The following is a 139,532-nucleotide window of genomic DNA, read 5'->3' as shown; positions in this document are numbered from 1 at the left end:
ATTGGTCTGGTTGCCTGTCAATCAAACTCTACCAGTCGCAGCGCAATACACGTGAATTTGTTGACTAAATGCCGCCGAATGCAGAAACTTTGTTTGGAAACCATTTCGCACTCTCCCGCAGGCAAGTGTTGCTTTAAATACAACTATAGATCGGTATAAATTATTGTATATAGTAATATGACTTATACACCGTTTACCACAACATGCAATCCTATTCTGATACAGTCATTTTATTATGGTTGTACAAGTATTCAAAAATCACAAATGAGCACCACAAAAAGCTACATCAAACCAAACGTGGAGTGTCATTTCAGCATAATCACATTTAATAACCAAAATAATAGCTACCTGTTCTTAAATGTTTTCTGAACATTCCTTCCAATCCTTGCCAACCTGAAATTAAACAAAGCCCGAAACTCCAAACAAATCTTCAGCTTTGTTTTTGTTGGGCGAGGAAGTTCAGAATCTTCCCGTGTTGATTTTAATGCGGGGTGTGACAGGCCCTACACAAAAATGTGTCCACTTGCTTGTGTGCATCACACTTTATTGTGCATTCTTTCTTTTTCTCAGTGATGAAACTCTGAGGGGGACCATTACCTCACTTTGGATCCAAACATAAGTGACCGCATCCATTTGACATTGACCTGGTAACCAGTCCTCCCATAAACAGTCAATGTTAATAATATAAAAACGTAACTTGATGTATTCCAGACATCAATATACATTTATGGACTATGTGTACAAATAATTTAGATTGAAACAACCAGTCAGGAGTAAAGTTATGTCCAGGTCTCCCTACATTTGTGTAGCGAACAGTCAATTTTTCTGGTGACTTATTTTGTTATACATGGCTTGCAGATATGGAGTCTCACATTATATCATCATAGAATATGGGTTCACATAAAATGTAGTAGCCTACACATTGACTACAGTTATGTGATATGCTGTAGTTTGCATTTTTTTCAACAATTTTTGTGCAATAAATATCTATTAACGTTTAGGCTATTTTATGCCATACACATATGTTGATGGTTTAATCTAATTCAATGGGGGAGGGGGGACTAAAAGGCAGGTTGTGCAGGTTTGCCCTCTGACCACCTCTGATGATGTTCTGACACTGTAGTACGTGAGGGAAACCCAATGTATTTTTGTCATTTCCTTTCTATGCGGATATCTTATTAGTTTGAGGGGATTTGTTGACCTTTTCCACCTTCTACATTTTATAAATTGTTGTACAAAACCTAAAATAGCATAATTGTGAAAACCAAAATACATATTAATAAACCCGTACCATTATGTATTAATTCTATAATCAAAAGTAACGTCAGAAATAACAATACAAGCACAAACTCACTGACTAAAATATCTTTGATGTTTTTTCCCCACATTTTTTATTTCCTGCTTTTCCATGAAAAAACAAAACAAAATGAACATCCACTTTTAAAAGTCTTCAGAAAATAATTGCTATTTTGGTGCTACAAGTTGCATTTAAGTTATAGCTATCCAATGTTAACTAAGCAATTCAGCCAAACATGAACAACCCGTTCCAAAACAGGATGTGAGAATGCAAGTGGTTTGGCTGTGTGGGGTAGCGGCAAGCAGATGAACGAAAACCTAAGAGTGGTTTTAGCAGGAACGAGTAAAAACCCTTTCATTGGTGCGTTATGGTGTGTCCAAAAATGTGAAGTGTGAAAGACTGAAATGTGTGTTCCAAGACAAAAGTCAGTAAGTATGACTGAATTAGTAGGCTGAAGTACCTATTATTCATAATCATACTATGATGGCAAGTGTATGCCACTACATTCTTTGTTCAACAGATTGTGGCAGATGAGAACAAGCAGCATACACCATGAGTCATTATCTTTCTCAACAAACTCCTCCAAAGCCAAACAGGTCCACTGGACCCAAAATCTCACTGGATCTTCTCTTCCCCATTTACTCAATTTAGTGGCAAGCTCATTGGCATAAGCTTTGGGATTCTCCTAAAGAAGTCACTTTGGATTAGGGTGAATGCCCAAAGAAAAAAGCCACACTTTGGATGCGTCTGGATCCATCTCGTAGGTTGTAGGAGAGCAAACCTCCACGCTTCACTCACATTTGTTTATACCCTTCACCTAGATCAGCGGCGGTTTCCTTCAGTCTTTCGCTTATCTTCAGCCTTATCCTCCCATTCAGGCTATTTCAGCCTGTGTTCAGTGGGATGGAGCACTTGTCAGCTCGCAAGGCAGAGCTGCGGAGACGGTTTCTGTACGTTATGATATTCTCTGAATGAGTTTGTCTTCGGTTAGACAGAAGACAGTGCAGTAAGACAGATCAGATATAAAGTTTTCACAGCCGCGGCGAGTCACGTTCTTACATCCTCGCAGGTCCAACAAAGCCAGAGCTGATAATCGCTTCATATATGACAGACAAGCATCGGTCAATTTATTACAACCTAAAGAGAAAAATTACTAAATCAGTGAGCATAAATACTTGCATGTGCCTTTACAGTGTGATGTCATGTTTAAATGGCATTTGACACTATATACAGGGCAGAAGATCAAGGGTACCTGCAAGGTTGAGCTGTCTAAGCGTGTTGCGGGTGTTGCACCCCGAAGCCGTGATCAGGTTGATGGACTGGTCTGTGAGCTCCTGGCAGTGAGACAAATCCAACCGCCTCAGTAAAGGCATATGTCTGACGATCAACTTCAAAGTGGAGTCACTTATATCCAAACCAGACAAGCGTAGATTAAGTAAACTTCTGAGCCGACTGCGACTTTCACTGCCTGCATAGCAAAAGAATGTTAGTAAATGATGAAAAGAAAGCTGGAATAGTTACTTCAGCACACAACATAACCCAAAATAAGTAATAGGCAGCATCTCACCTTGCAGTACTATTAGGTCTTTTATTTGTGTATCTTTGACGCACACTGCCCAACACAGGTCGAGCGTTCGCAGACTCGGACAACTCTGGGAACTTAATGCAGACACGCATAATGACGAACAACCTGACAAAATGAGATCTTTCAGACCTGTGAGAAACAAGCGGAACGAGAGGGGAATATTTAATCTCACCTCTGTGTATCATTGTATTTTATATATTGAAGTACAATATATGTATATAAGTATATATCTGAAGTACAGACCAAAGATTTTCATCCACCACTGGCCAAATCGTGACTATGAAATAGTGACCTTTATTGTGTAAAGTGTACCTGGTAGATGATGGATGAGCCAGGCGATCTGTTTCTTTGATACAGGTGTCCAGGAGAGGTCAAGTGCCACAGGTTGACGTTTAATGATGGCTGAAACACCCTGGGGGCTTAGTGATCGACAGCGGCTCAGATCTATCCGTGTCCACAAGCGCTTGTCACTGCACCTACAAGAGAGAACAAATCATGTAAAATTCGCTTAGTAAAGCAATCAATCAATGCACGATCAAATGTTGACTGAAATTGTATCACCATATCAGCAACTATTTTCATATCGAAAACAAACAACAAGTAAAAAATTATCTGACGTTTTATTTTCCTATAATTTTTATTGTATTTATAAAAACATACATGCAATAATAAAAATATATATAAAATAATTTATTTTCAATTTAAATTATTGGTAAATATTAGGGCTTTTAAATGATTGATCACACGCAGAAAAAAAGTTGTTTACATATGTCTGTGTACAGAACATACAGTATTAATTATGTATTCATAAACACATGCCAGAGGTTGCGCTAAACATTTATATTTTCAGTCACTTTGTTCATAAAAAACCCCACAGATTTTTCAAGTACACAGTTAACGCAGTCATCTACCAGGAAATCTTAGAGCACTTCATGCTTCTTTCTGCTGACAAACTTTATGGAGATGCTTATTTCATTTTCCAGCAGGACTTGGCACCTGCCCACGATTACAAATGTACCAAAAGCTGGTTTAATGACCATGGTGTTACTGCGCTTGATTGGCAAGCAAACCTGCCTGACCCGGTATTGTCAAGAGAAAGATGAGACACCAGACCCAACAATGCAGATGACCTGAAGGCTGCTATCAAAAAACTCAGGCTTCCATTACACCCGAGTTTTACTGGTTTTACTTTCTGAAATGAGTGACAAAAATCAGTGTGTGTGTGGTGTATGTTTTTGTGTATACATACAAAATTAATATTCACAGTACACAGACATATATCATGTGTAAACAAACTTTCATTCTGGACGAGATTAATCGTTTGACAGGCCTAAACATTTTTAATCTGTTAAGATTTTGAAAAAGTCCCCATTTCGTCATAAAATAAACACTCACCATTTGTACCAAGCCTTGCAGACTCTCATACACACAGCCAAGTCAGTCCGACTCAAGTAACGAAACACAGACACCCAAATGTCTTTTTCACAGCCTCGCTCGTTTCCTACATCCCGGAATGATGGGTGAGAGAGAAGTGAAGGAGGAGAGCTGGTGGTGACGGAAGGAGGAGGCGGAGGCGAAATAGAAGAACGAGAAGACATTGAGGAAGGTGATGGAGTGTCTCTCTCTCTGCCATCTTGACTCGAGTTCCGCCTTGTGTGGCGGCCAGGCCCTTTAGACGGAGTCAGTCCATTACCGGAAGGTGTCAAATTGATGTTCTTGAGCCGCGTCCTGGGCAACGTTTTTGTGTTTGGTGTACGGGGAGACATCGCAGCCTCCAGTTTGGGTACGATGGATCCTGGATCACGCTTGGCTTTTGGAGGCCGCTGAAGTGTCACAGTCAGGTAGGAATCATTTAACAGGTCATCGTTCAAATCTGAGACAAGCAGGATGGGTGGATCAGCATCAGAATCTGATTGGTTTTCATCATCTTCATCTTCCTCCCCTCCATCATCCATATCCTCCATGTCCTCATCCTCTCCATCAAAGTCTCGCTCCTCACTGTCGTCGTCTTCATCCTCATCCTCGTAGTCCTCGCCTCTACGTCGTCTCTTTCGTGAACGATGCTCTTTCTCAGATCGGCTCAGATGCCTTTCATCATCACTATCATCCTCCTCATCGTCATCATCTTCCTCGTCGTCATCATCATCATCATCGTCGTCGTCGTCATCATCATCGTCGTCTGATTCATAACGTCTTCGCCTCATATGAGATCCTCCTCTAAGCCTTACCCGACCCCCTCTCTCTCCTCTCGCTCCGAGTCCCCGCCTCATTTTCAGAGAGCTTGTTGCCAGGCTGCCTCCTCCACGATTCCCTTTATGTGTAGAGCCTCTCCAAGCGCCTCGCCTGCTGGCTCCATAACCTCTGCGGGATGACGAGACGCCGCTCCTGGAGTGAATTGACATCTTTTTCCCACTGTCTCCATCATCGTCGTCGCTGCCCGAATCATCATCGTGATCCATGCCATGACGCCGGTAGATCTTAGCCACACGAGGATCAAGAGATGTTTTGCGTTTCTGAAAGTGAGAAGAGACTTGTTACACTTCTTACAACAAACATGTATATCATCTCTGTCCTTCTGAAACCTCAGATTTCTAAATTTCTAAATCTTTTTCAGGGAATGAAAAAACACTGACAACTGTATTTAATCATTTAAAAAGTACAAAGTTGACAAGCACTTTTTATTACTTTTATTGGTTAGATATTTACCAATGCCAAACAGAAAGGATGACAGAATGATTTATTAAGAAATAGGTTTCAGAAGGACCGCAGCGATATTTTACTACTCACGTTAATTTTTTTTAATGAAATTTATTTGTAAGAAGCAACCATAAATGAATAACGATTCACATGTTCAATTGACCAAATTAATACCCACACGAAGTCGATGTTATAAATAAAAAAAATATATACTTACAAGTGTTTTCGCACCCTCTAATTTTATCTGCAGAAAAGAAAAATCACAAACACACATTTAATATGATCTTGAAAAGATACCGCAGCAGCAACACTGAAACACAAAAGCTGAATCTGAAGCCCTCAGTCAGTTCTGGCAGTGATGGGGCACCATGATAATGATACAGGGCAGGGTGGGCCACAGACACAGCAAAAGAAGGCCAAAAACAAAAGGAGGAATAAAGCAGGGGGCATTTAGCGCAAGACAAAGGGCAGAAAAGCTTTGGAAGGAATGTGAAAGTGTAGAGAGGGAGAGAACAGAAGAATGGCAGAGCGGCTGTGCGTGCGGCAGCAGTGGCGTGAGTAAGGCGGAGCCTCTCACCCTCTTCCTGAGCCGCTGCTCAGGGGCCGCTGCCCGTTTCTGGAGCGACCCGTGGGAGAGAGAAGAGGGGGGCCGCCCGACCCCGTGCCATGCCCTGCCCCCAAGCCCCCCTGACCCATCCTGTGCTGTGATGTCATCACCGCTGCATGACGACTGGCACACAGGAAAACAGGCGTTACAGTTACACACATAGACCGGTGTGTGTGTGTGTGTGTGTGTGTGTGTACGACACAGTAAGCTGTCGCCATGCATCTTTTCCCTTGTGATCGAGTGTGTGGATGTGTATGTTTTAGTGTTGTCAAAAATATCTATTTCGATACTGAAAAATCTGAAACCGTTCCAAAACATATGCCCCAGGTATCGACACCATGAGTTCCCACTCTCTCTTTTTTCCAGACAGTGAGATGTCACACACTGTACGTGAACACAGTGAAAACAGAGCCTCGCCTCCTCTCACAGACTTTAACAAGATTTGAACGTCCGCAAATGACCAATGATAGAAAAGATGGCCAGTGCAGAGTCACAGTAACATCTGGCAGTTGGTTCACACTAGTTTACGCTTCCCATAGCGCTGTATGTATGTGCGCTGATCAATAATTTCATCCATTCATTCGCCCTGGTTAAACGTTGTTTATGTTAGAAAGATGGCCAGTACAGAGTCTACGCAACATTTCTCATGTTTAATGCACACGTTTCGGTCTATTTGCACTCAAAGATTTCTTCCACTCGTCTCATTCGCTCCGGTTAAATTGGTGTTTGAAATGATGCTGGTGCGTGTAAAATCTCTGCAACAGTTCTCGTGTTTGATATACGTTTGCACTTCCGTGTTTCCCATAGTGCTCTATGTATGCGTGTTGATGAATGAAACGAGTGGATGAAATCATTCCTATTTATTAATCATCTTTTTATTTTTTAACTAATATTTAAAACTATTCATGTAAGCTCTGGTGCATTAATACCAACATATTCAACTTTGATTTTAAATAATCTAATGTTAATTCTACTAATATTTTTACATTATTTATTAATTGTTAGTTAATGTATATCTCATTGTCTAGTCTTGATCAATTTAACTTAACAATAAGGCGCTAATCTTTTTTTGTTTTATTATGGCAGTTTTTTCCCGTGGTATAGAGAAAGGTTTTGAATACAGATTTTTTTTGAGTATCGAATCTAGAAATTCCAGTATCGTGACAACACTAGTGTGTATGTATTCGGGTTTGCAAAAGCTAGCGTTACAAAAGCTCAAAGCTTCTTTTATTTGTAAGCTCTAAATGAGTCTATTTTTTTTAATACAGAAAACCTGTGTGACCATTTGTGCTGTGTATGTGTGCTACCTCAGACTCTGTGTCTTTGCCCAGAATACATTTGGGACACTCCCAGCAGCTAGGCAGATCTTTGTTCACCACTCCCTCACCTGATACCTGTCAGACAGAGATAACAGCCTGGTCCAAATCTTCTCATGCACATGACTGTCAGCCTCCCTTTTATCCAATTACTGTGTAGTTATTTAAAATGGACAATGACATCAAAAGTATCCACCTATTCTAAGAGGAATGAAATAATGGTTGTACCTTCAGACAGCTAGGATGTGCAATCTGAGCACAGTTGGAGCACTCCATGAGCTCCTCGCCAGTATCCTGGTTTCCGTCTCCACAGATCTCGCATACAGCTGAGAGCGGCAGACCAGGCTATCGAGAGAAAGATGTTAGCATGCAAAGAGAGAAAGGCTTCAAAAGACAACTCGCACAGACAGGATTCTTTTGCTACAGTGAGATTCTCTCATAGACTTCCGTTGATTTATTGGTCACAATTGGCTTCTATTGTAGGAACACAAAACCATTGAGACATTTTTCTAATTTATATATTTTGTGTTCAACAGTCATAAACATCTTTTGAACTACACTAGGCTGATAAAGATGACAGATCTTGATTTTTTAAGGGGAACTATCCCTTCAAAGCTTGATCTTTTTTGTGCCATCATTAACAGCGCTGACCACCAAATATGTGTACTAGTATATTTGCACACACACTCTTGGACTTACAGCTAGGCACTGGCGGAGGACACAGGTCTGTTTGAGCTTGCCAGGCCCACCGAACTTCTTCATGTCTCTGCAGAAGTTGCAGTCACCACACTCTGTGCGCAGACAGGCTTCGCAGCGCTTACAGCGCACACGTCGTCGTCGCAGTACCGACATGTTGGAGGCTGGTTTCACTGGCCGTGCAATCACTGGTGTGGTCGCCAGCTTTGGACGGATAACAGGTGGAGGGGGAGGAGGAGGCTGATACCAGGAGGGCTTAGGAGAAGACAGACGAGATAAGAATGAGATTTAACTGAACCCTCGCATACATTGTGTTTTTGTTAAAATTGTAAAAAATTGAAAATGTTGTTATAGTTAACCACACCAGAGGTGTATTCATCTGACTTAAAAACAGGAGTTTCATTCAGTGATCTTACTCTCTTCGGCCATCTGACAATAGGTTTTCCAGTGTAGGAGAGTTTGGGGGTGTCATTGGCATGTTCTTTCAATAACGCCTGAAAGGGAAAAATAAACATTCATTGCACCCACAACTAGACACATAACATGAACTCATTCCAACAACAACAACTTGCATCTCATGTCGACTCGTGAAACAGCTTCACACAAGTAAATGCATCAAAATAACCATGTAGAGTGCTGACCCGTATGTCGTGCAGCAGGGCGGCAGCGTTGTGTATCCCTGAAGGCACACATTTCTTATGTGCAGGCAGAGCCTCCAACCTCCCCACCAGGTTCCAAAGCCCCTCCAGTTCTAAAGGTGTCAGGTGAACCTTCACCCCTGGTCCAGTGGGAGGAGATGGAACATTGCTGTCATCTCTCTCCTCCTTAGCATAGCCATTTAGTACCTCACAACCTGAGCTTTCCTGCTTGTAGCCTGTGTATTAAAATCAGAGTGGTAGAGAGTTTAAAGGGACAGTTCACCCAATAATGGAAAGTCTGTTCTCAATTACTCACCATCTTGTCAATTCAAAACTGTTTGACTTTCTTTGGCAGAACACAAAAGATCATATTTTTTATAAAGTTCCGAACAACAGCAGCACCATTCCCTTCTATTTTAGAGACACAAAACCAGTGCAAGTGAATGGGTGTAGATGCTGTTCGGTTAACAACGTTCTTTAAAATATCTTCTTTTGTGTTCTGAAGAAGAAAAAAAGTCAAACAGGTATGAAATGACAAGAGGTTAAGTAAATGACAGAATTTTAATTTCAGGGAGAACAATCACTTAAGGGCCAATTTGGGCTTTTAAGCAGCCATATTGCAAAATTTAGGAGGATGTGAATCTACTCACCGATCCCAAGAGAGTATTTCTGGTACTCGGGGATGAGGTGGGAGGTGTTGGTTAGACTGTAAAGATAACGCTCCAACACATACCAGCCCATCTCGTAAAAGAAGGGATAACGAAACTTCACTGGCACCTGGAGGAGAGAAACCAGAAGAAAGCATTATTAATAGTCTCCAAAAAATGCATCCTTGGAGTGAACCTTATGAAGAAATATCTGGGTCACGTTGAACCACATAAATATCAGACATCTTTACAAAAAATATTAGCACAATTAAGCTTATTTCCGTAAAAACACCCCTATATAAATACTTAATATATATAGATTTTTTTAAGCTAATCACAATCAGACAGCAAACCTAATTTATATGTATTAGGTTTTTATTTATGCATCACCGGAATGCTTTTCATTTATTTGATGATGAAACATGACCTGAAGAGGTTATGTTAGATTCTCCCAATTACATTTGAAACTAATGTTTGTTTTGTTAATAAGGGCTTTTTAATTATAATTTAACAATAAACACCGTATGCTCTATAGCGAGTGTGGGACTCACCCGTGTCCTGTCCTCAATGCTGGCGATATGCAACTGCGTGGGGATGTTAAAACTGTGCAGGAAATTTCCTCCAAACACAAGCGTGTCCACAGGTGTGTAAACCGCATGGATCCATCCTAAACAAAGATTTATAAAGATATAAACAAATGCACACAGATTCGAAAAATTAACCTCACAGATAAGTGTCATGTCAAGTCCAAACGTATCGCCAAGAATAAATAAATACAATATCACAATCTTAACATTTGTTTATGCCAACAATCTTGTGAGTTTTTGCAGCATTACAGGGCTGTAACTTCTCTGGCATTTTAAAGCACAATACACGGTCTGCATGGTAAAACCTTCTTTGTGAGCATCATCATCTTTGATGGATTTTTACTGGGAAATGATTTTAAAGTGCTTACCTGATGGTATAATAAAAGTGGAGCCCTGCTTAAGCTTAATCCTCTGGCAGTCAGTGGCCCTGTCACCGAGGAAGATGTCCCCTTGTTTCCCTGACAACACCCAGTTCTCATATAGCTCCAGGTTTTGTGGTGTGGGTGGGATTAACCAAAACACCTATAGCAGAAACACCAGTCAGCCAGTCATATTTCAGATAATCATATGAGAGACAGAGAAAAGCGAGAGAGCTTCACTAAAACCAAGCCTAGACTTTTGATATTCTGAACCAAAAATGTTTTCAATCAGTTCATGAATGCAACACACATCAAAAGATCCTGCTATGTTTACTGACCTTGCATCCCCGCAGTATGTGATACCAGACAGAAGTGCCGCCAAAGTCTATGTGGAAATCGGTGAAACAGCCCTGCACACTCATTAGGCAGTACCTGCACAGAGAACACAGAAAAGATTTAAAAAACAAAAGATGGCTAAAGAGGACTGTGAGACAAATGAGACATCAAGATAATAAGAAAAAGGATCGATAAGATAAAAGAAAGGAAGGAAGAGTCAGAATATGACTTTAAAGTTCCAGGGTATGAAATTTAGCAACATCTAGGAGTGGATTTGCGAATTGCAACTAACAGTGCACTCCACCCCGATTCCGATACCTGAATTGTAAGTATCGTCCGATGCCGATTAGAGGCTGACATTTTTTGGGGATACCAGTGGGTCACAAATGGGAAACAAAATCACTATTAATCACATTACAGGAAAAATGTCAGCGGGAGTGGGCGGGACCGGGAATACACAAATATACCTTTGATACAAGTAAACATATAATCTTATGTTTGTTTTAGCCCGCATGAACTCTGTAAGGTGCCCGTTAAACACAGGGCTCACCAATAATGCTCAAGACAGCTGACAAATCTGTGACTATACCGATCAGCCAAGTGCTACATCGTCATGAAAGGTTATTATTAGCAAGTGTTATAAGCTTTAATATCTGAAAGAAAACTGAATTTGGTTCTGTGAGTGTACAAATAAGGCATCGCATGTTTAAAGTTTGAATGCATGTTATCAACAAGTATCCCTCTAGAGGATTTTAGATATTTTGGTGGCCCTCGCTTACAAAAAGGTTGGAGACCCCTGGTGTAGACTGATCTGGCAAACATCAAAGTCAAAATCCCTCTGTCGTGCTCACCGACATTTCTGGCGGGGTCTTACTGTATTTTTACTGATTTCAACGAGTCATTCTTCTAGGATTGGAACAGGACGGGATTTTGGGATGGGAATTACATTTTGGGAGAGGTTTGAAAATCCCCTCCTGTGTCACACTCCAATACCAATCCGATTCTAGTACTGCTTTTTCCTGATCAGTGTAGAATTGCATGCATTTTACTGTATTGAACAAAACGAACACATTTAAGAAAGTCGCCTGAACATAATGATATATGCGTTATAATGTAGTGCAATAGCTTCATAATTATTCTCAAAGTAAAAACACTCCTAAAGTACAGATACTTGAAAAATTTACATGAGTAAAAGTTAGAATACGTCACTACTGTACATCTTTGAAGGTCGATCAACGCTTTATTTTACTAATGTTGGAACGCTGCATGCATTTCACTAAGGTCGATCGACGCTTTAAAGATATACTGTGTATAAACACTAGTGAAATAAAGCATTGAACGACCTTCGTGAAATGCATTCAAATATATTACTGAAATACTTCGATATGCGATAAAGGGCTCACAATACTGATAATATCACAATGCTCAAATTCTGAGATAATCGATATCTTCCTTGACAACCCTTTAACGATACATCATGATATCTATGACTATGAAAACAAAATGTTATATGTAGAAATGTAGCTGTTTATACAATTTCTTTATGGAGTTATGTGTCAGTTCGCAAAGACAAGCTTATGATTTAAGCTTAAATGTTTAATTTACTACTCATGTGTTGTAATGCGTTATTAATTTATCTACGGAGAAACTTTTTGTGCACTGAAATAAAGTGACAAATCTTAACCTTTTTAATGGGCATTTTGTTTTCATAGAGTCATAGATATCATGATGTATCGTTAAAGGGTTGTCAAGCAAGATATCGATTATCTCAGAATAGGAGCATTGTGATATTATCAGTATCATGAGCCCTGTATTGCGTATCGAATCATATCGTATTGTACCCTATGATTCCCATCCCTAATAGAAATAAAGCATTATGTTCTCATTACCTTAGAATGAGCTATTACATAGTTATGTATATTAAATTGAATTCCTGTCAATAGATGCTCCAAAAAATTACACATTGGATCATAAATTGATATTATATAGTAAGATGCCAGAAACACTTACTTTTGCACTTTTGGGTACTGCATCTCCATAATGGAATTTGTGGAATCTCGCTGTCTTTCCTTTAAGTGTCGTGGCCACATGTTATCCACCCAGTCAATCATGTCCACCTATCACAACAGAAAAAACATGGTCCATGAAGCTGATTGATAAGCGTTGGTATATACTAGTTTAAAGTGGTTTGTTGCCCTAGTTAATACATAATATATGTACTAACCGTTGCAGGTCTCGTGACAAGACTCTCTAGTTTAGTGTGGCTAAATTCAAGGCTGATAACATTGTAAAGTTTGTCTCTCTGGGAAGCCGGAGTCTCATAGTATCGACACCACTGGGCCATTGACATCTCAGTCCCCTTCTGAGTAGTCACGTCCATTACATCAATTATGCGTCGACTTCCTGCGAACAGATAACAAAAGGGATTCAAATCAGTTTTAAGGGCAAATATGGCATAGTTTAGTCAACATAAAATTCTACTACAACAAAACTTACCTACAAACATCTTTACATCACTCACACCGAAGTCTGCATCTGGCATTCTGGAAATGTACACAGAAATGCAGATGAATAGAAAATGCTAAACATTTCGCTAAACACAAGTAATAAAAATGGAAAATTAACTTTTTTTAAAACAATGACGACAATCTCTTACACAATGCCAAGCCCGTCAGGTCTCTCAAAGACGATGGGGTCTCTGAGCCCTCCTCTCTGGATGTACTCGTAGGTGAAATCTGAACAAAACAAGAGATGAAAATAAACAAATAAACACACATTGTGCCATGTTTAAAAATTCTAGCTGCAGTAATGGTCTGTGTGTGTCTGACCTTTGCCCTCCATGCGTTTGACCCTGTCGGAGCTGAAGCGGTCACAATGCAGCTTCTCCTCCAGATCAAATGTCCTCTTTCCATCGATCTCATCATCGGAGATGCCATCATCCTGGTAACGTCGCCGTGTGCCAGACCGCTGCAACAAAAAAAATACAAAAAATAAAACAAATCGATCTCAGTAGGAGATCAGTGATTGTCTGCTTATTTAAAAAGTGTATACGCACCACGTTAGTCACTTTACATAGCTGTCCGCTCTTACACTACCATTAACTTGTTAAAAATAGCATGCCTTAATCCAAGTTTAAATGTTTATTTGACCAAGGGTGTTAGAGTAACATGGTAGCAAAAAATTGGAATGCAATCCTACGTTTGCCAGATCTTCAAAGCACATGATGACATCAGTGCGCTTCTAGGGGCAGCCCTGCCGCATCGGCTTCATTGTGTACCGGACGCAGAGCTCAGATTTCCCAGTGGTGCAGACAAACCTGGGTTCTTGCGACATTGCAAAATGATTAATTTGTCTTCCATTAAGATCAAATTCGGTATACACCTTAAATGGAAGAAATGCCAAAGAGCCTAGAACGTGAATAGAAAGCGCATCAATTAAGGATCACTGGACAAAGTGTAAGCGCTTTGCATTCATGTTCCGGGCTTCTAATTTTATTGCCATAATATGCTTATTATATGGTGTATAACGAAAATGTAGCGTTTTGGAGTGTCACATGGATTTGGTCGCATTATGGGGAAGGCGGAGCTCCGTGTCTTCTGCGAAGCCGGTGAGCCAGTCTTTATTAAGAAGCACACTGATGGATCCAAAACAGTGCTATTTTTGTTGTTATTGTATTGTATTTTTCTATAGAACATATGACCATGCCGTTGCCGGATGACAGTGGATGCCGGAAGAGACATCGAAAGCGGAAGTGGCGCAAACATGCTGGAGCCTGTGCTAGGCACAGGCTAAAACAAACCCTAGCCAGCCAGCTCTCCAATGTCTGCTACCTGGACAATAAACTGGACTTCTGGTACACGGTGTAAGTTTAGAGACTGTTGTGTCTTTGTTTTCACAGACGTGGCTCAGCAACAGAGTTCCGGACACCGCCATTCAGCTAAAAGACTAGCCACTTAACTTTGTGCCATAAGGCTCGTGTCAGTGGCTTATGTGTCTATAACATGGAATGGTGCAAGAACTCTGTGATAGTTTCTAGTTACTGTCCATCATATGTGGATCTTGAAACTGTTAGATGCAGACCATTTCATTTACACGGGCAATTCTATCATTGTAACAAGAGTGTACATTTCAGCTAGCGCTAATGCTAAGGAGACACTGTGAGCTGTACGGGATAATCAGTGAACTGCAGAACACACACCCGGATGGACCGTTCTTTGATGCTGGAGATTTAAATCACACAAATCTCAAGTCAGTGCTCCCTAAATTTCATCAGTATGTGGACTTTGAGATCCAGGGTGTTTTCCCTTTTCGTTGCAATTACATATAGTCATTTAGCAGAATCCAAAGCATGTTACAGAGAGTTCAGGGAGCAATAAAGCGATGTGTCATACTCCTGATGGGGTGTAGGAGTGTAGGATGGTGTGAAAGTATGCCAGTGCAGATCCAGTGATAATCCTGTGGGAGAGCATTAGTGACTTGAATCTAATACAGGCTTCAACCAGTCGCCAGTGGAGAGAGATGAAAAGGGGTGTCATGTGCCCTTTTGGGCTCTTGGAAGACAAGGCGTGCTGCTGCATCCTGGACCAGCTGGAGTTGTTTGGTAGCCTTTGCAGGAAGACCACCAAGGAGAGAATTGCAGTAGTCCAACCTTGAGATTACATGGGCCTGGACAAGGAGTTGTGCCACCCACATGGTCATTGAGAAGGGGTCCTGGCGGTTTTGGAAGGAGTGATTGTTGTATTGCCAAGTTGGATGGTGAGATTGTGTTGCACCGTGTGCCGGAAATACAAGTAGTTCGGTCTTGGCAGGGTTCAGCTGGAGGTGATGCTCTTTCATCCAAGCTGAGATGTTTTACACAAACCTTCCTGGTGTGTACCGGACGGAGTAGACGTTCTTAAGGACACCTCGACTTAAAAAAATCTGAGGTCGCACCGGTGCGACCAGCCGTTCGACGGAGAAAAAAAGTCTCCGCGACTCAAGTCTCCCTGTCACACATAAGTCCCATTACGTGGTCTAAACCAATTAGAGATAGTGTAGGGCGGACCCCCCTCTGATTGGCCGTGGTCCAGATGGTCCTGTACGTGCGTTTACATTTGAAATCGCGAGTGGTGCAATCAGACAGCGATAGAGGTGAGTAGAAAAGATGAAAAGAACGATTGAAAACCTTTTCGATAAAACTCTGTGCAATAATCTTAAACATTGCTCTGACACGGAGCCATCAACCTCCCAGGTTATGTCAAGCATTGGTCCGAAGACGGTGTCAGTACACGATCCGTTCCACCTGCACGATCCGTTCGCGCATGCGCACCACGACGTTGTAGAAACCGCTCATGCGCAAATGATGATTTAGTTGTGCAATGATTTACGACACTGCACGATCTGTTCCACGCTTGCGCAGCTTTGTTTTACTTTGTTTATATTTTACTGTTAAATTAAATACAATACTCAATTTACTTCGCTGCTGTCCACCAGTTTGAAATACTGTAATGTTTCCCCTGACCTTGTAGTTCTTTCTTCATGTAAATTAATATAGTCTAGTTAGACATATGTGTTATGTTCCTTATTGGCTTCTGTAAACGCCATTGAAGGGATTATTTTACTAGTTTAGATTAAATGGATAGATATATTAGCCTATATAGACCCATACTAATAAATTACTACATTTAAAGTTAAGTAGTATTATCAGAATTTAATAAAAAACGACAAAAACCGTCTTTGACAATACTACTGAACTCAGATCGAATCACTGTAAGGTAAATAGACATGCCATACAGCAATGAATCGCAAAATGGAGTTGAGGAAACTGAAGATTTGCAGTCGATAAAAATACTTTATTCCACATGTAACCAAAATCATCCATGTTCATGTAACAACTCTATTATTTTGGATTGACCACCACATAAACACATAGTAACGGTAACGTAAGCAACATTTAAAAACATAAAAACAGACTCGCCGTGAACGGTTCAACTATGTAACGTTAGCCTACAAAACAAAAAATATGCTGCCAGTTGTGCCACCTGGCCGTCAAATGTTTCATCGCCTGCGTCACGGTACCAATAGTGTAGGAAAACAATGACGTTTTCTAATACGTAATTACGCGCATGCTCAGAACGGATCGTGCAGGTGGAACGGATCGTGTACTGACACCGTACATGGCATTCCTAATCGACGGAGACACAGATTTTGTAAATGTATCTAATCCAACTGAAATGTATTTCAGTTCAGTGAAGCATACTTTTTCAGTAAGTTACCTTTCTTTGGTAAAAAACTAAATTTTTACCAGATTGTTAGTTAATCATTAACAAGTCAATATCGCCTAAATGGGATCCGGTCGAAAAATTTGGGTGCACCCAAATTTTATGCTGGTGCACCTAAGAAAAAAAATTAGGCGCACCAGTGCAACCAGTGCAAAAAGTTAGTCTAGAGCCCTGTTAGGGAGGCTGCAACTGACTGCGACTACACCAACTTAAGAGTACACGGCATCAGTGACCAGCTACATCAGCAAGTGCATTGATGATGTCACCATCTCCAAGACCATGCCTACACGCCCCAACCAAAAACCATGGATGACTGCAGAGATGCACGCGCTTTTAAAGACTTCACCTTCAAAGCAGGGGACAAGGTGGTCCTAAGAGCAGCAAGGGCCAAACTGTCACAGGCCATCAAAGTGCCCACACGCCCAGAAAATCCATAATCACTTAATGGACAGCGGTGACTCAGGGCACATGTGGCAAGGCATCAAAGCCATGACTAACTAAAGGACATCGTCACCTGCCTGTGTCAGTGATGGTTCCCTACCAGACGCACTGAACAGCTTTTATGCTTAGTTCGATATGTAGAACGACGTGACACCCAAACTCCCCCCCTCTATAGCTCTAGTCAAAGTTAACCCACAGAAAGCTGCTGGCCCAGACAACATTCCTGGATATGCTAACCAACTGGCAGACATTCTTACTGACATCTTCCCACTTGTTTTAAGGCCACTAACATTGTCCCAGTGCCAAAGTCTGCTGTGTCCTGCCTCAATGATTACCGCCCGTTGCACTCACACCCATCATCATGAAGTGCTTTGAAGGGCTTGTCATGAGGCACATCAAGACCATGCTGTCCTCCTCACTGGACCTGCTGCTGGACCGTGTTGGGTCTAATCAGTTGAAACAACGAGGCGTTGGTCCTCCCCTGGTCCCTCAACACTAGCTCTATCACCAAGAAGGCCTAGCAGCGTTTGTTCTAGGGCTGGGCAAAAAATAAATTGATTAACTTTTTTTAAATGCATCGATTTAATATTGATTCTCAAAAGCCATGAATCCATTTTTTTTCTTTCATATTCCCCAAGCACTGAACATTCATTAACGTGAAAAAGTGCACATGTGCAAATCAGTTTATGTAGTCTGTGTGTTTATGTCTCATGTATAGCACCTCAGACTTTTGTGAGACCAGTACAAAAGAGAAAAGGTTTAAATAAGTGACATTTGTTTAGTTATAATTATTATTTCTACTTTTCAGTCACAAAGTTCTTCAATTTATGAGTTGTTTAGGTGAGAGAAGTGATGATTTACATTGCGTCTGCCAAATGCCTAAATGTATTTATCCAAAGCGACTCACATTGCATTATCCTATACATTTATACATGGGTATCTGCAATACCCTGAGATCGAACCCACAACCTTGCGTTGTTAAAGCCATGCTCTTACCACTGAGCTACAGTGTCAATTATAGTTTGTGGATAGGAAATCAGTATAGGGAGGTTTATTTATAAAATCGGACACTGCCAAAAAAAAATTTTAATCGCAATCGGTGCAGCTCTAAAGATTCAAGGTTTGAATTACACAAAATATTTGTTTGTCAACTCAGCCAGTGATGAAACCTTGCAGTAAACAGCTTTGAGACAATAAAATATCTCAGCTGGATCAACATCATGCTAAAGATGCTCTATTGTCATTATATTTTAAGCAGAGTTGTTTCAATTGTGTTCCAACAGAAAAACCCTCTCTACAAAGTCTTTAAGTCCTGCAAAACCGTGGCAACAACCTAAAATAGCCCTGCTGTTAGGCATATCTTGACACTGCATTGTGTTCCAATCGTTTCAGCTCAGCCAAACTGCTTAGGACTCAATAATACAACATCTTATGCATAACCTTCTATAAACCGGTTTACTATGATCAAACAGCCTTTCTAAGACTTAAGTTAGTCAAATTTGAAAACATGTAGTTTTTTCAGATACAGAAGTGGCATAAAATTTGGGTAAATTTACATCTTAGCTATTCGTTCAAATATAATTGCATTTGGTATAATATTGCACACAACATATGTGCAAAGCTATTCCCTGTTATGCTGTAGTTTCTCTATTTTGCCATATAATTTTGTCCAATAAATGCATAAATTTAGTGTTTTGTCAGATTAAAAGGTGTGTATGGTAAAAAAAAATCAAAAGGAGGCATTAAAAGCAAATTTGGCACTTTGACGCTTCTGTACCTAGTATCTGAATAACAGAAAAAAAGCAGCATATAGGTTGCATAATGGCTGAAATGTACCAATACACTTTTACAAGGACAGGTGAACTAAGCACGTGATATAAGCATTCACTCAAAGAAAAGAACAGGACCATCCTGTGTTCGCCCTTGTCTGTGCCCTTAATGTCTATGGTGATGCAGAACTGCTAGCCACTCACAAGCCTTGTCGTCATACCCTCTCGAACACAATGCCAAAAAACAGGGGGGTGAAAATTGATTAAATGAATTGGGCATGACTTTGCAGTATCTTAAGAAACCTGCCACTGTTGCTAATCCTCGGCATATACTCTTTCCTATGCAGAACTGATCACGTGGATCCAAAGAAACATTTAAACGTATTCTAAATGATATGCAATATCTTAAAGCAAATCCCAAAACTAAGTCTCATTTACTCATCCATATACTCAACGTTCATTGCTTATTTTACGCACTTTAGGTACAGGTATATGACAGAAAACCACACAGTCCCTTTTCTACAGCACTCTGTTTATAATCTTATAGTCAAGCAAGGGGTTATGCATTTTGCAAGTCTTCATTCAAAGTTTGTGGTGATGAAGCATCATCCATCTGCATTATATATTTTGTATTGTTGTTAAACAGCGGTTATGTCTCTGCTTGTTATCTCAAATCATATGAAGTTGTAATTTAAAAAATAATACATTATTAAAATGTAATTTTTTTTGTCTGAAGACCATTGTGTTCTGTTCTAGTATAGCTGTCTTTAAACGCAGGACCCGGTTTCATCTGAGTGTACCCCCTACTCCCCTTCCTAATTGGGCTACAAAGATATAAACACCCCCCTGAAAACAATATTAACATATGACCAAAAGATGTTAAATTCACAATTATCGTGACTCCATGATTACTGGAATCTTCTTGCACTTCCCATGCACTCGGCTGGCTACTTGTGCCCATCCCTAGTCAATGATGCTGCATTTTTCAGTTCTCTGGGCATCACACAAGGATGTCAGTCTGCCTCTATCAAATTTCGTAGTTCTTCTATTCATAACACAAATGCTCATATGACTAAAGCCGAAAATGGGCATTTAAAATGAAATTCATTTCGCTAAGATTTACCATTAGCCCTCCTGCACCGTGTCCCCATTTGGAACCAATAAGGTTTCACTAGGACAAAACACAAACAAACATTGCAGTTCAAATGAACGGAAGTGAAATTGAATTCAAGATAAAAAAGGGATGATACAACTGATGCTAAAAGAACCTCAAACAGGTTTTTCTATTCTCTAACCCAGGTATTCATCCACCCGCTTTCTTTTCTTTCCATCCTCTCCAAGCAAGGCCCTAGACTGCAGTGCGCTTTGAGAAGCCCTCATCGAGGGCAATGAGACGCTACACACCTCGCACCTTCAGTGTCACATCTTCATCCATGATCTTCCTCTTTCTCCCCCTCCGTCTCATCAGCAACACTCCCCCGTCCACGAGCGTCAGAATCTCTTGTCTGTTCTCCATCCCTGTGCTTCTTGCTCCCTTTCAAAATGAGAAAATCTGCCGTCTGTTCTCTTCGGTCATGCTTCGCCTCTGCAGTGCCCCCTCCCTCTCTCCTCCCCATTTACACATGTCTGCTCACATGGTCTCCTAAACCAATCCGATCGTTTGTCCTACACTTCCCCCGTATCTTCAAAAACAGGCAGACTGCACACATCAATCCTTCCAACCCTACTTTATGCACCATCAGCACCATAAGGTTTCTTACGAAAACAAATACAGATGCAAGTATTCTTAAGACACCAACAATCAAACAGTGCAAATTAGTCTAACATTAGGCTAGGGATGAAGCAAGTCAATCTAAAATAATTTACACTACACTGGTGAGACATATAAGCCTAAAATTAAAATAAACCCGTTTCTATCCAGTCGAATACAAAAAGTGTAAGCAGGGCTTGACAAATGACTGCCCAGGGCCAGCATTGAAGATCATCAGGCCAGTTCAGAGAACTATCACTTGCCCGATCAGGCTAGTGCTGTATCGTCATGGAAAATTATAATTTGTACGTTTTTAAGACTTGCCTATTGAAATTTTCCTAAGATGCAGCAAAAGAGGACTGGATTCGGTTCTCACATGTAGTAGGGCTCCTCGGTTATGACACAAATCATAATAGCGATTATTTTGGCCAATATTGAGATCCCGATTACTCATGCACCTTTAAAACAACAGAGTTTAAAATCCAAGTTCTTTTTATTTCTAATTTATTTTTGTTAAATTCAAAGGAATAGCACAGCTGAACCACTGTAAAGGAAATGTGTGCGCTGTTGATTTATACTACCATAAAAGAGAGGATCCTTGCTAAATGGAATATGGCACAAAAATTTTGGAAGATTGGAATCACTTGCCCGACCGGGCATGTCAAAAAAATCCTTTGTGTTGTGCCCTGGATGGGGCTGCCAGCCAGTGCCAAAAAGGAAAGGGAAAAAGGACAGGGCCAAAGCTGTCAATTAAATCAATAAAACAGCAAAGGGCTAAACAGAAACACAATGGTACATGTGATGTGGATTGAGCAAAATGTTTGATAACGATGTTATATAGTGTAATGCTGAACCTTTACACACACACATCATTTTCATTGTGTACACCATGTATTGATTCAACAAATTAGTAAGAATAGAACCCTATAAAGAGAGATCTAGCGCTTTAAAGCAAACATTTATCAGATGTCATTCATGCTTTCCATGGGACCTGGGGCCGGTGGCATGAACTGCTTAGACAAGTCTTACGAGTTAACGTTAGTCATCAAATGTTTTTCTTCGAGAATGTTCATAACTTAAGTCAGTTAGATAAAAAGGTAGCTTGTCCAATTAAAATAAAAAAATAAGACCGATAGATTTTAACTAATTGCTAGTCAGAGAGACAAAGTTTAGTTAATTTAGCAGCCATGTTAATGCAACTGGCCACTGATCAGTCACTCAGAGAAAAGATTTTGAGACAATCTCAATGACAGCTTTAAGATCGTATTTTGACGCAACACGTCCTCAACACAATGTTTCTGAAACGTGCAATACAATTCTCATCTCAGTGAGAATAAAAGCATAAGAAAACACAGTGTACTATATAATGTACGTTATCGCGCAAGCAACGTTATCTACAAAGCTACACTTACCAATCGCTTGCTGTAGCGCGGGTTGGACTCGTCCATTGTCAGACAGGAGACTCGAGCGCTGCCCGCAGCAGCACTGGCGCGTGCCGATCCTGCGAGCGCACTTCTGTTCGTTAATTCCGTTTAGTAGAAAATCACTTTACTACAGGCTCCGTTAAACCGAAGTACGGTTCTTTAGACGAATACAGCACATAACGTTACTACAATAAAACGGAGTTTAAATTGTTTTAAAAAGAACTCGACACACACTTCGTTAATATAAACTTGAACATAAACACTACATCCGTATTACGTTTAATTCTCACGACCGATAACTAGAAAAGGCAGGCTGTAATAAAACATGTAATATCGATGCTAATATGTCAAGCTAAGCACCGCGAAGTAGAGAATGAACGAGCATCAGCATGAGCTAACCATCCGCTAACGTTGACCAGCTCAGAAAAAACTCCGCCGTAGAACAAATAAAAATACATAGCGATATAGGGCCTTGATTATACATACGTCTTGTATGTAAAGTCACATCTCCTATTTCAATGTAACATGAAGAGTGAGGCAAGAAGGAGCGTATATTTTTCGAGCAACGTAAGCTAACAGTCGATCAAGTTTTAAATAAAACCAAATTTTCACAACACTTAAACTCGGAATCACAGTGGGGGAAATCCGGTCGTTAAAATAGTCCTCGTTTACTGTGTAGTATTACAATGTTTAGTCCGGCTACGCTTCTCTGTGAACTTTTCTGTTCTGAGTGAAAGTAAGCATTATTAAAACGGCTCCACTGTGTGAATTCACGCCAAAGTTAATTCAGTAGATCGTTCGCCGCCATTTTCACATCGTCACAAAAACACAACGCAGTCAGTCCCGCCTACTTCAGGTATAATATCCAATTACATACGAACGTGACGAAATCTTTTTAACCTCATTGGCTATTATTGATGTCACTTCACGGAGTGGCGGAAGCGAGAGGCCAATAGCTGCTCACGTGACAAATCTCCCATTGGTTGAGGCTACACGCCGGTCAAAATATCGACAAAAAGATTGGTTTACATTTTACTTTACTTTACACGGTTAGCCAATCACACAAAATAGTGATACTATGCTAATAGTGAACCGAATTCATACCACAAAAATAATGCGAGTACTTCCGAGCAACGCGCTGTTTTAATGGGATTAACAAAGCAGATACAGTTACCTTAGATCTTCCGAGGCTTGCCCAGTCCATGTCAGCATATGAGCTTTCCTTGGCGCCGTCTGGTGAAATAAATCTACATTTTCCTCCAAATTAGCCCGCTAACAAAGAGTAACGTCACAAAAGGTCATACGCTCGTTGGCGTTTGTTTGAATCCAATAAATCGAAAACCCTGAAGTGTTGAACACAGTGAAATTATCATCCGTGACCGACCACAGGTAACTCCACATGGTGGTAAAACTTTTCATTTAACACAAGGGTAAAAGATCAGGAAGTAGGCGCTGGTTGGTTATTAGCGTATTAAGCCGCTGATTGGATCGGACCTCCGTCGATAACTGCAACAGGGAGGCTCAGAGATGACGTCATTTTAATGCAAAACCCGGAAGCGAGTTATAATTTTGGGACTTCCGGTTCCATCGCTGCGAAATCTGTAGGTTTTTATAATGGGTTTTTGGTAAATGGCCTATGACATAAAACACACAAATTCATTAAACATTTATTTTTCTGTCTCAAGGTCCACTTTGCCTAGTATTTGACAGCAACAAACGCATTCTGTGAACTATCCAGCCGACAAATTAATTTATACATCAAATTTCTAATTGAAGCCATAAAAGTTCTTACTCTTGACATGCAAAACAGATTACTTGCACTGCTCCACCATATAATGATCATACAATCATTGTAGGCACCTTGAAGCTTACATAAGCACACTTTTTTAAACTTGACCCATAAAGGAGCAATATAAAAGTGGTACAAAATTTACTAAAAAGGTATAGCCTATCTTAACCTGATCTCAACACATATAACATTTTCTTACTAACATATTGGCTTGGTCGCATACGGCGTTGCTTGTACATATCCTCATCCTCATCATCATCCATTTCATCATAAATAATATGTCCCAAAAATTTTATTTAATTGCGTACATTTAGTACTTGCCCTGCCAGATAAAAATCTGGAAAATTAAGATCCATATCGCCTATCATTCTGCATATCATGACAGCACTCTTTTTTGTATTATATTGCACATCATATTTGATCCCATAATCAGAACAAATATTTAGCAGCTGTTGAAAAGCATTACTACTTGGAGAAAAGATAAGCAAATTGTCCGCATACATAAGATGATTAATTAAGATATTACTAAGCATACATTCAGTATAGTCACTTAATTGTTCTGACAATTCATTCATTTAAACATTAAAGAGGGCTGGTGAGAGTTGACCTCCCTGTCGCAATCCATTACCGACAAGATTACCGCATTTTACTATGATACTCTGATTAGCATACCAATGTACCAAGATTCTTTGTATGCTGTTAGGCACACCCCTTTGTCTTAGTTTACCAAACAGCTTAACTCTATCACACGCTATGTTAGCATCAATAAGCCAAAAATAACATATTAACTTTGTCCTTTATACAAGTCTACTATTTCTTTCAGGGCATATATAAATAAATCAGTACTATGCTGTGCTTTAAAGCCAAATTGATTGTCTGTGGTGCCAAGATATCCATCCCCCTAATCGATCTAATAAAATTATTTCCAAAACTTTAGATAACACACTAGCTAGCGCAATTGGTCTAGTTACAGTATCCAGCTTTATCCTTGATAACATGCAACAGGGCTGACAACACTCTGGCAATAGCCCCTGTGCTATCAGGCCATTAGAACAAATGGCAAGAACAACCGCCACCTTAGGTCTCGCAAACTTTCAATGTTCAGTAGTAATTTTATCCAAGACATCTAGCTTTCCTCTCTTTAAGCTGCATTATTGCTTTATGAACTTCATTATTTAGAAGAAATACACAACGAAAATATTGCATTGATATTTTTCAGTGTAAATTTGTTTAGAGAAAGTTTTCTTCAAAATATTCAAAATCATTAAAAGACGTAAAAAGTGCTAAACCAAATACTTATGTTCTGTATTAGAGGATTTGGGTTCTATGTTTTAGTTTATTTACCTAGTTGCTTTTAGTTTTTTTCCGTTTCTATTTACTTTATGAAAAAGGAATAAGTGAAGAAAGTATAATACATTTTTATTTTTTTATTCTAAATGAAAAAACAAAATGATTTAATACAACTTAATTTTTAACCACAAGTATATAACTCAAAACTCAACCACTTTCAAAATATACAATTCTGCAATTATCAATTACGCAAGCAAAAAAACATTAACTTTAGAAATACAGAAATACTTTTGTGCTACTCTTCAGGAACTCAATACTACGCAATACAATAACTCTACAATAAACAAACGATCAATAATAAAGGGTCACCTATCACCCTCTTTAAAAAACCTAAACCTTATCTTCACCTATGCGTGAAAATAAATTAAGGTTTTTTTTTCTAATAAGTACTAAGTACACAAAATATTTGTCACTGGAAGCCAAGGGTGTGTCCCTATGCCAGTTGCCAAAATGAGGCCTCTACAACAATACAATTAACGTCTTTTATCTGAACACAAAATATATAAGTTCCCTGAAACAATATTGTCGATTGTCAATAAAATAGACACTTTATAATGAAGCTCTTTATAAAATTCCCAGGTTGCTTGCACACATTTTACTACAATGAACAGTGCATGGCAATTGATAAGTTAGCAAGATAACAAAAGAAAAAAAGAAAACAAGGAGAAATAGGGATACAGAAACACAGAAAACATATGTGAGGGTTCCTTATGGCTCATCGGCACAAAGATGCTTCTCTTTCTCAATCACAGACTCTGAATTTGGAGAAGATAAACTTCACCTGAAAAGACAGAATGTCACTTACAACTTGCAGAATCACAAACGCCTGATTTTTTTTACCAGTTACTCTTTTAAAGCACAAATAATATGATTATAATTTATATAAGTAGAAACAGAAATTCCACAATATTTAGAATGAAAATGTTTACCTTGTTGAAGGTTTATGTAAGCCAGCTATACACCAGAGAACCTCCGATGATGGCCAGAATTGTGCAGCACACTATCATCATCATCTTTTTCTATACAGGTATAAGGGAGTGACCGGGAGAGTATGATTTGTATATAGCAACAGTGAAGGAGAGTGAGAAGACAAAATGTTAATAGAAAATAAATTATTGCATATGGAAGTTAGAGAAAAGACATTTATAAACAGTTATACAGCATAATTGCATTGGCAAATTTTTGCAAGCTTACCCTGCGTGCCTCCTGTTGGAACTTGGCAGCCTTTTTAGTGTCAGCCACTGCTCTTTCAACAAAGCCCACCGACTGATCCATGTTGCTCTCAATTCTGTCTATCATGCTCCCCTATTCATAAACCAGAATAAAAATTCTAAAATCTATAGGCAATGTTTGATTTTAAGCCTCAGAAAGTGGGGAAATCCCTTCATTTTTCTCTAGAAATGACAGAAGCATGCACCTGATTCTCCACCAGCATTGCAATGTCCACAAACATGTCATGCAGCTCCTTTATGCTGCTCTCCAGTCGCATAATATCCTTGTGTCTTGCCTCAATCTCACTCAGTGCTTGCTTTGATATGCTAGAGTCCATTATCTACAGAAAAAAATGCTTGAAATTTACATAATTGAATTACACATAAAAAATATCATACTGTAAATGTTTAATACCCAACACAACAGCTTGATTCCTACAAGAAAACATCAAACAGACATATAGTACAATCTACAGAATAGTGCCCACCCCTGCAGTGAAAACTGCAGAATTCCCTCCATCCAGCATTTCTTCGAGTTCCTCATCAGTAGTGGTTTTACCAGCTACAAAACAGAATCCAACATTGACCTTACACATGCATGCAGCATTGTGCTTTTCAGACGAAGGAACCTTTTTAGAAAGTAGAAAGAAATGTCACTGACTGATCTCCAACTGTCTCTGGATGCGCCCTTTGGTCTTCTCTCTAAACTCTACTTGTGCTTCATTGTATTTGGTCATCACCTCCACAAACTTCTTAGCAAGAATGGCTTGCTGAATGGCAAAATGAAGAGACAAGCATTGTATGAGTAAAAAAATGGATTTTACATCTGTTTGGGAAAGGCGGTGTTGGTGGGTTACCTGGGATTTCTTTATCCGTACATCTGCTGAAATTCTCTCCTCTGTGTTTGATGCCAAGCTCTGCTCAATGCCTGTTGACAACATTGCTATTTTTACTATTTCAGTAAAGGAACAAAATGTCACCACATGATTTTATAGTTGCAGGCAAATGTTTAACAGTTTAAACAAAGTATTCAAGTAATCAAGAAATGATTACACAACAAAACACAATTTTATCTTTTCATGAAGAGGCATAACTGACTTTTGAGTTTGTTGCGAGCATTGTTGGCCAGTTTCTTTATCTCATTGGTAACTGCCTCCAACTCGTCCTGTGTCTCTGTGAGAAATAAAAATGGGGATAAAAAATAGGGAATTACAATGAAGTGAAGATTTGAACATTGCACATGTGTGGGAAAGGCTAGTTTACAGTATGGGAACAGAGAAAAATATTATAAAAATAAATAAAAAACATATATATGACAATAGTATGGGTGGTTATAGTTAAAGTAAAATGTTATTATACTAACTTTGCTCTGATGTAGCTGCAGAAAGGATAATAGAATACAGTCGCTTTATCTCATTGACATTCTCATCAATCTGGTCTATACTGGTCCGGATTTCCTCAATCTATAGAAAACAAAAAATGTGTCTATTGTGACATTGGATGACGTTGAAAATAATGTTCATTTGGAAACAACATAGTTAATTTACATATACCTGTGTGAAGAACTCATCCATAAACTCTTTATTTTCCATTGGAATTTCCACATCATCAGCTGTTTGATCTGACTTCTGTTAGGACAAAAACACAGGGACATTACCACCACAGACTTCAACGGGAAGAAGTCCAGTTTTTCATTCTGAGGATGTTTATATATCCGCCCGACAGAGATGCATTTGACTTTCAAATAAAGATGTCAGCCCAGATACTGCTACAGTATAATATTTACTATAGTAAACTGTAGTAAAATGCTGATATACTAAAATGTTTTTAAATCTCTCAATAGTAAATTCTATACTACAATCTTACAGTTTATCCATGTACTACAGTTAAAACTACAGTATAATAGTAGCGATACAATTAATTACAGTGCACTAATAGTAAATAATAGTAGAATGTTTTTATTGGGATCGATTCACGGACAGATCGCAATCCAAAAGATGCGGTCCAGTGCTCTCAGTACTTTGAAAACAAATGAGTGTATAACCTCTAAAATCTGATACATTAGTAGCTAAAAATGGCCTTGATACCTCGTAATTCACCGTAAACAGATATTTAATTGAGAAAAGAAGTAAGTTACATAATCAGCATCACCATATTAAGCATTATTCTCTTACCCCTTTTAATTGCTCCAGTCGGTCCTTCATCTTCGGTTCAATGTCACTTATAGGCAATCAACTCTCTATAATAACTAACGTAGAAGATTTAAAAGAGGCAGGAACGTCGTCTTCAGATTGATTAGCTACAACTCATACCTACAGCCGTTTGAGAGCCTCAGAAAGACCTTTTTGACACACTAAGAAAACTGTAGATCCTCTATCTTTTCGTATTGAAAAGAACAAACAATATGGCAGTATGGTCCCAGACTGGTAGTTGTGCTAAGCCTATCCTCTCAGATCGGATTAGAGCAACAGTTGAATGCTGGGTAGCTAATCTGCCTCTTCCGAGGTGCTCCTCGATCTCCACAAAGTGCACAACTCACAGACCAACTAGCATAGGGTTGGATTGTGTTCTTTGACTGAGATTTTGCGCATTAGATATTACATTTTTGATTGATCATATGGTCATTTATTACATTGGGTTTTGGGAATCATGTCTGATATTGCTGACTTGGGCAGTTTGATTTTGCATTGTTAAACTTTAAAACAGACAATGCAGCATGTTCATTAAATTACCACAGCCCTTGAAAAAGAACCTAAAGCATTGTATGTGTCAAACTTGGGTTTCTTTTCTAAAGTATAATTGGATGTAATCTTAAATAACTGTACAGAATTTTATTTAATAAATAAACGTAACACCCCATTGTCAGCATTCTTGGGTTTTAAAAGACACCAACCAACTCCCTCATAAGCAATTAAAAACCCTTATCACAGCGATTAAATGTTACATTTCACCCTTATGAGGCTAAAATACAAATACATTGAAAAGAAGACAGCAAATTATCACAAGATTTAGACAGAGCTTTAATTTATTTATTTTATACGGTCCACAATTATTTAGTCTTTGTACAGTTTTCACAAGGAAAAATAAAACGGTTCATCGGTTTATGGATACAATGTGAGAAAATCAACACACTCGCTGAAGGGCTTTAAAGGTTACATCTCTTTCTTCCTTTATATCCTCTGGATGGATTCATTTGTAAGGAGATAGTGGGGAGGATGGATTAATTTAATATCTTGAAATGTACATTTAACATTTGCCTCATAGTGAAGGATCATTAATTTCAGTTTTCCAGTGATGTGCAGTTATACTTACACTGAGAGATAAATCAGTATGTGTCTCTTCAAAAAATGTCAATCCCTGGGCTTTGAAAGAGCACTCAACACAACTGTAACTGTCTGAAAACCAAATCTAAAATATATATTTGAAACTTGGACTATTGGTAAAAGAGCATGAAGTCTGTACTGTTACTGGGTTGGGGTGTGAGTCCATGAAGCTAGACTGACAGATTGTCTATCTGTAGAGATAATCAGCCTGAATGTTGGCAGCAATCTCCGCCTCCCATTTGTCTCCATTGTTGAGGAGCTTTTCCTTATTATATAGCAGTTCTTCATGAGTCTCAGTGGAGAACTCAAAGTTGGGGCCCTGAGAAATGACATTCACTTCAGTTAATATGGTCACAGAATGACTGGTAAAGGAAAAATTTGACTGATGTCTTCATGATACTTGAGTTATCAGCAGGGTTATGTGCTGTCAGGCTCTTACCTCTACAATTGCATCCACAGGACACGCCTCTTGGCAAAAGCCACAGTAGATGCATTTGGTCATATCTATGTCATAGCGTGTTGTTCGCCTGCTACCGTCAGCACGGGGCTCTGCCTCAATCGTGATGGCCTGAAACAAAGCAAGTCATAAACCTTTAGTACATTTGTTTATACATCATTTTACTAAAAGTTTTCATATTCCTGCAATTAACTACAGAAAAACCCAATAAAAGATCAAAACAAAATGAGAAATGCAATTATACCTGGGCTGGGCAAATGGCCTCACATAGTTTACATGCAATGCATCGCTCTTCTCCAGAGGGATACCTGCGCAGGGCATGTTCGCCACGGAAACGGGGTGACAGAGGGCCCTTCTCGAATGGGTAGTTGATGGTAGCAGGCTCACGGAAAAGATAGCTCATGGTCATTCCCAACCCTGCATTAGAAAAAGTTTTGGCTCAGTTTCTATTCCGATTATTCTTTACTATCAGAGTTATGAGTCACAGTTATCTGATAATATTTGATTATGTTAAGTGGGTTACAGACAAAAGGGTCACATGTTGTTTCTGACCTCTAAACAACTCTGTCCAAAGAAGTGTTTGAGCTGCACGGTCCGTGATGGATTTCATATCCGTGGCATCTTCCTGATTATTGACAAACTCTGCAAAATGAGATTGTAATGTGACACATTAGAGGACATTAAAATAAACACTCAAGTGTCTGGAAATGTAGTTAATATCATAGACATAATAAATACCTAGACTCTGCATTAGCCGCTTTGCCCCGCTGCAGCGATACGTCAACGGCGCCGCCATATTAGTGAGAGCAACAGTGAACTAAAAGCCCATTGATCCCAATGGTAGAGCTGCGCTCACGTTTACATTTCTTAACACATTATGATGGTTTACGATATCGGTACAGTACAACTACATCATGTCTTTCGTTGCTTCATATCTCGATAGTTATAGCCTACTTTAAAATTAATGGATGCCATAAGGAATGTGAAATCCATTAAATGTGCCAGTTATTTCATGAGAATCCACTAGATGGCATCATGTTCAGTGAAAAGCCACAGAATAAATAACCATATTGCAGTAGTAGAGAATAAAACGTCAAACAAAATGTATGTATTATGTAAAAACTTATGTTTTTCACTGTGGAAATGTTTTTTTCTGTAATAGTTTTAGACATTTTCAAAGATAAAAGATGTTCTTTAATAAATCTGGTAAAACCGTTAAAGCAGTAAAACTTGATCTATGTTATATAGTAAAACAAATAACACTACCGTGCATTATAAGTATGAAATTGTAATATATAGCCATATAGTAAAGACACATTGCTTTAATTTTTACCAGGATTTTAAGGTGAACAAGCTGTGTTCTAATCACGTGCATTCAAGCTACTTTAAATTATTAAACATTACTGATGTGTACACATTAATTAAGCCTAAATGATAACAGTTCCGTATGACAATAAATACATATTCAAGTCTAAAACCATTTTTAACTGGAGCCAAAACGTTTCTGTACACCACGTAAAAAGTATTGACATTAGTTGAGGAAGGAAAACAATGATGGGTTTTTATCCAGATTACTGCAGCTCCACCATTCACTCATATGTCTTTGTAGTCGGCTTTTACCCTCACCAATATGGCGGACAATGGTACAATCCAGCGGACAATGAGGCGTCTAGTTAATATATATATCTATGGTTACTATACTTACTAATCCCGGCCCTGTGCGCTGAGAGGCTGAGAGGACGTGCAAGATTTTGACTGGCCAAAAATGAGCCTAAGGAAAAAGCCATTGATACAATTAGTTATATAAATACATGCATGCAAAATGACGTATCACTTATTTCGATACATAAGTTAAAATTCTGATTGCGATTGAATTCATTGCATGTATTCTTGTCCCAGTTTTTAGTGTAGTCATTTGTAAACCCACCTGGCCTGGATGCAGAGTAGAGCACACGTAATGCTGCAGACATCTCAAGTTATGTACACTGTAATGTGTAAAGAAAAAGTGGTTGGGGGATAGGAGAAAATAAGACTATGTTATACGTGCATTTCTCTATTTTTGTATAACTATATGAAACATTTGATTTAGACGAGTTATTCTCACACATAACATTAACATTTTTAGAAAAATATGTTAGTACAATTTTTACAATAATGCACAAAAAGTCAAACTGTGAATTTCACATTTCAACAGGGGCTTACACAATACAGTGCATCATGACTGACTTCCCCTAATCGGAAGTAAACAAACCCCCAAAACATTGGTTCCGTTACATTGCAAGGATTCATCTAAATTAACCGTTGCTACTATAAGAACCACATAATTAATCAATACGTATTAGCTATTTACAGTACACATATAACATGTCCAAAATAAATATGCCTGGCGCAACTGCGTGACCGTACGTGTAATATAATGCAAGACTACTGCAATGAGTTCAGGGCACGGGCACAAGACCGTCCGTGCTATTCACACATTTAGCGGTAAAAGGACAGCGGGGATAATCCATAGATATCCATATACACGCTAGTTTTGGGCACGTGCATTCCTCAAAGGTAAACACATTTAAAGGTTACGTGTACAGCGTCTGGGGAGCAGTTTAGCCACAGGTTCATTTCTCAAGGACTTTCACTGTCTGTACGTGTTTTTATTCCTTTAATCCTTAAACCAACGTTTGACGCAATAGAAATTATGTTATTTTAGCCAGTTCTACAAAATACAATGTCTAATCTCTCAGAAAGACAACAAGCGTAAAGAGTTTAAAACCAATCCACACTCACCGAAAAGTCGCTATTTGGCCTTCTCAACCAGAACAGCGGACGAGTAAGGAAACGCATGTAGGAGTTTGCCGGAAGTGAGGTCATAGACTAGATTTGTCATAAACAGCTTTTAATTTAGTTTTTTTTCTTTATTGATTTTATTATGCATTTATATTTATCTATATATTGTGCTTAAGAATGAACGCTAATGTGAAAAGTGAATATTGGATTTAATTTAAATCTTTTTTGTACATGTTGTATTATGTACAAAATAATATGATATATACAAATATTTTATCTTGTCATTTATTTAGGCTGTCGAGGCTCATATCTGGTTTTAATGTTTATATATAACTAAACTCTAGTTTAATTGACAGTGTGTTCAACATTAGGCTACATGCCAATTACACAAAACATATGTACAATCATAATATAAGCAGCGCATAATTTGTGTGTATGATGTTTTCATCTTTAAAATGACAGGTTAAACTACAACAGCATAAATCCTATGTTTCTTTCATGTTTCATGATACCATGATAATTCTGTGGTGATCTTTACTGTTTAAACCGAATACCATAGTAGCCACAAAACAGTTTTATAAGGGACGTCCAAGTTTTGAAAATAGTTTTGTGTTTGAGATCGAAAAAAAAAATTGTTTTGTTTATTGAGATAGATATGTTTATATAATAAGGGTATAATGCAAGTATTTAGAAATCAGAATCCTTTCTGTTGTACTGATTCTCTACAAACACCATTTAGTGCTGTCACTGTAAAAACAGCAGAATAAGGCTTTTGTGGCTAATGCTTAATGAAGCAGGATACATTTAATAAGAGGTGTGACGTCCATCTTCACGTAATCCTGTGTCTGGAGCATCACTTCAGAAACAACTGTGTGTGAAGTGGTGGGTTGATCTGTGTTTCTCTGCTTCAGTGACAAAGTAAGTCCATAATTTCTGCACAAAATTCTTTAAACATTTTTGTGAAAGACAAATCGTAATCTGATGTGATGTGTCATAGACCGACTTGCTTGAGTGACATAAAGAAGGTTGTTTAAATGTTTTTATACCATATTGTTTAGTTGCTCACATTAACCTAATTTAACCTAACTTAATTTGAAATTGCACTTGTTTTAATAACTTTCTTATTTTAGTGAACACTTCACATAATATAACGGAATCAGAGGAGAAGTATTGGTCCAGAGTTGAGAAATCTGTTCTTGGTCCCATTCTCAGCATGGAAATGGTATTAGGCGTTCTGGGAAATGGACTGGTTTTAGTAGTTAAAATTGTGGTAAGAGCAGCATTATATTACAAAATACTATCCCTTCAAATTAATGAGAAAATTATGTTTTTGTAATTACGTCTATCTTATTCTTGCAGATTTTTTCCTCATGTCATCCTTGTCCAAACATAGTGACTGTCATCCTGTTTTCCTTTATATTTACAGTGTAAAGACCATTTTCGGTGCATTTACTGGCTACCTTTTATCAGCCTCACGCTCTCAGATTTCTTCTGCTCTATTCTCATAATCTGTGGCTCTCTCCTGGCTGTGCTGAGCGAAGGTCAGATCTCACCATGGTGTGAGGTGGTCAGTCTGCTAAAATTCACCTTCATCACTTCTTCTATTGGAAGCATAGGTATACAAACATTGAGCAGATGAGGATTGTCATAGATTAGCAGAAAATATTTATTTCCTTTATTGCTTCACAAAATCCGTATTTTGCGATATCTCTTACATTATATAAAAATGAATATCTTCAGATTTCTTAAAGGATGTATGAACGTATGAGCAGAACTGGAATAACGAAATCTATCTTCTTGTGTCTCTCTGATTCCTCCCCACAAATCAGCGGTTCTCTGTGTTCAGCGTTTTTTAGGTATCCCCTCCAAAGGTAAAGTGCTGTCAGTTGTCATGGCAATAGCATGTTTGGCATCATGGTGTACTGGATCTGTGTTTGGAGCAGTGCCGGTAGGCTATAACTGGATAAAGTGAGTCTTCATAGATCATTGTCTGTACCATAATTTAAATTTAAAAAATCTGATTTTCCAAATACATATTCCAAAATTGCATCTCTCACTTGTCATTATTCCTGGTTCAGGTATGATCCTGCAGAAATGATGTGTGCAGTTTTCTGGGAAAGCAGTTACTCTGACATGCTGGTTTACATCCTCTGTACCTTCTTAATCTCCATCTTTGTCCCATTAATTCTTATACTGTTCTGCTGCATCCTGACTTACGTAGGATATGGGAAAGACTGTGCCAGGTGTGTAAAATTGCAACTGGTGCACATTGAAATTTGGTTTGACTTTGAAAAGACTCATCCTGTTATGAGGTTGCATGTGTATATTTTATCTCTCTGTAGTGAAGATGACATGGCTTCTGTCACTCCACTACTGGTGATCCTGTATCTGTTCTGTTATGCTCCATTTACTGCATCTGAGGTGAGAAAAGTATTATTATTACAAATTATAATAACAGCTTTGTGTGGTAAACTTGGTAAAAAAAATGGTTATAGTTAGAGATTCAAATCTTCAATCTTTTACTCACCTTCAAGTCATTCCTAAACTGTATGGTTTTCTCCAAAACACAAAAAAAGATGATATTGTGAAGAAAGGTGGTAAACGAACAGCATCGACCCCTATTGACTTCCATTGTTTGAACACAAAACCACTGAAATATTTCTCAAAATATCTTTTGTGTTCCATAAAGAGTCATATACAGGTTTTGAATGACATGATAGTGAATAAATGATAACAATTACAATTTGGGGAGAACTCTTCTTACATTATCTCCGCTGCAACGATTCTGTTTATCTTTTTTCTATTTAGTTGATTCTTCTCGGAAGGCTGGACCTGTCTCCTTCTCCTGACTGGCTGAGATCACTTTCATCAGTCATGGCGTATCTGGACTGTGGTTTGAACCCCTTAATCTACTGCACAAATAAAGACTTCAGAGAGGCAGTGCTCATACTGCTGTGGAACAATAAGAAATTACGCCCGTCTGAGCCAATTCTGACTAGCATTTCAAAACTTGAAATATGAGGATTATTCGCAAATCCTTAAATAATAACTATAATAAGAATGTTCGCAAAACTGGGAATATAACATATCTTGTAATCAGTAACAAATGACGCATTGTGTTTACAGTTTTTATTTAGCAAAGAAATTACGCTTCAAGTCAGTTTTTTTTTAACATTATGCATTTACATATGTGCCCATTTTGGGTTAAAGAGGATAATAAGCCTTTTTTAGCCTTTTGATGCTTTAATTTAAAAAGTGAAAGGTGTGGGCTGCTGTGAATATTACTGCAAAGGCACTGTACACTTTCTTTGTACAAATAAAATAATTAAATAAATTGTAATAATTCCATACTATAATACATGCCAACATTTCGTTCATGATCGTTTATGAAGTTTTGGGACTTTTTTACTGAGATGCGTGAGAAAACAAAAACCATAATGGAACTGAAGAATGTCACAAACTTTAGACCAGAAATGTCCGGTGAGACTTTGAAACATCCAGTACTCCGCAAGAGTGTGATCCAGAAGCTTCAGAACCACAAAACCAAAGCAGGAAAGCACAGCCAAACAAAAGTAACGCATAGACACAGCATCTCGGTGACTCTTCTGTGCTTGTACACCCTTAAACACTGCGAAGGCGATGTGGCAACCCAACGCAACTTCAAATCCACGGTCGTGCAATAGCACCAGTCCATAGCTGAGAATTGAACACGTTTCGACTATTACGGTGTAACGAGACGACCAGCCGTTAACAATGACATTACACCAAACCGGCACCCATGCAAACATTGGTAAAGTGAACCACTGGTCCAAAACGGAGGGTGCGCGACGCAAGGTGGACAATCTCACCCACTGCACGGGCCCGTACGCGATTGCCATGAGCGCGAAGACGTTCTTGGCGTATGCGACTGCACGGCTGTCTTTACAGTCTGTTACCGGTTGAAGGAGCCAGTAGATACCCAATAATATGTATCCTACATTTATCAGGCAGTTGAACGGCATTGCCAGGAAGGTGGGCAGATTGTCGACTTTTTTCTCCGCATAATGATCGTAGGTAACGTCCACCAGAACTTCGTTGAAGATGTCAGTGTTCGCAAGCGCTATGCAAAGCACGAAGGGTATCAGGACGTGAACAACTGCTGACATGATTACATTCAGATAAAAAGACACAGTCCGATTTGGGGAAATATCTGTGGAGTTTAGTAGATATGTACAAAGTCTGAAAACATTGTTTGTCTTCCGCAATCTTGAGCACGTGACGTCCAGAGTAACAAATCATTGGTTGCCAACCTGCCAGAGTATTCTTCAATATTTCTGCTCTAGTCTATTTCGTTCTTAAGGTATAGGCTACATGCACAAATAGTTTGTTAGAGAAGGGTGTTATCATGTCTGCACGTCTAGAAACAAACATAAATCATGTACAGAAAATAATCTAAGATGTAGGGCAAAAACAAGGGTGTAACTGGTTTGAGCAGAGGGGGGGGGGGGGGAGACACAAAATGGGGGGAAATGTTTTTGATTTGAATCCCATTTCCTGCATTTACATATGTTTAGGCAATATGGTGATACAAAATCCATGAAATAATGGATTTTCTGCATGAAGGGCGCAAAGTGCGGATGGAGGGCAGCGAGTGATTTTCTCCATAGGCAACAAACTCAAAATACCTGTTTTTGATTGTTTGAAGTGATTAAACCATGAAACCACACAGGGTTTTTATCGTGTAGCAAAGTAGATTTTTAACAAAAGGGGAAATGCGAGTAGTGACAGAGAAACGGAGGGAAAAATGGCATGTAAACCTGAATCTGCGGTCGGGAGGAGACGAGCCGGTGTCCTGAAATTACATCCTACCCGTCAGATTTTCCTAACATGCGCCTATCAATGTTAAATATTTTTTTCCTTTTTGTTTTATACAGTGGGAATCTGATAGTGTAGTTTTGTTGTTAAATCATTCTACATATTTATTTAATACTGGTAGTACAATTTGATAGGGGTTTGCACTGTAAATTAATCCTAAATGTTTCTTTTATGCTGGTAGGATAATCCGACAGGGTATTTTGCATTGTAAAAGCCCACATGTCTGCCTTTTCATAAACACTAGCTGCTGTTAAAATAACGAGTCCGATCGAGAAAACAGCTTAACATAGTGTTGTGTAATTACATAAAAAATAAATGAGTGCACACCGCGTAGTGAACATGTCTCTTTACTTGTTCATTTCTCAATCTCCACTCTTCTTCTCCACATTTCTACTTTTTATGTCTTGAACAATATCTCCATGTAGTGGACATTCATCAACAAGCAATGCAATAAGAGAACACACATAGCCTACCAAAACCAAATTTCTATTAAACTGTAATTGTAATAAACAATTACAGTTAAATTAATAATTTAATGGAATAATGACAATTTACACACCTGAAGAAAACCCCATGCTTGACAACCCCATGCCAAAATTAACTTTTAATTAATTGGTGTAATGTAAAGATAATGTGGTAACACTTTACAATAAGGTGCTAATTCTTAACAATTAATGAATGCATTAGGTAAAATGAACTTACAATGAACAATACTAATACAGAATGTCAGTTCATGTTCATTTCAGCATTTGAAGCATTATTGAAATCAAACGTTGTCAACATTAGTTTATGCACCATGAACTAACATGAAGAAATGCTGAAAAACTAAATTGTTCATTGTTATCCAATGTTACCTAATGCTTTTACTATTATAATAGCACCTTATTAAGTGTTAGCGATAATGGACAAATTAAACGTATTTTATTTGTACAAAGAAAGTGTACAGTACCTTTGCAGTAATATTCACAGCAGCCCACACCTTTCACTTACATTCTTTTAATGTGGGTGAAATTAAAGCATTAAAATGAGTTTGATATTTAGGCTTATTATCCTCTTTAACCCAAAATGGGCACATATGTAAATGCAAACATACTGTTAAAACATACTGACTTGAAGCGTAATTTTGAACTTTGCTTATGTAATAAAAACTGTAAGCACAATGGGTCATTTGTTACTGATTACAACAAGATATGTTATATTTCCAGTTTTGCGAACATTTTTGCAATGAACCATGAACTAACATGAATAAATGCTGAAAAACTAAATTGTTCATTGTTATCCAGCACGTATTCCAGGGATAATAATAGAAAAATAATAGTCGTAATAATAGAAGTTGGTTTATTTATTTTATTCATGTTTGATATCAGTGAAAAACAAAATGTATTTAATTTGGTTGTCCGTGGTTGTTGTTTTGGTACGTTTCCTTATAATGGATTTTGGGAAAGAAAAGCTTAGCGTGAGATCTTTTACTTTGTCTGTTTATTGAGGGCTCATTCTTTGTTTGTTACAAGTTTTGACAGATATTTGGGCTTACCTGGTCGTTGTTTAGGTCGTTAAGCATAAGTCTTTTGAGTTTGTCATAGTGAATTCCTATGGAGAAAATCACTTGCTGCCATCCACGTGATTGAAAACCACCTTTCAGTGAGCTATTTTTAGAGTGTGCACGCGACGGCCGCATCGACACTGCAGACTGCTCAGTGCTACTTCTCCATGGCGAGGACGGCGCGTGGTTACAAATCATAACAAACTAATTTGAAAGTGGGGGGGGCACGAACATGATTTTGAAAAGTGGAGGGGATATGTCCCCCTTGTCCCCAGTGGAAATTACGCCCCTGGGAAAATATAGGGAACTCAGACATTCTTGTTTGTCAGGTTTGTCTGAACAATAGGCTTCTATAGCTGCGCATTCCTCCCATAACACAAAGTTTCTGGAGATTTTTGTCTACTCTGTTCACATACCTTTCTTTAGCCTGTGCCAATTTATAAATCTGATATCTACACTTTAACATTAATGAGAAACAAAAGCACACATTTAAATCAATAGCTGTTTTTCACACTTTCCTTAGCTAAACTAACAGGAAACCACATTTAATGCACATTAGGAAATAAATAATGTAAGTAAGTCCCATTACAATTTGTTCAAAATAAAATAGTTAACACGTAATGCATATGTATAGGCTATACTGTAAGAACAACAGCATTAATGCACTTTAATGATCTCGGCTGCTATGAAAAGATGAATCTAAGATAATATTTAAAACAGGTTTTGCCAGTCCAGAAAGTGAAAGTTGACTGTAAAAGGAAAAGACAGACAGAAAAAACATAGACAAGGTGTTTCGCACATGCTGCGGAGCTGTTTGGTAAATGGTACTTACTTTGGATTGAAGCACAGAGACTGAAGATAATACATTCATTCAAGTTCATTGAAACCTAAAGTGACGAAGCGACCGAAGGTTTGGCAGAGTAATGGAAGAATGAAGATGAAGATTATGGAGATTATGGAGAGAGCATCTGAGGTAAGAAACATAAACGCGAGTCAGAATGGGTAAAGATAAGATTTTAAATATTATTTTGTATATTCCGTTGTTTCTTTTGTACTTGTGAACTCAACAGAACTGAACATGTAAAGGAATTCTCTGAGCTTTAAACTAAATTAAATCACATCTTTTCTTTTCATGCAGAATAATGACCTGTCAGACGATGTTAAACTGGAGTCTATGTTGAGGAATCTGACTACAAATGAAAGTCCAAAAACACATTTACATGTGAACCCAGATACGACCAGTCAAAATGTGTCTAATTCTCTGGAGTTGGAAGAAGAAACAACTTGTAAAGAAGAAAATTTATTGGATAGCACAGTAAGGTCCGATGTTGATGGGGAATCAACTAAAAAGTCAGAAATAAAGGAAGTAAATAAAGATGGTTTCAAGGGTTTTCCAGATGAGGTTCCTCCATTGGAAAGAAGATTACCTCCTAGCCCTTTGTACATTCAAATACGGAAGAAAGATGATAAAGAGCTTATAACAGAGGAACCCATGGAGGCTGGAGCTGCATTTTTGCATAACAGTCAGAAGGAGAGTCCTTCTCGGTGCTCATGGGCATCCACATTTTACCTTCCAAAGTCCTCAGAAAGAGATGGTGTTTCACAAACAGAGTTGAAAGAGGAAGCTTGTGGCAGTGGTTCAGTCACTAAGTTAACTCGTCAAAGATATGTAAATTTTACTTACAGGTCAGGAAGGTCTGCTTCTGATCCAGAAGATACGCGTCTGATCCAAATGTCCAAAGAACCTAGACCTCTCTCAGCTCCAAGTGTTTCAAACTTGAATGAATATGAAGTGAATCCAATTGAAGGGTCAATAAAAGACTCCAGCAACTTGATCAAAGGAAGTTCTCCAACGGGGCGAAAGGATTCATGCATTGAAGAGAGCTTTGGAGTATGTGAACATGATACCTCCAAAATTCAAAATAAAGGAGTGAAAAATAAAATGAAGACTTTTACTAAGAAGATGATGGTAATGCTCAAGGAAAACCCCAATCGTGTGCGTATTGGCAGCAAGAGCAGTCAAGACAGTGTGGAAGAAGAGGCACAGTCTGTATGTTTATTTATGTGACCTTCATTTGTGGCTTTCACATAATTTCTAGATTATTTATAACATTATAATTACACAAATAGCTCAACTTGTCCTTTGCATTGTTTTTGAAATCGCAATGAATGACCAGTTGAATTCTATGGAAATGGAGGTTGAAGAACCATTGAGTCCACCACCACTGCCACCCAAAAGGGGAAGATATGTTCACTTAAAAAGGTCAGAATATACTTTTATTTAAAATATGTATTTAGGTTTATTATGAAAAGGACATTGCAAGTGTTTAGTTGGCAATCAGTTGTGGGGTAACCCAAAAGACTGCGTATGCTCTGGGTTTCCCTCTGGAACAACTTTCTGGAAAAAACATTTGAAAGAACAAATCACAAATAGGCATATCTGAAATTGTTTAAAACATGAGTCACAGTTTGACTGTGTTGTTTCTTATAGAACACAACTGGAATGTCCTGTTGAGTAATGTTAACAATGGACAATTATTTTTCTCTTAAAGGGGTAGCTATCATAAAATGCTAAATTAAATTGTTACAATTTGCTTACCCTGAAATGTCATTCTTAACCTGTATATGATTGTATATTTGTACACATGCACACATTGTATATGATTGTGTGTAGGAGAAGCAAATAATCATCCCAAGTCAGCAATAGTGCGTAAGTCTGCTATTTACCCTGCTATCTTGTTTTAACTGTTGAACTGGACTGTTGCCTGTTGTTAGTTAAGATCATTTGAGCTTGTTTATGTAATTACTCGTTGACTGAGTGTTAAATTGTTAGCGTTTGTTGTTCCGTTTGAGTACTGTGATACTGTATTAACATTAAGTAAAAGACCTGCGACTTTACCTGTGCGACTCCACCGAGCAAAGACACCGGCAATGCAAATCAGTATATTTAACATACCTTTTTGTTTTTTATTTTATGTGCATTACCACCAAGGTGAGCAATGCACATAACACTCGGCAGCTTTTTAAGACCTTTAACTCTCTGCTTTGCCCCTCCTCCACCCACTTCCTCTTTGACTGCTGAGGACTTTGCGGTATTTTTCACTGAGAAAAATACTGCAAAGCCATCAGCAAACAATTCTCAGCACCGCAGACCTCGGTACACACTACCCTCACTTCTAACATTGGACTCTCCTCTTTCGCGCCCCTGTCTGACACTGAAGTCACCCGACTTCTCTCTTGCCACCCCACCACCTGTCCGACTGACCCAATCCCCTCCCATCTCCTTCAGGCCACATCCACCACACTCACACACATCATCAACACCTCCCTGCTCATCGGCACTTTTCCATCCACATTCCGACAGGCCCAAGTCACGCTCCTTGCGAATTTACATTCACAAGGTTAGACCCTACCTCACTGAGCATGCGGCACAACTCCTTGTCCAGGCCCTGATAATCTGAAGGTTGTACTACTGCAATGCTCTCCTTGCTGGTCCTCCTGCAAAGGCTATCAAACCACTTCAGCTGGTTCAAAACGCAGCAGCATGCCAAATCTCCCCACAGCCCAAAAGGGCTCATGTGACACCCCTGATCACTGATGTTTGCATACAGGACTATCACTGGATCTCTGCGGCATACTTTCACACCCTACTACACTCCTACAGTCCATCAAGAACCCTGCGTTCAGCAAACGAGCAACGCCTTGTAATGCCTTCTCATAAGGGCACTAAATCCCTTTCCCGCTCATTCTCCTTCACAACCCCTTCCTGGTGAATCATTCTTCCCAATGCGGTCCGGTCAACCACATCTCTCACAACCTTCAAAAAACGAATACTTGACAGACAAATGAAAAAAAAAGCACACCAACCCTCTTCTCTCAACAGGTAGTGGTTTAGTTTTTGTTGAAACTAGTACCTTTGTATTAGCACCTATTGTACTATTGCTCTTTGTATGAAATATCGCTTATTGCTCCCCGAACTCTATGTAAGTCGCTTTGGATAAAAGCGTCGGCTAAATGACTAAATGTAAATATTTCTCCTGGAACCCTTCTGGAAAAATATTTTGAGAAATGTCTTAGTGGCGTTGTGTCCATACAATGGAAGTCAATGGAGGACAATGTTGATTGATTATCTTCTTCTGCAGAAGAAAGTCATACAGGTTTGAGATGACACGAGGGAGTGCAAAAACGTACCCAATCACAGCTTGTCTTATTTCTCGTTCTGTGACATATCTTTTAATGACGCAAACATGCTTTCAACATCAGACAGCTGTAAATGCTGACTCATAAGACCACTTGTTAGTACAATCATTATTGTACCCTGTAGGCAAATAATATCACAATGGATTTTACGGTTAATAAATCTAGGGATAAATATACAGATCACACTGGTCTTTAAAACGTGGTTTTAAAGAACATTAAACATAATAACATTTTACTGTACATCTATACTTGAAGTTAAATGCTAAAGGAATTTAACGTTTATGATGTTTTTCTAAGAACATTCACTTTAAGGGACTTTGAACTCAGCCTTGAACCAATCAACTTAATGGAGGAAATATTCACTGGGGAGGAATGGTTGCCTTATCTGCCCAGCAAAACCAGTTCACCTCAGAAGGACACTGGTAAACAAGTAACGCCAGAGGATGTTGTCCATGCAGAAAAAGATACTGAGCTTCATGTTCCTCAGATGACAACAGAGCATAACCAAACAGAGGACGGAAATGAAAATCAGACAGATGTGAAACAAGACATTATTTATGAAGATGATGAGACTATATCTGAGCTGGATAATAAAATAAAAGACAAAAAACACTTGCGTGAAAGAGAAGTTGAGACGAATGCACACATTTTCGCTATTCCTAAAGCTCTGCTATCAAATGCTGCAAAGCAACAAAGGCCATTCAGGATATCCACTGAGACAAATCACTCTGATGATGTCCTTGACTATATGGGCACGTTCATGATTCCCAAATATAACTTTCTATTAATGGAAAAGAGGTCATTGGACGTGTATGAGGACTTTTCAACATACAAGGTGAGATCTATAAGTGTGCAAAAAGTAATTTTTGGAGATACTGGTATCTAGCTTAACTCTAAAATATGTGGGTTGTTTCACCTGGGGGTAGGGTACAGTCGAGTACCACAGGGATGATCCAGTACACACTGAATTTTTGTAACATCCAGAAGTGATTCAAGCAAGTTTGAACTTCCGGCTCCATAGTCTCTTAAGTCAGTGGGGTTTTTGGTTAAATGCCGGAAATAAGGTCTGTAGTTAACAAAACCTCTAAATATTTTCATGTTTTACTCTACGACAAAATGATTTAGCAGTTGCTAACAATTTGCTAAAATCAATATATCCTTTGATGGGGAAGTTTAATGTCTTAAAGTCTCACAAATAAAACAACATGGACAAAAAAACATGAATGGGAATTAATTGACGGAATAATTACTTATCAGGGAAGGGAACACATTTGAAATAAAGTTTGAAAAAGTTGTTGGAGGCTTGGTGGTGGTGAGGTTGATGTCGATTGTTTATTTAGCCTTATGATAGCTTTTTACTTTTGCTGATTGTATTTGGTCTTTAAAATTCATAGAAGTAGGGTTTTTTTGTAAAGATTATCTTTGTAGACCAAATGTGTAAGTATAAATCTTTCAATCACTTATCAATCACAGACATTATTTTTGCGATCCTCCGAATGTCTATGGGAAAAATCCATAGGCTTTTGGTCAAGGGAACCAGTGTGGCACTAATATGTTTGCTGATATATTACTGGTAGACCAGCAATGTTAACCAAAGAGTTAAGAGACAGTGTGAATTAAATCTGTTAAAAAAACATATACAGGATATGCATATGAATAAATAATAAAACAGAAATCTCTTTCTGTCTCATATGAAGTCACTGGAATTGTTGGACAACTCTGCCCTCAAAAGTCGAATTCGTTTAAGCAAAAAGAGACCCCACCGACCACCTAAAAAATACAGAAAAGGTAAGAAATGTCATGGATGGATGGTCGGGGGTGCGGCCTACGACATTTGTATACTGTACAGCAAACCTCAAATATATCTCTTTTCCTCCTGGTCTTTCTCAGAAAAGGCACAAGGAATGAACAGCAAGTTCTACAAGATTCCCTCTTAGTTCCTGTATGACTACACCATCCTGAAATCCTCATCTTTCGACAGTATGTCTATTGCCATGTATTGTCCTCTGCATTCACTTAATTTCTCCGCTGTCCTTCTGAAACCTTGTATTTTTGCAATTAGTCAATTTTGTCACCCTTTTTGTGTCACTGGGTTATGTACTTAAATATCTAACAAATAAAAAGTATTCAAAAGTGCTTGTTGACTTTAACAACACAGTATGCACTGTAAGAACTTTCCTGTAGAATTTAAAGTAACTTACTGCCCGCTGTTTGCCAGTAACTTACGTTAAATTAACTGAAGTGCCTGAGACACATCAGAAATATGTTATATTTCTTAAATATAACAACTTGACCCCTCACCCAGCCAGCAAGCTTGTCAACTGGGGGTCTACCCCAGTCTTCAACTAAAACCTATGCGCAGGATCAGATCCCTTGTGACCATAGCAACCCACACCGAACCATCAAGATCAGACTATTTTACGACCCAATGGAATGTAGGGAAATGCACTCTCTTTATTCAATTTGGGGTTGGACATACAGAAATGTACATATATTCCTTTATAACCTTACCATGTATTGATGTTCTTGTTAACATGTCAGTCTGATACATTAACCCAAAGAGGTTTGAATGAATGTGTTTAACTACTAGAATTAATAGATTTGTAGTTACTCATTTAACCAAGATGATATTTAGATCATGTATTGGGTCCATGAACTGCATTTGTGATTTCCTTAATGTTAATGTTTATTGTGTTTTAGTAAATCTTTTCATATTAGATTTATTAAACCGCTTAGAAGTTTTCTTACGGAACATCCAATCAGCTTCCATATGCAAAACATATGTTGGAAGACAAAGGTTCTCTTTACTCGGACACCTACGTTTTTGCCAGGCTGCGGCTGTCTTTCCATATACAAATCCTCTGCATCAAACTGGTTCTAGTTGATCACTTCCAGCCGAGATCAACTGCATCTGGACACTTTCTTTTTGATGGGCAAGACATGCAAGTATCATACTTAGTCTTATTAATAGATGCATAGAGCATCATTAATCCTTTTAACAAAGGTGCTATCAATAAGAAACTGATGTTTTGTTCAGGCTATTGATCTTCTGAATATCAAATACTGTTGAATAAATCCATGCACTGTTCTTCTCTCTGCTTCAACTTCAACCTTCTTCCAATGCTAAATTGTGTGTGTATGTCAGATTATTATGTGTCTGGTCTAGGTAATAAAGTCTTGTTTTATGTCACACGTGATGTTGTTTATAATACATGCTCATAATCCGGAGTCCCTATCATTATGATTCTTGCTAAGTAATGCTAAGTGATTTCCCCAAATCACAAATTTGATCCAGATTATTATTATTGATCATAATATATTAAATTAATACCAATTTGGCTTGATATCTGTTTACTTTACAAAGGGTGGTGGAGAATATATTGCTTATAATTGTAATCAACACTCATGATAATTCTTACAAATTTGGGGGAGAATATTGTTTAAATAATACTGTTCCTCATTGAATCTCCTACATAACCTTACAGTAAACATACTGAATTAATATTCAGGATACCATTTAATTTGCTGTCATGATTCCGCTATCATGTCATGTTTATTCTTGGTCTTGCAGCGGAGTCATGGCATAGCCTTAGGTTTTGTGAGAAAGACATGGCTTTGTTTAGATTCTGACTTGCCATGTGCTTTCTCGTGTCTCGTCAGTGTTTCCCGCCCTTTTGTCTCGTTAACCTTCCCTGAGTGTTTCAGTACCCACACCTGACCTTTGTTAATTATCCTTTGTCTGTCTCCCTTTAAAACATCCTCGTGTTCTTTGTCCTGTGCTCGTTCATTGTATTTTGTGCCTTGGTCGTGTATGCTGTGTTTTCAATATCTAGTTCTTGGTCATTGTATTTTGGTGAGTCAGTGTAGTCTTGTCCTTAGTGTTTATTTTTTCCTGTCTTGTTTTACCCCCTCGTGGGTTTTTGTTTTCTGTTTAATATTATAATAAATTATCTGTTAACAAGACAGAAAAAAATGACAACTAGGACACGGACTAACTAGACTGGAAAAAATAAACACTAAGGACAAGACTACACTGCAGAGTAAACATGACATGTAAGCGGAATCATGGCATAAGCCCCCCCCTTAAATGAACACCTCCAGGTGTTCATCAAGGGGTAGACAAACAAGACAAGGCAGACTGGGAAACAGACAACATCCAACAAAACATAGTAAAAAATAACAAGGGCAGACAGGCAAGAATAATTAATGGGTTGGGGTGACACAATAAAAATAATAAACATGGGAGGGGGGGTGGGGTAACAACAAAGTTCACGGGAGGATGTCCAATAGGGTAAGGATAGGGTGGGAAAGTCTTAGTTCCCGGGGGCGCTCGCGAGCCCAGCTGCAGAGAAGCGGTGGAGAGCACGACTAGCTCCGTGCTGGAGGAGTCGAAGGGTGCAGAGGGTGAGGAGAGGCCCACAGCCCCGATTCGCAGGGTGCGGCCAGCGGGGGGGAAAACTGGGCTGGACTGAGACCCTGGGCTCCGGCCGATTCATGGCATACCTGATAAGGTCGGTGAAGCCCAGCGGTCTCAGCATTTGCATCTCCCACCCCGCTAGAGGTTGGTTGAGGCCGCCATTGAACAGGACCATCTGTTCCTGCTCACTGTGGACCATCTCCCCTGCCACCTCAAAGAAGCGGTCCGCAAACTCCAATACGTCGGAGTGCCCCTGACGTAAACCAAGGAGGCGACGAGCCTGGGTCGCTCGCCTTGCCTCCAATCTGCCTGCTGGATTTTGTCGCGGCTCGTTCATTCTGTCATGAACAGGTAAGGGAAGAACCCAATTGCAGGCAGACGTGGGGATGAAGGGGTTAACCCCTTCATTATGACAATTTGCTATATATGTATTTACAGGACAGTTTTATACAATACTTTACAATAATCTTTCTCTAGTAATACACTGTAAAATTTCCTAAATTCATTGTTACATTTTTCTGTTTACTGTAAAACTGTACAAAATGTAAATTACTGTATTGTAACATGTTTCAGTAAATAATACAAAATAAACAATGAAAAATACTGTTAGTTACTTAACTGTTTAATTGTAATACTTCACAGTTAATACTCTTTACAAACCGCAGTAACATTTATGATCATATAATCAATACACAATATTACAGTATTTGAAATCAAATCATTACCAAATTCCTAAGTTATAAGAAAAGTCAAACAATCTTCAACAGTATTTACTTTCAGCAGTTTTGTTCAAATCTGCAGTCACATATATACACACGGTATTTAAAATGAATTAATGAACAAATTCTGTCATAAGAACAATCGTCAATACTTACAAATAAAAAAAAACAATGGGTTTACTTAAAGTTGTCTGTAAAAACTTTCACAAAAGTGGCCAAATAATTAATTAATTGCATTGTAAATTCATTCAGCAAATACATACATTCAATATAATTAACTGAAGTCATCAGAATTTAAACTCAAAGAGCACACCTATCTCCAGGTGCAAACACTAAGACTCCAAATTATTAACACAACAATCAGAACTAAATGTGACCTGGAGCAATGTCCATGTGGATCCTAACAATGCTGACGTTGCAAACAGCATGGAAGAGGAGGAGTAAGAGGAAGAGGAAGACGAAGACGAAGACGAAGACGAGTAATCTCTGAAGAAATCCGTGCCACCCTATAGTTCATCATGTGCTCATACATGTGAGGACTACAAAAGAAGCTGAACAGTTAGTGCAACCGAACCTAAGCCGTTACAAGGTTGCATCTATTGTCTGTACTTTCAGGAGGGAAAATAGGTCATTTGCTTTGTTACTGTCATATATGTAGGCTAATGCTGTAGTGCATATAGATTGAATCCCCACTTTGTTTTCAGTGTAGTTTTTGCCACAGTCCTGGATGACCATAATTCAGCAATGGTCATTTCAATTTTACAGAACTAAGAGGCAGCCTTCTACAGGAGGTAGGAGAAGACTTCTCACAGCTTAGCAGGAGAATGTCCTGGTGAATATGGTAATTTCAAATAATGCCATCCGTTTGAGGGGAATCAAAACCCAAGTAGTTGAAGACCAGGTAGTTGTCCAAGGAATTGACTGCATCAGCATTTCCACTATTGACCGGATCATTCAGAGGAACCTAATAAGGACAAAGCAGCTGTTCCGTGTGCCGTGGTAAAGGAATTCAAACGGAGTTAAGGAGAAACGGTTCCAATATGTGCAGGTAACTGATATACAGTACAGAATTTTTACAGTGTAGAACAGGGACATGCACAGGAATTTTGAGGGGCAGTTGCTCTGACCTGAAAAAAGGGCAACCCCCCCCCCCCAAAAAAAACTCACAGGCTATATGAAGGACTGAGAATAACAGGATCTTTATTCATATATATATAAAGAAGTAAAACACTGAAATACAGCACTCAATCACCTTAACTAGTACTAATAATAATAACAGAAAAACATAACTCCCTGAAATATCTCTCCCTCAGCCTCTTTTCAGTGGGCATCTTGGCTTTAAACAATACCCAAAATAGTGAAAGGATTTAGGCATTTAACCATTTAGATTAAAATAATTAATGTGATGCATAGCTTCCATCATTAATTCTTCTTGCTCAAACGAAATGTGAGAAACTAACTATCAGCAGAGACGTAGCTTAGTTTGCCTAATGCCTACCTACCAAAAAAAATTGTAGCCTAGGCTGCCTGTCTGCAAGCAATCTGTCTTATTATTTAGGCTAAACGTGGCAAACTCAGCCTGGATTTTTGAAGATTTTAATTAATTTCATAAAACTTGATGATGATGATCGTTCGTTTGTTATACATCACAAAATCACCTTTTCTGACAACGTTATGGTGGCTATTTCCATAACACAAAAAAGGAGGACACTCAGCATTTAGTGAGGCAAGAATAATCGCATAGGACTCTGGTGTACTCGCAACTACAATACAATTTTGTGCATCATATTGATGGTCTCATGATACAGTGATTCTGAAACAGTCTACTCGTTTTTTTTTTAAATTGTCTGGCAATGAATATTTGACCTAAGCTTAAGGGAAGATGTACCTGCAGCTCGTCGATTACTTTTGTTTTTCTGTGCTGGCATGTCGCAGGTCCCTTGACTACAAACGTCCACTTCACAGCGACATCCATGAAAAGTGTCTCTACTGTTTTTTTATATAAAGTTGTGCTCTTTTGTCCATTCCGGACTAAAGGATGTCTGACGTTTCAGCAAGTTACCGTTATGATGTGACGAAGCCAGCATGTGGACTCCACTTCCACGTCGTGGAGGCTTGTTTACGTTATTAACCAATTATATATCAGATATTTATTTGACACCTCTTTCAGCCAATCATTTGTTTGACCGGAGATCTTACGGCGTCAGACGCTATGCTGCTGCGTCCCAATAAATGTTCTAAAGCGGGTTTTGTTTAGGCCGATTCAGGACAACTCCAAAAACGAGTACAAATGAGTGTCTGGTTTGAGGCTGCCCCGGACGCCGGACAGGGGGCTTAAAATCCTGGCTGTCCGGACGAAACCCAGAAGTATGGCCACCCTAGACAACGTTGAGTCGTATCACCCGATAACCCCGACAATGTCCTTCTAGGGATAAAGGGCATTGCCGCTCATGCAGGCTCAGCTCAGGTGCCGGTCGCGTGCAGCGCTGCACCCACGTAAACAGAGTTTGCCCTTCCCCTTCTGACTTTTACTTTAGTTGCCCGAATACGGAAGTGAATGAGGCTTTTCGCGTTTTTTTTCTCTAGATGTATGTGAAATTCTGCATCCATTGTATGATTTATTTATTTTCCACCTCGGAAGGGCAACGTGAGTCGAGAAGGGCATATGGGCAGTTGCCCGGGCAACCTGAGCAACCCCCCTGTGCACGTCCCTGGTGTAGAATATGGCCTGTCTCTCCTGCACATCAATACTGTATTTGTAGTACAGTACTGTAATATTAGATTTTTTACTTCTGTATAGGATCTTTGAGCTGGATGCCATGTCTGATCCACATGAGTACATCTTCATTGATGAGGCAGGGTTCAACCTGATAAAAAGGCGCAAAAGAGGGTACAACATCCTTGGTCACTGTCACAGAGACATCCAGAGTTCTTCAAATAACACATGGAGGACGTAAAATGCCATATTTATATTTATTCAAGTTCTCCCAAGCCATTAAAGCGCAAGGTGCTCACAGGTGCCAAAGCATAGCAAAAATAAAAGGAAACAAGTTCAATAAACAAACATAAATCAATAACCTTGCATCAGGTCTACTACTTCAATCAGAGTACTCAGCAGTTACTGCATTCACTACCACCAGTCTTAGCCCTCTCAATCACTCCTCCAGGTGAGAATTTATACACCTGGGTACAACCATTTTTCAGAAATAATCACATGGGGAAGTAATAATACCATGAACAGATGAGAAATATCCAGAAAAGTTATTACATGATCAAAAAACCCCATCTCCCTCTGCATAGAGATTTAAATAACACAGTCCACACTTGTGTGTTTGTGCATGTTTGCGAATTTATGTTTCTGCGTGAGTGTGTTTGCATGTTTCTACATCTGTGAGTGTGATGTGTATGTATGTGCGTGCGTTATATTTATGTGTTTGCATGTGCTTTTTTGTGGATGTTTGTGTGCGTGTGCTTGCATTTGTATAATTGTGTGTGCCTGCGTGTGTTTGTGTATGTTTTTGCGTATGTACTATTTAAGGGACAGTTCTCCCCAAAATTAAAAATTTTCATTATTTACTCACCCTCTGACATTTACATATACATTTAGTCATTTAGCAGACGCTTTTATCCAAAGCGACTTACAAAGAATTCAGGGAGCAATAAGCGATATGTCATACAATACATACATATGACATATGTTGTGGAAATTTCTTATTCCTTAAACTAGGTGAGTCAGCCCAGACAAACGCAACGCACAGAGAAACATGTTCTTTGCAAATAATTTTATTGTCGTTTAATCTGCATCATAAGCAATGAGCATGGTACATAAAAAAGGCACTCCTTCCTCCTGCACACAAGGATTATATAGTATTCAAACGTGACACCCCTTCCTTTGCCCTCCAGCAAGAATCCCGAGCTGGTTTACGAGAACTGATGCCCGTTATCCCAAACAGAACATGCAGAGTGGTATGACGCGTATAGAGAAAAACATGATAAACACCTTAAAAAACAAAGATAGAATAACAGGAAGAAAACCAAAGATAAACACTTCATGAAGCAAGACTAGAAAATTTCCATTACATATGACAATATGTCATACTCTTGACATTTTAAACCTGTGTGGCTATCTTTCTTCTGCAAAACACAAAAGAAGATATTTTGAAGAATGTTGGTAACCAAACAGCGACGGCATCCATGCACTTCTATTGGCATTAAAAAAATGCACATTTGGAAATCCGATGGACAGCAACGATATAGCTGCACATCAACCCCTGCAGGGGACACTGGGCAGTGCTTTATACCTTCTTTTAAGAGTTATTAGTAATAAGTAATTCAACATTTTAGTGGAGAGAGTAATTTGTCCGGTAATCTTTACACTATTGATTAAGTAGTAGGTAACTCATTAATTACTTTTTCAGATTAACTTGCCGAATACTGGTTGTGAGAAGTGCAGGTACGCAAGAAACAGTAAAGGTATGCTAAATATTAATATAGAGAAGAACTGGCATGTACCGGCCCACTTCAAGCACTGACACTGGGGTGTTACAATGCCACCTATTTAGATGACCACTCAAGTGAAAAATTCAAAGAAAAGTATCTGTAAAATCCATAAAAATCCATTTTTAAAAACATTTACAGTATTCAATCATTAATATTCATTAAAAAATTTGAAAAAATCTTGATTACAATAGTACATATTTTCATTTTAAAGGAATATTTTTATTTTTGTAAATGTTTTATTGATGCGGAAGAGAAAACAAATATGCAGTATATTAAATGCTGTTAAAAATAATCTCAGGTCTCAGTCTTCTCATCCATGAGACCCTTTCGTTCGAAGGCGCATATGTAGTTTTTTCTGACTGAACAAGAGTCATCATTCCATTTGCCAACATCTGAAAATGAAAGAGAAAGATTAACATACCTAAAATGTACAGTATGTAAATGTTAAAATTATTGATATTGGCTATTGTGTTGTATTTTTGAATATTAATACATTATGTTTGTCAGATACTTTTACTCAAAGCAACAGTTTTTGTTTTGTGGGGCTCAAACCCATGATAGCACAATCTTCACAAACATTTAACCAAAATATTTGTCAAGTCTCTTTTTCTTTTTATGTAATTTTAATGTCATTGGCTAATGTTGGTTGACTGGCTGAAGAGATCTAAAACCCAAATTCCCAAAGCATTTGTAAAACTTATTTTGAAAAATAAGAGAACAATATTTCACACTTTTTGTGAACAATATTTTGTAAATCTATTATTTTATGTAGCAATCTGGCTCCCATCAAATTCTCTGCTTTTTTCACTGAATCCATTTCCTCTCTTACGGTTCCAGTTCATCTCCAAACATTCTTCTGTTGCTTTGAAAAGGTTGTTGGGCTCCCCAGGTGTCCAAATTTGATAGTCCCAGAAACTACCATCAATCCAAAGAAATTTTCCAGACTAAAGGGGTGAAAAAAACAGTGTATATGTGATATAATATTTGTCCTAATTTTTGAACCTCCACGCATTTCTTTTTTTACCTTTAAAAATTCGAAACCTCCAAGCCAGACGCGCAGGTTCCTTGGGTTAAACTTCACCACAATGGCGAGCAAGTCATAATTGTCTATTTTACTATGCACCGACACCAGGTGTCCACCAGGGGCTTTAGCTCTACAGCTGAACTGGGTTTAAAAAAAGAACAAACTTTTAATTACTATAATAGTTATCCTAAATATCCTATATACTGTATGATGTAAAATAATTCCACATATGCAGAATAAAAATGTCCCAATGCTACCTCTGCCTGAGAGAAGTTTAAAGGGTTTTTGAAGTATTGGACGCAGAACTTGTCCAATTTGAACCAATTGTTAAAGCCATCAACATTACAGTATTTAGGCAATTGACTATATGCTGTGACGTTCACATAGCCGGTCGAACCTCCTAAATGACAAAATTACATTGATCACATTATTTTTCTTGGACACATCATGACCTTTTCGTCAACAAATAATGCATTAAAGTATTAAAAATACCTCTCTTCACAGTCAAAACGTTACCAGTCCCCCAAAGAAGTGTTAACAGCCAGATAAACCTTGTTCCTGATTTATACTGTGAAAGCGAAAATGTGTATAAGTATTTTGCCAAATTGCATGTAATAATATATCTTTATTCATTCAAAAAAGTTTTTTAAAGTATGTCTGCCACCCCATAGGCCCTATCTACAAATAGTTACAAATTCTCAGGAAAAACGTTAAGATTAAACTCTTTGAAGAATAAAACATCAGTTTAGATATACTGACATTTACAGCTATAATGTTTAACAGAGATGTTTTTTGTTACTGAAATAGACATTATTTACGCAAGAATAGCTTTAATTCCACAATATTATACTTGTTATTTATTGTATGCAAAATATATTTGTGGTAGAAGGACTTACCATCTTCCAGGTTTATCTTCTATCTCTCTTTACAGTAACTTTTGAATTTGCCTCACCTTGTGCTACCTATTTTATACAGTACCATTCTGATCATTTTCACAACTCCTCCCTCATCTCTGAATCACACAGGGAACTCTTTCACACATACTGTAGACACTACACTGGCTGGCCTTAACTTTACAGCTTACAGTTGCTACTCACCCTATTGTCTTAAATGTAAATGTAAATGTTAACATCTATGGTTCTCCGGTGTTGCAACTCTTGTGTTTTCGTTCTTGGATTATTAAAGTTGCTTGTTTTGTATCTCCTCGTCTGTAGTCCTTGGTGTTCCATTACAGAATAAGACAGCTTTTTTGTATATTTTGTAGCTTTCATACAACACATACTCAGTGTCAACTTGCATTGACACTTAGGCCTACTGTAAGTCACTTTTCAAATGCATACATTTTATTGCACTTAATAAAATATTCAACGGTGTGATGCCTTCAAACTAAAATGCTGAGCTTTTCCGAACTGTCAGATTGATACTAGGGGAAATTTTTGAAAAACTTTGACATGCCACACTTTTTGGGATGTTTGAAGATCAAAGTATGAAGAGTGTAGTATATACGCATTGCACGAGCCTCGTCAGGCTCATAATCTAGGGCCCCTGCTCTTCGCATTATTCATGCTACCTCTAGGAGATATAATAAAGCGACACATAGTTATCTTTCACTGATATGCTGATGATTCTCTACTTTATATTTCCTCAAAGCCTCATGAAACACAGCAGTTCCATCGAATAATAGAATGCATAGTCGATATTAAAAACTGGATGAGTAAAAACGTTTTATTACTGAACCTGGACAAAACAGAAGTGTTATTTATTGGACCTAAAACCGCCAAACGTAACAACCAAGAATCCTGCTTAACTACTGACGGATGTAAAACCTTAATCTTGGCATTTTATTCTATAGAAATCTATTTCGCCAACACCTGTAAATCTGCGTTTTTACATCTTAAGAATATATCTCAACTACGTCATATGCTGTCACTATCAGATGCAGAGAAGTTAATTCATGCATTCATGTTTGGTGTTTGCCTTGCAGGCTTATTACAAAGACCTCAACTGGTCCAAAACGCGGCAGCTCGAGTTCTTACATGTGCAAAAAGTATGAGCGTATTTGCCCAGTTCTGTCAAACTTGCACTGGTTACCTATAAAGCATCGCAATAATTTTAAAATCTTGCTTGTTACCTATAAAGCCCTACATGGTTTAGCTCCTCAGTAGTTGAGTGAAATTCTCTTGTATTACAGTCCTTCACGTGCACTACGCTCTCAGACATCCGGTCAGTTGGTAATACCTATCATTTCAAAAACAAGTGCAGGTGTTAGATCCTTTCCTATCTAGCGCCAAAACTTTGGAACAGTCGTTTTACATCATCCTCTGTTCAGTTATTTTGTTTTCTAGTTTTTCCCCCTCGTGGGAAGTTTTTGGTTTGCATTTTTTAATACTCTTTTAGTTACCTTGTCTGTCCCCTATCGTGGGTTTAAATTTTATTCTGTTATTAAAGTCTTGTTTGCTACCCGTAACCGTTGCCTGCATCTGGGTTCTTCCCTATGTAGTGCATGCCCAGTACTGGTTTGGAGGAAGGTTCTTCATCCGATGGGTTGTGCATATGGGACAGAGCCTCCGCACGGGAGTTCTTTGACCCAGGTTGATAGGATATCTGAAACTGGAAATGTTTAAAAAAAACATTGACATGTGTTTAACCATTTAGGGTCTTTGAGGTACTGGAGGTTCTTGTGATCTGTTAGAATGAGATCTAGCCAATGCCTCCACCCTTCCAATGTCAGTTTCACAGCCAGTAACTCCCGAACTTCTAATTTGACTCAAGATTCCATTTTCATGTAAGGATAAAAGCGTCCATTTTCAGAGAAAAGACCTTAGATGGACTTTACATTCAACATGATAAATAGATTGTCACCTCATGCATGATACCACATCCCCGTTATCACACCCCTTAATCACAAATGGTCTAAAGTTCATCACTCTTCATCATGCACAAAATGACCTTCTAAAATAAAAGTGCCTTGTTAATGTTCATTTAACACACGCTTTACTCTCTTACTTTTTTTCTTCTTGAATATATATTGATTTTCTACTATTGAATTGTAATATATGTTTAACATATAATAATTTTTCTCCCCTGGATGATTTATATTATTATTTTTCATTGCCTAAATCATTTTTTTGTTGTCCGACACATTCTTTGTTGCGGTTTTTGGAACGAGCAAAACCATAACATGCAGTTGCCAATCTCTTTTAATCTTCACTTGACATTACAAACCGAAATAACTTCACGACCATTTAGGGTCTTTGAGGTACTGGAGGTTCTTGTGATCTGTTAGAATGAGATCTAGCCAATGCCTCCACCCTTCCAATGTCAGTTTCACAGCCAGTAACTCCCGAACTTCAACACATCATAGTTCCTTTCCGCCGGGGTGAGTTTATGGGAGTAAAAAGCACATGGATGGAGAGTAGGAGGATTCCCTCATTCTTTCCGCTCATTCTTTGTTGCGGTTTTTGGAACGAGCAAAACCATAACATGCAGTTGCCAATCTCTTTTAATCTTCACTTGACATTACAAACCGAAATAACTTCACGAATGTCCTCACCAAACATTGTAGACCATTGCTTTTTGTTTATTTCAAATTAAATTAATTATATTTACTATTAATTATAAGATTCCATTTACAGCGTCCATTTCCAGAGAAAGTCCTTGGAGGGTCTTTACTTTCAACATGACAAATAGATTGTCACCTCGTGTGTGATACCACATCCACTTTCTCACATCTCACATTTAAATGGTCTGAAGTTCATCGGTCTTCATCATGTACAAAATTACCTTTTAAAATAATAATGCCTTCATTATGTTCATTTAATCCAAGATCATTTAAAGGGTACCAAAATGTACATTTCATCCATCTGTGTGTTCCCTGAGAATAAATCCATAACCTTCGAATTGTTAGCGCCATACTCTAGTCTAAGGTTATTTACAGAACAGAAACAGAATAGCTGTGCTGTATTGATGTCTGTATGTGAACTAGTTTTGTCATTAAAATCTTTATTATCCTGTTTGTTGTATTCAGTTCTTAACTGGTTATGCACTATATTGCATAGAAATATCGTTGTATGATGTCATAATTTACATTTCATGTGTGGTTCTTCTTAAGTACTTGGTTTAATTTTTTTATAACAACCAAAGCTGGAGAATCTTTGGCCTGTTCTTATTTGTGTCATCAGAGCTGTGCCATTGAATTGCAGAACCACAAACACCACACCAACAGCAGGCTGCAAACATGTTAGACTTTTAAAAACATGTACTTCAGTACTTTTACTTAAGTAGACATCTGACTGTAGTACTTTTACTTGAACTTGAGTAAAATTTTGCAAGGGGTATCTGTACTTTTACTCAAGTAATGAACCTGTGTACTCTGTCCGATATGTTTTTAAAAGTACTTGAGTTTCAAGAGTACGAGAATGTTAAAGGAATTTAAAGTAAAATAAAGTAATTTTCATCCTTTTACCATGTTGCTTTATTTAACATTTCTCACTTGCCAACAAGGCAATAGCACAATGGCAACGCTCTGACAAACCTCTGCTAGAGTTTTAATGGATTTTTGCACCCACATTTGAACCAAACCGTTTTAAACACACCGCATACTCAAGAACATCAAAGCAAATACTCTGCTTACTTTAATGTGTAATATTAGAAAATAAATTTAAGCTAAAAATTGTGTGTACATGTGAGTTTCTCTGTGGCGTTTCATCAAAACCTAGGTTATGTCGAACCACAACGAAACCAAATAATCCCACATACATAACCACAAAACTTAAAGTAGTAAAAAATAACCCACAGCCAGATGTTGTCATAACCACCACCAACGACTACGTCAATCGACTATGAGACTAAAATATAAACCAACCATTGATCAGATTCAGCAAACAAGATTAAATATAAACCATGTCTTACCTTGTCGCAGGATTGTTTAGCCTTGATTCTTTTCATTTTTAAGTTAATCCTGGCATAGCCAGTGGCAAATCACGCAAAAATACATAAACAATAAACTGCTACTGTGCAACAATGTCTTTCCGATATTTTTTTCATTTTTCACAGATAGCGTTTTACATTATAAATGAAATACAATAACAATAGTGTAAATTATTCAATTTATTAAAATTATTAAATGGATGCCAACTAATTGGGAAAATAAAGAGCTCCCCACTACCCCTAACCTCACAGTTGATTCCAAAACCACTGTTAGCCATTTTGTAAGCAGTTGTTTATTTTATTGAAAATAAATGCCTGTATATGATCAAAAATGTGGAAAATGCAGACAAACGAGTTCAGCCAAAAAGAGTTTCGAACCATTACGATGATGTCACATCAAACTATATCATCGGTCTTACCGACTACGTCAATGACGCTACTGGTGACTTAACGGTGTTTATACATTCTCAAATACACATGCTTCCGACGACCATGCTACATGTACACATCAGTGTAAAGTAGTTTAATTATCTTTAATGAGTCTCATTATGCACACGTACATTGTTTCAACTATTTTTTCTGAACGCTAGGGCCATACGCAAACGTATGAAATCAATAAACCTAAACTAGCAAAGAAGGCAATATAGCAATGTTCTGACACACCTCTGAACCTGACCGTGTTATACACGCAGCATAGAGCAAAGAAGAGAACGTAATAATGATTAAAGAAAATCAGCTGACCGGTCGCGATGTTTTCAAGTCAAAAAATATTTTGAAATATGTTATATTTAGCATTTTATATTATTCTATTGGCTATACTTACCCTTACCTTTATTCTTTATTCATATAAAATACCCCAAATTGCATGAAAATAACACACAAAATACATATTCTTCAATCGTGCATTTCTTAGCTTCTTGTTTTGGTGAAGAAATGTCACTTTTGCTTTATCACGGATGTCCAGAATGAGGAAGTGTACACAGGACGTGTCATGCAGACGAGGTCACGTATGACTATGTGAGATGATTGACAGCTGTACAGCAAATGACAGAGCTCTGAGGTCTGGGAGATTGATTGCTGAAAGGCTGACCCAATAAGTGGCGCCTGCACAATCCAATCACGTTTGCGGGGAAAAAACAAATAGATGGTTTTCGAGATTTTTATTTTTTCCTTATTAGAAGTAACAGGTAATTACGGTTATGGATAGAAATGTAGCGGAGTAAAGAGTACAATATTTTCCTCTCAAATGTACTTGAGTAAAGTCATGAGTTCTCCCCAAAAATGATACTCAAGTAAAGTACAGATCCCTCAAAATTGTACTTAAGTACTGTACTCGAGTAAATGTACTCCGTTACTATTCGGCTCTGGATACAACACAGATAGTTGTACCAAAGAGCCGTCAACAAATGCTTTTCCAGGCGGCTCACTGTAATCCGATGGCCGGGCACTTAGGACAGGTAGCAATCTTTAATCGTCTAACGACCCGATTTTTCTGGCCGTGCATTCCATAGAAAGTGTGCAGGTGGTACGTGCAGGTGGTAATTTGCTTGGCGGGGAGCAAATTACGTTTGTGGTGAATATCCGCCACCTACTCCACGGGAGTGTACATGAGCCACAATTAACCATGCAGCGTAATAACAAGCACAGGAGACAGGTGTATTAACTTCAGTACTGCTAACTTTACGTTCCATGAGGTAAAGTTTTCCAGCATTTGCAACATGTTTGTAATGCTGTCACAAAGAAGACATCGGGCAGCTGCTCGACGATCTAGCAGATAGAGAGGGATGAAAAGAAACAAAAAGTGTAGAACATTTAATAAAACCCAAAGTTGACTTGGCTTTGGCTTTTGGCTTTTGGCTTTGGGCTTTGGGCAGGGGCAACAGGACAAGACGGGGATTAAGACAAACGATCCAGCACAGGACAGAAAACATAAGGACATTAAGAAGGACGAGGCTAAGACCCAAGACAGGAGAGCATATTGCACAAAGAATCAAACAATGGCCATTTTCTTCCAAACACAAGACACGGGACTGTCATGATCCTCTCACTCCAAACTAGAAATACAACCACAAGAAGAGCAGGATCATGATATAGAACAGTTAAGTTCAATAAGTTATTGGAGAAATCAAATATTACCGGTTTTTAAAATAAACCCAACCGTTTTCCACTGTCTCATACTTTGCAGATGTGGGCAAGTGGAATGATTTCAAGAAAAATGTATATGTGCATAGCTGGCAGAAGCTTGTGGAAGAAGCTCTGTCAGATGAAGCAACCATCACACACACTCCATAGTTACAATGTTATGTGTAAAACTAAAAGCCTTACACTGTCTTATATGATTCAATATGATCTAATGTGTCATATGGAGAGATTATGGTTTATTTTATTTTGTGTGTATTGGCACTGGTTTGTTTTCTTTCCTTATTTGATCTTATGTTTTTGTTGTGATTTTATTTTATACACGCTATCATGTTGGTGGTTGTTTGATCAGGAGTTGGAATGTGTGGTAACGCCCCCGTGTTCTTCTGGGTGCCCGGACCACAGCTGATTAGATGGGCAGCTGTTGGTGATTGCCACGTCAAATCGCAGACTGTTAAAGGAGCGAAGGAACTGAGGTGGCGTGTGTCTGTGGCCCCGCGAACTCTGTTGTTGCAACTCTGTCCCCACGTTATTGCTCGATTGTTTATGCTGCTATAAAGTTATTGCTGGATTGTTTATGCTGCCACCGCGATCATCGCCCGGATAAATGTCTGCTTGTGTCGAAGCCTGAAGTTCTTTTGCTGAGGTGCCGGTTCTGCTGTCGGCTCTGTGTGGGTTTCGTCTCTTCCTCGATTGTGCTGTGATTGCTGACGTCCTCTGCTGTGCTGCTCGAGCCCCACCTTGTCCCTCCTGGTCCCGTGATTTGAGGAGCGCTGTTCAACGAGACTGGGAGTTAGATTCGTCTGCTCCCAGTTCATGGGTGAGTGACGTTGCCACTACATTATGCTGTCTTGCCCGTCCAAAGTTAAGATCCACGTCACGGTCTCATCTAAATTGGAGAGCGTCGGGCTGTCCACTATAGTCTTACTGTTATAACTTATTCACGGATTGTAGTGCCTTACTTGATTGTTGCACGATTGATAATTTTTGTGCAGTGCTGTGTTGATGCTGTGTTTATCTATTGTGGAGATACTGGCGGCTTTCTTCCTGTTGTGTGAGTGTTGTGTTGGTGCGTGCGGTGATTGACAGGTGGCCTGCTGCGTATACGTCACTGCCTAGTGCGAGACGGACTTGAGAGCGAGAGAGGGACTGCTTATGGACTGTGTATCTATGGACTTCCAGTGGACTTGAACGTGTTGCTTGATGCCCCGCTTCTACTTGATTAATGGTTTTAAGAGTCTGATTGAGAGTATGCGGGCACCGCATTATTTTTATAGAATTAGTTATAATAAATATATATTTTTTTACTGAATTTGTTGTCTTGGTGAATTTGTTGTGTTGCTCCCACCAAATTACAATAACTTGCAGTTAAAGTATTTCTTATTTAATCGAGTCCCAGCTCTTCAATTGGGTGGCGTAGTCGAGCTATATACCCGTCACATTTGGCGTAGTCGGCAGGGTTTGGTTTGGAGCTTCACATACAGGTTAGCCAAATTACATAACTTGTTATAATTTATTACAATTATTGTTTTTCTTTTTCTGTATCTGTTTTGAACATGATGATGATGCCAATTTATGCGGGTGCACCTTGGATTCCTAAATTTAAAGGGGTGGGGGGTGATTTAAAATTTGGTGAGTGGAAAGAACAAATTCAGAGTTTGTTGCAGACACGAGAGTTTAATGAGCAGCAAAAAGTCAGTATAGTGTTGGGGGCCTTAATAGATGAAGCTAAGCGGGAGGTTTGTGTTTTAGGGGATACGGATCGTGATACTGTAGTAAAAATTCTGAGACATCTAGATACTCTGTATGGAGATCAGGTTCCTGTGGCAAATTTGAGATTACAATTTTTTAGCTGCACACAAAATCCCAGTGAGAGTTTAAGATCTTATGTGCTCAGGTTGCGGGAACTGTTCTGTAGATTAAAGAAGCGAGACCCAGATGGCCCTCTTGATGAATGTCACTTGCTAGACCAGCTCTTGATGGGACTCCGTAATGCAGAACTGAGGAGCACAATCAGGACCTATGCACGTCGTAATCCGGATGCCACTTTTAACACCGTATTGGAAGAAATTTTCTTGCTGGAAGGTGAACAGCGGCCCGGGGCTGGACATGAAATTGTGGCGCAAGCTGTAGGCGAGTCCTCTGCCTCTGAATCCGTAACAAGGAAGGATGACTGGGCCGAGACTTTGCGGCGAGAGCTCCTCCAGGAAGTGAGAGGACAGATACAGACATTGAGGCAAGAAATTACTCAACAGTTACAACCCGCTGCAGACGAGCCGGCGCGATATACACCACGATATCCACCACAATCCAATCAGCCGCCACTTAGGAGGAGGTACCAGTCCTACACACCTAACACCTGGGCTGCAGATGGTAAGCCTATATGCCGCCGGTGTGGCCGTACTGGACACATTGCCAGGTTCTGTAGACCCCCATCCGAGTCCAATGGGGATTTAAACTAGTCTGTCCTGCTACTGAGGTCCAAGTAGCAGGGAACCTGGGGGAAGTAGGACAAGGGACCATATTTGTAGGTGACTGCCCCAAGGTTGAGGTTAAAGTAAATGGTGTGTCCCTCATTGGACTAATTGACACTGGCTCGCAAGTGACATTAATGCAACAGAGTGTATTTGACCAGCATTACCCAGCAGATGCCCTATCACGTGGCGTGGCCCCCAACAAATTGACACTTCGAGCGGCCAATGGGTTATCCATCCCTTACCAAGGCTATGCGGTGATGGATTTTGAAGTAGGAGGTGCTAATATTTCAGGAAGGGGGGTTGTTATCGTAGCCGATCAGTGTCTAACCGCCCCATTACTGATTGGTATGAATATTATTACAACCTGCTGGCATGACTTACTTAATCGACCAGATGGCCTAAAGACTGTGTTTCAGGATCAAGGGACAAGGAAGGCCTTGACTGGTGCATTTGCTGTGTGCCAACGGACAGCTGTCGTCGGGGGGAGAGATGGGTACATGGGGTTTGTACGTCCAGCAAGCCGGAGGGGCCTAAACATTCCAGCCCAAAGCGAGGTGGTGGTCTGGGGGCGTGTGCGGATGGGCCCGAGGGGGCAGGACTACTGTGGCCTGATCGAAGCGCTGCCTGAGCTGGGGGCTTTGTCTGTGGCAAAGACTGTTGCATTCGTCAAACATGGCCGACTGCCTATTCGTATCCAGAATGTGACCTCTTATCCTGTCTTTATAGGCCGCTACCAGAAGCTGGCGAAGGTGTTCTATGTTGACCGCGCTGACGTTTATGGTCAGACAGATCTAAGCCTGACGGTGCAAGATGATGGAACTGTCGCAGTGGATATTGTGGAGGCTGGAGATGGAGGATCAGTGGAACCACCTGTCGAGGTATTAGGAGATTTACAAGGCAGAAATGACTTGACTGAGCAACAGAAGCAAGACTTTAAAGCTCTCCTACAAAAGTGGGTCAGGGTGTTTGCCCTCCATGAAGAGGACTTTGGGCATACGGATGCGGTGCAGCACCAAATCCACACTAGCAATGCGCCCCCAGTAAGAGAAAAATATCGCCCTTTACCACCTATGATGTACAAAGAAATGCGTGCCCTGTTAGCAGATATGTTGGAGAAGAAGGTTATTCAGCCAAGTTCCAGCCCTTGGGCTGCACCCATCGTGATGGTCCGTAAGAAAGACGGCAGTTGGCGCTTTTGCGTTGATTATCGTAAATTGAATGCTCTGACTCATAAAGATGCCTTTCCACTCCCTCGTATAGAGGAGACCCTAACCTCCTTGACTCAAGCCTCCTGGTTCACCACACTTGATTTAGCCAGTGGTTATTGGCAGGTCGGAGTCGACCCCCAAGACCGACCCAAGACTGCCTTCACCACCCCACTGGGTCTATACGAGTTTCAGAGGATGCCGTTTGGCCTCTGCAATGCTCCAGCGACGTTCCAGCGGCTTATGCAGCAATGCTTGAGTGACCAAATTACTGACTCTGTACTCGTTTATTTGGATGATATCATTGTCTATTCCCCTGATTTTTCCTCCCATTTACGCCATCTAGAGGCTGTCTTTGAGCGACTGCAACACCACGGGCTCAAGTTGAAGGTAGAGAAGTGCCAGCTTTTACGGAGGGAAGTAAGGTTCCTGGGCCATGTGGTCACTGGAGAAGGAGTGAAACCAGATCCTACCAAGGTTACTGCTGTGACTGAATGGCCGGCTCCAACGACAATCAAAGAGGTACGTGCTTTCTTGGGCCTAGCAGGCTATTATCGCCGTTTTATTGCCAACTTTGCAAGAATAGCACGCCCCTTGAATGCCCTCTTAATTGGAGCCCCTGCAGATAAGAGAACGGGATCTCGTCGGATCTCTTGGTCCGATGAGTGTCAACAAGCCTTTGACTGTCTAAAAAATGCTTTGACTGAGGCCCCTATCTTAGCCTATGCCAATTATGCAGAGCCTTTTGTGTTATACACTGACGCGAGCCATGCTGGTCTAGGGGCTGTCTTAGCCCAACTACAGGATGGGCGTGAGCGAGTTGTGGCCTATGCCAGCAGGAGCCTGCATCCCAGTGAGAAGAATGATGCCAACTACAGCTCCTTCAAATTGGAATTGCTAGCTTTAAAGTGGGCCATAGTAGAAAAATTTAAAGACTACCTGATGGGGGCTAAAGTGCTTGTTTACACCGATAATAATCCTGTAGCCCACTTGCAGACTGCCCGTCTGGGGGCCACGGAACAAAGGTGGGTAGCCCAACTAGCTGCCTTTGATTACCATGTGAAGTATCGTTCGGGTAGGGAAAATGCTAATGCAGATGCCCTTTCCAGAGTACCTGTCGAAGCCCCTCTAGGTGCTGAGGTGACTAACGTGGCAGCTATGGCAAGGGTACAATCAACCGAAGGGCTGTCGATGGATGACTGGCGAGCCAAACAGTTTGAGGACAAGGACTTAGATCAAGTGCGGAGGTATGTGGAAAGTGGGAAGTTTCCAATGGGACAAGAGTGGCGAGCTGCTCCGCTTGGGGTGAAACAGCTACTGCGTCAGAGGGTAAGGCTGGTGATGAGTAATGGGGTTCTGTGCCGTCGAGTTACGGACTATAACACTCATGAAGTTCGCCTCCAGATTGTCTGCCCTACTCAACAACGCAGAGAGGTGTGGGAGAAACATCATAATGCTGTTGGACATTTGGGCGTGGAGAGAACCATAGGTTGTCTACGTCGACACTTCTTTTGGCCAGGTATGCACACTCAGGTCCAACAATACCATTCCCTGTGTCCTCGTTGCCAGATGAGAAAAATTGATGCTGTGCCTAAAGCACCCCTAAAGTCCATTGCTGTGTCCTTCCCCCTTGAGGTCATTGAGCTAGACTTCCTTTCTTTAGGGAGGCCCCATGACCAATATCAAAACATTTTGGTGATGACAGATATGTTCAGTCGCTATGCCTGGGCTATCCCCACAAGAGATCAGACGGCGAGGACCACTGCTAGGGTCCTGTGGCAATCAGTTATACAGACCTTTGGGTGCCCGATGAGATTTCATTCGGACCAAGGCCCAAATTTCGAATCCCACCTGGTGGCCGAACTATGTAGCCTTTATGGCATCTCTAAGAGCAGGACAACCCCGTACCACCCCCAAGGAAATGGCATGTGTGAGCGACTTAACCAGACCCTCCTGAGCATGCTGCGGACATTGGAGGATGAAAAGCAAGGGCGCTGGCCTGAACATCTCCCTGCCCTTGTCCAAGCTTACAATGCCACATTACACAGCTCAACAGGGTACGCCCCGTCGTACCTGATGTTTGGACGTCATGTCCGATTACCTGTGGATATAGCCCTGGGCGTAGAGAACCAGCAGGCTCGATATAGCTGGGACAGTTGGGTGGGGGAACACCACCAACACCTGTTGTATGCATACTCTTTAGCAGCTAAGTCAATGGGCCAGGCTGCAGAACAGTATAAAAGGCAATATGATCGTAAGGCCAAGTCACTTCCTTTAGCTCTTGGGGAGCGGGTGTGGCGAAGGAATAGGCGAGATGAGGGAAAGGGTAAGCTTTGTGGCAAGTGGGATCCAGAGCCTTATGTAGTGGTAGAACAGCTGAATGAAGAGGGTTTAACCTATCGTGTTAAATCTGAGCGCACAGGGAAAGAAAGGGTTCTGCATAGGAATTCTCTTAAACCTTGTATCAATCCACCCCAAGGTGCTCTCGCATTACATCCAGAGTTGCCAGTGCCTCCTGTTTGTGAACCCCAACCTCTGATGTATATACCATGGGTAGACCCCCCTGTTCCCGACGATCCAGGCAATGATGTGGCCCCTAGGAGGTCTGTCCGTTTCAATATGGGACAGCCCCCATTGAGATATCGAGACATTTAGTCCTTGATAACCATAGGTATCAAAGTGTCTATTGAAGGGAAGAAGTGTAGTATATTTGGGGTTGTCAGGGACTGCCAACGTTAAAGAGTGGGGGGATGTCATATGGAGAGATTATGGTTTATTTTATTTTGTGTGTATTGGCACTGGTTTGTTTTCTTTCCTTATTTGATCTTATGTTTTTGTTGTGATTTTATTTTATACACGCTATCATGTTGGTGGTTGTTTGATCAGGAGTTGGAATGTGTGGTAACGCCCCCGTGTTCTTCTGGGTGCCCGGACCACAGCTGATTAGATGGGCAGCTGTTGGTGATTGCCACGTCAAATCGCAGACTGTTAAAGGAGCGAAGGAACTGAGGTGGCGTGTGTCTGTGGCCCCGCGAACTCTGTTGTTGCAACTCTGTCCCCACGTTATTGCTCGATTGTTTATGCTGCTATAAAGTTATTGCTGGATTGTTTATGCTGCCACCGCGATCATCGCCCGGATAAATGTCTGCTTGTGTCGAAGCCTGAAGTTCTTTTGCTGAGGTGCCGGTTCTGCTGTCGGCTCTGTGTGGGTTTCGTCTCTTCCTCGATTGTGCTGTGATTGCTGACGTCCTCTGCTGTGCTGCTCGAGCCCCGCCTTGTCCCTCCTGGTCCCGTGATTTGAGGAGCGCTGTTCAACGAGACTGGGAGTTAGATTCGTCTGCTCCCAGTTCATGGGTGAGTGACGTTGCCACTACATTATGCTGTCTTGCCCGTCCAAAGTTAAGATCCACGTCACGGTCTCATCTAAATTGGAGAGCGTCGGGCTGTCCACTATAGTCTTACTGTTATAACTTATTCACGGATTGTAGTGCCTTACTTGATTGTTGCACGATTGATAATTTTTGTGCAGTGCTGTGTTGATGCTGTGTTTATCTATTGTGGAGATACTGGCGGCTTTCTTCCTGTTGTGTGAGTGTTGTGTTGGTGCGTGCGGTGATTGACAGGTGGCCTGCTGCGTATACGTCACTGCCTAGTGCGAGACGGACTTGAGAGCGAGAGAGGGACTGCTTATGGACTGTGTATCTATGGACTTCCAGTGGACTTGAACGTGTTGCTTGATGCCCCGCTTCTACTTGATTAATGGTTTTAAGAGTCTGATTGAGAGTATGCGGGCACCGCATTATTTTTATAGAATTAGTTATAATAAATATATATTTTTTTACTGAATTTGTTGTCTTGGTGAATTTGTTGTGTTGCTCCCACCAAATTACAATAACTTGCAGTTAAAGTATTTCTTATTTAATCGAGTCCCAGCTCTTCAATTGGGTGGCGTAGTCGAGCTATATACCCGTCACAAATGTACTCTCTCTACACACATACAGTGATAATAATACCGGTATTGAGGGACAGGAACTACAATGGTTCACTTATCAGACAGAGATCAATTTGTCCATTTAAATGGGGAATCATAAAATCTAACGCAAGTAAATTCCGGATTACCTCAGGGATCGGTTCAAGGACCCTTGCTATTCTCCATATACATGCTGCCCCTTGGAAACATTATTAGAAAACATGGAATTAGCTTCCACTACTATGCAGAGGATACCCAGCTATCCTAATTGGCAGAGTGCATCGAAGATATAAAACATTGGATGACTTGTAATTTCCTTCGTTTAAATTCTAATAATACAGAAATATTACTTATCAGACAAAAGTCACGTAAACCAAATATTTCGGATTATAACCTGCAAATTGAAGGATGTACTGTTACTCCAACAAATACAGTAAAATATCTAGGCATTATATTAGACAGCAACCTGTCATTATGAAATCACATCTCAAATGTCACAAAAACAGCTTTTTTCCACCTTAGAAATGTTGCCAAATTACGAAATATTCTGTGTTGCTGATGCAGAGAAGCTTATTCATGCATTTGTGACCTCAAGACTTGACTACTGTAATGCGCTACTTAGTGGCTGTCCTGCATCATCAATAAACAAACTACAGTTAGTTCAGAATGCAGTTCTTACCAGGTCCAGAAAATACGATCACATAACCCCAATTTTATCAACCCTTCACTGGCTACCCCTTAAGTATCGTATTGACTTTAAAGTTCTCTTTATCACGTATAAAGCCTTAAACGGTTTAGCCCCTACATACCTAATAGAGCTTCTATCACATTACATGCCATCACGCTCTCAAAGATCTCAAAACTCATGACTTAGGAAAACACCTAACTAAATCCACCAAAGGGGCCGAGCTTTCTCATACGTAGCAGCTAAACTCTGGAATAGCCTTCCTGACACTTTTCGAGGATCAGACACACTCGCCCAATTTAAATCTAGATTAAAGACACATCTTTTCAGCAAAGCATTAAGTATTGCAAAATATGCTAAATAAACGACCGGGAAACTGCTGACATCAGTTATTATTTACTAGAATAATTTAACTTGTCATGTCAAACACCATGTACTGTGTTTTACCTTTTTTGTGTTTTTCGGTTTCTATTTTCCCTTGTAAAGCTGCTTTGGAACAATACACATTGTGAAATCGCTATATAAATAAAATTGAATTGAATTGAACTTTAAGGTGTCAACAGCTTTGACTAACAATTGAATTAAGCCGGATTACTTTCTTGCATTCATTCTTAATAGAATCACATGAACACTGTTACCAATAGTAATGTTTTGTTACAGGTCAAGATACTTAAGAATCACTTTACACATGATACAAAAATTTGCAATTAATGGAAAATGTATCTGCTGTAACATCACCCGGGTTTTGCCCATCATTTGTATTATAATCCTTATGTTAAAACAAAAAATTTAATAATTAAAATACATTTTTTTTATGAAATAGTGTCAATGTGCAAAAAAGTCAACTAGTCATTTTTAAATTCTTTAAAATCATGCACATCAGAAGCCACCAGGGGTTGTGTTATATAAAGACAGACAGACTTTAATTGTAATTTACAGCCATACATATTTTTGATATACAAAGTGTTTAAAAGTAAACAACTTTATGTAAAAGGAACATGTTTGCAGCCTGCTGTTGGTGTGGTGTTTGTGGTTCTGCGATTCAATTGCACAGCCCTGATGACACAAATAAGAGCAGGCCAAAGATTCTCCAGCTTTGGTTGTTATAAAAAAATGTAACCAAGTACTTAAGAAGAAACAAACATAAAATGTAAATTATGACATCATACAACGATATTTCTATGCAATATAGTGCATAACCAGTTAAGAACTGAATACAACAAACAGGATAATAAAGATTTTAATGACAAAACTAGTTCACATACAGACATCAATACAGCACAGCTATTCTGTTTCTGTTCTGTAAATAACCTTAGACTAGAGTATGGCGCTAACAATTCGAAGGTTATGGATTTATTCTCAGGGAACACACAGATGGATGAAATGTACATTTTGGTACCCTTTAAATTATCTTGGATTAAATGAACATAATGAAGGCATTATTATTTTAAAAGGTAATTTTGTACATGATGAAGACCGATGAACTTCAGACCATTTAAATGTGAGATGTGAGAAAGTGGATGTGGTATCACACACGAGGTGACAATCTATTTGTCATGTTGAAAGTAAAGACCCTCCAAGGACTTTCTCTGGAAATGGACGCTGTAAATGGAATCTTATAATTAATAGTAAATATAATTAATTTAATTTGAAATAAACAAAAAGCAATGGTCTACAATGTTTGGTGAGGACATTCGTGAAGTTATTTCGGTTTGTAATGTCAAGTGAAGATTAAAAGAGATTGGCAACTGCATGTTATGGTTTTGCTCGTTCCAAAAACCGCAACAAAGAATGAGCGGAAAGAATGAGGGAATCCTCCTGCTCTCCATCCATGTGCTTTTTACTCCCATAAGCTCACCCCGGCGGAAAGGAACTATGATGTGTTGAAGTTCGGGAGTTACTGGCTGTGAAACTGACATTGGAAGGGTGGAGGCATTGGCTAGATCTCATTCTAACAGATCACAAGAACCTCCAGTACCTCAAAGACCCTAAATGGTTGTGAAGTTATTTCGGTTTGTAATGTCAAGTGAAGATTAAAAGAGATTGGCAACTGCATGTTATGGTTTTGCTCGTTCCAAAAACCGCAACAAAGAATGTGTCGGACAACAAAAAAAATGATTTAGGCAATGAAAAATAATAATATAAATCATCCAGGGGAGAAAAATTATTATATGTTAAACATATATTACAATTCAATAGTAGAAAATCAATATATATTCAAGAAGAAAAAAAGTAAGAGAGTAAAGCGTGTGTTAAATGAACATTAAAAAGGCACTTTTATTTTAGAAGGTCATTTTGTGCATGATGAAGAGTGATGAACTTTAGACCATTTGTGATTGAGGTGTGATAACGGGGATGTGGTATCACGCATGAGGTGACAATCTATTTATCATGTTGAATGTAAAGTCCATCTAAGGTCTTTTCTCTGAAAATGGACGCTTTTAACCTTACAGGAAAATGGAATCTTGAGTCAAATTAGAAGTTCGGGAGTTACTGGCTGTGAAACTGACATTGGAAGGGTGGAGGCATTGGCTAGATCTCATTCTAACAGATCACAAGAACCTCCAGTACCTCAAAGACCCTAAATGGTTAAACACATGTCAATGTTTTTTTTACACATTTCCAGTTTCAGATGTCCTATCAACCTGGGTCAAAGAACTCCCGTGCGGAGGCTCTGTCCCATATGCACAACCCATGATGTGAAACAGGAATCTTCACAAACTAGAATTTCAGGAGGTAGATCACAACAAGAGGATAATACAAAACGAACCAGCACAGGACAGAAAACACAAGGGCATTATATAGGGGAACTAACAAGGGAAGATAACAATAGGTAGGTGATGGAAAGCTAACGAGTAACAAGAGGGGCGGGGCAAAAACGAGAAAGCACATCATGTCAAGTCCAACAATATGTTTTCTCCACACAAAACATGAGGCCCTGCCATGACTCTGCCAAAAGACCAAGAAAGATATTACATGATGAAACAGAATCATGACAACATCCTGCCCGCTGTCGTAACCTTGGAACAATGAGACAAGACTGGCTGAGAGTAGAGTCCTGTTCTGCACTCTTTGATGCAACAAGAACATCAGTTGTTATTGGAAGTGTTCCTTCCTGGTTCCGGTTGAACTATCTTATGCAGCTTAAACCTTCGAGGATTTATATTATGGAAGTGTAGTGTATGTACTTCCGGACAGTACAGGGAGGACTGTTCCAAAGTTTTGGCGCTAGATAGGAAAGGATCTAACACCTGCACTTGTTTTTTAAATTATAGGAATTACCAACTGACCGGATGTCTGAGAGCGTAGTGCACGTTAAGGACTGTAATACAAGAGAAGTTCACTCAAGTACTGAGAAGCTAAACCATGTAGGGCTTTATAGGTAACAAGCAAGATTTTAAAATTATTGCGATGCTTTATAGGTAACCAGTGCAAGTTTGACAGAACTGGGCAAATACGCTCATACTTTTTGCACATGTAAGAACTCGAGCTGCCGCGTTTTGGACCAGTTGAGGTCTTTGTAATAAGCCTGCAAGGCAAACACCAAACATGAATGCATGAATTAACTTCTCTGCATCTGATAGTGACAGCATATGACGTAGTTGAGATATATTCTTAAGATGTAAAAACGCAGCTTTACAGGTGTTGGCGAAATAGATTTCTATAGAATAAAATGCCAAGATTAAGGTTTTACATCCGTCAGTAGTTAAGCAGGATTCTTGGTTGTTACTTTTGGCGGTTTTAGGTCTAATAAATAACACTTCTGTTTTGTCCAGGTTCAGTAATAAAATGTTTTTACTCATCCAGTTTTTAATATCGACTATGCATTCTATTATTCGATGGAACTGCTGTGTTTCATGAGGCTTTGAGGAAATATAAAGTAGAGAATCATCAGCATATCAGTGAAAGATAACTATGTGTCGCTTTATTATATCTCCTAGAGGTAGCATGAATAATGCGAAGAGCAGGGGCCCTAGATTATGAGCCTGACGAGGCTCGTGCAATGCGTATATACTACACTCTTCATACTTCGATCTTCAAACATCCCAAAAAGTGTGGCATGTCAAAGTTTTTCTAAAATTTCCCATAGTATCAATCTGACAGTTCGGAAAAGCTCAGCATTTTAGTTTGAAGGCATCACACTGTTGAATATTTTATTAAGTGCAATAAAATGTATGCATTTGAAAAGTGACTTACAGTAGGCCTAAGTGTCAATGCAAGTTTACACTGAGTATGTGTTGTATGAAAGCTACAAAATATACAAAAAAGCTGTCTTATTCTGTAATGGAACACCAAGGACTACAGACGAGGAGATACAAAACAAGCAACTTTAATAATCCAAGAACGAAAACACAAGAGTTGCAACACCGGAGAACCATAGATGTTAACATTTACATTTACATTTAAGACAATAGGGTGAGTAGCAACTGTAAGCTGTAAAGTTAAGGCCAGCCAGTGTAGTGTCTACAGTATGTGTGAAAGAGTTCCCTGTGTGATTCAGAGATGAGGGAGGAGTTGTGAAAATGATCAGAATGGTACTGTATAAAATAGGTAGCACAAGGTGAGGCAAATTCAAAAGTTACTGTAAAGAGAGATAGAAGATAAACCTGGAAGATGGTAAGTCCTTCTACCACAAATATATTTTGCATACAATAAATAACAAGTATAATATTGTGGAATTAAAGCTATTCTTGCGTAAATAATGTCTATTTCAGTAACAAAAAACATCTCTGTTAAACATTATAGCTGTAAATGTCAGTATATCTAAACTGATGTTTTATTCTTCAAAGAGTTTAATCTTAACGTTTTTCCTGAGAATTTGTAACTATTTGTAGATAGGGCCTATGGGGTGGCAGACATACTTAAAAAAACTTTTTTGAATGAATAAAGACATATTATTACATGCAATTTGGCAAAATACTTATACACATTTTCGCTTTCACAGTATAAATCAGGAACAAGGTTTATCTGGCTGTTAACACTTCTTTGGGGGACTGGTAACGTTTTGACTGTGAAGAGAGGTATTTTTAATACTTTAATGCATTATTTGTTGACGAAAAGGTCATGATGTGTCCAAGAAAAATAATGTGATCAATGTAATTTTGTCATTTAGGAGGTTCGACCGGCTATGTGAACGTCACAGCATATAGTCAATTGCCTAAATACTGTAATGTTGATGGCTTTAACAATTGGTTCAAATTGGACAAGTTCTGCGTCCAATACTTCAAAAACCCTTTAAACTTCTCTCAGGCAGAGGTAGCATTGGAAATTTTTAGTCTGCATATGTGGAATTATTTTACATCATACAGTATATAGGATATTTAGGATAACTATTATAGTAATTAAAAGTTTGTTCTTTTTTTAAACCCAGTTCAGCTGTAGAGCTAAAGCCCCTGGTGGACACCTGGTGTCGGTGCATAATAAAAGAGACAATAATGACTTGCTCGCCATTGTGGTGAAGTTTAACCCAAGGAACCTGCGCGTCTGGCTTGGAGGTTTTGAATTTTTAAAGGTAAAAAAAGAAATGCGTGGAGGTTCAACAATTAGGACAAATATTATATCACATATACACTGTTTTTTTCACCCCTTTAGTCTGGAAAATTTCTTTGGATTGATGGTACTTTCTGGGACTATCAAATTTGGACACCTGGGGAGCCCAACCACCTTTTCAAAGCAACAGAAGAATGTTTGGAGATGAACTGGAACCGTAAGAGAGGAAATGGATTCAGTGAAAAAAGCAGAGAATTTGATGGGAGCCAGATTGCTACATAAAATAATAGATTTACAAAATATTGTTCACAAAAAGTGTGAAATATTGTTCTCTTATTTTTCAAAATAAGTTTTACAAATGCTTTGGGAATTTGGGTTTTAGATCTCTTCAGCCAGTCAAACAACATTAGCCAATGACATTAAAATTACATAAAAAGAAAAAGAGACTTGACAAATATTTTGGTTAAATGTTTGTGAAGATTGTGCTATCATGGGTTTGAGCCCCACAAAACAAAAACTGTTGCTTTGAGTAAAAGTATCTGACAAACATAATGTATTAATATTCAAAAATACAACACAATAGCCAATATCAATAATTTTTTGACATTTACATACTGTACATTTTAGGTATGTTAATCTTTCTCTTTCATTTTCAGATGTTGGCAAATGGAATGATGACTCTTGTTCAGTCAGAAAAAATTACATATGCGCCTTCGAACGAAAGGGTCTCATGGATGAGAAGACTGAGACCTGAGATTATTTTTAACAGCATTTAATATACTGCATATTTGTTTTCTCTTCCGCATCAATAAAACATTTACAAAAATAAAAACATTCCTTTAAAATGAAAATAAAGTACTATTTTAATCAAGATTTTTTCAATTTTTTTAATGAATATTAATGATTGAATACTGTAAATGTTTTTAAAAATGGATTTTTATGGATTTTACAGATACTTTACTTTGAATTTTTCACTTGAGTGGTCATCTAAATAGGTGGCATTGTAACACCCCAGTGTCAGTGCTTGAAGTGGGCCGGTACATGCCAGTTCTTCTCTATATTAATATTTAGCATACCTTTACTGTTTCTTGCGTACCTGCACTTCTCACCAGTATTCGACAAGTTAATCTGAAAAAGTAATTAATGAGTTACCTACTACTTAATCAATAATAATAGTGTAAAGATTACCGGACAAATTACTCTCTCCACTAAAATGTTGAATTACTTATTACTAATAACTCTTAAAAGAAGGTATAAAGCACTGCCCAGTGTCCCCTGCAGGGGTTGATGTGCAGCTATATCGTTGCTGTCCATCGGATTTCCAAATGTGCATTTTTTTAATGCCAATAGAAGTGCATGGATGCCGTCGCTGTTTGGTTACCAACATTCTTCAAAATATCTTCTTTTGTGTTTTGCAGAAGAAAGATAGCCATACAGGTTTAAAATGTCAAGAGTATGACATATTGTCATATGTAATGGAAATTTTCTAGTCTTGCTTCATGAAGTGTTTATCTTTGGTTTTCTTCCTGTTATTCTATCTTGGTTTTTTAAGGTGTGTCACAGGTTAACCTGGTGACTATAAACTTGGACTTACAAAGACACCCATTTCATGAATACTTCGCATTGCCGGCAATAGTTACATCTGTGTACACATAAGGAAAGTGTTATGGAGTTTTAGTTTTGTTTAGTCTAAAGTTTGTTGCTGCTGTGTTTTGTTATAGTTTTCAACTCTTAATACATTTTCTTTAAAGATGTAATTATTTTTCCAAAAATAACAATGCCAGAACACATATTAACTCGTATGGGAATTACCTTTATTTTTCCACATAATTTCCACAAACGATTTGTTGCTAAAAGTTGCTAAATGACGTTGTGACGTCATTACGTAATCGCAACACAAAACTACGCTCATTATATGTAATACGTAGATATTATTGTTTGTATTATATATATATATATATATATATATATATATACATACATATACACACACACACAGCATTTGAAAAAGTAATACAAACAACACTTATTCATGATAAGAATTGTTTCTTTTAAAATACAACATTGATATTGAACAGTTAAACACTTTTGAACAATTACAGTTTATGTAGGCTATTTTAATTTACCACATTATTTTAACACATTAACGGAACAATTAAAGCACAGTGGTAGTTGATATACCCTAATTTAATCTGTAAGACTGGGGCTTTATTAATGCTGTTCATTTATTCAAGTAAGTTTTTTTGACATTTGGGTATAAAGTGTTTTAATTCTACAATATATGCTGTAAAAAGGTGCTGCCCTTTTCAGGTTGAACAGTGGCTACTGCAGTTTAATTTTCCTATTGGAAGTTGTGATGCCCTTACCAGCTCCCCACGCCCTTGCCGTTTCATGTGTTTTTTGGATTAGAGTAACTTTCCAAAAGTTGCTAAAAGTTGCCAAATAACAAAAAAAAATTGCTACATTTTTTGCTAGGTGCTTTATGAAAAAAAAGTTGCTAGGGTAGTCTGAAAAGTTGCTAAATCTAGCAACAAAATTGCTAAATTGGCAACACTGCCCATAATCCAGGTTAATCAGTTTTTTATAGAAACCGCCACATCACTTCCTGTGGAGGATAACATTTTGGTGTGATGTCAGAGGGGGAGGGGATTTAGAAACAGTTGTTTTTGCTATTTAATTTGTTGTTAAACTCTTCCTCTGTTAATGGTTGCTGTTTAACTAGTTTGAAAGGTTTAAGTGTTGTTTTGAGTATCTATATTTTTAAATTTGATGATTTCAAACTAAATTGTTTGTAGATTGATTTGGTATGCTCAATAGGAGGGGCTTCAGCCTATAAATAGGCTTGCTGGCTGAAAGGTGGACTCTGCAGTTCTAATGGTGGACTCTAAGACTGAGCAGTGTTGCAAACTTGGGCCATTTAGTTTAGCCAAAATAAGCACATTGTTGCTGTTTTCTTTTCCTTTTGTACAGTTTTTATTTATTTTTTGTTTTCTCCTGCACTGTAAATATTTATCACCTTCCAATAAAACACCATTTTTGGATTTTGCATCAACTTTTTGTACAGCACATAATTTCCCTTTTCCACTCCAACTGGTTGGCCTCCCTACAAGGTGTTTATCATGTTTTTCTCTATACGCGTCATACCACTCTGCAAGTTCTGTTTGGGATAACGGGCATCACTTCTCGTAAACCAGCTCGGGATTCTTGCTGGAGGGCAAAGCAAGGGGTGTCACGTTTGAATACTATATAATGCTTGTGTGCAGGAGGAAGGAGTGCCTTTTTATACACCATGCTCATTGCTTATGATGCAGATTAAACGACAATAAAATTATTTGCAAAGAACTTCATGTCTCTCTGTGCGTTGCGTTTGTCTGGGCTGACTCACCTAGTTTAAGGAATAAGAAATTTCCACAACATTTGGAACGGGACACAGGTGTTTACCTTTTGCTTTATACAAGTAGTATCTTGATCACATTTTAATTTGATCTCACTCTGAAGAGAGATACACAGAAAGTAATTAATGAAACACAAATGTTAGATCATGTCTTGCCTTACGTCTCCCTGCTGTTATTTGTAAATGCTCTTGTGCACTCTCAAAAGCCACTTGTAACCTGGCTTGATGTTCCCGAATCCATTCGTGCACGCTGCCGGCAACTGGTTCCTGCACCCTACCCGACAGGGAATCCACGGGCAATCGCGGTTCCTGGCCAAACATTAAAAAATGGGGTGACTCACCAGTAGATTGATGCGGAGTAGTGTTATAATAAAAGAAAACTTGGGGCAGACATGCCACCCAATCTCTCTTTCTAGATACCGGCAGAGTGCGCAACAAATTATGCAAGGTGTTCCGCCCTTCGGCGTTCAGTTTGTTTCCTAGTCGGACCCGTTAGTACGGGCTAGCGTTCGAGCCGAGCAACAGTGCGGAAATCACCCTCGAGTCTGCGTCATTACAGAGTTTGGTTAAATCTTTGTCTGTAAGTCCTTTTTTCGTCAGAATTTTGGTTTCTGTATGATGAATGTTTACTTTAAGTAACGTGTGTTATTACGTTCGTGACTCTTTCAGTTTCATCGCGTATGCTCTAGTTTGAAGCTTTATTTTTTCTGACTCGCTGATTTATCTGCTCAGCAACGAGCCTCGGCGTTTCGCCTTAGATTAATTAGTTGATTTATTTACATCTGTTGATTCGTATATATTATACATGTAACAGTCTAACAGGTAGTTTGGTGATATTGCGGTGATATTTGGTGATATATGTTTGTTTTATTACTATACATTAAGGACAGCTGTAGTTTATTGTGTGAAAGTGTTGATATAGAGAATGCTGTATACTGTATAGAGAGTTACTGGGTAACTCATGTTTATTGTGTAAGAGACACTTCAGATGTTACACTTTTGTAATGTTATTTTCTGTTTATTATTTCAGTCTTACAGACTTAAATGGAGAAAACACTAAGTAATAAAACTGAGGAAGAAAAGAGTTCAAAAGATAAAACATCATTCCTCAACAAGAATTCTGGAGTTTCTCTTCATTGCTGTTAACTATCTGTCTAGCTGTACAAATCAGACGTCGTACATGCGAGGGCAGAATACAAGGTCTGGTTAAAACGCTCACACTGGCCGTTTCCAGCTGGATGGTAAGGAGTCGTGCAAGAATTCTCCACGCCATACAGTCCACAAAGCTGGTGGATCAGTAGAGACTCAAAATTACGTCCTTGATCCGAATGCAAGCGACCTGGAATGCCAAACTTATAAAACCATTCATTAACCAAGACCTGCGCCACGTTTGCGGCTCGTTGGTCCCGCGTAAGAACCGCAATTTTCTGAAGATGTCAGTCATAATAAGTACGTTTTCTACTCCGGACCTAGATGGCTCTAGTAAGGTTAAGTCAATGGCCACGATTTCATTTGGCCTCGAGGCCAAAAGATGACCCATGAAACTCTGAGCTACTGGCTGCATGTCTTTAGCCACTTGGCACCTTTCACATTCCTGGCACCAATGGACAACATCTGAGGCCAAACCGAGCCAGTAACACCGCTGTCGAACCAACTCAGCAGTTCGTTCAATGCCTTGATGTCCATGACACTGATGTAACTGTGTCAGCACTTCTGACTTCAGCACCGCAGGCAATAGCAGCTGCAAGACCTCCTCCCCACCATTAGGACAATAGACTCTACGATAAAGTACCTGGTTTCGCTCCACGAAGCGATCCCACTGATGGAGCAACTTAGGGGCCTCAATTGACATCTGCTGACGTTCATCCATCCCCGGACGGGCCTTTCGCTTCCAAAAGGGCAAGATCTCGGACATCAACTGATCTTCCCCCAAATAACTAGGCAAGATAGTAATCGCTGATTGGTGTACCTCAAGCACCCGCTCAGCTGCCCGCACTTGCTGCAACACAGCCGGCACTTCAGTTCCCAGCGCTAGTCCACCCAGCACTCCACTTCCCGGGGATTCTGTCGGGAAAGGGCATCAGCATTCTTACTACTTTTCCCTGACCTATAACGGATCTGGAAGTTAAAGGCAGACAGCTGGGCGGCCCAACGCTGCTCTGTAGCTCCCAGTTTTGCGGTGGACAGGTGACTCAGCGGATTGTAGTCTGCCCAGCAAGTATTCCCAAAATTTTTCAGTCATGGCCCACTTTATGGAGCTGTAGTTAGGCATATTGCGCTTAGTGGGCCTAAGACTGTGACTAAATGTTAGTATTGCCGGCAAGAAGCTATCGATGGCAAGTAATACACCGTTGCTTACCGATAGTAGCAAGGCAAAACGCACAAACACAAATACAGCAATTATATCACAATCTAAACGCAAGAAAAATATAAGAATAAGAAAAAACAAAAACAAACGTACGGTAGCCGTAGGCAACAGCTGTACACAAACCCTTGTCCGAAACAGTTGTAAGCCAGACAGTTATCAAACCGAACAAAGTAAATTATAATAATTACGAATAAACCAAAACGGTTAAAGCAAAACAGATAAACCAAAAAAATTAACTAAAGCAAATAAACAAAAGTAAAACAAATTGACCAAAACAAATAAACTAAAGCAAAACAGCAGCGTCGAGGCAACCCAGCGTAGTGATCAACGCCCACTTTAACCCCCGATCAGCAGGACTTCCGTTCAAACATCCGGCAAACCATTCCTTCCTCCCATTTACTGTACAGAGGAATTCACGGGTCATACATATGCAACAAATACAGTCCCACGCCTGCATACACACCATAAAATGGACCTACCGAGCAGAAGAGCAGCAGTCACTCCCAACACGCAATTTTACACGCGTGATCAGATCTCACTTACAAAACCGGAACTTCAGCAGCGATTTAGAGGGAAACCCTCAACCGGTACGCTCTGTAGCTCCCGACAGACACCAGCGAACACTGAGTGGAAAAGTTAGTGTTATATTGTTACTTAATTTTACAAAATAAGAAATGAGGCAATGACACAAGAAATTCTTAGATGCTCACTCTCTTTAATCCAGATCGAACTCACATGTACATCTCACATTCTCTCTGGTATCTACACTGATCAAGCGCCCTTCTCTATCTCCCTCTAGTGTTCAGTTCTTGTAATAACAGTTTGGGTAGACACAACATCCCCCCAATACGTAAGATATTTTCCTTCCCACTTAATCTATCAGTAGGCTAATTACCATAAAACATAAAGATGTTTCATTCCAGCATTAAGCGATAACCCAAGAAAGTAATTTTTTTGAATATATTGATTGAGCACCAAAACAAGCTTATCTTAATTATAACAGAACAGAACGTATAAGCTATAGGCTATGCAATATATAACTATACATTTACGTCTCGAAATCTTTTAGCCATGAGGGAGGTTTGCGCATTCTTGACGGACGTTCCTCAACCCGCGGAAAGTTATCAGCTTCATTACAGAAGGAACTTTGCTCCGCAAGCTCAGCTGCAGGATCAGGCATCTGAACAGCTCGTGCCAATCGTGAGGAATGCCTTTTCCTTCCATCCTCTAGCAAGTAGGTATTCGGACCCACTTGTTTCTCAATTTCAACAGGATCACAAAATTTGCAGTGTCCCTTCGGCACATGAAAAGGCTTGCGCACTCGCACCCTGTCCCCCTCTTTGAGGATAAGCCGTCGTGCTCCACGTTTTGCATCAGTATAATGTTTTATTTGAGATTGCTTAAGAACAACTTGCTTGCGAACATCTGTTGGCTGGAGCGTGCTTGCAGGGGAATGAAGGGCAACGTTCAGTTTTGTTCTCATCTTCCGCCCATGGAGTAATTCGAAGGGTTAAACTCCCGTGGTAGCATGTGGAGTAGAGCGATAAACTTGAAGAAAGTCTGTAACAGTACGTTTCCATGGCTTAGATTGTACTATAGCCGACTGTACACAGTCCTTAAGAACTCTGTTAAAACGTTCTATAGCCCCGTTCGCGGCTGGATTATAGACAGCTGTGCGAACCGCCGCAATGCCTCTTTCTCGCAGAAAGGTGGTGAACGCATCCGACGTGAATTGTGGCCCATTGTCCTTAACCAACTCTACCGGGTAACCATGGCGACTGAAAATGCCATTGAGAAAATCAATAACAACCCCTGTCGTCACAGACAATGTAAAGGCAACTTCTGGCCATTTGGAATAGTAGGTAATAGCGTACTTACAGTCCCAACCAGCAGTGTCAAACGGGCCAACAATGTCCATTCCCAGTTTACTCCATGGTGCATCTGGAAAAGGTACCGGTTGGAGGGGCCCGGTAACAGTGCGAGCAGATTTATCCAGCCTTTGACACAACTCGCACGAGGAGACCTGAGTCTGGATCATCTGATCCATTCCAGGGAACCAGTATAATTCGCGTAAGCGCTGCTTCGTCCTCACGATTCCCTGGTGACTTTCGTGCGTGAGAGCAATGAATGTATGTCTCAATGTCACTGGAACTACTAGACGGGTGTCCCTGAACACCACATTGTCCTTGACACTAAGTTCATTCCTCACATTGTAGTAGGGTTGAAGGTCGATATGCACAGCTTCCACAGAAACAGGCCATAGCCCTTTTTCGATTTGAGTGCATAAAGCGGTCAGTTCAGGACACGAGGCTGCAGCGGTTTCGAACTCGGATGGTGAAATCGCAGTCAGGGCAGTAGACAGTAAGGCGACCAGCTCTGGCTCATCATCAGAGGTAGAAGCAGAAGCGATAGGAAGAGGTAACCGCGACAGACAGTCAGCGACATGATTAGATGAGCCAGCCCGATACACAACGTCATAAGTGAAACACAGAAGGTGAGCTGACTACTGAGAAATGCGCATCCCGGCACGTCAGCGTAGACAGCAGTGTTGTCAGCGCCTGGTGATCAGTGCGCAGCGTAAAACGTCTGCCCCAGAGGTATGTGCACCACTTCTCGACGGCCCAAACACACGCTAAAGCCTCTTTCTCCACAGTTGAATAAAGCCGTTCGGCTGAGGTTAAGGTTCGTGACGCAAATGCCACGGTGCGTTCACTGTGATCTGGGTACACCTGCGATAATATCGCTCCCAGACCATGATCTGATGCATCAGTGGACACAATGATTGGCATTTCTGGGTTACACTTTTTCTCATTCATTCGTAGACCAGCCTTGCTTAATCGTTTGAGGACAGCATCCAAAGCAACGTCATGGTCTTGCTGTGTACGTCCGAAACAGATGATGTCATCCAAGTAATTCTGTACATTGGGAACATCTTTGAGTATTATTGACATAATTTTCTGGAATGCTGCCGGAGCCGATGCGAGACCATACGGAACACGGCAAAAACGAAACAGCCCGTCGTGCGTTATAAACGCTGTGAAGTCACGGCTATCTGGATGGAGCGGAACCTGGTGATAAGCGTTTTCCAGATCAATGGTAGAAAAAACAGTTGCACCTGACAAGGCAGCTAAAGTCTCATCCATGTGTGGCAGAGGGTAAGCATCCACTATAATAGCCTTATTTTTTTTTTCTCCTCCAATTGAGTTTTGGGTTCCTCGCCACCGTTTGCATACTGTTTTGCACTGTTTTGCCTGGCCGGGGGGGCTGCTAGAATTTGGTTAGTCTTATTTAATTAACACTGCATATAGGAATTTATTGTGTGTCTGATATTTGACCTGTGTTTTGAATTCCATAACCTTTTATGTTTTACTTATAGTCATTTTTTCTTGTACAGCTGCTTTGTAACAATGAAAATTGTAAAAAGCGCTACATAAATAAAGCTGACTTGACTTGACTTATTAGGCTCCCGCAAATCAACACACATTCTAATTCCTCCTCTCTTTTTTTGTACTACAACAATCGGTGAGATCCACGATGAAGCATCAATTTTCTCTATTACACCTGCGCTGAGAAGGCGGTTCAGTTCATCAGACACAGCAGCACGTACTGATAAAGGAAGACGTCGCAGTTTTTGTCGCACAGGTACAGCGGAGTGTAAGACTTTCACTTTATGCATGAACCCTTTCACACAACCTGTTGCAGGTGCAGAAGAGGAAAGCTGCATCACTGGTGTCAGAGGAAAAGAAGTAGGTAAGTCGGCAACCCGTGCAGAAGTGATTGTATTCCCTTCTATGCAAAGGCGTAGAGTGTCGAACATTCGTGCTATGTTCTGTGTGTTCAAAATTGGAGAGAGGCCAGTTAAGAAAATGTTGAAATTTATTGATCAGAAGATTCAAAAATACAACAGCTGCTGGGTGGGTTCTCAGACGCAAAGTCTTACACAAAGAACTGACCCAAAAAAACAATTTTACATGGTATTTATAATATTTCACTGGTGTCTTTTCTTTGCTGGGGGGTTGGGGAAGCCTGGGAACACGTCCAATCCGCTTTCTCTCCTTTGTTCTGCCTCAGCCAACCAGCTCACACTCCTTTGCTTTCGGACCATCTGTAACACATTATATGGAAACACCCCACACCTCACCAAATTCCATGGGCCTCCGTGTGTAATCTGATCTTTACACACATATCAAAAAACCTGTGGAAAATACACTCAATATCACCCCCCTAACTCTTGGTTAACCCAACTCATACACTGGTTATATTTTCAACATATTATGCACGGTTAGTAATCAATAATGAAATCATAAATATATATACTACCTGTACATCAACTCTATCTATCACACCCGACAAAATTTCTACTTGTGTGCATGAAATAAAAGATTGGCTCCATTCAAATTTTCTACAACTTAACATGGACAAAACTGAGATTATTTTCACCGGACCTCCGTCAGTCACTAAGAACATTCCTACCAATTTCACCTGTGAGATCGCTGGCTCTCATATCAAACCATCTAGCACTGTTAAAAATCTCGGTGTTATCTTTGACTCGTCTCTATCTTTCCACTCTCACATTAATTCTATCACTAAATCAGCATTCTTTCATCTACGCCGTATCGCTCACCTCCGTCCCTTCATTAGTACCTCAGATGCTGAAACTATCATCCATGCTTTTGTCACATCGCGCCTTGATTACTGCAATGCACTTTTCATTGGCTTATCTGTCAGCTCCATTTCCAAATTGCAATATATCCAAAACTCTGCTGCTAGAATACTAACCCACACCAAGCGTTCTGCACATATCACCCCAATTCTGCATGATCTTCACTGGCTCCCGGTGGCTTACCGTATTAAATTTAAAATTCTCCTTCTCACTTTTAAATCTCTGCATGGCTTGGCTCCTCCTTATCTCTTCAACCTGCTCCTCCCCTACACCCCGACTCGCACTTTACGATCCTCTGACTCTTGCCTTCTCGTTGTCCCTCGGCATCGCCTTGCTTCAATGGGGGGCCGATCATTTAGTGTTGTTGCACCCAAAATGTGGAACTCTCTCCCCCGATCTCTCTGTTCTGTTAACACTATCTCTGAATTCAAATCCATGCTCAAAACTCACCTTTTTTCAGAATGTCACAATTCATAATTATTATTTCTATTTTTTATTTTTTATGTGCTGCCCATTCACCCAATTCTTATCTACTGTTGTTTTGTCTGCTGTCTTTGTCAACCGCCTTTTTTTGTTGTTTGTTTATTGTAAAGTGTCCTTGAGCTCTGGAAAGGCGCTATATAAATAAAACGTATTATAAAGCATATTAAATGTAAAGGCACGCTTAAACCACAATAAAAATCCTTCAAGAGCAGATATCAAGTCCATCCCTATTAGAGCAGTTCCTGATTCCACAATAAAAAAGGTAGCAGAGCATTCTACATTGTCTTTAATAACAGTAGCTGGCAGACAGCCGAGCACATTAATAGGCGAGCACGAGTATGTAACAAGTTGTACTGTCGATGGCTGCAATTGTGTACCTTTGAAGTTTTTTTCATACACAGATCGAGGTCGAACTGAGACTGAAGCGCCAGTATCCACGATCAGTTCCACGTTTGCAAAGGACTTAGGCGTCTGGATGCCAACAGCACACTGGATTTTATTCTGCATGCTGGATCCTTGAATTAACAGTAACGTGTACTCGGGTAACTCAACTTGTCTAACTGTGTGCGTAGGAGCCAAACGACACACACGTGCAAAGTGTCCCTCTTTGTTACAGTTTTTGCATATTGCTCTTGTAGCCGGGCACTCTCTTGCATTAGCCAAGTGTCCACTAGAACCACAATGAAAACATGCTCGTGTATGCGCAGCAGGTGCAGAAGATTTGAAAAGGTATTTGCAATCGTGGTTCTTTGTGGTTTGCGCTGAACGGCATTTTGTTGAACTTGGACAGCTTGCACAGGAAAACTCCGTTCCCCGATGGCCTTTGCTTGTTCCGATGCAGACTCAACTTGGATCGCAGTTGTAATAGCTTCTGCCAATGTAAGGTCAGGTCTTAAGAGCAGTCTCTCGCGAATTTGAGGATCCGACACATGCTCAATGAGTTGATCTCGAATCATGTCATTTGTATTAGGAAAATCACAAGTTGCAGCTAACTGTCGCAGTGCAGCAATATAATTCACTATAGACTCGTGAGCACCTTGCATTCGTTTCCGGAAATTATGACGTTCTACCACAACATTTATGGCAGGGGTGAAATGTGTACTCAACGCAGTGATAGCAGACTCCAGTGTATCATATATAAAAAATATATAAAGAATCCTTTGTCCTTCGGTTCCTAAGCAATGAAGCAACAAGGCTCTTTTCCTTGCCTCTGGCCAAGCATCACCTGTAGCTCCCACGACGAGAAGATAGTTGCGGAACATCCTGGTCCACGTTGTGAATGGAATGCTGGGCTCACCCGGACAAGGCAGAAATAACTCTGGAAACGGAGCGTTCAGTGCAGCCATCGTCACTTAATATAGATGCAGACCACCTCATCGCCAATTTGTTATATTGTTACTTAATTTTACAAAACAAGAAATGAGGCGATGACACAAGAAATTCTTAGATGCTCACTCTCTTTAATCCAGATCGAACTCACATGTACATCTTACATTCTCTCTGGTATCTACACTAATCAAGCGCCCTTCTCTATCTCCCTCTAGTGTTCAGTTCTTGTAATAACAGTTTATGTAGACACAACAGTTAGTAAGCAAGCGATCTAGATGCTAGTCCATAGCTATAGCAACCAACCACCTACCTCACGCACAAGCAGTAGAGCGGCAGTCACTCGCAGCACAACGTGTAGGCGCTTTTCTACCCTGGAACTATAGCAGCAATATAAAGGGAAAAGCCTCAAGCAGTACGATTCGTACCTCCAGACAGACCCCAGCTGTACAGAAAAGTCAGTAAACACCCACACCATCTAGACGACAAACCATGCTAATGACAAACAAACACATACCTCGCCCCAGAGCAAACGAGCACCAGCAACCAACACCCCGATGACGCAATATCCTACCACTCTGGGGATGCCCCTTATATAGTCCAAATAAGGCCCGCAACCTAATCATGGGGCGGGACAAGCTTAAAGGGGCACTTCACCACACAGGTAAAAATAACAAAAACGTTTTCAGACCTCAAATCCTGCAAAGACAACAAGTTCATATTAACTTTAAAGCAACACAACAGTTATATTTGTACATGTATTTAGGAAAACAATTATTTTTTTATGTGATAACCTCAATTTTTATGACAGTTTTCACGAGTCTTGTCGTGCTGCGCTGTCTTTCACGTTGCTGTTGGATGACTTTATGTCTCTCCTAAGGTCTGAAACTGGAGTGAAATGGCCACAATACATCTAGAAACTGATGACATGAACATTTTGTATACATCACACCAGCAAAAATGTTTATAGGCAAAGCATTTTGATCTGCGAGCTAAGACAAGCATTAACCAACTAAGAGATAACATTTCTTCACATGACCAACCATTAAGCTTGTGATTATCTCTCTCATAACTACAATTCAGCTGGGAATCGCTTCCCCACAAAACCACACACACGTTTGACTGAAGTGAAACGCATGACAGAAGACCAAATCAAATAAGAGACAGTAGACTGGGGTTATGCTCAAGTACTGCAGTATGAGGCTCTCTATCAGTCAACGATAGCGTTAAGTGTTCGATGTCTCACGATGATTCGATTGTCTTGAAACAGGAGCTCAAGATGGAGCGAGGATGCAAAGTTAAAAAAGCGGGAGAGAGAAATGGATGGGACTCGATACAAGTTGGTGAACAAAATCATCAAATGCAATAATGAGCAAAGTGGTTCGAGAAGCGCGATTCAGATAAATCCAGAGAAACGTATAACAGATAAGAACAGAGGGACAGACACAAAAAAGGAACTAACTCAAATACAGAAATGACAGAGAATCCAGGAAAAAGAGGCGACAAAACAAAAAAGAGAGATGATGCATATGAAATACCTTGAAATATAATTTAATTTAGCAAAATGTATTTCATAAAAAAAGATTTACCTATAAAAATGTAAGTATATATGAAAAGTTTAAGTATATTATGATGTATACTGTAGTAAGTTTAACATTATAAGTATACTATAGTAGTTAATTTATAGATATTTGGGACTAACTTGGTCCACTTTTAGATTATAGAAGTATACTGACTTTCTGAAGTTAAAGTTAACCACTAAGTTTGTCATTTGCCCTGCAATACAAAAAAATAACATGTGCATACTGACCGTTACGGTTCAATAGCGCATTCTTGATTCTTTACTTTATGAAAGGACACTTTGTAGTATACTGTCAATATTTTTTAAGAATACTGGTTTTCTTTAATTGAACTGAATGGAATTTGATTCATTCAGGACATAGGGCTCGGTTATATTAGGACATTTAAGTCGTTTTTACAAACATGACTTGTGTGCATTTCGATACAAAACAATGGCAATGATGTAAAGATATGTCTGTGCAAATTGTTCTCAGTTTAGACAACTCTATCATTTATTTTAGTCCAGGACTAGTCTGTGCCGGAAACCAGACCAACATCACACTTATTTACAAACTTTAAATAGAACATTTTTGCTTTTTAACACTGTGTTGTAATAGGCTACACAATCATAAGAGTAAAAGCAACTACAAGCCAAGTATACTTAGAATTACTTCATTATATATTTTTAAAAGATTGAGTACAAATACTGGCCAAATAGACATATTTCCACCACTAAGCCTATACTTAAGAGTAATTTTATGTGTATTTCTGAGAAATAAATGAAAGACTGAAATATACATTCTTATTTTCAGTTTCAAATACACAATGATGAAATAAGGCAATGAACAGTGCATTCAAGATACATTTGATCTGCACGCGTTTCCTCTCTGGGGTTCAGACCCTTGCATTTTTTTGTAGACCATGCAAAAAAAAAACATATATAGCAAAACTGTGTCTGTTGATATGCTTCTGACAGGTTTTGTAAACAGAGATATTTTGATGTTTTTCTTTAAACAATCAGTAAATAAAAATTATGTTGTCAAGACTGTAAGTAATAATAAATAATAATAAAATATCCTTTATGGTCAAATTTTTTATTTTTATAATGCTAACCTAGTCTGCCTGAGTTTATATTGCAATAACCATCTGGATGTATATTATCTCTTACTTATCTTGGTTAAAACAATTATGCTTAAAAAATAAGAAAAAAAACAGTTCCCTTTAGAAGTGGATTTATTTATAATTTATATTCTTTTGTTTTTATAAATCAAACTAGTTGGAATAGATTGTTCTGTAGATGTATTTTGTGAATAAGGAGACAGGTTAACTATATTGTCCCATGGAATATGCTCCGGAATCAGTTGAGAACTTCTCGTCCGGTTTGATTGACAGCTGGCTGTGATCTCTGCTCCTGTATAATGAATTACTTTCCTGAATAGTTGAATCTGATACCTAGAAAAAGAGCAAGAATGATTGTTTGAATAATAATAACAGTGACATTGTGTTGTTGGTGATGGGTTTACAAACAAACCTCTTCAAATTTTTTGGCCTTGTACTGATCGGCTCCTTTTAGGAAGTGCAGCAGAATGATGTCACAAAGCACTGTGCCCTGAAAACAATAAGGAATTTATTGTAAAAAGATTGTCTTTCTGCTCAATCAAATGTTTTCTTTTTAAATTCTGCAGCTATTCAATGAAGGCCTATATAGTGTTAATAATTAGTGTAATACACATGAATAATTTACAAATACAATTCTTTGTTCATCAGTAAACATGTTTTCAAGTAATTTCCCTTTTTATCATAATAATGATTGACTGTTTAAAATGTTAATGTAGTTATTATAATGTTTTATTAAAACAGCTACAAAAAACTATGAAGACCAGCTAGCCATTGTATGCCAAAAATCGAATGCAGCTCTCTAAAACGTCGCCTGACTTCTGTAAAGTATCTGCCTTATGGAAGTAAATAAAATGTATAGCAATCGATTGTTCCTGAAGATGTGCAGCAGTCTGGCAGCTTTCTCACAAGTTCACATTTCAGACCTTTAACGTCAGCATATACTTAATACGTTTTGTATACATAGATATAATCAGGATTTTTACCATACTAAGATGTAGTTGAAAAAAATAGCATAGTAAATTAAACATGCGAGTCAGAATCTATGGAGACACATACCACACCCACAGAAGTGAAGGCAGCAACCATGTTAATAAGAGTTGGGATCATATCAAATTTTCCTGCCTGCAAAGAAGAAGCAGAAATGTGCGAAATGAGACATTAAATGCATTTATTTAAGATATATCTAGCTCACAAAAATACACAAAAATACTCATATATAAACGGTATGTACAATACATGTTTACTTACATCTCCATTAACCAGCACATCGAATCTGATAGCATAGGCTTTCAGCAATGTGCGATACTCTGTCCCGTTCTCCGTCTTAAAATACTTTGCATACCTAGAGACAAAGATGTTGACCAACTAGCAGTTTCAATATAGTTTCAAAGGTATCCAGCCAATTTCAACTGTAAGCAATCAGTTAATGTGAATATATAGAAACGGTTGAAATGTGAAAAGAATGGATTCAAGAACCTGAAGTTGTATCCAGGTGAGACACTGGTCTTCTCTGACATGGCGTCCAGGCGAGTGAATGAATAGGTAGGTTTGCATTCATCGTCTGCCTTATCTAAATCACACAGCCATGATATTTTTATTCCTATTACTCCCCCCTGCGGAAAAAAGAGTGAGAGAGATAATTAAATCGAATGGGCTTTTGAGTGAAGTGCATGCTAAAAATAAAGAAAGCGAGAGATCTCACTTTTTTAGCAAGAGTGGTGAAGTTTTGTTGAGCAAACCGGATTACATCTCCAACTTTAAATATGGGACAATACATGTTCCTCTGAAAGTCAAAGTGACACTGCTTTATGTAGGTACTATTGATGGAGGGCAAAAAGTTTCCCCTGTTGGAAGAAGAGAAAGAACTATAACTTAAAAAAAAACTAATGTTACCATAACAACTGCATTTTCTGAAATATATTGTGGGTCACTTCCAAATGTAGCAACCATAAATGTTTCTACATAATTGTTATGAACTGGGTAGCAAAAGGTGAACCCAAGTGCAGGCAGCAAAAACGGAGATGAAGGGGTTAACAAGGACTTTAATATATAAAACAGAAAACAAAAGCCCACAATGGGGTAAAAGAACACACAAGAACTGAAGGAGGACTTAACTATAAAACACAGACTCGAACTAACACTCACGAAGACTAACTATACTCAACATATCTCTCAACAAGGCTTCTAAGACGGGGTAACAAGTACAGGCATACAAGTACAACGAACGAGCACAAGACAATAGACAAGAGGGCATTAAATAGGGGAACAAACAAAGGATAATTACTAAGGGGCAGGTGAAGGTAATTAAACACTAATGGGAAGGCTAACGAGACAAAAGGCGGGAAACACTGACGAGACACGAGAAAGCACATGGCTTTCTCACACAAAACCTAAGGCTATGCCATGACTCCGCTGCAAGACCAAGAATAAACATGACATGATAGCAGAATCATGACACATAATATTGTATAGGCTTTTAATATTAATCATATAATTACTTTATGGTTCTCCATATGACTAGTGATGAGGGTTTTATGTCTGCGTTTGTGTGCCATTACTTTGTGAAGTTGAAACGAGGGAAACGAATGCTGTTCTTGATAAAAATGGTGAAGTTCTCCACCTCCATCATGGGGTCCCTGAGTAGAAAAAACGTTGAATCACTTTTCTATTCATCTTTAAACACATCTACATATTTCTTTCAATCATCAGAAGTGGACTCACGGTTGAACATCATCTATCTCTGCAGGACACCATCCTTTGATCTCACAGGTTTTTATTGAAGAATTAAAGTTAACACATCGTCCAGTCAGCAACCCTTGCAGAGTGATACATAAACACTGATGTTACATTAACATTCATGCATTTGGCAGACGCTTTTATCCAATATGACTTACAGTCCAATCTAATCCAACTTTATTTGATTGAGCGCTTTACACAGCCAAAGCTGACCAAAGTGCTGTACAGAAATTAAGACATTATATTAAAAAAAATCTAGAAACTCGCACAATTTGCACAGTTACACATATAATACAACAATAAAACATTTTTAATAAAACAGAGAATTTCGGCGCAAAAAGCAATCCCAAATAAATATTATACTGGAGTATATAAAATCAACATCTTACTAGGTATAAAAGGCCACAGTGTAAAGTACATATTTAAGTATATGTTTAGTGCTTTGTTTAGTATATGTATTAGTATAGTGCATTTAAGTACATATTATTAGTATATGTTCCCTGATAATCGAACCCAGGACCTTTGTGTTGCTAACGCAATGCTCCACTAGTCACCAGCTACTGAAACACAACCAATGAAATTCATTTTAAACATATCTTAGCTGTCCTGAAACCTTGTATACATTTGCTGTGATGATTCAAGTCACCTAACGTGAATAGCAGATATACAGCTCAAACAGTAACACTGGCAAAACAGCCACAACACGTTGTGGGGTCAAAATCAGTTTCTCCCACTCAGCTCAGTATTGTCATAGTTTACCGCCCCCAGGTCCTCTGCACAACTTCATTGAAGAGTTAGATGTGTTGCTCTCATCATTTCCGGAGGATGGCGGCCCTTTAGAAATTTTGGGGGATTTCAACATCCACCTGGACAAACCTTCTTATATTTTTTTACCACCAAGGTGAGCAATGCACCTAACACTCGGCAGCTTTTCAAGACCTTCAACTCTCTTCTTTGCCCCCGCCCACTACATCTTTGACTGCTGAGGACTTCGCTGTATTTTTCACTGAGAAAACATCATCCATCAGCAAACAATTCTCAGCACCTCAGACCTCGGTACACACTACCCTCACCTCAAACATCGAACTCTTCTCTTTCGCCCCACTGACTGACACCGAAGTCACCAGACTTCTCTCTCGCCACCCCACCACCTGTCCCCTTGACCCAATCCCCTCCCATCTCCTTCAGGTCATATCCAACACACTCACACCTGCATACATCATCACCATCTCCCTGCTCACCGGCACTTTTCCATCCACATTCAAACAGGCCCAGGTCACTTAGGAAACCCACATTGGACCCCGCTACTACCGACAGTTAAAGACCTGTCTCTCTCCTCTCATCTGCTTCTCATATCACTGGTATGCTGACGACAACCAGATCTACATGTCGTTTCACCCAGAGGATACCACTGTAGGAGCTCGCATAACAGCCTGCCTATATGACATCTCAGCTTGGATGAAAGAGCATCACCTCCAGCTGAACCCCAGCCAAGACAGAACTACTTTTATTTCTCACCATCCAACTTGGCAATTCCACAATCACTTCCTCCGAATCAGCCAGGAACCTTGGAGTCATATTTGATGAACAGCTGTCCTTCAATGATCACATTGCAAAGACAACGCGATCTTGCTGATATGCCTTACTCAACATTCGAAAGATTAGACCCTATCTCAGTGAGCTTGCGGCACAACTCATTGTCCAGGCCCTGGTAACCCCAAAGCTGTACTACTGCAATGCTCTCCTTGCTGGTCTTCCTGCAAAGGCTATCAAACCACTTCAGCTGGTTCAAAACGCAGCAGCGTGCCTCGTTTTCCAACAGCCCAAAGGGGCTCATGTGACACCCCTTTCCATCTCTCTCCAATGGCTACCGGTTGAAGCCTGTATCAAATTCAAGTCACTGATGCTTGCCTACAGGAATATCACTGGATCTGCACTACTTTCACACCCTACTACACTCCTACACCCCACCAAGAACCCTGCGTTCAGCAAACTAGCGGCACCTTGTAATGCCTTCTCATAAGGGCAGTAAATCGCGATCCAGCTCATTCTCCTTCACAACTCTTTCCTGGTGGAACATTCTTCTTAACTCGGTCCCGTCAACCACATCTCTCACAACCTTCAAAAAACTACTTAAAACACACTTCTTCTGTGAATACTTGACAGACAAATGAAAAACAAAAACATTTACACTAACCCTCTCTCTTTCTCTCAACAGGTAGTGGTCTAGATTTTGTTGAAACTAGTAACTTTGTATTAGAACCTATTGTACTATTTCTCTTTTTTGACATATCGCTTATTGCTTCCTGAATTCTTTGTACGTCGCTTTGGATAAAAGCGTTTGCTAAATGACTAAATGGAAATGGAAGATAAATCTTACCATTGGAAGAAGGTTTTGCCTTCTGCTTCATACAAGTATTATCTTGATCACATTTTAATTTCATCTCACTCTGAGGAGAGATACACACACAGTCATCTATGAAACACAGATGTTGGTTAATAACAAGACATATTGAATGAAAAGTGATACTGTATCACCTCGGGACAGTGGCCCTGTATTTGTCTCTCTGTTGTGATGAGCTTCGTGATGATGCAGAACACTGACGCCCCCTGTTGGAAACACGTGGATACACGTAAATACGCGCACATACAGACGTTAAAAGCTACAATGGGTTATATGCACGCGTTAGTCCAAGGTAGAACCCAAGGTAGTTTCCGGTTGGGGAGACTTAAATCAGAGAGAAAGGGGAAACTGAGAAAATAGTTACATTTTGCAGATATTGTACACATTTAGATTTTGCGGATATTGTAAACATTTGTACACCGCGGCACACAGCATTGTTAGTGGTATATGGAAGTGCTGTTTTATCGTATTTGAAATGAAACTTTCATGGACAATCCACTGTTTCATTTATAACATAACGTTATTTACTACATTTCCAATGAGCTACCTGAAGCTACTGAAAAACTATATTATTTCTACTTCCTGTTTCAGTTTTTAACACTGCACAAAATATATAACCAACAGAACATTTGTAACAAAATAATAAATAATACAAAATAATATTATTAATTCGAGCCCTCACAAAAACAATGAGGTTTAGAAAATGTCCTCAAAATTTGGCCATCATGATATTGATTTTTCCTTTTATTAAAAATATGTTAACTTAAGGACGTCAATAAACTGATATGCTCCTATGCGCTGACAAAATTCCCATTTAGACCAGTTTTAAGTCTACACTGTGATCTTGTCCTGGCCGCACCGTCGTGTTTTTCGCATGACACGAGTTACTTCCACTTTCGATTCTTCTAACTCGTCTATGTGAGTGTCGTAACTCTGTTTTTCAACATCTCTGGTCAGTACAAGAGGTTTTCAGATTTATAGATTTAAGATTTTAAGGGGAACGCAAATTTTAAAAAGAGAATTACCTACATTGATAAACTATTGACATGAAACGCTGCAATATTTCATGGAAAAATAGGCATTATAATTTTAAATTTCACTGGGACTTTAAGAAAGTTAAAGTCACACTTGTCACACTTTGGTGAAGCATTTATTTATTGTATATTCATTATATTAAATTAAATTAAAAGATTACAACAAAGATCCCGCTGAAAGATTACAACACAATCATTATAATATTGAATAAGGAAAATTGCCCTCATAAGTCTGTGCAAACTAATGCACACTTTTGTGTTATGATAAACAGATTATGCCATAGTTGGTTGTGATTTACCTGAGTAGGTGTCACATAATCGGCCGTGTCCATGATCCGGTTATTATATTCTCCAAAACCTTTCACTTTAGTCATCACCGATGACTCGATGGCTGTATCTCTCACTTGATATGCCTTCTCATATAGAAACACCCAGCTGAAGGGAGTGGAGGTTGTGTGAAGAGACAGAGAGAGAGAAAGAGCTAAATATCTTCAGCAAGAAATGAATAGGGAGGTTTCCAAGCATTTCTCATTACTTATTTCTATAAAATAATTACACAAAACTAGAGCCATTTAATTGTCTAAGAACAATTAACCAAACGTACACATATCATTTTTGTTTCACAATGTTCACAAACACTCCGAATAGCAAATACACAGTGACACCGCCATACACAAAGTTCTACAAATGCTCCCTCCAAACACTTACCCAACGAAATATGTGATGATGAGGAGTTGAGCGACGCGGTTTATGATGCCGATGGTCCAGCTCTTTACCACCACAGACTTGGTCGTCTCGTACACAAAGAAATCTATTATGAAGTTCCACATCTTTCCAGCACACCCCAGGTATGTATCAATGTGTTTATGTAAGACAAATTGACGCCGGTGACAAATTTGCCAATCCAAATCGTAAAAAAATAAAAGATTTTCAGTGATCGTGCTTAGCCTTTTCCTGATGGATGAACAATCTCAGCATCTCAAAATGAGTTGCTTTCATACTGGCCTTCCTTAGACGTCTAAATCCCTCCCCCTCTCCTCCTGTGTTTCCTCCTTCAGTTATTCTATCCTTTCTTCTGATTAACCATTTGCATTGACGCTCTTAGTATATTGTGTTTTTCTAAGCATCTCATAACATAGTGCACCAATTAAATTATATTAAATATAAGATGTAGGTAAAATTAGAATTTTTGTTTCATTCAGTGAACTACAAACAATATTTCTCTCAAATTTCAAATAAAAATATTGTTTCTACATGCCTTTATTTGCATAAAACTAGAGAAACAGGTATAAATAAAAAAAACTTTTTCAGACCTCAAATACTGCAAAGACAAGTTCATATTCACTTTAAAGCAACACAACAGTTATATTTGTACATGTATTTAGGAAGAGTTTGACAATTGTTTTGTATGTAATAACCTCGATTTTTATGACAGTTTTTAAGTGTCTGGTCGTGCTGTGCTAGTAGTACAATCATACACTATGTGTCAAAATGTTGATTGATTTATGACCCTCCTGTCAAAGGTTTGTCAACCAGTCACTCAAATGGTTCTTTTATGGCCTGTCAATCTTAATGATATTTATGTTTAATGGTTCTGACTTTTTGTCTCTCTGAAACTGGACTGAAATGGCCACAATACATCTAGAAACTGATGACATGAACATTTTGAATGGTCTTTCTTAATTGTTTCTCGGCTGTTTATATGTATACATCACACCAGGAAAAATGTTCATAGGCAAAGCATTTTGATCCACGACAAGAGCTAAGACAAGCATCCACATTAACCAACTAAGAGATAACATTTCTTCACATGACCAACCATTATAAGCTTGTGATTATCTCTCTCATAACTACAATTCAGCTGGGAATCGCTTCCCCTCAAACTATGAAGTTAGAATAGTAGCAAAACTCGAGAGCACGTAGATGTGAATTTGAGAACTTGTACAGTAAATATTTGCACTTGTATGCTACAATTTACACTCACAGCTTCGATGTGAAAACCTGTAAATTAAAAATCTTGTCATGAGCTCTCTCTCTGCCTGGTAACACACGCTGATTGAAGTCTGATGACCTCCACCTGTTCCTGCTCTGCTCTGCCTCACCCTCGTTTACCTACCAGCTGCACTGCATTCACCACTCATCATGCCCTGTATTTAAAGCCTTGCTTTTCAGTCCACATTTGTCAGATCGTCTGCAACCAGCACCCGTTACCTGCCTGTTTTAGAAAACGCCTCTGACTCTTTGCCTGTGATCCCGGACCCGCTCAACTACTTCTGTGTTCTCCAGCCACGGTAATCTTGACCTGCCTTCCGTCCCTCTTCTACGAATACGCCTAGTCCTTGACTGTACTGCTGCTTCGTTTCAATTGCTGTTGTGTGTGTGTTTCTCCCAGGACTTCCCGGATCATCCAGCTCCTGCCATCGCTGTTCGGCTACTGGGGGAACACACACACGCAGACTCTTGGAACTCCTGTACCCCCCCCGGAACCCCTGAAACCCCCTTAACCCCCAACCCTTAAATAAACGTTTGAACGTGACGCTTTTGTGGTCCTCGTCCTGTTTGGTGTCTGACAGTACGATCTGACCAAACATGGACCCAGCGCACGGTCGAACCAGCATGGAAACCAACGAACCAGAACCACCCACCGCCATGCAACGCCTGGAAGAGACAGAGAGAGAGGTAAACCGCAACACTACTGACATTGCCTCCCTACTTCAAGCCGGCTACCAACAGCGTCAGCAGTTCCAGCAGCAACAGCAACAACTTGCAATGATCATTCAACTTCTCACCAACCTTTCTCCTCTGCCTGCTCCCACCGGCCCAGCCCCAGCCAGCCTGCTCACCGGCCCAGCACCCGAGTCTCCTGCCCAGTCCACTGCTGCCGTGGCTGCTGGAGCCCCAGAACCCAGGATCGGCAATCCAGAGCGGTTCAGCGGCGACCCAACCCAGGTACGGGCGTTCCTGACGAGCTGCCGTGTCCAGTTTACCCTGCAAACCAGGACTTTTGCCACTGAAGGGGCGAGGGTCGGTTACGTGATCACTCACCTGACGGGCCGAGCTCGACTCTGGGGAACGGCGGAGTTCGAGCGCCAGACCCCAGCATGTGCAACCTTCAAACTATTCGCAGAGGAGATGCTCAAGGTATTCGATTTGGAATCCACAACAGCTGAGGCATCTCGGACCCTGATGAGTATTCGCCAAGGCAGAAGGACTGTTGCGGATTACTCCATTGACTTTCGAACTGTGGCAAGTCGGAGCTCCTGGAACATGGAAGCATTGGTGGATGCCTTCCTCCACAGCCTGGCGGACTACATAAAGGACGAGCTGGTTTCCCATGATCAACCCCCCACTCTTGATGAAGCCATTGCTCTGGCTGTCCGCATCGACCGCAGGATCCAGGCCCGCCGCCGTGAGAGAGGGCGCCAGAGTCCATCCACCAGCACACGGAGTGTCCCAACTGCCCTTCTGTCCGCACCTGCCACACCATCTAGCCAGCCGGATCAGTCTGAACCGATGGAGATCGGCCGCGCCTTCCTAACCCCTGCAGAGCGCCAGCGACGCATCACCTCCAACTTGTGCCTGTACTGTGGTGGTGATGGTCATCGAGTCGCCACCTGTCCAGCAAAAGCCGGAGCTCACCAGATGTAGGAGGAATCCGGATGAGCTCAATGAACATTCAGCCCTCCATCAGCCGTAAACCCCTCATCCAAGTCTGTCTTCACCTGTCTGATTCCACCCACACCCTGGCAGCCCTGGTGGACTCTGGCGCAGAAGCAAATATTATTGATACAGGACTTGCTCGTCAGCTGGGCTTGGAAAGCCATCGCTTGTCCACTCCTGTTCCAGCCCGGGCCCTGGACGGTCACGTAATTGGCACAGTTACCAGCATCACAGCCCCCATCTCAATGATGGTGTCAGGAAACCACCGAGAGACCATCCGCTTCCACCTGCTCAGCTCTCCAGGCCAACCCCTAATCCTGGGCTACCCTTGGCTCCGTCTCCACAATCCTCACCTCGATTGGGCCTCCGGAACTGTGAAAGAGTGGGGAAATGCCTGCCACCTGACCTGTTTGCGTGCTGCCTCGCTGCCCCCCGGCTCAGTACCCCCCAGCACTGCCCCCGACATTTCTAATGTCCCTGAATGTTACCATGGCCTCCGAGAGGTGTTCAACAAGACCAAAGCCACATCTCTGCCCCCACACCGTCCGTACGACTGTGCCATTAATCTCCTCCCTGGGACTGCTCCACCCAAAGGTCACCTCTACTCACTATCCCCTCCTGAAAGAAAAACTATGGAGGATTACATCAGGGACTCCCTGGCAGCTGGACTCATCCGCCCGTCTTCCTCTCCTGCTGGTGCCGGGTTCTTCTTTGTGGGAAAGAAAGATGGGTCTCTTCGCCCCTGCATTGATTATCGAGGTCTGAATGATGTCACAGTGAAGAACAGGTACCCTCTGCCTTTACTCACCTCTGCTTTTGAGTTGCTCCAGGGATCCACTATTTTCACCAAACTGGACCTTAGAAATGCTTACCACCTAGTCCGAGTAAGGGAGGGTGACGAGTGGAAGACTGCATTCAACACCCACACCGGCCATTATGAGTACCTGGTAATGCCATTTGGCCTCACCAACGCCCCAGCGGTATTCCAGGCGCTGGTGAATGATGTGCTGCGGGACATGCTGAATAAATTCGTCTTCGTGTACCTGGACGACATCTTAATTTTCTCCAGAACTCTGTCCGAACACACCTGTCATGTCCAGCTGGTTCTTCGACGGCTCCTGGAGAATTCTCTTTACGTCAAAGCGGAGAAATGCAAGTTCCATGCTCAGACTGTGTCATTCCTGGGATACATCGTCGCTGAAGGCAATATCCAGATGGACCCTGCAAAGGTCTCGGCAGTTACCTCCTGGCCAGTTCCGGGGAATAGGAAGAAGTTGCAGCAATTCCTCGGTTTTGCCAATTTCTACCGGAAATTCATCCGGAACTACAGCTCCGTCGCCGCTCCCCTCACAGCTCTGACCAGCATCAAACACCCATTTTTCTGGACCCCAGAGGCCAACACAGCTTTTCATACCCTCAAGGCCCGGTTCACCACTGCCCCCATCCTCCAGATGCCGGATTCAGACCGGCAGTTCGTTGTCGAGGTGGATGCCTCAGACGTGGGAGTCGGGGCCATACTCTCTCAACGGGCAGAGGAGGACAACAAGTTGCACCCCTGTGCATTTTTCTCTCGCCGGCTTTCAACTGCAGAGCGCAATTATGATGTTGGAAACCGTGAGCTGTTGGCTGTCAAGCTTGCCCTGGAGGAGTGGCGTCACTGGCTGGAGGGGTCCACCGTTCCGTTCCTGGTCTGGACCGATCACAAAAACCTCGAATACATCCGCAATGCCAAACGTCTTAACCCCAGACAGTCCCGCTGGGCCTTGTTTTTCACCAGATTCAACTTCACCCTGTCATACCGCCCAGGTTCTCGGAACACCAAGCCGGACGCTCTCTCCCGTCAGTTTCATAAGGATGACGCCCCTTCCCAGGAACCTGCATCAATTCTGCCCGATCCCTGCGTTGTAGCTGCCCTGACCTGGGATATCGAGGAGGAAATTCAAGAGGCCCTCCGTGACCATCCCAGTCCTAGTGCATGCCCAGACGGTCGTCTCTTCATCCCAGAGAATTTGAGGTCCCGGGTCATACAGTGGGGACACAACTCCCGCCTTGCCTGCCACCCGGGCTCCGCCCGCACCTGCCATCTCCTTGCCCAGCGCTTCTGGTGGTCTTCTTTGAGAAGGGATGTCCGAGAATTCGTCCGTGCCTGCCCCACCTGCAATCAGAACAAGTCCTCCACTCGGCCCCCTGCTGGTTTACTCCAGCCCTTGCCTGTGCCCACACGACCCTGGTCCCACGTCTCCTTGGACTTTGTAACTGGCCTCCCACCATCAGGTGGGATGACGGTCATTCTCACTGTGGTTGACCGGTTCAGCAAGATGGCACACTTCATTCCCCTCCCTAAACTGCCATCTGCCAGAGAGACTGCCCAGGCTGTTCTTGATCATGTCTTCCGTCTACACGGGCTGCCCAGGGATGTTGTCTCTGACCGAGGTCCGGAATTCACCTCTACATTCTGGAAGGAGTTCTGCCGTCTTCTAGGGGCCACAGTGAGTCTCACCTCTGGGTTCCACCCCCAGTCCAATGGTCAATCCGAGCGGGCAAACCAGGAGCTGGAGAAGGCGCTGCGGTGCATGGTTTCTCGCAAACCCCAGGCTTGGGCACAACAACTGATGTGGATAGAGTATGCTCACAACTCCCTCACCTGCTCTGCCACTGGTATGTCACCTTTCCAGTGTGTGTATGGCTACCAGCCCCCCCTGTTCCCCAGCCAGGAAGGAGATGTGTCCTGCCCGTCTGCCCTCGCCTATGCCCGCCGTTACCGTCGTACCTGGTCACAAGCTCGTGCCACGCTACTCAAGTCAGCTGTCAGCTATGCCACTGGGGCTAACCGCCGAAGATCGCCGGCACCCGCCTACCGTGTTGGCCAGAAGGTGTGGCTGTCAGCCAAGGATCTCCCACTGCGGTTGGAGTCGCGTAAACTGGCACCTCGATTCCTCGGCCCGTTCCCTATCCAGAGGGTCATCAGCCCAACCGCAGTCCGGCTCCAGTTGCCAACCTCCATGAGAGTGCACCCTACTTTCCATGTTTCGAAAGTCAAGCCGACGCATGAAAGCCCGCTGGTCCCCGTGTCGCCTCCTCCTCCTCCTCCTCGCCTCGTTGACGGTGGGCTGGTGTACACCGTTCGACGCCTGCTTCTGTCCAGACGGCGAGGTAGGGGCCTCCAGTATCTCGTCGACTGGGAGGGCTATGGACCTGAGGAGAGAACCTGGGTGCCAGCAAGTCGGATTGTGGACCGGACACTCATCGCCGACTTCCACCGTCTGCATCCTGATCAACCTGCAATCCGTAGGGGCCGCCCCAGAGGGGTCCCTAACCGTCCTGCCCGCCCGGCTTCCTGTCCTGTGCCTGACCCTGTCTCGGTACCTGTCCCGTCTTCTGTCCACGACCCTCCAGCTCCCTCCAAGATGAGGAGGTTCACTCGGACCGCTCGGAGGAATTCTAGCCCTCCACTGGCTCCCCTCCGCCCTCCCGACATGGTGTCACTCTTGGGGACTTCTGGGGCCGTCCCTTAGGGGGGGGGGTTCTGTCATGAGCTCTCTCTCTGCCTGGTAACACACGCTGATTGAAGTCTGATGACCTCCACCTGTTCCTGCTCTGCTCTGCCTCACCCTCGTTTACCTACCAGCTGCACTGCATTCACCACTCATCATGCCCTGTATTTAAAGCCTTGCTTTTCAGTCCACATTTGTCAGATCGTCTGCAACCAGCACCCGTTACCTGCCTGTTTTAGAAAACGCCTCTGACTCTTTGCCTGTGATCCCGGACCCGCTCAACTACTTCTGTGTTCTCCAGCCACGGTAATCTTGACCTGCCTTCCGTCCCTCTTCTACGAATACGCCTAGTCCTTGACTGTACTGCTGCTTCGTTTCAATTGCTGTTGTGTGTGTGTTTCTCCCAGGACTTCCCGGATCATCCAGCTCCTGCCATCGCTGTTCGGCTACTGGGGGAACACACACACGCAGACTCTTGGAACTCCTGTACCCCCCCCGGAACCCCTGAAACCCCCTTAATCCCCAACCCTTAAATAAACGTTTGAACGTGACGCTTTTGTGGTCCTCGTCCTGTTTGGTGTCTGACAAATCTGAAGTTGAACGCTGAGATTTGCACTCGCAGACAATAGTCACAAACCTTTATTCTGAATTTGAAGCTGCAGACAAGTAGTCACAAATGTGTAAAATGGCAGACACAGCTATACAATGACAGACACAAACTTGAAATGATGTTTTATTAACAAAGTTCGGGAGGAACCTAAGCATATAAATCAGCCCGATGTTCCATCAGCAGCAATCACCTACCAGCCGAGCACGCTATCTCTACTTAATTATCTAGGCTGGTTCACCATCAGCAATCACTGTATCTACCCTATCAGCTCCTGCAAGCTCTATCATAAATAGACAAACAATCTGACCTGTTGCATCTTGCCAGATAAGCATCCCTCCTCCTCTACCCCAGCGCCTCTCATTTTCACTAAAGTCCCGCAGGACCCTCGGGGGGGGGTGTCTTCTGGGCTCGAGCCGGTTCCGACCCCGGAGCACTTGCTCTGAGAGCAGGGTAGAGTGCTCCGGGTCTGGATAGATCTGGCGAGCTCGGAGCCCACTCCCTGTACAACACGCCAAATACGCATAACCTGCATTCCCATGCTTTACTGTCTATCCCAACAAGGAGCAGTTTATCGGCGAGGGCGACCTCGTGAAATACGTATTTGCATATCTTCTTACATTCACATTCGCAGTACAACCTCAAATAGGCACCTGCAACTTCTCAAGTCTGTCACTGCAAGTTCAAATTTCGCGCTTCGACTTTTGCTACTCTTATCGCGATATATCAGTTGCAAAACTGATTTGTGCACTTGCAACTCAGTAGCAGCGAGGGGCGGGAGAGGCGGGGGTGGGTGGCTGGCTGCAATGGAGTCGTTTTATTGGTTGGCACCTAGCCAATGAAATCGGGCTTCTTTTCTACGCGATGACCTCACGACACCCGCAGCCTCGCATTCGCGATACTTTGGTTGTCATCGCGATGGTGGGATATAACGATCCGAGGGTAGGTTTTTCTTTTTATACAATATTTGTTTTTCAAATTATTACATACATCACATATAACATACCGTGTAAATACAGTTGACATTGTGTGAGATGTCTTTGTTATGACAACTTGACGTAAACCAATACTTCATAACATGTCAGTGTCTTTGTCATAACAACTTGACATGACTAAGACACCACAACCTGTCACAAATATGTCATAAACATGACATAGCAGATTAAGTGTCAAACTTAAGAAACCACTTAGCTTTATGGGTTAACATTACATTAAACTGTCAGCTGGTTGGTTTTGACATTGGCTGTCGTAAGGCCATTATAACATTTTAATGATAAATTAAATTTGTACCACTGTAGTTGAGGTCAAGAAAAATATTCATGACACAGTTATAATTGCCTCATGACAGCCAATGTCAAAACCAACCACATGACAATTTACAATTTATGTTGTTTTAGTAATGTCAAGTTGTTATGACAAAGACACTGACAGGTTATGAAGTATTGGTTTATGTCAAGTTGTCATAACAAAGACATCTCACACAATGTCAACTGTATTTACACGGTATGTTATATGTGATGTATGTAATAATTTGAAAAACAAATATTGTATAAAAAGAAAAACGTACCCTCGGATCGTTATATCCCGCCATCGCGATGACAACCAAAGTGTCGCGAATGTGAGGCTGCGGGTGTCGTGACATCATCGCGTAGAAAAGAAGCCCGATTTCATTGGCTAGGTGCCAACCAATAAAACGACTCCATTGCAGCCACCCACCCCCGCCTCTCCCGCCCCTCGCTGCTACTGAGTTGCAAGGGCACAAATCAGTTTTGCAACTGATATATCGCGATAAGAGTAGCAAAAGTCGAAGCGCGAAATTTGAACTTGCAGTGACAGACTTGAGAAGTTGCAAGTGCCTATTTGAGGTTGTACTGCGAATGTGAATGTAACAAATGCAAATATGTATTTCAAGTTTGTGTCTGTCATTGTATAGCTGTGTCTGCCATTTTACACATTTGTGACTACTTGTCTGCAGCTTCAAATTCAGAATACAGGTTTGTGACTATTGTCTGCGAGTGCAAATCTCAGCGTTCAACTTCAGATTTTTAATTTACAGGTTTTCACATCGAAGCTGTGAGTATAAATTGTAGCATACAAGTGCAAATATTTATTGTACAAGTTCTCAAATTCACATCTACGTGCTCTCGAGTTTTGCTACTATTCTACCTTCATACAAACCCACACACACACGTTTGACTGAAGTGTAACGCATGACAGAAGACCAAATCAAATAAGAGACAGTAGACTGGGGTTATGCTCAAGATCTGCAGTATGAGGCTCTCCATCAGTCAACGATAGCGTTAAGTGTTCGATGTCTCACGATGATTCGATTGTCTTGAAACAGGAGCTCAAGATGGAGCGAGGATGCAAAGTAAAAAAAGCGGGAGAGAGAAATGGATGGGACTCGATACAAATTGGTGAACAAAATCATCAAATGCAATAATGAGCAAAGTGGTTCGAGAAGCGCGATTGAGATAAATCCAGAGAAACGTATAACAGATAAGAACAGAGGGACAGACACAAAAAAGGAACTAACTCAAATACAGAAATGACAGAGAATCCAGGAAAAAGAGGCGACAAAACAAAAAAGAGAGATGATGCATATGAAGTATACTGACTTTCAAGTGAAAGTTAACCACTAAGTTTGTCATTTGCCCTGCAATACAAAAAAATAACATGTGCATACTGACCGTTGCGGTTCAATAGCGCATTCTTGATTCTTTACTTTATGAAAGGACACTTTGTAGTATACTGTCAATATTTTTTAAGTATACTGGTTTTCTTTAATTGAACTGAATGCACGGTTTCCCGTATTTGTTTTGTGTATTTTTTGTAGATATAACAACGTTGGCAGTTGATCCGTAGTTCCCAGCATGCTTTGTATCTGACTGCATGAGAGAGATTAATTTTCAAGATTAATTGACATTTTAAGGGTTTTTCAGTAAAAATAATTTGCTGTTTTTTGTTTATTTATCTTTCAGAAGAGAGCTTTGGCATTATTTTTATGTTTTTCTGGTTAATAAGTTGTTATTAAATAACGTTTTAGGCTGTCTGTCACGTTTGCTGAGAAAGGCTTTTTTTTAAATCGTCCTGCTTTTGTTACAACCACAAGCTCTTTATCTCAAAAACCACACATTTACAGTATACTTATGCACATGAAACGGAAAAGGGGTTGTAAAATCACATTAAGAGATAATTGAGTAGTGTGGTGGTTATGTACAGTAATGCTATCCATAATGAGATTTAGTACTCTTGGGTTCTGTATTGTGCTGTACTGTAAATGTTTATGAAGGAGACGGGTTGTAGGTGAGAGTAATGAGAACGTGGGTATAGAAGAGAAGGTTAATATTTTAACAGCAATAAGATTGTTTTTAAATAGAATGTTTAATGCAACATCAAACATTTACTTAAATCAGTGTTAAGTTCCAGAAACAAAAAATTTATTTAAACGAAAATATTTTTTTTTACAGTAAATATATAATTGTTGGTGCCATAAATGTAGTTATTTTAATGTTAGTACATATCAAGCAAGCAGATGTGTTAAATACTGTATATGATTTATTTTGTGTTTTGGTAAACCACTGTGTATTGCGTTTTGTATCCAAACAGATAAACAGGGAGTTATAAAAAAGGACAATACAGCAGATGAATACAGAGAATACACACTACTGTTGAGTCAACTACCAGACGTACATTACTCAAGAGTTTCTCAACATCTTGATGATCTAGAAGAGTGATGCTAAACGGGTTTACGTAATAATATGAATTATATCTGAAACATACCGTATCAGAGGTTCATTAAATGTACTGTACAATAAAAGATATGAAAGCATATGATTGTTCCAACATAGATCTGTAATTTGTGTCCTTTAGTCTGAGCCGGACTCTTCAGAGCTCACCGGTGTGCTGGCCACTTCTTCTTCATCATCAGACTTCTGCAAAAAACATGGAACGAGAATGAAGATGAAGAACGTGAAGTGTGTCATGTCATTTCTCCTTGTTCCGGCTGGTATATACATTTACATTTAGTCATTTGGCAGACGCTTTTATCCAAAGCGACTTACAGATGAGGAAACATTGGAAGCAATTATAACAACATAATGTTATATATGTTCAAATAATAAAATAAAAACGATTTTGAGTAATTATAAAAAAATATTTGATTGCTTAAGAGGCTAAAATAGACATTCGCCTTTTTTTTACAAAAAGGTTTTGTAATGAAATATAATAGAATGTGTGTTTCTATGTTACCTTGCGCTTCCGTCTTTTGCCTCGCTCTGACTCTGATGAGCTCTCCTCACTGGATATGAACTCTCGACTCTTAAAACTGTCGTTGCCTGCTGCTCGATCTTTCTCTTTCTCTCTCCCGCCACCTGACTTCTTCCTCTTTTCTTCATTCTTTCCTTTTCTTTTTCTCTCCCTCCAGGAAAGTAATGCAGAAAGAGTTTGAAATCACCAGTTACTGCTTTAATCTAAACATGCATCACAGTGATATTTACCCAAATAAAACCAACAGTCCAATATACAAATCAACATACAAATACACTGAGATTTATAGTGGAGGGGAAGATTTTATGTGAATAATGACTGCCTGTTTGTCCGGCAAAGACATTCCATGGCTCGGGAAAATGAATATAGAATATAATATATAATTTAGTATAAAGACATTGTATAGTGTACTCATATAGCAGTATAAAGTACTTTTATTATAATGTTATTGTTTTCCTCATTGTATGTAATGTGACACACAAATATTTAATTCAAATTGGTTTGGAATGACATGAGAGCGTAAACTGATGTACGCATGTAACAGCACTGCACTCAGACAAAGCTCTTTTATAATTGTGAACATTCTCAGTACCTTTTTGAGGTGTTCGAGGAGCCTCCACCGCTCTCCCTGTACACTCTCATCACTCGTTCATACTCTTTCTTTGCTTCCTCTGCTTTTCCTTCCCACTCCTGATGGAGAAACACAGACATTAGTTCAACTTTAAACCAGCACAAAAAATCTGAGACCGTGACATTTTGGAAGAGCAGTGATGGTCACACGTCACCTCTTTCTTCTCTTTGCTGATTTGTTTCCACATTTCTCCAGCCTTTTTAGAGATTTCAGTGACAGAGATGCCCGGATTCTCCGATTTGATGCGGTCTCTACTGGAATTCAGCCACAGCATGTAGGCGCTCATTGGCCTCTTTGGGGCGTTAATGTCCTTTGCCTTTTTCTATACACATACGCACACAAACACAGTATTATGGATTGTACACCTATACATTTATGATTGGCATGATGATCATAACATCCTTAAAACACAAATATATGAAGGTTTTTCACCAAGTTGCTCTGAGTATAATTTTTCTTACAGTTAACTAAAACCTATAATACAAAAATATAAAAAATACAACTTAAATAAGCATAATACATTTAATACAAAATCAAACACATTAGATTTATATCTTATCAAAATTATAATAACTCTACTTCTAACTTTACTCAAATAGCGACAAAGACATCAACTAAACGAACTCATTACATAAGTGTTCTTATTACACACATTGTGCTTTTTTTAAACATCCAGTCAAATTGTACAGTTCCTTTAAAGTACATTTGTGATTTTGTGTTTATGCAAAATACTTTTTTGGAAAAAAGCAACGTTGTTTAAGAAAAAGTGCATTAACAATTTAAGAACAATTAAAATAGCGAAAAATCTGAATTTTCTGTTTAGTCATAGAATTTATTGTAAGTGAACACACACAAACAAAAAAATACCATATCAACACCACTTATACCTACAACCAATGCAAAATAGGAAGCTAATTTACATTATTCTTCTCACCTCTTTCTTGCGTGGTTTTCTTTCTTTAACTAATTTAGGTTTCTTGGCTGGTTTCTTCTTCCGGTCTCCATCGCTGTCTCCTTCATCGCCGCTGCTTTCACTGGCAGAGGCCTTACTGTCATACCTGACACACAGACACAACTGATCTCAAAATGTATCCAGCTATCAACTAATTGATTAAAATGCTAATCTGTATAACACAACTAAATGAAACCACGGCAAATAAATCAGCACAAAGCTTCTTACTCTTCAGCAATGTCGTCATCTTCTTCTCCAGGATTAAAAGATTCATCTGAAAAAATTTATGGATTATGAAGATTCATCTGAAAATGGCCCATAAATCACCCCATAAATTAGCCATATTGAGTTTACTGAACAGTCGCCACTAACCACTGTCGCCATCTGAGATATCGCTGCCGTTGGCCTCTTCACGTATCTTGCCCTCCTCCTTCATGCGCTCCAGGTAGGCATCATGCTGGTCGTCGTCAGAGTCACTGTACATATTGTCATTGCCTTTGATACCCTAACAAAGTACAAATATCAGTGAAATATCAACCTTAAATCCATCTCTACGCTCTTACCTGTGCTGAACTTGATGAACTTAAGTTAGTATTCTAAGCAAACACAGAAAAACCCTCTCCTCTTGTTCCCTTAACCCCCTCGCTCACACACGTTCATACACACAATCAGTGTTAACTCATTCAAAAGCATTTACCCAAGCAATGCTGTGTTCATAGCAAACAGAATGGTCTAAACTCTGCACAAATGCTCTCCAAAATCAAACACATAGTTCAAATCTGAGTGAAGTGAACAAAGCGTTTCGCTGTTTGAATCAGAACCGATTAGATGCCCGCCTATGTGGTGCAATGTAGATATTCTTAAAGCCAGCAAAAATAAGAGATTGCATTTTGACATTCTGGTTTGGATTGAGACACACACACGCACACACACACACCATGCAAGCAGGTTAAAGGAGCACCAACACCAGACCAAACCGCAGGCCAGTACCAACCTTCTTCTACATGAACACAATACAGACGTACAGTACAAACACAAAGAGCGGAATAAGTGTGTGTGGAGTCTATTCACATGTAAATATAACATCCTGTATGATAAAAAATTAGAAGGGAGCACCGACATACCTCTTTAAAGCCTCTGTTCTTAATGCTTAGCTTCTTAGCATTGACAAAGTCAAAAAGCTTCCCATATTCCTCTCTGAAAAGAAAAACAGTGGCAGATTGAAAAACAGAGAGGATGACGACTCATATAGTGAGCTACAATATTTTTCATCATTTACACACCATTGAAATTCTGCCATTTGTTATACTCTTTTATGTATAACATAAACATTATCTTTATCAAAGAGAAATCACATAAAATTTTAATGAATGGGGACTGGGGCTATCGGATTGAAAATAGTGATTTATGTGCTATACTGCAAGGAACAAGAAACTGTTAACACATTTGCAGAAATCTTAATGTTGCTTGCACTTTATCATGAAAAATTTAGGCACTGGTGTATTTATTCAGTCATTGTGTGTATCCAATTTGAAATACAGCAATGCGCAATAAGTCTCTTTTTGCGTTCATGTAGCATTAACAAAAAAGGGTCAGGTGACTAAAAGAGGAGTTTCAGAGATATATTTCATTTGGACCATTATTGTAGGCTTTTAAGACGTATTATGCTGTGGCAGCACTCTGCATAAAGATTTTTTATTTATTTAATGTATTTATGGTAAAAGCCACAAACTAGTAAAAGCCACAAACACAGAAAAATGACCACAAAGTGGCGGTGGTAAACGTCCAGGGGCAGACGGGGTTAAGTGCTGCTGGGACATTTTTGCAGGAAGCATTTTCAGGAGGATGTGACTAGTACTGGTCTTTCCATTAATGGTACGATCTTGTTCCCAAAATGCTACTTTCTCAGCGAGGAGACAAAACAACCAGTCAAATGTGCGGGTACCTCTCGATGCTGCTGAAGGTGTACTGATTGCCCTGCTTGGTCTCGATCTCAAAGTCGAAGGAGCGGGTGGTGGTGGTTCCTCTGGCGAAGTTCACACAGGCGATCTCTTCAAAGCGCAGGTGTACTGGAGGCTTGTGCACGTAGATGAAACCTCTCTCCAGCGGATACAACAGACCAGAACTGGCTTTATATGAACATGTTATGCACTGAGCACCCGAGTGACTATAAAGATAAGATACAACAACGGAGAGACAGAGGTTGTGTCAGAGAGTGTCAGGGATTCAGGGAGTAAATGATGTTATAAATATTTCACACTTAATATTAGCTATACTATAATAAATATGTGGGCGTGTGCTTACCCTTGGAAATTTCCAGGCACTGTGATCTTCCTGTTGACCAGGGCCTTCATGACCCTACTGACCATCTCATAGAGAGAGCCAGACATGTTTTTATTAAGCTTCCCTTCAAAGCGTCTCTTCACCTCCTCCCTGCACACCAAAAGCACAAATAATGGAACAGCTGAATGGCACCACACATTGAAATATAATTTAGTAACTATTACAAAAAACTATAGTTTTCAGGCAACGCTGAAGCGGTCCAGGGAAAAAGTGGTCCAGGGTCAAACAAACTCGAAAAAAATTGAGTTCAAACTAAAATATATACAGATATAATTAAAAGGTATACGCCATTTACAAGAACTTCTTTTATTGTGAAAACATTTGTTAAAAATACTCAGACTTTATTAATTTCATTGCTATTACATGGGTTTATAGCCTGTTAATGACCTATTTAGTTTCTTCAGGAACTTCCTAATTCCCATCACATCCTTCATTGGTCTCTCTCACTCTATGTCACTCACTCGTTCATGTTAAGCGTCAGACTGATGTCCTCTTCCTTGGAGAACAGGAGGATAAGAAAATGATAACGGGTTTGACCCTGTTTAATGGGCGGGTCCAGACTGATCTAAAAAGTAGAAATTATGCTGTACTTCAGCAAAGTATTTTGTGTATCATTTGGAATAAATGGAAAATGGAAAACGTAAACAATAACATTAGTAAAATAACTTAATACATAGAATTCTTAATAATAATAAAATAAAAGCTTTATAAGTCATGATGTCCCACTTACCACAAAGAACATCTGCCGCTGGTCTTTATGAGGTAAAAGGAAGAGGCGGAGCACTGTAGTGTATGGGATCTTGTAGTCAAACGTTTTACCGTGCAGATGTAGAAATGTTGGATAAATGCGGATATCATACCTAGAGAGAGCAAAACCTGTTCATAGTGTCTTCTCATTTAAAGAGAAATATGTGAAGTAAATATGTACCTGCCCCTCGGTGTGAGACACTGCAGCTCTCTGAAGATGCACACGGCATCTCCTGTAGCCTGTATCACATCTGCCTTGGACAAAACGTTCTGAGCAAATGCCTAAAACAATAAAACATTCACCTGCTCAGAGAAACGTACCATTTATATTTCAGTCAAGTACTGTGTACTCATGATGTAGCTACTGCAATTCAAATAGCCATCATATATCAATTTTAATGAATATGCTACAAACGGTTCTAAAAAGACTTATGTTGTTACAAACCTGTATACAGGGATAATTATAAAAACAGTTTAATTTGAACATATTGCAACAACTTGTCAAAATATGACGACAAACTAGTTCTATAAACCACTTTTATGATTTCAGTAAATGTAACAAGTAACCATGATATTCTTTAAAACTTTAAACTCTACAAATGAAAGGAAATCATGAAGGTTTTAAATAACATGATTATTTCAATGTCAACTTTCCCAAAATGTTTTGGGGCGAACTCTACCTTTATACGTGTTATTGTCATTGCTTGGTAGACTACGCCATCTGGTGGTCAACTAAGTAAAATTAGAAAATTGTATATTGCATAATGGTGTCTGCAGTAACTATTTTGGTGGTCAATGGTAAACAACATCGAGGGAAACTATCAGGATACACACAAACACTCACCTCTACAGGATCGGAACCCTCGTCTCCAGGGGTGGGCGGGACATAGAAGCGCACCTCCATGAGGGACACCTCTGTGTCATCATTTTGATGAAACTCCAATGTGACCTCATTCTTTCCCGTTGCACACTGGGATACACTAGAAAGTGGGATCTCAAATGCAGGGCTGTCATTTACCTCGAATGAAAGCAACGGTTCTGAAAATCATGCAAGATGCAGGGAAATATTATCTTTTTTAGAATATTACATTTGTCAAGCAGTTCCTTCTGCTATGTACATAAATCCTTTTATTATTGCGTGACAGCTTTTATTACAATACATGGAAGCTTCAGTTAAACCAGCAGCCCATACTGTAAAACACATTAAAAGTGTGCACTGACCGCTAAATTTTGCAGTGCCCCAGTTCCAGCCCTTCACACACATATCTTTCTCCGTCAGCTCCACTTTGTAGTTGGCTTTGAAGTAGTCTGAGATCTTGTCAAAGTCCTATGCATAAAAAGATGGATGTGGGTTTAACGCATTGAACTGAATGTTTTTTATCAATAAGTAAATAATAAACGCATTTTCGATCTCGTATCTCTGACTCACGGTATCTTTGAATCCATCATATTTGTAGATGTGACCAGTGCTGGTGGACATTCTAAGGCCATGACCCAGACAAACTCTCCTCCACTGTGCTTGGGTGAGTTCAGATACGGGAATGCTGTCCACCTTCCCGGTCTTACTGTTTTTATACACCACCGTCTGCTTGCTGAAGCGCAGGCGACCATCATTCTATGGGGAGAGTTGTCTTTGAATTGTGTTTGTTACACTAGAATAACAGGGTAATAATATCTTGCATTGGCACAAATGTGTGACTTTAGGCAAAACAGCTGTTTGTAAAATAACACACTGATCAGACGATTTTAATTAAATTCTTTTATTAGTTTTCAACATGCAATGAGCCAATTCAGATAGTTTTGTAAAAGTGGTCTGTCTTTACTTACCCAGGAGCCTTTGACCTCCTGATAAATCTCATTGAATTCCAGAGTGTCACCCATGGCTGCCACTCCAGCACACACAGAGCGGACTTGCGCTGTTCAAAAGCTGTGACACCAGGGGACAATTCACAAACATGAAATTATATTTTATTCATTATATGATATATACTATATTTTATACAATATGTGTGTTTAAAAACGACTTCTAAGGGTCTGAAAACATCGAGGCATTGTTTTCTATCACAGGTACACACTTCACATGTGTCATTTGTGTAGATTTATCACCTCTGAACGGTAATGTTTTCTAATGCTGTCTTGTTTTCTAAATATACCGCAAACACATGCTGTATACAGTACAAAGCTAGCAAAGCAACAATGTCCAGGCATCAAATAACGACCAAATGTCTGCGTATTTATTATTTGGTGACGGACAACACCGTCTTAGATAAACCTCCGACGGGACTAATATTTTTAAAAACACCTTAGTTGCATCAAACATCAAACGCATATGTAAGATATTTGAATCGGTATTACTGTTATTTGGCGAGAGGGTCAGGGCCGAGTCCTATGTGCTTCTTCTGCTGGTAGCAGCACAGCGCAGCTGTAAATGTGACGCCATCACGCTGCGTGCGTGGCTCCTCCCTTCATGTCAGCCCGTGTTTTGCAAACAAAGCGAAAGTAAAAAGGCATCGTTGAAGAACGCTGCTGTCAACACTGGCAAAGCGTTAGAGCAACATTAAGGTAGGGTTAAAATTACGCAGTCGATTGCATTTATGTTTAAGGTAATGCACATACAATTTTGCGAAAATCCCTTTACTCGAATTGACCAAGGTTGTTTTCTGTAACCATTAAAGATCGCCCTTGCTGGATTGGTTCGATGTTTTTTTATATATAAATGAGTGTGTCACATAGAATGCATTATAAATAGGCTGTTATATTTGTACTACTGCAAGTTCTTGACGTCACGATGAATCAAAAGCATTAAACGTGCTTGTTTAAATGTTGCTGCTTAAATGTTGGCGATTTTGTGACCATGCACACTATTATGTTTAATCACATAGTCGTTTTATTTTAGAGAGTATGACACCCAAACGTGGTCTAATCACTGACACCTACAAAATTGTTAAGAAGGCAAGAAGAGGGGGAAAGAGAGACAAACCCCCTTCGCCTCCAAAACCAGGTTGGTCAGTGTTTTCGGTTTGTATATCTACTGCTGTGTGGAGATCTGAAAATGCATCATATTTTTCCACAAGCCATTGAAATAATGTACAAGAAGATGCTGGTGCACAAGAGGTATAACAGAATTCATTACCTATCAGAACCTGAGCCCCCGCAACTGACTGAGCGAGAGAAAGACCTACAAGAGCTGAAGAAGTTTGATCTGGACTGGACATTTGGTCCATGCACTGGTAAGTCAAGTCAGCTTTATTTATATAGCGCTTTTTACAATTTTCATTGTTACAAAGCAGCTGTACAAGAAAACCATTGACTATAAGTAAAACATAAAAGGTTATGGAAGTCAAAACACAGGTCAAATATCAGACACACAATAAATTCCTATATGCAGTGTTATTTAAATAAGACTATCAAATTCTAGCAGCCCCCCCGGCCAGGCAAACAGTTCAAAACAGTATGCAAACGGTGGCGAGGAACCCAAAACTCCATTGGAGGAGATAAAAAACCTCAGAGGGAAACCAGGCCTAACCAGGGGATTCCAGTTCCCCTCTGGCAAAAACTGCAGCTTCTGCACAAGCTCGACAGTGCTTGCACAACAAGGCAAAAAAAAAGTTAGATTTAAAATTATCATTAATAATCTAATAGCGGCTGAGGTTTTGTAGAGTCGCCACGTCCTTCGTCCAGCTTTATCATCACAGGATTTGTCAGGTCTGGGTATGGATTGCGCCCTTCCCGCTTCGGTAACCTTGGACTGCGTCCTGCCCGCTCTAGTAACCTTGGAACAATGAAACAAGACTGGCTGAGAGTAGAGTAATTTATAAGTCATTAAGTCATTTATGTACTTTTACATTTATAACTATTTATGTGTGCAAGGGGTGTTTTTTCATCTTGTGTGCTTACTTTTTGCAACAACAAAGCAAAACCTTTTGACAACGTGTATATGCTCATGTGTGTTTGTGTGTGTTAGGCATCAGTCGATTGCAAAGATGGGAGAGGGCAGCACTGCATGGGCTTAATCCCCCACAGGAGATTATAGAGATTCTGCTGAATGAGAAAACTGACCCAGAGTACACACAGAGGTATTACTAATGGCCAACAACAACAATAAATTTGAAAACTACAAAACTAACTACCTCGAAAACAAATGTACCCTTTTTCTGTACCCTTATCAATCTAGTTTTGTTATGGACTGTTATACACTTATTTTATATATATATAATATTTGGTGTGATCAAGCTTTGACACGCACTTATGTTTTTTTCTGCCCTTACACGTTGAGAAACAAAACCAAAGCCTTTGTTAATATCCTTTTCACTCTTTGTGTTTTAGTCTCTGGTGTGACTATCCCCTCTGAGGACCAGATGGAGAAAAATTAAGGAGAAAGAAAATACTCTTGTATTGCTTATTTTGTACCTTATGTAACACTACATTTTAATAAACATTTTTCTATTCAGGTGCTATATGTTGAGTCTCCTACACTTTATAAACAATCTGTTTTTTACACGCGCACAACCATCAGTCACCTATATCCTCAAATCCTTGAGATTACATCTTGTTAATATGCCCAGGGACTGTTTTGTGTTCTTTTCTTAAAATATTTGCATTACATTTATATTTAATTTGCATTTACATGTGAATACCAGTGTAATTTCCAGTTTGCTGGTTTGAATATAACACTGTTCTTTGTCATCGTGGTGCAGAAGTCATCAACTGCATTATTTACAGACTGTTAAATATATTAAATGATTAATAATTATGATAAGTTTTGTTTGAGAGACCACTAGCTAACTAGACAACTGTCATTTTTAAGTCTTCATGGAGACGGTGTCCTTTCTAACTGTTGAAGTTGCCTTTACAGTAAATGCTTGTATTCGTAACATATCCAGGAAGGAATTGTGACATCTTCTCAATACATGATGCTAATTAGCAACGTATACTGGGGCAGATAATTATAGTAACAATTGAAATAGGTCAGGTCCCTTTCCACCTCATCAGCCTTTGTGTTTGTCTGGGATTCGTATTAATATCTTAAGGTCCATGTGATTTAAGATACAAACTTGCTGCAACACGTCTGTAACAGTTTGTTTAGCATCTTGAGCCTGGCCCAGTGCCTCACTAGCTACTGTAGCTAGAAAATAGGCCTTAATTACCTCACTTGAGTGACAGATGGGTGCGGGGGAGGGGCTGGATTAATGACAGAGCCACATTATCCCTCCTCCTCATCTTAACGTGTTTCTCATTGGCTCTTCGTTGCGTCACTTAAAAGGGACTTGACCTGAGGGGTTTATGTAAACGTCAAATTATATGACGTGTATTGTCGCACGCAACGGTCACTGGTTAAACAGAAAGCCACAATGCGGTGGAAACCCCGCCCTCCTGCAGCAAGACCGAGAAGGCGGGACTAACCGGACAGGAATAAAATTGATTAGTCCAATTCATTATTCGAGGAAATGTTCTGATTGCTGATTGGCTGCAGCGCTGTCCATCGATCCTGCAACTGCGCCTACGGTAATATGTCGCTCGGTGATCTAGTATTAAATAAAGCGACGGTTGCATAGAGAAGGTAACGTAGCGGTGGATTAAAGCTAACGGAATCGGCTTTGCAATTTCGCACACTGCTGGCGCCTTCAGCAAAACTTGACGGCGTCGAAAATTCACAAAATAAGTCAGATATTAATATTGTAGTGAATTTTCCGGATCATGAAATCAGAAGACAATCGCATAGCAAAAAAGCATCATTTGCCTTGAGCAGCGCTGCAGTGCGATCACTCTTCCTCTCCGTCCTACTGGATTTGAAAAGCAGATCGATCTACAAAACCACACGCCGCGTTGTGTTATTTCCCGGATATTCTGCAGTCAAATTGCATTGAGGTTTTTTATAGCTGAGGTTACTGGTTTGCAAAAAAAGGACTGAATACAGTTACACTGGTGAGTATGGTCCCGTTAGCATCACACCGTTGTAAAAACCAAGGGCGAATATCGATCTCTGTGTCTGCAGGATATAGACGGGTGTTGTTGATGCACTGATATCTGACAGTACGCTTACATGTTTATTAATTTGCTGTATTACGTCGCTGTTGGTTTGAAACTAACCACGCAGCTAAATCCAACGAAAACACACAAGGACTGATACGAAACAATATGCGTCACATAATGCAAAAAATATATATACATTTAAATGCAAAGTTAAAATGTTATGTGGGACGGCTTTGTTTAAAAATTCACAATTAAAGCAAGTTGCAGGTAACAGGTGCGCATAAGGTGCTATAGCGCGTCATAATAGAGCGCGTGAAAGGGTGTTGCAGCAGGTAAACACACGCGCACGTTTGTTTTTACGGTATTTCGTAACGTAACAGGGATTTGATAGCATGTCGTAGATAGAAAGAGTAAAACCTTAAAGTCGGCATGAAATAAAAAAAAGTATCGTTTTAATTTTGTTACACAGTGGTAAAGTATTTATTATAAATGTCTCCGTGCACATCATTATTCTTTTTTAATTCCTTTGCGCTTGTAATCTTTGATCAAAAACTTTAACCTCCCTCCTCCTCCTCAAAACGACCTCTCTTCACTTCTGGTCACGAGGAGGGGCGCGAAGGCGGGGCTCCAATGACTGCCAGATTGCAAAGTGGCAATCAAATCTTTAACCTTAAAACGATCTAATCAGTTGTCAGTGGAAGAAATGAATCCCGCCCTACATTTTCTTCTCATTTCAGAAGTCGTTTCACTAGGTTATAGGTCATGACACGAAAGAAAGACAATCGACTTCCGTTTCATTTGGACTTTAACAGAGCATGTTTTTCTCCTGTAGGGATGGACAATGCTCATACAAAGACAGTTGAGGAGGTGCTGGGATATTTCGGTGTTAATGAGACAACGGGACTGAGCTCTGAGCAATTAAGAAAGAGCAGGGAAAGATGGGGTCCCAACGGTACGGTACATCACTCAGAAAATGCACACGATGCATTTATCATACTGTATAATGAATTTTATAGTTGCCTAGTGGTTTGTGCAAATAAAGAATAAATATCAAAATTATATTTTGTTTAACCTTATACCTGTTTTTCTGCCCATCTTTTGCTGCGATCTGTGCCACAGAGTTACCTGCCGAAGAAGGTGAGCCACTCCTCTGGGTTTGTGTAATTATTAGCAGGGGTTTCATCATATCTCATTCTGTGTTTGAACGTCTTTCTGAGCTTGCATGAGAGATGCTAGTTATGTAGCTAATTAGAGTTATTATTGGATTCCCTCGAGGAGGCTGGTTGAGGTTTTCAGTCGCTTTGGGGCTGAACAGATGTTGGTTCAATGTAACTAACAGATACTGTCTTTGCAACAGTTTTGTGTTTTATTTTATGTGGGTTAATATTTGTGTTTAAGGAATAGTTCACACAAAAATTAAAAATGATCTCATAATTTACTCACCCTTATGCTATCCCAGATGTATACTTCTTTCCTCAGCTGAACACGGTTTTAATTTTTTTTGTCGCATAATACATGTATCACATTCAGTACATCCATTAAAAGTTCTCATGATATTTTGTCAGGACAAACACAAGAACCAATATGACAGCGAGAGACACGACAACCAGTGAAATTATGACTGGGTCACCACTTTTAAATTTAGAATGTAGCACTCGGCTATGCTTGGTACCGTTTTGCAAAATACGATCAAAATACTAATTGTTTTCTCACAAAATTATAATTTAATTGAGAGGCATTGTTCACCCAAAAATACAAATTCTGTCATCAATTACTCACCCCTTTGTCATTTTGTAGGAACTTCTTTCTTCACAGAAAACAAAAGAAGATATTTTGAAAAATGTTGTTATCTGGACCCCATTCACTTGCATTGGTTTTGTGTCCATACAATTCAAGTGAATGGGGTCCAGTGCTGTTCGGTTACCAACTTTCTTTTGTGTTCCATCAAAGAAGGACAGTCATAAAGATGGTGAGTTAAAGATGACAGAATTTCCATTTTTGGGTGAACTTTAACCTACTGGATTACTGGTTATGAGTAACAATTATATAACAATGTTGTTAGTGTACATCTCTGCAAAAGGGTGAGTCAATTATGAGAGTATTTTCATATATATTTTTATTTAACTATTCCTTTAATAGAAAGTGATTCTGAAACTTTGTTGACACTCCCTCAAGTGACCACACATGCGCCTTGCTATATTCTTTGCTATGTGTTTATACGTGTTTTGTGTTTACAGGCAAGTCACTATGGGAACTTGTTCTGGAGCAGTTCGAGGATCTGCTTGTTCGAATTCTCCTGCTCGCAGCCTGTATTTCCTTTGTATGTATAAATGAAAGACTCTTAAACCTCTTATACAGATGAGGAGTGTTGACACAGAACAATTACATGGCCTTTATACATTCACACATTCCAAATTTAGATACAGCGTGCCATAAAACTCTTGCCATAGTGAATAAATCAAATAACAATATCTGATTCCATGTCATAGAAGAACCATTTTTGGTTCCAGAAAGAAACCGTCTCTTTTTTGCTTTTTAATAAGCTTCAGATGTTAAAGGTTCTTAATGGAACCAAGAGGTTCTTCTGTGGCATCAAAGAACCGTCTGAAGCTTATTTTTTTGTTTAGTGTACTGATTGATGCAATAAAACAGTTAAAGCATATAATTTATAAAGAAAAATAGAATTTCAATGGTGCAGTTACTACAGGTATTACAAAAAATTACTTTGGTTATGTTTTTTTGTATCTTATCCTAGCATCACTAATCTCTCTGTATCTGTCTTTATATCTCATTCAGACTTTGGCCTGGTTTGAAGAAGGTGAAGGAACCATTACAGCCTTCGTTGAGCCTTTTGTCATTCTTCTCATTCTAATTGCCAATGCTATTGTAGGGGTGTGGCAGGTACTGTGTATTGTCTTTGTAAAATGTAGAATATGTGTTAAATAGGGCAGAATTAGATCATTAATACAATCAGTCCAAACGTGCTATGTTTTCTTCACCTGTTTTTCTGTTTGTAGGAACGTAATGCTGAAAATGCCATTGAAGCACTTAAAGAATATGAGCCTGAGATGGGGAAGGTGTACAGACAGGACAGAAAGAGCGTACAGAGGGTCAGAGCAAGAGACATTGTGCCAGGAGACATCGTAGAGGTGGCAGGTAGGCGTGAGCGACTTTTCATTGATGTTCTTATCTTATTCTGACATTTGCTTACCCTCATGTCATTCCAAATCTGGTTGGAATGTTTCCAAGGAATACTCGAAGTTAAGGTTTGGAAAGTTGCCTTTTTTTTTTCAGAGAAAAAAAAGTAAGGTTTGCCCCACCATAAAGGGTTTCACAAAATTTTACTTTTACTTTGGTAATGCTTTGCAAAAACACATTGTTATGTAATACATGAAAGAAAATATTTTGAAGAATGTAGGAAAGCACACAGTTCTGGGGCACTTTTGACTACCATTGTGATTTTCCTACTATGGTGACCAAGAACTGTTTGGTTACAAGCCTTATATTGAACCAAATATCTTTGTGTTCATCAGAACAAGGAAATTAATACAAATTGGATACAACTTGAGGGTGAGTAAATAATGACAGAATTTTGTCCCTTCAAGTCAGTATGAATCTGTGCTGTTGTCAGGGAGCCAAGACTATTCCAAAAGACCTTATTTATGGGTCAACATGTTCATTTGTTGTCCCCGTTCCTTTGAATTTTACTGATGGCTTTGACTGGAGCTGCCTGCCTTGTTGTAATCGTGGTATCTCAGAGTGATCATAAATACAGTACACTAAAAGGTTTTCTCAGGCTTCTCCAGCCAGCTGTTCCCACAACTACTGTCTAACATTTTTGGCATAGTTTGATGCTTCCCAGAAACAGTAACATGGTCATGCAGACTTTTCTTCTGATCTAGTGTCCGAAATTAAAATTTTACTTGGCTTGTGTTGACTGCACTTTTATTAATAGCTTTATTAATTAATCTGCACTACCAGATTTAATTTCTGTGGAAACTTTTGTGGTTGCTGGTATTTGTTCATCGTGACCCCATTATTCTGTGACGTACAGCGTATATACTTAGATCTATCACAATCACTTTTCCTGTCCGTCAGATAATTGTTTCAACATTTTCTTGTCCTCATAATAGATGTTTCCCTGTACACGTTAAATGATGTTGTGTTCACTGATCCACCTGCAGTCAGAGCATCCATTATATGGTTCGGTTTGGTGAATCATGTTGGTTTGAAAACTCACAACAAAGTCTGAATTGTCTGATCTCGTTTAGAGTCTGACACATACTGTTAAAAGGACATCAACCTAATTTGGCTTTCCATCTCATCTAAATGTGTAATTTTGATTTGGCTACTTCAAAGTCAATCTCTTTAAATAGACATATGCACTGTATCCGAAGCTACTCTTTTGTGGTTCAGATTTGACAGAAAGGGTTAAGACCCAGTCTCAGAGTGCTCTTGGCCTGCCACTCAAAGTTCTATTCTAAGAATCCCAAAGCTAATGAATAAAAATAAGGTTGACGTTTATTTTTGCGTCATTCTGTATCTTGACTAGGTTTCTAAAGAGAGATTGTATGGGGTTCTAATCTGCAGTATTGTAGTTCAACCATCAGAGACCATCTGTAGAATTAGATTGTTATGAAAACAAGTTTTACTAAACTTGGGTTAAAACTACACGCACTGCTATCACACTCTTGACATATATTTTTTCATTTCTGATATGATACAGTACAATACATGTTGATTGTAATAAAGAAAATTCGACCGTTGCTCAGCTCTCATGGCATCATGGGATAGAGAAGTGTCCATCCGCAGAGATTTGCGAGTGTGGGTCGGAAGTAGTTGCTAGCTTGCAGTAAATGTATTCAAAAATGTCAGAGTATGTTCTGAAGGCTTCTACCTAAATACGTTATGCAAACCACGCATTTGGAGTGAGACTGTGAGAAGTAGAAATATCTGATAAATAAATTACACTTTTGTTTCCTCAGTTGGTGATAAAGTCCCTGCAGACATCAGACTGACCTCCATCCGCTCCACCACTTTGAGAGTGGACCAGTCTATCCTGACGGGAGAATCCGTATCTGTCCTTAAACACACAGACCCAGTGCCAGACCCACGCGCTGTCAACCAGGACAAAAAAAACATGCTGTTTTCCGTAAGACGTCACTTAAGCGATTGTGTTTGTCTTATTTTAATGCTACCTCAAAATATGTGTGGCTGTACACTGTAAAAGACGAACTGTGCAAGCTTTGTTTTCGTTACGTGATGTGATTGTGCCTCGCTGTATGTTTACTGGATTATGTCCAGCAGCGGAAAGGCCGTGTGTTGAATAAATCATCAGTCATATTGTTTGCTCCCACATGGCTATGGACTGAGTCATCACTTCACACAGTCTTTGAGCTCTCCGATAGATAATGACCAGAGAGTACCAGCCTCAAAGACTCCGCCCCCACACTCACTCACTCATACACACACATGCACGCCAGAGCCTTCCATTTCCTCTGCACAGCTGTCTAATGGATGTCTGGCCATGTAAGGACAGCGGCGGGCAGAAACACAAGTAGTTGCCTGGAGGAGCCAGTCAAAAAAAAAGACTTGGGACATATCCAGGGACAAAAATTAGTTGATCTTCATTAGTTTTATTTTTTGTTTTTGTTAATAGTGGTTTATTAGTTATTTTAGACAATCGTACACGAAAATAAAGCCGCCATCTCACACCCAACCAACCTGTTTTATAATGTTATACAGCAACCTTTATTACTGTATAAGATGCATGAAGAGACTATAGAACACATAATGTAAATATGCATCTTTTTGTAGGGTACAAACATTGCAGCAGGGCGAGCTGTAGGGGTCGTGGTTGCCACAGGTGTGCACACAGAGATCGGGAAGATCAGAGATGAGATGGCAGCCACCGATCCAGAGAGAACTCCTCTGCAGCAGAAACTAGACCAGTTTGGAGAGCAGCTCTCAAAGGTTGAGCACCCTTTATTCTTTTTCTCCCTCTTTTTACATTAACTTCATCAGCTTGTCTCACTGTGTTCGGAATTGTACAAAACCATTGACTTATTAAACACTTATTAAACAACATTTACATAATCTACAGTACATTATGTAATAGAGGTCGAGCGATAATGGAACTAAGGTGGGCAGTACCTGCCGATAACGATATATTAACAATTGTTTTTATTATTGATTCTGAATCGAAACATAACACTTTGAGACATTACACTGACCATGAAACTGTCATTAGTAGTTTCTTATAAATATAGTTAATATTTAGGCATTCTATTTAAAGTATATAAGACTTCTAAGTATTACACTCACTGTATGGTTTATACAAAAATAAGTAGGTGTTTTTTTAACATTGATGCAAGAGATTTTGTTGATTGTCAAATTAATGACATCTGAGAGATTTTTACAACATTGCAAAACTATTATATTTAATCAAATGTTCGCTTGTATGTTCACTTACATTGTCCTACCACTTAAGCTATTAGGCTACTAATGTTAGCACGCTCTTGTATGCAAATTACTTATGAAATAATGACTTTTTAACATGTCCTGTGTACTTCACTGTGCTCCACCTTGTCATTGTCAAACTTTCAAATCCGCACATAATGCTGTAAAATTAATCGAGTATAAATCTTCATGAAAATGAATGAAATTTTGGCCTTCATCAATTACAAAAACTAAATAATCGAGCTAAATGGAATGCAGCACAATAATCGTTTACCAAGGATCCTCTCTTTTCTTGTAGTATAAATGCACAGCGCACACCTTTCCTTTACAATGGTTCAGCAGTGCAATTTCTTTTCTTTTTTGTTAAATCCAGAGTTTAAAAGCAAAGTTTTGTATTTTCTATATTGTTTTAAAGGTTAATGAGTTATCGTATTAAATAATCGGGATCTCAAAATTGGCCAAAATAATCCTGATTATGATTTTTGTCATAATAGAGCAACTCTATAATGTAGCCTATTATTAGCCTTGTCAGTATTCTTTTTATTTCCGCCTCTAGAGGTCGCAATATTACTCTGTACTCTCTCATTGCATGTCACGGTAAAGCTTTCCCTGCTGCAAACGCAACCAGTGGACCGATTGACAAAAGTCATTTTTATCATTAACGGGGCCGATTAATCAGCAAAAACTATGAATCGCCGACCTCTAGTATTAAACATAATTTATATATAACAGAATGTGTCGGCATAAGACCGAGAGAATGATTCAAGCAAAACCTGTTTGTCTTTCTGAAGGTGATCACAGTGATCTGTGTGGCTGTGTGGGGTATTAACATCGGACACTTCAGTGACCCGGTGCATGGAGGCAGTTGGCTGCGAGGAGCTGTGTATTATTTCAAGATCGCCGTCGCTCTGGCTGTAGCTGCCATTCCTGAGGGTGTGCAAATGTTGTCCTGTTTTTTCTGTTTTCTCTCTCTTTTTAAAAATGTCCAACTATAGGCTACTAAGGCCATTTTCAAGGAAAGGGGGTCCCTCGCAAAATGTTCATTATACTTGGGTGTCCTTGGCATGAAAAAGTTTGAAAACCTCTGTTCTACAACACCTAATAGAAATAATAGACAGTAATATAAATGTATTAACACTGTTTATGAAGTTATACTAAAACTATCCACACTGCCAGTGTTGATCATAGGTGCATGGCTTTAATAACAATTTATTTTCAGTAAGAATATTCTAAAATAAAGCTGTTTAAGGGGCCAAGCACATTCCTTTTTATTGACGCTTTTTGTTTGATCTCGCAGGTCTTCCGGCCGTCATTACCACTTGCCTGGCACTTGGGACGCGACGCATGGCCCGCAAAAATGCCATAGTCCGTTCCTTGCCATCTGTGGAGACGCTCGGTTGTACCTCAGTCATCTGCTCGGACAAGACGGGCACTCTCACCACCAACCAAATGTCTGTCTGCAGGGTGAGAGAGACAAACAACAGTTAAAATGTTCTGTTTTATATAATACATAACAATCTAATAATGTATTTGAATAGATGCATTGTGGGATTTTAATATTTTCAAACGATTAACAGATATGTATAGGAATGATGCCTGAAAGTCACTTTTTTTTTTAAATATACTAATGGTGTGTGCATGCGTGTAGATGTGTATTGTGGACAGCATCGTGGACGAGAGATGTTTACTGAACGAGTTTTCAGTAACCGGATCTACTTATGCCCCTGAAGGAGAAGTGTGAGTTTATTTTACCTCACTCACATATTACTCACAACCAATGTATCGAAGAAAAGTTTAAAATGTTGCTTAAAATGGCCTTGATACTTTTTCCATCAGGACTGAATAATCACATACGTTTGGCTGCCTTGTCAAAACGTAACCTCAACATCTTCTATTTGACTCTTTCCACGTGACCTTTTCCTAATCGACCTCTCTCCATCTCCTGTTTCAGGTATAAGGACGATGTAGTAGTGCGCTGCAGTCAGTATGAAGGTCTTGTGGAAATCGCATCTATCTGTGCCCTGTGTAATGACTCCTCACTGGACTACAATGAGGTGTGCGCACACTTGCACATGTACACGCTCAATGTTGTGATGCCATACTGCGCCAATCACTTTAAAGAAAAAATCTTAGAAAATGTTAAAGAAACAAACCAAAGTGTAAACAATGATTACACAAAGACACTCATTCGCATACTTGTGCATTCATCTCCAAATCTTCCCCATTGTCCATCCCTTATTCTCTTTTCATTCTGTCTTCAATAAACTTACAGAGTAAAGGTGTGTATGAGAAAGTGGGTGAGGCAACAGAGACGGCTCTGTGTTGTCTGGTGGAAAAGATGAACGTGTTCGACACAGACGTGATAGGCCTCACACCTGTTGAAAGAGCAACTGCCTGCTGCTCGGTGAGTCATCTCATCTGTGTTATCGGAGAAGCTACTCCTTTCACTACTGGTGTTCATAATGTTAGCATGACTGTATTAAGTTTATTATAATGTATAGTTTTTATAGTAAAAAAGTAAATTATTCCTAATGCATATCTCTCGCAAACGTTCTCTCAGGTCATAAAGCAGTTAATGAGAAAGGAGCTGACTTTGGAATTTTCTCGAGACAGGAAGTCCATGTCTGTTTTCTGCACTCCAAACAAACTCACTCGCTCTGCTTCAGGGGCCAAGATGTTTATCAAGGTCTGGCTTCCGTACTCTTATTTTTACCAAATATTTTTCCCTCATCCAAATAATTCAAATATAATACATAACCTATTTTCGTAAGAACATAATCACATTCAACATTCGGTTTATAAAACGCTATACACACTTAAATGGCATGTTTTTGAAGTTGATCTGCACTGTCCACTTGATCACCCAGGGTGCCCCAGAGAGTGTGCTGGAGCGTTGCCGTTGGATACGGGTAGGTGGTGGCACACGTGTGCCGCTGACCTCAGACCTAAGAGAGCAGCTCTTAAGCACAGTACGAGAATGGGGTTCTGGTCGTGATACACTACGCTGCCTGGCCATGGCCACCAGGGATTCACCCCCTGACCCTCGAACCCTGAACTTTGAGAACACTGCGACCTTCTCAGAATATGAGGTAGCCTTCAATGATCTTGTCACTTCACAATGTAAAATCATAAATAAAAACGACATGTATGCGAGTGGTATGACCTGAACTTTTGGTTTTATCAGTCGGACTTAACTTTTGTTGGCTGTGTGGGAATGCTGGATCCTCCAAGGAAGGAGGTGCTGAACGCAGTACGCATGTGCAGACAGGCCGGCATACGGGTCATTATGATCACAGGTACTGTAGGTCAATCGCACACAATTGTATGCAATACAAAACCTCGCCATTTATAAAACGGGTGTTATTAGTGGTTATTATAATTTGTTTGTATCAAAATGGAAATTAGAGACTAGATATAAAATTAATCTTTATAAAAAGATGTTTTGTGAATGACTTCATGTGGTTAATAGGACACTGCCAATATAAAAAAAAGATTAACTTAAAATATTAAGTTAATTGGTGTATGCTTGTGTGTGTCTTCTGGATTTTTATAGGTGATAATAAGGGAACTGCCTTGTCTATCTGTCGTCGTGTGGGCATCATCACCGAACAGGAGGAAGAGGAGGCTGGAGGTGGGCCGTACGGCAGCGGCCTCACCGGACGAGAGTTTGATGAACTGCCCCCACATCTGCAGCGACAGGCCTGCCGCACCGTTCGCTGTTTCGCCCGTGTCGAACCAACGCACAAGAGCCGTATCGTGGAATATTTACAAAGCCTAAGTGACATCACAGCTATGGTAAACCTACTTGGATGGAAAATTATACATAAAATATTGGCTGGTCAGAGATCAGATGATAATAACAATGAATGTTGAGGCTAGACAGGCATCTTGAAGTTTGTAAAATAAATTAAATCTAGTTTTGGAGATTCAAATCTCAACTCACAGATTGAGTCCAAAACTATAAATAAGACCTTTTTTTTCTGTGTAGACTGGTGATGGTGTGAACGATGCCCCTGCTCTGAAGAAGGCAGAGATTGGCATTGCCATGGGCTCAGGTACAGCAGTGGCTAAATCTGCATCAGAAATGATTTTAGCAGATGATAACTTTTCAACAATCGTGGCAGCAGTGGAGGAGGGAAGAGCCATTTACAACAACATGAAACAGTTCATCCGCTACCTCATTTCCTCTAACATCGGAGAGGTGGTCTGGTGAGTTCAGAGAGAAAGATCCATCCATTATGATGAAAAGGACAATTTACCCACAAATAAAAACTCAAAAAAATAAAGTGTGAGGCCAATTGAAACAATTGAAGCCAAATCTACTATATAATCATGTCTGGTGGCAGTGATTTGTATTTATGGGTGTACTGTTTCTTGAAAACAAGACAATGTGACTACATTTCATATCACTGTTTCCTATTGCTGTTATCATAAAACGCCTCCCAAACAGGGAATCATGGTTTCTCATCATGTTTTGCAGTATTTTCCTCACAGCTGCGTTGGGAATGCCTGAAGCGCTGATCCCAGTCCAGTTGCTATGGGTCAACCTGGTGACAGATGGCTTCCCGGCAACTGCTCTCGGCTTTAACCCCCCTGACCTTGACATCATGTCCCGCCCCCCGCGTTCACCCAAAGAACCTCTCATCTCTGGCTGGCTCTTCTGCAGATACCTCATTATTGGCTGTGAGTCATTTAAAATGTTGTCACTGTTGGCTATCCGATATAAAACCTGCGTTTTTAAACTCTCTATCTGTGATTTGGTAGGTTATGTTGGCGCAGCAACAGTTGGTGCTGCTGCCTGGTGGTTCATGGCAGCTCACGATGGACCAAAGCTCACCTTTTACCAGCTGGTAATAAAATAATACCACAAAACACAGTTACTTAAAAACTTTCTTTCTTTTTTCTGCCAGTGCTATAAAACCGATTTTCTGTTTTGTCTTAGTCTCACTATCTGCAGTGCAGTGAAGGTCACGCTGAGTTTGCAGGAGTTCAGTGCTCTGTGTTTGAGTCTCCATATCCCATGACTATGGCCCTGTCTGTGCTGGTTACTATTGAGATGTGCAATGCCCTCAACAGGTATGTGATCGTGACAGAAATCTCAGCAAATGTTTTGTGATTTACTGTTTTCTACATAAAATCATCCTACATAATATAAAGTATATTAAATTGGTATCTTCAATACTGAACAACATCATGTCAAAGATTTAAATCATAGTGAATTTAATGGTTGAAATCAAACGTTGATGCTTTTTATCTTAAATTTGGATTTTAGACTTCAGCCTGTTTTTTACAGATATAGTCACATTATGTTAAAGCTAGAATCTCAAAGTTTGAATAAATTAGGTTAAAGACTGTTGGATTCCTGCATCCATTTAAAACAACAAAGATGTTTTTGAAGGGTTGTGTGTTTATTTCAGTATCGTAAATTCTGGTCAGATTTAAAGTCAGACTGTTACTAACCCTAATCTGATAAGATTTTTTTTTAATTGTTTTTATTATATTATTGTTTTAATGTATTTTGCTCTCATTTTACTTGATATATTATATAATGTTTTTAAATATAGAAAGTATGTCCTTGGCATATTGTGTAAGGCTTCCATATGAAACGGATCAACTGATATTAATTCAGTAGGTTTCATTTTTAATGCAGGTGGGTTCACATTTAAAAATGATTCAAACTTTGTTTTAACTTAGTTATGAAGTAACAATATGAAATTTGAGAAGTTATTATTTAGCACAGAATGTTTTCATGTACATTCTGCTGATGATAAAAACACAGAGTCAGATCATTATTTTGTGTCTGGCTTGATATTTTCTCTGTGTATGTTTCAGTTTGTCAGAAAATCAGTCTCTTCTCAAGATGCCACCATGGTCAAACCCCTGGTTGGTGGGAGCTATCTGTCTCTCAATGGCCTTACACTTTCTCATCTTGTATGTGGACCCTCTTCCTGTAAGTATTAATCTGCAACTTGATTTTTTTAAAGCGGAGGCAGACGAAAAGGAATTTGTGAGCAAAAAAAGATATGACGTACAGGACTGGTTGAATGTGTTTATGCCTGTCTGCAGCTTGAAAACGATTGCCTAATAGATCTGAGAAATAATGGCCTTTGCTGTTCAATTCAGTAATGATGAAATACGTCCTAAAAAAGGTGTGACTGAGAATTATGGTGAAAGATTTAGGGAATTTTTGACCCTGTTGTGTTCAATGCTTTGAAAGTGAAATCACCCTTAAAATAGTTTACAGTATATTCTATGTTCATTAGTTTGTTTTCAGCTAAATTACTTAAATGATGTTACCATTTTATTTGCTTTATTGGTGTTTGTTTTATTGCATGCAATTTTCAATTATTTATTATCGTTTTGTTATTTTATTTATGCATTTGGTTTATTAAGTTTGGATTTAGTTTAAGTTAAATTGACAAAAAATTTGTCAATTTATTTATTATTCTATAAAAACTATAAGCGATTTCCAAGTGGCTTTCCCAACACTCTTTTTCCCTCTAGGTCATATTTCAGATCAGGCCTTTGTCTTGGCCCCAGTGGGTGACTGTCCTGAAGATGTCCCTGCCTGTTATTTTTATGGATGAAGCCCTTAAATTCTTGGCCAGAAACTATATCGAGCCTGGAAATGATCTGCTGCTGGAGGAGGAAGAAGGTCATGCAGCGACACCCGGCGGAGTGATTGGGATGCTGTGCCATGCCTTTAAGGGTGTGTCCTGGTCGTTTGTGCTAATCTCAGCCCCACTGCTGATCTGGATCTTCAGCCTGGACTCAGACATTACCAATATCTTCTGGGATTAGACAGGAGTGTGTGTGAGTTAGAGAGGGCAAGCTGAGAAAAGGTGATTGAAGGAGCTGATGTTTTGGTGGTTGTAGAAGCAGTGTACACATCCAATGTAGAATGCTCAAGGTGGGATACAGATGTACAAAGGAAAGCAAGAGCAGAACCAGGACAATCACACATTTAAAGGGATGCTGGGAATGGGGGGACCAGTGAGAAAATGTTGTCATCAAATGGCATGTTGTTGTCTTATGACCATCTACTTCAGCCTTTTTTTTTATTTTATCATTGTTATTTCTTCAGCCTTTACTTTTTCGATTTTATAATTGTTATTATTTTTTATGTTGTATATACACCTTAAGTGTTAATTTTAGCTTCGTTTTAATTTGTTCACATTAGTTTGTATTAAATTAGTTTTTCTCAAGCATTTTGACTATACATTTCCAATAAGCTGCAGTTGTTTGTAAAGGCTATAAATAACTTGGTGATAAATTGCACATTTGAACCGCTTACCCTCATTTGTAGCTCTCTTCATAATTATTCATTCATTTGCATATACAGTATGTCTTACAGTTGATGAAGTCTTGATGATGTTGGGTCATGAAAGATTTTAATAAAATGTGTATGCGTTGTGTTCTCAAGTGGAAGAATAAGGAAAGCCATCTCAAATTCATCTTGGTTGTTATTTTTTCCTTCTTAAAACATGATACTAAGTTGCAAAAATTTGAGGCTTTTTTCTTTATAGCTAAATTCTATACTCTCGTTTGAAAATTTCTTTAGTAAATCATAACAACATGTATATTAATTTGGAAACAAATCCCAGTAACTCATTACCTTTGTGGAATCAAATTGTCTTGTTTCCTTACATTATGTTGCGATAGTCCAAAAGAAATCTACTTTCTCCTAACATTCTGGGAAACATTCTTGTAACTGCATATCAGCCTGTTTCTCATTGTCTGTCCTTCTCATGTGACATCATGCCCAAAGTATGTGTTGCATTTGCTCAGCAAGGATTCAAATTCCAGATTTCAAAATCTTAGAGTCTAGATATGATCTTTATTTGGTTCTTAAACTGTGCTCCGATTGAGTCATTTCTCAAGTGATTAAATAGGAAACATAGCTTTATGTTACTCCTCAAAATAAGTTAAAAATGACTTTTACATGCAACCTGATTAAACGAAAAATGTAAGGTAGCAACAAATATTTTACTCCAGAGAGTACTTTGTTGATTACTTTCCGTTATATTAAATATAACTGTAACTGATAACTTTCAGTTATATTTTTTTCCCAGAGACTGCTTTATTTTACCTTCTGTGCCTTTACGGCATAAATTTGCATGCTTTGAAATCTCTTTGCTGGTACTATACAATAAGGATGTATTTGTTAACATTATGTAATGCATTAGATAAGATGAACTAACAATAAATAATTCTTCTATGATTTTGTTAATATTAGTTCATGTTCATTTAAGTTCTTATTAATATCTTTTTAATCAAAGTTGTTTCTGTTAACATTAGTTAATGCAACAATAAACCAATATGAACCATTTTACTGGCACTATCATTATCAAAGATTAATAGATGCTTAAAAAGATATATTGCTGATATTAGCTAATGCATTTAACAAACAACCTTATTGTAAAGTGTTACATGTACATCTTTGTTAAATATGCGTCCGAGCATCACAATTCCTTAATGCCCACTATCCACGTTAAGACTTAGACTTAGTTCAGATATTTCAACACATAGTCCAGTTGTTGGTTTATCAGACGCTGAAACTTTTGCTGTAATTGATCAAAGCCACACAAGCAAAAATGTGTGAGTTTTAGGAAACTTAACTGATGTTAATAACAGAAAACAGTAGAGGGCCAATAGACTTATTTCCTCACAGAAATATTCTGATTCCAGTGGATAAGCAATAGCTTTTATTCATAACCTATGTTCACTCCATGTTCCATTTTTTCTACAACTCTCTCCTCCATACACTCTTAAATGTAAAGGTACTTAAAAGGTTCTTCACATTGATGCCATAAAATAACCACTTTGGTTCCATAAAGAACTATTCAGTCAAAGGGTCTCCTTTTAATAATCTGAAGAACCTTATTTCACCACAAAGAACATTTTGTTAAACAGATATTTTCTTCGGCTGTTAAGGTTCTTTATGGAACCATTTAGACAAAAAAGGTTATTCTGCTTTGTGAAGCACCTTTATTTTTAAGAATGTGCATATATATCCTTATAAATGTTTTTGTATTCATTGTAGACCATTACCCCAATCCCCAAAAGTTACAGATTACAAAAAGAGGAAAATCTTGTTCTTTTGTATTTTCACCATTTGGTTTTATTTTGTATTTCTTGTAAAAGAAGAAAACAGCATATTGTAGTGTTTTGTTATTCATACAGTTGAAACAAACATCTACATTTAATCGCTGAAATGAATTCCATACCATGAAACGAAAAATAAAATCTTGATTTGAAATTAATTTCTTTACGGTAGGTGTGTTTGTGTCTTGCTGCATTTCACACTTTAAACATGTTAAGAAATAAATAATAATTCATATTAATATAACTTGATTATCAAGAAATTGAATAATTGATAACTACAAAAACGTCTAATCATTTCTTTAAAATATAAATACTCTTCACAATCACAAACTTCCTGTACCAGGTAAATAAATAGTAAAAAACATATTTTATATATATATATATATATATATATATATAATTAACATAAAATACAAATATAAAATATGGCAAGATGTTAACTTCTTGCTGTTAAGATGGGCAAATGTGCTTTTGCAGGCACGTCATGATGACCTGAAGTAACCACATCTTATTCCACCGAGAGAGTTGTTCGATTTCAGTGGGACAAGAAGCGTCGTGTAAACTGCATGTTTCTTCTTTCGAATTTCTTAGCATCTGCGAATAGAGAGATACAATTGAATTACCTGATTTTAAATAAGTTTAGCATCTTTTTAAAACACTGGGATACCTGTAAATTTTGAATAAGGCCTTTCATTTCCATTTTGATCTGGGTTTGGTTGGTGTCAAAAGTTATACAGCTGAAGTAATCATTGAGCTGCTTCAAAACATCACACCTTGACTGAAAAATAAAGATAGTGTGAGATACGATGGCAAAGCACCTCCAATTCACTAAATTCTATAAGAAATGTAACTATAGATGTCAACTGTGATTTATTAACTTACCCTTTTACAGTCATTTTCAGTGGGAATAGCATTGTTTGTCATTTGAAAAGTCCTGAACTAAAAATGAAGCATGAAAATTACTTGGAGATAAATCAGTAATATTAGTTAAAAAATGTATTATGAAATAACGTTAAGTGAGATCATTTTAGATAATTAAGACCATGTTTTTATCAAACGTATAAAGACACGTACCTGTGCCATCTCCATGTTCAGCATTCCATTTATCCTGTCAACCTGCCTCAATATATTGTCGCAAATTTCTGCACACTTTTTGTCTGAAGAACGGTCACACTTCCAGCCGTGCGGTGCAGAGCTTCCTGACTTCACATTCAGCATCAGTACCAAGACGTAAATCCCAGAATGCACTGTAGAAGCAAAACACATTAATGAAATGATAATGGGTAGTAAAAATAATAATAGGTGGACAAAGCAAAAACATGCAGAATGCATGTATACTTCATCTAACAAACCAATGAAAATATCTCAGTCTCCCAGCTTACTTGTTGCTCCTTTCTGATGGTATTGACACAAGGGTTAGTTTCTGTGTTCTTTGTCGTCCCGTTGGAGGTTTACCTCTGTCCCAGTGCTTCTGTAAATGTTCTTGATGCTTCATCTTATATATACTTGTGGCGTTAGTCCTCCAGCAGAATTTCAAAAAAAAAAGTGCTTGATACGTAAAGTCATGAAATGTCTGTGTGGGTGTTAATTGGTGATGTTCATTAGAATTTTGTCCAGCCTGCACTCCATTTTGCTTCTTCTCACTTCCTTTACAAGAAAACAGTCACTGATGATGTCATTCTTGGAAAGTTTTCATACCTGTCTCCCAACATGTGGCTTTTCCAGACGATGAAATATTGTCTGTTCATTTAAAGCAATAAAACTTGTCAAAGAAAAATCATGAGTTCAATCAGGGTATTTTATTTTGTGTGTATAGCACTGGGTCACTTTCCAGAATTATTTATTAATATGGCTGTAATGATCAGACGGTTATAGTGGTTAATATCATCACAATTTTTTAAATAAATAAATAATGCATGATGTGTCAAATTAATCTTTAATTTTGTAAATGACAAAACTTTGAACAGGTGCTTAATTATTAATAAAATTATATCATCATATATGTATAGTATTAACACAATGTCATCACAGTTATTAATCACGATTATATTCAATATAAGCATATTGCAACACAAAGATATTTTATTTTAAATGTACAGTATAATCATTCATACAGCTCTGGAATATAATACAAGACAACTTCACAATCTTTTTCAGTGTTTATAAATGTACTATTTAAGTCTCAAACCAGCTAAAAATTATCAATTGTGTTTGCATTTATTTGCTGAAAATAAAAACAGGACAAGCTTGACAAAATAACAAAAATGTTTTCAGATCTTAAGTGCTGGAAGGAAATCATTTTCATATTAAGTTTTAAACAGCACCCTGATTTAATCCCTTTCACACATCTTGGCATACTGTCAGTATTTCACATTGCTGTTGAGGGACTGTACCTTATAAATTATTATTTAATTTCCTCCAGAGTTGTTTGTGCTTGTTGAAGTTTGAATTTCAAAACCATTGTTGTCAGCTTCCTCTGTTCTGGGAAGATCAGTCTAGTTCCTGGTTTTCTGCTGCTTCTAAATAAGACATGAATATTCTTAAAAATGCAAAAAAAGATACATTTTGATAAATCTTTTTAGTCTACATTGGAAACATTGTTTCAGAGCAGTAGAATGTTTGTCAATTAACACGATTTTACATGAGTACATTTTTTTCGATTTTAAAAAAACAAAAATTACAAACATTTATTAGATTTTGTTATATAACACACATTACTACAGGAAGAGAACATTCAAATGGAAAATTTTGGTATAAGTTCATGCGTTGATATGAAACACAATAGAGTGTTTTTCCCAACAGACTTTAACCAGTGTTTATTAATAATAGAAATATATTCTGTTGTTGCTAAATACCAGTGGTGACGTTTTACAACATGTGTAAGAAGTCACATCAGAGTTTTTAAATGTTTTCATTTAGCAAACGCTAAAGGGATACAATAGGAAGACTTTCAAGCCTTTTCGCTATAAAACTGCAGTCAGCCTCCACTTTGAAAATGACGGTCAAGCCAGCCCTCGCGTTGTTTTATGTGCGCGCATATATGAGAGATTGCGGTAAGAGCACGGTAAGACAAATTTCAAAATAAAAGCGGTTTCGCACTCTATCACTTGATAGTGTCTTACAGGTTGCAAGTGATGTTGCTAGTGATGCTGTTGCACCGAGCAATGTTACATGTTAAAGGGTTGATATGCAGTTTTTATAATCTTCTGGGTGATTTCTAGTTCGTTGTTAAGGTATTTTGGTGATTACAAGGGTGTTGCTATGCAGTTTGTGTGGCGTTCGGGGTGGTTGCTAGGCCGTTCCTAAGGCATTCCGGTGGTTGGTATTGTTATTTTTTGTTATATATTTTGTTTTATCTTATGTTTTTTTATTCTATTTATTTTATCCTTTATGTTCAGATAGGTGTTTAAAGAAAACTAACTGTTTTGGGAAAATGATTTTACCTCAGAATCATAGTAGGCCTACAATATCTCAGATTGTCCATCATGCAATATCAGGTTATTCTGATGTGGAGTTTCTAAATAAAAGTCCCCTGAATATCCTATATAAGCAGTTTTTTCTATATGTTCTATATGAAATAATTTTCCCAAAACAGGTAGTTTTCTTTAAACACCTATCTGAACATATAGAAAAAACTGTGTATATAGGATATTCAGGGGACTTTTATTTAAAAACTCCACATCAGAATGTCCTGATATTGCATGATGGACAATCTGAGATATTGTACTATGATTCTGAGGTAAAATCATTTTCCTAAAACCGGTAGTTTTCTTTAAACACCTATCTGAACATAAACGATACAATAAATAGAATAAAAAAAACATAAGATAAAACAAAATATATAACAAAAAATAACAATACCAACCACCGGAATGCCTTAGGAACGGCCTAGCAACCACCCCGAACGCCACACAAACTGCATAGCAACACCCTTGTAATCACCAAAATACCTTAACAACGGCCTAGAAATCACCCAGAAGATTATAAAAACTGCATATAAACCCTTTAACATTTAACATTGCTCGGTGCAACAGCATCACTAGCAACATCACTTGCAACCTGTAAGACACTATCAAGTGATAGAGTGCGATACCGCTTTTATTTTGAAATTTGTCTTACCGTGCTCTTACCGTAATGTCTCATATATGCGCTCACAAAAAACCACCGTGAGGGCTGGCTTGACCGTCATTTTCGAAGTGGAGGCTGGCCTGACCGCAGTGCAATACATGGGAGGTGACAGGAATGTAACTGTCGGTAGTAGAGGGGTCCAATGGGTTTCTAAAGTAGAAAAGTGCCGGGGAGCAAGGAGTTGTAGATGGTCTGTTTGAGTGTCCTGGATATGGCCTGAAGGAGATGGGAGGGGATTGGGTCAAGGGGACAGATGCTGGGGTGGCTGGAGAGAAGCCTGGTGACTTCATATCAGTCATTGAGGTGAAGAGTTTAATGTTTGAAGTGATGGATGATGTTTTTTTTCAGTGAAAAACTCAGCAAAGTCCTCAGCTTTCAAAGATAGCGTGGGTGGGGGAGGATGGCGGGGGGAAGAAGAGAGTAAAATGTCTTGAAAAACTCTTTGTGTTCGGTTCATTACTCACCTTGGTGATATGGAAGGTTAGCAAGAGTCCTTTGCCCAACCCTGTTTACACGATACACGATTTTCATCAGGATTCAAATGTGGCAACGTCACATTTTGGTCCGGTTTATGTGGGACTCCGGTGACTAAACGACCACAGTAT

The 139,532-nt window shown here is 39.5% G+C and overlaps 12 protein-coding genes and 1 long non-coding RNA gene across 19 annotated transcripts; 6 read left to right on the top strand and 7 right to left on the bottom strand.

Moving 5' to 3' along the window:
• Positions 1 to 1,317: 1,317 nt before the first annotated feature.
• On the bottom strand, positions 1,318 to 23,841 carry kdm2aa (lysine (K)-specific demethylase 2Aa). Of its 4 annotated transcripts, none has more exons than XM_079463392.1 (22): positions 23,584 to 23,841; positions 13,594 to 13,732; positions 13,422 to 13,500; positions 13,262 to 13,308; positions 12,990 to 13,168; positions 12,776 to 12,882; positions 10,768 to 10,861; positions 10,439 to 10,592; positions 10,035 to 10,150; positions 9,487 to 9,613; positions 8,840 to 9,072; positions 8,615 to 8,692; positions 8,202 to 8,453; positions 7,731 to 7,847; positions 7,494 to 7,580; positions 6,157 to 6,309; positions 5,797 to 5,823; positions 4,278 to 5,395; positions 3,195 to 3,358; positions 2,865 to 3,011; positions 2,550 to 2,765; positions 1,330 to 2,434 (listed from the first exon to the last, which is right to left on the bottom strand). In XM_079463392.1, exons 1-22 carry the CDS (start codon positions 23,611 to 23,613, stop codon positions 2,253 to 2,255), a joined length of 3,846 nt encoding a protein of 1,281 aa, XP_079319518.1. In that variant the 5' UTR covers positions 23,614 to 23,841; the 3' UTR covers positions 1,330 to 2,252. The 4 variants fall into 4 exon arrangements, with proteins under 4 accessions (XP_079319520.1, XP_079319519.1, XP_079319518.1 ...); XM_079463391.1 differs by lacking the exon at positions 23,584 to 23,841 and adding an exon at positions 22,398 to 23,244; XM_079463394.1 differs by lacking the exon at positions 6,157 to 6,309 and having other exon boundaries at positions 1,318 to 2,434.
• Positions 23,842 to 25,600: 1,759 nt separating this feature from the next.
• On the bottom strand, positions 25,601 to 29,206 carry stx3a (syntaxin 3a). The gene is made up of 11 exons (XM_079461941.1): positions 28,934 to 29,206; positions 28,313 to 28,387; positions 28,123 to 28,222; positions 27,858 to 27,932; positions 27,617 to 27,687; positions 27,421 to 27,529; positions 27,248 to 27,321; positions 26,966 to 27,100; positions 26,743 to 26,853; positions 26,478 to 26,567; positions 25,601 to 26,329 (listed from the first exon to the last, which is right to left on the bottom strand). Exons 1-10 carry the CDS (start codon positions 28,961 to 28,963, stop codon positions 26,490 to 26,492), a joined length of 858 nt encoding a protein of 285 aa, XP_079318067.1. The 5' UTR covers positions 28,964 to 29,206; the 3' UTR covers positions 25,601 to 26,329; positions 26,478 to 26,489.
• A 551-nt stretch (positions 29,207 to 29,757) lies between these two features.
• Positions 29,758 to 33,396, bottom strand: ndufs8a (NADH:ubiquinone oxidoreductase core subunit S8a). Its single transcript, XM_079463415.1, has 7 exons — positions 33,321 to 33,396; positions 32,467 to 32,524; positions 32,245 to 32,310; positions 31,092 to 31,181; positions 30,784 to 30,956; positions 30,522 to 30,650; positions 29,758 to 30,401 (listed from the first exon to the last, which is right to left on the bottom strand). The coding sequence occupies exons 2-7, from the start codon at positions 32,507 to 32,509 to the stop codon at positions 30,270 to 30,272; spliced, it is 633 nt and encodes a 210-aa protein (XP_079319541.1). The 5' UTR covers positions 32,510 to 32,524; positions 33,321 to 33,396; the 3' UTR covers positions 29,758 to 30,269.
• LOC306898147 (beta-2 adrenergic receptor) lies at positions 32,966 to 36,696 on the top strand. 2 transcript variants are annotated; one of them, XM_079463413.1, is made up of 7 exons: positions 32,966 to 34,238; positions 34,451 to 34,590; positions 34,747 to 34,936; positions 35,150 to 35,288; positions 35,399 to 35,563; positions 35,663 to 35,741; positions 36,129 to 36,696. In XM_079463413.1, coding segments are annotated over exons 1-7 (927 nt in total). In that variant the 5' UTR covers positions 32,966 to 34,237; the 3' UTR covers positions 36,342 to 36,696. The 2 variants fall into 2 exon arrangements, with proteins under 2 accessions (XP_079319539.1, XP_079319538.1); XM_079463412.1 differs by having other exon boundaries at positions 34,142 to 34,238; positions 35,399 to 35,741; positions 36,129 to 36,461.
• On the bottom strand, positions 36,695 to 37,465 carry tmem187 (transmembrane protein 187; the record flags this gene model as incomplete). Its single annotated transcript, XM_079463414.1, has 1 exon — positions 36,695 to 37,465. One exon carries the CDS (start codon positions 37,463 to 37,465, stop codon positions 36,695 to 36,697), a length of 771 nt encoding a protein of 256 aa, XP_079319540.1.
• Positions 37,466 to 40,483: 3,018 nt separating this feature from the next.
• Positions 40,484 to 47,106, top strand: LOC306897581 (uncharacterized protein). Its single transcript, XM_079462428.1, has 6 exons — positions 40,484 to 40,690; positions 40,856 to 41,767; positions 41,895 to 41,980; positions 44,215 to 44,752; positions 45,615 to 45,705; positions 45,808 to 47,106. Exons 1-6 carry the CDS (start codon positions 40,649 to 40,651, stop codon positions 45,852 to 45,854), a joined length of 1,716 nt encoding a protein of 571 aa, XP_079318554.1. The 5' UTR covers positions 40,484 to 40,648; the 3' UTR covers positions 45,855 to 47,106.
• Positions 47,107 to 52,826: 5,720 nt separating this feature from the next.
• On the bottom strand, positions 52,827 to 55,522 carry LOC306897304 (lectin-like). Its single transcript, XM_079461925.1, has 6 exons — positions 55,474 to 55,522; positions 55,070 to 55,145; positions 54,835 to 54,977; positions 54,578 to 54,718; positions 54,383 to 54,497; positions 52,827 to 53,945 (listed from the first exon to the last, which is right to left on the bottom strand). The coding sequence occupies exons 1-6, from the start codon at positions 55,474 to 55,476 to the stop codon at positions 53,848 to 53,850; spliced, it is 576 nt and encodes a 191-aa protein (XP_079318051.1). The 5' UTR covers positions 55,477 to 55,522; the 3' UTR covers positions 52,827 to 53,847.
• An 18,997-nt stretch (positions 55,523 to 74,519) lies between these two features.
• Positions 74,520 to 76,341, top strand: LOC306897102 (lectin-like). Its single transcript, XM_079461582.1, has 6 exons — positions 74,520 to 74,599; positions 74,928 to 75,003; positions 75,096 to 75,238; positions 75,354 to 75,494; positions 75,575 to 75,689; positions 76,129 to 76,341. The coding sequence occupies exons 1-6, from the start codon at positions 74,597 to 74,599 to the stop codon at positions 76,224 to 76,226; spliced, it is 576 nt and encodes a 191-aa protein (XP_079317708.1). The 5' UTR covers positions 74,520 to 74,596; the 3' UTR covers positions 76,227 to 76,341.
• A 3,019-nt stretch (positions 76,342 to 79,360) lies between these two features.
• LOC306897463 lies at positions 79,361 to 90,455 on the top strand. The gene is made up of 3 exons (XR_013787012.1): positions 79,361 to 79,446; positions 79,897 to 84,984; positions 86,782 to 90,455. It is a non-coding gene; the product is annotated as an uncharacterized lncRNA (long non-coding RNA).
• An 87-nt stretch (positions 90,456 to 90,542) lies between these two features.
• p2rx3b (purinergic receptor P2X, ligand-gated ion channel, 3b) lies at positions 90,543 to 97,395 on the bottom strand. Its single transcript, XM_079462241.1, has 12 exons — positions 97,268 to 97,395; positions 96,859 to 96,994; positions 95,660 to 95,731; positions 95,502 to 95,571; positions 93,107 to 93,200; positions 92,944 to 93,021; positions 92,088 to 92,229; positions 91,862 to 91,998; positions 91,634 to 91,727; positions 91,442 to 91,507; positions 90,798 to 90,875; positions 90,543 to 90,718 (listed from the first exon to the last, which is right to left on the bottom strand). The coding sequence occupies exons 1-12, from the start codon at positions 97,387 to 97,389 to the stop codon at positions 90,590 to 90,592; spliced, it is 1,218 nt and encodes a 405-aa protein (XP_079318367.1). The 5' UTR covers positions 97,390 to 97,395; the 3' UTR covers positions 90,543 to 90,589.
• Positions 97,396 to 107,693: 10,298 nt separating this feature from the next.
• ssrp1b (structure specific recognition protein 1b) lies at positions 107,694 to 115,703 on the bottom strand. The gene is made up of 18 exons (XM_079462509.1): positions 115,618 to 115,703; positions 115,090 to 115,189; positions 114,692 to 114,877; positions 114,484 to 114,589; positions 114,107 to 114,300; positions 113,444 to 113,544; positions 113,246 to 113,375; positions 112,977 to 113,080; positions 112,477 to 112,605; positions 112,118 to 112,339; positions 111,297 to 111,369; positions 110,545 to 110,677; positions 110,401 to 110,446; positions 110,155 to 110,278; positions 109,375 to 109,542; positions 109,182 to 109,279; positions 108,572 to 108,740; positions 107,694 to 108,255 (listed from the first exon to the last, which is right to left on the bottom strand). The coding sequence occupies exons 2-18, from the start codon at positions 115,141 to 115,143 to the stop codon at positions 108,190 to 108,192; spliced, it is 2,103 nt and encodes a 700-aa protein (XP_079318635.1). The 5' UTR covers positions 115,144 to 115,189; positions 115,618 to 115,703; the 3' UTR covers positions 107,694 to 108,189.
• An 11-nt stretch (positions 115,704 to 115,714) lies between these two features.
• Positions 115,715 to 117,719, top strand: pold4 (DNA polymerase delta 4, accessory subunit). 2 transcript variants are annotated; one of them, XM_079462507.1, is made up of 5 exons: positions 115,715 to 115,824; positions 116,159 to 116,263; positions 116,337 to 116,492; positions 117,227 to 117,338; positions 117,589 to 117,719. In XM_079462507.1, the coding sequence occupies exons 2-5, from the start codon at positions 116,164 to 116,166 to the stop codon at positions 117,611 to 117,613; spliced, it is 393 nt and encodes a 130-aa protein (XP_079318633.1). In that variant the 5' UTR covers positions 115,715 to 115,824; positions 116,159 to 116,163; the 3' UTR covers positions 117,614 to 117,719. The 2 variants fall into 2 exon arrangements, with proteins under 2 accessions (XP_079318633.1, XP_079318634.1); XM_079462508.1 differs by having other exon boundaries at positions 115,726 to 115,824; positions 116,403 to 116,492.
• Positions 117,720 to 118,670: 951 nt separating this feature from the next.
• LOC306897434 (sarcoplasmic/endoplasmic reticulum calcium ATPase 2) lies at positions 118,671 to 134,955 on the top strand. 2 transcript variants are annotated; one of them, XM_079462196.1, is made up of 23 exons: positions 119,050 to 119,187; positions 120,068 to 120,187; positions 120,355 to 120,372; positions 121,473 to 121,555; positions 122,032 to 122,136; positions 122,253 to 122,391; positions 124,221 to 124,387; positions 125,053 to 125,208; positions 126,486 to 126,627; positions 126,992 to 127,158; positions 127,343 to 127,431; positions 127,646 to 127,748; positions 127,967 to 128,098; positions 128,255 to 128,380; positions 128,562 to 128,783; positions 128,879 to 128,990; positions 129,248 to 129,489; positions 129,683 to 129,903; positions 130,175 to 130,377; positions 130,459 to 130,544; positions 130,637 to 130,770; positions 131,527 to 131,644; positions 132,199 to 134,955. In XM_079462196.1, exons 2-23 carry the CDS (start codon positions 120,070 to 120,072, stop codon positions 132,493 to 132,495), a joined length of 3,180 nt encoding a protein of 1,059 aa, XP_079318322.1. In that variant the 5' UTR covers positions 119,050 to 119,187; positions 120,068 to 120,069; the 3' UTR covers positions 132,496 to 134,955. The 2 variants fall into 2 exon arrangements, with proteins under 2 accessions (XP_079318323.1, XP_079318322.1); XM_079462197.1 differs by lacking the exon at positions 120,355 to 120,372 and having other exon boundaries at positions 118,671 to 119,187; positions 120,068 to 120,192.
• The last annotated feature ends 4,577 nt before the right edge of the window (positions 134,956 to 139,532 follow it).

The sequence above is a fragment of the Barbatula barbatula genome (genome assembly GCF_947034865.1).
Source record: "Barbatula barbatula genome assembly, chromosome: 8".
NCBI classification, from domain to species: domain Eukaryota; kingdom Metazoa; phylum Chordata; class Actinopteri; order Cypriniformes; family Nemacheilidae; genus Barbatula; species Barbatula barbatula.
Note: the sequence above shows the minus strand (reverse complement) of the source record. Positions and strands in the feature narration are given on the sequence as shown.

Excerpts from the sequence above, each read along its gene's own strand:
- ndufs8a (XM_079463415.1), bottom strand. The coding sequence starts at position 32,509 with ATGTCTGCAGCATTACGTGTGCTCTACTCTGCATCCAGGCCAG. Across the intron at positions 32,311-32,466 it reads CTACTCTGCATCCAGGCCAG|GCTCATTTTTGGCCAGTCAA; the intron begins GTGGGTTTACAA and ends CTTTTTCCTTAG. Across the intron at positions 30,651-30,783 it reads AGGCCATTTGCCCAGCCCAG|GCCATCACGATTGAGGCAGA; the intron begins GTATAATTGCAT and ends GCTTTGTTTCAG.
- LOC306897304 (XM_079461925.1), bottom strand. Across the intron at positions 54,719-54,834 it reads TAAACTTCTCTCAGGCAGAG|TTCAGCTGTAGAGCTAAAGC; the intron begins GTAGCATTGGGA and ends TTTTAAACCCAG. Across the intron at positions 54,498-54,577 it reads GAGGTTTCGAATTTTTAAAG|TCTGGAAAATTTCTTTGGAT; the intron begins GTAAAAAAAGAA and ends TCACCCCTTTAG.
- ssrp1b (XM_079462509.1), bottom strand. The coding sequence starts at position 115,143 with ATGGGTGACACTCTGGAATTCAATGAGATTTATCAGGAGGTCAAAGGC. Across the intron at positions 109,543-110,154 it reads GAAAACCACGCAAGAAAGAG|AAAAAGGCAAAGGACATTAA; the intron begins GTGAGAAGAATA and ends GTATGTGTATAG. Across the intron at positions 109,280-109,374 it reads TCAGCAAAGAGAAGAAAGAG|GAGTGGGAAGGAAAAGCAGA; the intron begins GTGACGTGTGAC and ends TTTCTCCATCAG.
- p2rx3b (XM_079462241.1), bottom strand. The coding sequence starts at position 97,389 with ATGTGGAACTTCATAATAGATTTCTTTGTGTACGAGACGACCAAGTCT. Across the intron at positions 93,201-95,501 it reads GGCAAAACCTTCTTCCAATG|GGTTGCTGACTGGACGATGT; the intron begins GTAAGATTTATC and ends TCACTCTGCAAG. Across the intron at positions 91,999-92,087 it reads TCACCACTCTTGCTAAAAAA|GGGGGAGTAATAGGAATAAA; the intron begins GTGAGATCTCTC and ends TTTTTTCCGCAG.
- stx3a (XM_079461941.1), bottom strand. The coding sequence starts at position 28,963 with ATGAAGGACCGACTGGAGCAATTAAAAGGG. Across the intron at positions 27,933-28,122 it reads TGCAGCTACATCAGAGCAAA|AGACACAGGACGAGTTGGAG; the intron begins GTTAGTATAATA and ends TATTTCTCACAG. Across the intron at positions 26,854-26,965 it reads CAATGCTGGTGGAGAATCAG|GGGAGCATGATAGACAGAAT; the intron begins GTGCATGCTTCT and ends GTTTATGAATAG.
- LOC306897581 (XM_079462428.1), top strand. The coding sequence starts at position 40,649 with ATGAAGATGAAGATTATGGAGATTATGGAGAGAGCATCTGAG. Across the intron at positions 40,691-40,855 it reads TTATGGAGAGAGCATCTGAG|AATAATGACCTGTCAGACGA; the intron begins GTAAGAAACATA and ends CTTTTCATGCAG. Across the intron at positions 41,981-44,214 it reads AGATATGTTCACTTAAAAAG|AACATTCACTTTAAGGGACT; the intron begins GTCAGAATATAC and ends TGTTTTTCTAAG.
- kdm2aa (XM_079463391.1), bottom strand. The coding sequence starts at position 22,433 with ATGGACGAGTCCAACCCGCGCTACAGCAAGCGATTG. Across the intron at positions 13,501-13,593 it reads CAAACGCATGGAGGGCAAAG|ATTTCACCTACGAGTACATC; the intron begins GTCAGACACACA and ends TGTTTTGTTCAG. Across the intron at positions 10,593-10,767 it reads ACATACTGCGGGGATGCAAG|GTGTTTTGGTTAATCCCACC; the intron begins GTCAGTAAACAT and ends TTTCTGCTATAG.
- LOC306897434 (XM_079462196.1), top strand. The coding sequence starts at position 120,070 with ATGGACAATGCTCATACAAAGACAGTTGAGGAGGTGCTGGGATATTTC. Across the intron at positions 128,381-128,561 it reads GGGCCAAGATGTTTATCAAG|GGTGCCCCAGAGAGTGTGCT; the intron begins GTCTGGCTTCCG and ends TTGATCACCCAG. Across the intron at positions 130,771-131,526 it reads ATGTGCAATGCCCTCAACAG|TTTGTCAGAAAATCAGTCTC; the intron begins GTATGTGATCGT and ends TGTATGTTTCAG.
- pold4 (XM_079462507.1), top strand. The coding sequence starts at position 116,164 with ATGACACCCAAACGTGGTCTAATCACTGACACCTACAAAATTGTTAAG. Across the intron at positions 116,264-116,336 it reads CCCTTCGCCTCCAAAACCAG|CCATTGAAATAATGTACAAG; the intron begins GTTGGTCAGTGT and ends TTTTTCCACAAG. Across the intron at positions 117,339-117,588 it reads GACCCAGAGTACACACAGAG|TCTCTGGTGTGACTATCCCC; the intron begins GTATTACTAATG and ends TTTGTGTTTTAG.
- LOC306898147 (XM_079463412.1), top strand. Across the intron at positions 34,591-34,746 it reads TTTTAGTAGTTAAAATTGTG|TGTAAAGACCATTTTCGGTG; the intron begins GTAAGAGCAGCA and ends TTATATTTACAG. Across the intron at positions 35,742-36,128 it reads CTCCATTTACTGCATCTGAG|TTGATTCTTCTCGGAAGGCT; the intron begins GTGAGAAAAGTA and ends TTTTCTATTTAG.
- LOC306897102 (XM_079461582.1), top strand. Across the intron at positions 75,495-75,574 it reads GAGGTTTTGAATTTTTAAAG|TCTGGAAAATTTCTTTGGAT; the intron begins GTAAAAAAAGAA and ends TCACCCCTTTAG. Across the intron at positions 75,690-76,128 it reads TTTGGAGATGAACTGGAACC|ATGTTGGCAAATGGAATGAT; the intron begins GTAAGAGAGGAA and ends TTTCATTTTCAG.